We start from the raw sequence: 121,246 nt of genomic DNA on the forward strand, positions 1-121,246 counted from the left end.
ATGTCGAGAATGTTTGCAAACTTTGCACTGATTGAATGTCTTTCACTCCTCCCTAGCCTAAGATACAACTCTTGTTTTGTTGCTCCTAATGGCTGTGAGTGTGTGACTTGAAGCTGGGTTACGGGTTTATGTTTTTATTATTAAGTCACACGTAAGTGCAAGGAGGACAGCTGTAACACTAGGCAAGGGTTTGTTCTGCTTTGTGGTCACAATGCCAAAGCAGACACACACACACGCACACAGACTCATGCACACGCACACACACACACACACACACACACACACACACACACACACACACACACACACACACACACACACACACACACACACACACACACACACACACACACACACACACACACACACACACACACACACAGATCATCATGACACAGGTGTACTAAACTATAGTAACTATATGGTGCAGCATTTCATGCCAATTAGGACTCCCAAATTATTATGTAAATACATAATATTATTACCGGTATGTAAAAACAGATGTGTTTATGTTTTTATTATTAAGTCACACGTAAGTGCAAGGAGGACAGCTGTAACACTAAGCAAGGGTTTGTTCTGCTTTGTGGTCACAATGCCAAAGCAGACACACACACACACGCACACAGACTCATGCACACGCACGCACACACACACACACACACACACACACACACACACACACACACACACACACACACACACACACACACACACACACACACACACACACACACACACACACACACACACACACACACACACACACACACACACACACACACACACAGATCATCATGACACAGGTGTACTAAACTATAGTAACTATATGGTAACTATATGGTGCAGCATTTCATGCCAATTAGGACTCCCAAATTATTATGTAAATACATAATATTATTACCGGTATGTAAAAACAGATGTGTGGCCGCGGACACACATCTCATACAATGCGTCAAATCACAATTAATGCATGTGAGCTTGTCGATTGGCTCTTTTCAAATAGCTGATATAAAATAGGATTAAGCAGTCAAACTATTTTCATGCTGTAATAATTTTGCAGTCCCATATTTTGGGGTCCCAGAGATAGAATTGTCATTACATGGGGGTTCGTAGCCTTAGCCTAATGCATGACAAACTTGGGGTCCTTGAAATTAAAATGGTTGAAAATCACAGCAGTAAAAATATAAAAAAATGGGGGTCTGTTGCCGACTGTGACTAATATGTGTGTTGCCAGTGTTGGGGGTCCTTGACATGAAAAAGTTTGAGAACCACTCTGTACGCCTAGATGCACTGCACTATACAACCACAGGGAGGAGACATTGTACTGCATGTTATCCAATTCCATGATACGTGCCTACTGCTGATTTATTGCCATAATCAAAATGTTATATTTGGCGTATGGCCCATTAATGAGCGTATGCTGTTTGATTAATATATAGAAAATCATCCCCATGACAATGTATATATTTTTGGACATCATTATTTTAGGGGCAATGATGGTGTTCATTATTTTTTAACTCAATTAATGCAATGCAACAGTTTAAAATATAAACGCATTTGAAACATTCTCATGAAGCTGAAAAGGAGAAAGTTAAGCTTCTCGAACTATTCTAAAAATGAACATCCCATTCCCACTTCTAAAACAAATACGCGTGGACGCGTCGTTCATCTATTCTAATTATAAAGCGCTGTCGTTTTTGATACTTTCTCTATGTAGCTTTAAGACGTGAATGATAAGATCTGTTTTTAGAGCCCCTGGTCATCATTATAAATATAGACAGACTCAACCCCTGAACGTGAATGGAGCCCCACATTCGAGACTATGGCCTACGGTAATTTTTGTGCCATTTGATGGAGTTGTGGGAACATTTAAATCACGTTGTTGTACAGCCAACAGTGCACAAAAGTAGTGTACAACACAGTCTAATTGTCTTTTTTTACTCCTTTGTATGCAGTGTGTACTTTAGTAACTCTCAGAGTATAATTTGTTTTAAACATCACTGCCATCTCCTTGAAACTGCGTGTGTATGGGTAAAACAGACTAAACAGTATTTTCTTTATGGACTATTTTTTTACGATTAAAATAAATTGTGTAACACGGTGGATGTTTATGTGTAAACTATGTTGCAATAACACACTGTTACATTAAAAATCATTACGTTCGGTAACATTTAGAGGCAAAAGATTACCCTATGAGCTCAATAGTGGAGCTCCCAAACTTCTCTCTGCCAGTTGTTTAGTCCGTCCGTTGTGCGTTATCAGGTGGAGAGAGTTGCAACTTGCACGCAACTTCAACGCGATATTATGGGATATTTTGATTTAAATAGGCTATGAAATGTATTCCGCCGTTTAAGCGTGACAGGGAGGTAATGTAACGTCCTACTGTTAGATTTGTGGATTTGTCAGAGCGCACAAGGACGCACATGTTACATTCTACATTGCCACTTATTGCTGCGGGCGGCTTAGAATAAAATAAGTTGGGACAAAAGTCGGAGTTGCGCGTCTAGAAACCACACACAAGAGGAGTGTGAAGAAGACGGATGTAAGTTTATCTACAGTGACCATCACCCTCGTGTTGTAACTTGTAAAACACCTTTGTCATGTTGTCAACAACCCACGCGCTTCTCTAGAACCGTTTCTGGAGTGTTGGGTTTGTACTGCTCGGTCGGAGTGTGACAGTGACTTTAGTTTTAGAAATCATGGGAACTCAGGGCACAGGACGGAAGAGAGGCAGCACCAAGGAGAGATCTACGGCCGAGGATGATGCCTTGAGCCTCATCGCAAGAGAGGTAACATTAACTCATTATTTCTCTTGTCTAGTCTGTCTGACTAACTGACTCTGTCCGGAAGAGTCCATGATGACCACTTCATTGTCTAATGTCTACCCCCCCCCGCACACACACACACACACACACACACACACACACACACACACACACACACACACACACACACACACACACACACACACACACACACACACACACACACAATAACGCCCCCCTTATGAGGTACAGATGACGTGTAGGGGAATTAAATATACCCTACCAGCCAAGATGTGACCCCAAAACCTACATACACCCATCATCTTCTTAACCATGATCATTTAAGACATTCCTTTGCTTGATTATCAAAGCCTAGTTGCACAGAGACTGTGCCCAGTGCATACACCTTATGTGTGCACTGGCATAACCATTAACCACCAGGCCATGGCCCAGTTGGATACAGGCCAAAGCATCTACCATTCTACCCTATACCACCTTCCCAAAATAATCTGTCAAACCATGGTGTACTTGTACTACTTTGACAGAGTGTGGTGTATTAACTGCCATTATTCGTGCCTCCTGGCTAGTTGAAACATTTCAGCAGAATTCATAGTAATTCTCTTCTTGTGCAAACTTGCAAAGATGTTTTACTTGCCTAACAATGGGGGGGCTGTAGTTTGCAGGAGGGACATTAACTGACTCACAGGCAGTGGCGGAAGGTTCCTATAACGGCAGTGGGTGCAGCCACGCATATTTGCGCTGCGGCTGGCTGCTATTAGCTCTTAAAAGAGCCGTTGTGTTGTGTTATTATTTTGCCAGTGGGTTCTTCTGCTCCTGTGCACCCCCGGAGTTGACGCCACTGCCACAGGTGTTTGCTTCCAACAGGTGGTGAAGTTGTGTTTTGACTGGCTCACACTCCTTCAAGGGAGACCCTGCACCCACCCTAATCTCTTTCTTTATGTTGGTTGTGCCTCCTCACAGCGTCCAATTCCTGTAATTAACTGTTGTGATGAGACACTTGCAGCATAAATGGCTGTTTTGCATTCAGAACAATGTCTTGTGTGTGTAGAGAGCGGTTGAGTTTCTCAATCGTGGGTCAGGGGCTGAAATTGTGCCAAGAGATGTCCTAACTCCTAACCAGGTTGTGAAGAAGCTAGGAAGTCCGCACACCGTTCTTAAGCTCCCAGTAGTTTTATATTAGGAAATGGTCAGTGAAAATGACAGTGTTTTCAGTCACGCTCGTTTATTAGAGCCTGACTCATCCTCTTTGTGAGGTGTCAGATATTAATAATTTTCTTTCTAAATGTGATATTGATATTACTGGAAAATGTTTACATCTGTGCTCACAAAGTGATTCTGTGAAATAGTTAAGTTATTAATCTTGGGTTTTTAGAAATTCTGAATTTAATATTTTAGAAAACAGAATGGGGAAATAGTCTGGAAACTTAATTATTTTCCTATAATCTCTTTCCTTTTTCCATTATGTCCATCCAAACCAAGAAATCACTCACATGATTGATGTATATATCTAGTGGATTTAATCAGCTAATTGTCATGACATCTTGAATAATGACCATCAGATATGAATGATGGCCACTGATTTAACCCAACATGAAGTCCTGCTTATGTTTTATGGAGGCATCATTCACAATGTAAATGTGGACACAACTCGGCATGATGCAGTGAAGAAAAAGCTAGTCATGTTGTACCTGCATTATGCCTGGTAGAAAAAGTTAGTTGAGGGGAAGTTTGGTGTGTGTGTAACTGCAAAGACCCAAGCCGGGTGTTGCATCAAATTTGCATCACACACACGCACGCACGCACACACCCCTATCTTCCTGCTTTCTGATTCAAACCTGCAGACAGAGGTTGGCTATTTAAATCGTTATCTTGTTTGAAGTTGAACTGTGGCTGACTGCCGTTTGTTTGACATTGCACATTCCTATTGATGGTAAAATGTGTCTGGAATGTTCTCTGACTAAGGTTTACTGAGGTGGTCAGGTCAGCAGTAGCTGAACCAGCAGCCACTCAACTCTTCCCATCAGTTTTCCTCTGAATCATTCGGTAAATTGGCACCCGCCCTGGACAGCCAGAGAACTTTTTCACAGTCAGCTTGTCGTGTGAACCTCTGTGAGGCAAAGAGAAATCTGACCGAAATAGAGCGTCGCAGTCCCGCCCCCTCGAGAGACCCGGAAAATAAATCCCCGTTAATTTTCCTCATAGACTTTTCAGAAAGTATTTATTTAAAGACGTTTACGCTACGGACGAAGCCAACTCTTGTCGTGACAAATCATGACAACAAACACAAGGTTACAACACCTTTTTTGTTGTTTTTCTTCTTTGTAATTATTAGTTTGGTCCAAAATGTTGTGTTTGTTGTCATGATTTGTCACGAGAGTTGGCTTTGTACGACGCTTATAAGGTCTTTAAATAAATACTTTTTGAAATGTCTATGGGAAAAATGCATTGGGAACTATTTCCTGGGCCTGGCGTCGTCATGCAAGGGGGGCGGGACTGCGACGCTCTATAGAGCCAACTCGGATCGTGACAAATCATGACAATGAACACAATGTTTTGGGCCGATCAAATAATTAGAAAGAAGAAAAGAAAGACACTGTGTTCATTGTCATGATTTGTCACGATCCGAGTTGGCTTTGTCCGTGGCGTAACCGTCTTTAAATAAATACTTTAAGAAATGCCTATGGGCAAAATGCATTGAGATTAATTTCCTGGGCCACTCGTTGTTCTGAAAGGGGGAGGGACTGCGACGCTCTATAGAGGTCATTTTAAGTAATTAGTTACTGTATGCAGCATTTATAACCACTTTCAACCTCCTGTCCCTATTTTAGGCATTAGGTGATCAATTTTCCCCAAAAAATTAAGAAATAGTAGATCTACAAGCTCCCGATGCAATGCAACATGTGAGCTTATAGTAGTAGTAATACTAAAGTATTATTATTATTATTATCAATTATTTGCTTGTTTGCTTGACATTCATTCATTTATATAATTAAAGTGAAATGTTATTTTTATTTTCATATATTGAAGTTTACACAAATACATTTTCTAAATATAATACAAATATTAAATGAAGTAATTTAACGTTTGTATCTTAAAAATGTGTTTATGTTTTGTTTCGGCTACTCAATTAGAAACTATGTTTCCCAAAACTTGGGTAATCAGAATTAGCATCGCACTCAAAAATCTGGCATCAGTTGGCTCTGGTGCCCTGTGCCTTTAAGTGGCGGCTGGGTCAAATCTCTTACTGGCAAGTTCCTCTGACAGGATGGTATGTCAGGTCTGATGAGCTGGCCCTCTCTGCAACGAGAGCTTCAGAAATAGACCCTTCTGACAGATCAGCTGTTACTGTCTACACCCCCCCCCCCCCCGCCCCTCCTGTGTTCAGTGGGAGGGGGGGGGGGGGTACTGGGGTAGGTAGAGGGTAGGTGGGTTGTAAATGACAGATGATCTGCACTAACTGGCCAACCTACCAACTTGAAAATGTGGAAAAGGCCAATTGGTCAGTAGAGGGATTCTTTGTTTTTTCTGTCTTTAATGGGCTTTTTGGAAGCAACTGTACAGGAGCCACAGTGAGACACTGAACTGCTGAGGTGGTTCATTAGCATTAGTGTCACGTTACTGTACATGTGTTTTCTGGAGCTGGTTCAGAGGAGTTCAGGGAAGCATTCAATAGTGTATGACCCAAATGGAACTATGGAAGGAGACCACACACTGGACAGAATTGCAGCTCTGGAAACGAGAACGTTTGAGATTCTGTGCACAGGATTTCCAAACATCTGTCATATTGACTTTAAATCCTGTTGCTGTCCCCATACAGTTTATTGAGATTAAGCTGATTATTGAAAGGCATGATCTCATATTCTTTTGAGTGGTGCAACCACTTCCTTACTGAGCTGTGTTTGGCTGGCTGCCTGGCTGGGTGCCTCGGTATGAGCACGAAAATAGCATGGTTGTTTTTCACCACCTGTGCGCAACCTAACGCACACACAAACACACATGCACATATTAAGTACAGTACAGTAGAGGGACCCCCACACGGTAACGCTGTCATTTCTCAACCGTTTCTGGGGGTCACTCTGGATGTTCCGGGGACCCCCAGAAACCCCCACATGGTAACTAACTTTTCTACTATTTCGGCCGTGGGGTGGCTCGCCGGAACCGGGCCGGCACCCTGGCTGTGGTCCTGTGGGGGTCCCATCTGGTTTGATATTTCAGTTTTCTTTGATTGCCATTTGTTATCATAGATAAAGCACGGTCAGGACCTGTACGAATTTGTGACGTCTTGATTGGGCCAGATCAAGTCAAACCAAGCAATTTTTCAATAGCTAAAGCATAACATAATGCTAACACCAAAAGGGGTTCCCACCCAAAATGGGTTAAGTCATATCATAACTAGTCAGATATGGCCCAGAATAAGCTATATTATTTCAACTGGTGAAGAAGATCATCCCCATATGGGCTGGGATCTGGCCTAGTCCTGAACTAGGACGTCGTCATGACGTCATTTGGCTTGTTGCACTTGGGAGTATGTGGTTTGGTGCTTTGTGTGTCCTGTGTAGTTACACCTTGAACGCCCGTGGGTATTTAGGACCATTAAATAAGGGATTGCCCATACTGTATATGGAGACTGACCTGTCATTCCATATGTTGATCCTTCCCCATCCATCCTTCCTCTTCGATGTCTCCCTTTTGACTGATACCTGTCCATTCAAACTCTAGACGGGCCTGGCCCAAAGTTATTAGTGCAGCCGCGCCTGGCAGCCAGCGACCTCGCCCTCAGGTGTCTTACTGATATTTATCATCGTAATTGAACATGTACTCCCCTGCCATGTTTTACCTATTGAGCTACACAAGCAATAGAACCCACAACCCTGTCTGGCATTGTTGGTGCAATGCTCTATCCATTGAACTGTAAATAATGACATTTTCTGCGCCAAAATGGAATTAAGTCACCTTGTGTATGTGGCTGTTGTGGCCTTCCGGCTCTGTGAACAGAACACCAGTATGACCTCCAGGATGGTGTTAGATATCAACCTCCACCACAATGACATGCCTGGAATTTGTTCTGGTTAAAGAGTAACTGCAAGTCCCACTGTGTGTTAGTGAAAGATCATCCCGTGGATTTAAGTGTCATGTTGACGTTACCGTTCCAGCTGCATCGGTTTGAGAACACACATTTTGACCTGTGTGAATGCTGTTGCATTTAAGTGGAATAAGAGCATAGACCTTGTCACTCAGCAGCCATGTGCAGTCAACAGAGCAGCTTCACCAGGGACTGCCTGCTTGTTTTAACTGTTCATTCTGGGTGAGTTGTTAAATGGAGAACTATTTCCCTTTTTAACAACTTAAACGCTGTATGCTTAGTTGACTGTCTGGGGTCCCCCAGGGGCCTTTTTCACAAAACGTAGATTAGGGATTAAGCCGGGATTTATCAGATATCCTGGCTTAATATATCCAGGATCAGCGATTAATTGGTTTCATGAAAGCTGAGTTGTCTTGACTTGCCAGATTAATTTAGCCAGTTAACCCTTGATTAGTTTAGCCTGACTAAAGCGAGTGATCGACATTTGCGCTACTCTATGCCGAATTGAAGTGGATTCGATCTCAGACTTTCTTTTTCTCCCTGGAAATAAAAACGTCTGGGTTTCCGAGGCTAGGGTTGGAGAGAATGTGGCCAATGTGCAAGCCTACTCAGATCGGCGTAGCGCTAGAGGTGAGGCCTGCGTAGCGGCCTGAACATCTTTTTTTGAGGGCCCTCCTATGTCCAGCTTTTGGTGTATGTGCACAAACTTTGTCCTACACAAACATTAAATACCAGTGACAATGAATGGACAATTTTGAGTGTTCGTGTAAACACAAACATTGCATAACACTAATAGATCAACATAATTATTAGAATCGGCCTACTTTAGAATAAATAACTAAATTCTGTTTTCATACCTGCAGTGTCGGTGGTTAATCAGCCTGTTGGTGATTTATCTATAAACGATGACCACTCACTCAGACCTACATTATCCCGCTTATTACACGGCTACTTTAATACATAAATTAATACATTGACCCAAAGCGCAACAAAACGAGGTATTTCCTGTGTCGCGCTGGCCGGCGTCTGCCCAGCTGCAGCACATTCGGAAAACAAGAAAGTGAGTTGATCAAATAGAATCCATTTTCGGGTACTGCATCGTCTATTCCTCGCTCAAATGTTTTCAAAAACATTTCTGAGAGCAATGTTTATTTAGCTGCCTGTAAATGACATTGTGTCATTGCCATAGTGACAATGGCTGTCATGTTGGAAACGGCAGTAAATCAGTGGGGCACAGCAGGTGCTCCGAGGGTTTGATTAGGCATCGGTCTGTTATAGAGCGGAGCAGTCATTATCCAGAAATAACAGACCACTGAATTTGGCGATTAGAATGAAGCATTCAACCAAGCTGTGTAATACAAAACATTATATTTTACACCTGACTTTCCTAATTCCTAGTTTGCTCGGCACTTAAAGACCAATCCAGAGGCTTATAACCCTGAGTTCAATATCAGGTTGACATACTCCAGGAAACACTGATTATACTCTTAAACAAACATTAATAATCCCAATATATCCCCTATATTTCCATGTGTAAACACACAGGGAAATGCACAGCCCACTGGATTCAGTTAATATCCCTCCCTAGACCCCCAGTACAAGACAAGCCTCCATAAAAGGACATGAGGACTGTGGGTGGGGGTGTGTGTGTGATGACATCATCCCAAGCAGGACCAGTTGAGATTGTTATCACAAACGCCTTCCTGTTTATTCACCAGTGTGGTGCTCAATGCAGAGCAGACTGTAGGAACAGTGATGGGTGGAGTTGGAGGCGTGAGCTGATATTCAATGTTACCAAATGAGGTCCAGTCCAGTTGATATGCTGCTGTTTATGGGAATGTCGAGCAGACTCAGAGGGCAACAAAGTCAGTCCTTAGGTCATTTTGTGGTTAAAGAGACAGTGGTACACAATGTGTCCCAAATGTTGCTGTGTGTACTGTAACTTAACGTCTTGGAGATGAGGGCTGGAGACGGTAAAGTTAGGCTGGTGATTTAATAATATTATGTCTAATCAATTTAAGCTTAATTCATTCTGCAATATCGGGATAGCTTCAGATATGCAGGCAGGGTGTGAACTCTGGGTGTTTTTAGAATAGGGATTCAAGTAGTCCTGTTCAAGGGTGTGTGTGTGTGTGTTATGTACAGTGAATGTGAATCTCTCAAATAAAAACTAAAAAGAAAGCTATCACAGTGTTCAGGGGCACAGTGTTGCCATGGTAATAAGAGTCCTTTCACGGAATGCAAGAATGCCCATTTATCCTGTTAACAAACAATTCCCCAAGGCTCTGTTCCGGCCTATGTGTCCATCGTAGGACTGGGCTAGGCAGCCTACCTAGGATGATTACCCTGAATTGGGACTCAGAGATATTCTGTATATTAACTGTGTAATAATTTGGTGTTGATTACTGGATTATGTAAACAAGTCACAGAGTAGAACATAACTGAATGCTTTTCTGGTGTTGTATCTGCTCTACCACTGCACTGAAATGAGTAATTAGTTACCTAAACACACTTTCTGTTGAAGGCCTTTATTTGTTACCCGATGGAATGTGTCCTTGTTTCATTTTAGTGATTAAATTAGTTTGAGCATGTCTACCTTTAATAATAATAATATTAATACAAAAAAAAGTAGTGTTTGGAAGCGCTTTTTGCGCACACACGCTCCCCCTCCCCTTTACATGCTTAACACACACACACACACACACACACACACACACACACACACACACACACACACACACACACACACACACACACACACACACACACACACACACACACACACACACACAGAGTCATATTAAAGTGTCCAGTGACATCATACATGTGTGGTTTTATATACTGTACATCTGCCAGATGTAATGTATGCAGTACTGCAGCGGTGCCCAAAAGGTAGATTGTGATCTACCAGTAGATCACAATGGCTCCTGGTAGACCACATGAGGATTCACATGATCCCTTAAAGAATTTAATATAAATGTTTTGGCATCTGCCACTTGAATTAAGGTAACTTGATTGATTTAGTTTTCAAGAGTGTTGCTGTGCACAAAAATGCAATACAAGAAAACCATTTATCCCCCTCTATTTCCCATTCCGAGTGTGTTTGTCTTGTATGTAACGCCAGCTCTGCTATATTCCAAAGCCCCCCCCTCAGCAATAGTATCATATTAAAAAAAAAAAAAACAGCAATGGTATCATATTATTTGGGGCTGAGTATAGATCTTGTTGAGCTGGTCATTTTGAAAGTAGCTCTCAAATCAAAAAGTGTGGGCACCCCCGCAGTTCTGTATACAGCATGAATCACAGGTTGGCTGGCACACTGGCACAGTTAGGATACATAAATGTAGAAGGATGAAGTGACTAAAGTGAGAGAACCAAATGAGACATAAATCAACAAAAGGAACTAAACATGTCCACTGTGCCCCTCTGAGAAATTCCTTCCTGAAGCTAACCGCCTGTTATTCACGATACGCTCGCAACCACATTGTGTAACTTCCTGTGACTATATACTTACTGCCATTATAGAGCAACAACAGGAACACTACAGGCAGCTAGTAGTCATATTACTATACATATAGATACCTTTTATTGATCCTGTGAGGGAAATGTAGGCATCGGAGACAGAACAGACGTTTTAAGATACAGTTACAGCTTGCCATTATTAAGTACATTAAGTACAGTAAGGGAAATCTATAGGAGCAGTAGCAAAAAAAACAACAACAACAACAAAGTGTAGTAGTAGTAATAATGTAGTAGTGGTTGTAGTGACAGTAGGTAGTAGTACTAGAAGCAGCAGCAGTAGTGGTGGTGGTGGTGGGATACTGTGACAGATGCATCATGCTACATAAACTGTTCCAAGTGACCACAAGCTGCTCCATGTTTCTTTCTTCCTTAGAAAAAAACAAACCAAGGAAGTCCTTCCAGAAGCAATGGGAAACATCTGGGTAACCTCAACATGACTATTTTTATTCCCCAAGTGACACTTACGTGTACGTCACATCACAGTCTGTGAAGTTATCACACCACGCAGCTTTCAACGTGCCAGTGTGATGGTGCCTGGGTGGTGCATTCCTCTCAAATAAAATTATCTTGTTTGATTGGAAATGCATCATGTGCCATCATTGTAAACAATTGTTGGTACCAATGTGTCTTCCACCAAGGTTGAATGCTAATAACTTGTTCATTCCCACCAAATATAAAAGTGAAACATTGTCTTTTATTAATTTGTGTTTGTTTGATGTTAAAACAGTTGCCTTTGGCCAGTGAATCTTTTGAAAAATCTGACGCAGCATTAATTTCACTCCTGGCCTGTGCGTGCGTGCGTGCGTGCGTGCGTGCGTGCGTGCGTGCGTGCGTGCGTGCGTGCGTGCGTGCGTGCGTGCGTGCGTGCGTGTGTGTGTGTGTGTGTGTGTGGTGACAGACACCTCATCAGACAGGGAGGACAGGTCTCCCACCTTCTGTCATTGACGTGATAATATGCCAAAAAGTTGCCGTATAACTACTGATATAATTTGATATGAAATGAAGGGTTACGCTGTGACAGCCATGATGATGAGTTTCCTAGAACTGCTTTAGAGAAAGAGTTGCCCTAGGACTATCTTATCATGTCTTCAAACGTGATTTATTCACGTATTTATTACAAATATTGACTTTTATTATCTTTAAATAATAAACAGGTATGTCACGTTATTATGTTTTATTCAATCTATTCAAACTGTTTTTCATAAACTAACAACTGTGTTGCAGGCTCTGAATAACGTATTACTGTTATTGCTGAATATTGTTATTGTCTACTGTCAGATCTTTACTCTACCCCTACAGGCTACACTTAGACTGGATAATATTGTAAAATGAACAATATGTTTCTCTCAACATAGCCTGAAGTGTGATGGTTCCACCTCATCTGAAGAATGACCTAACGTCCGCTTGCTCTGAGTTCAGAGTTATTTCTGTACCCCCCTCTTTGTTCCGTCTTTCAGCACTTGTGGTCATTAAAATGTCCGACAAATGTGGTCATTTAAAGCAGGCGTTGTGGGGTATGGGAGTGGTGGTACAGAAAGGCCAGACTGGTAAGGTGTGGTAATTTAAAGCAGGCGTTGTGGGGTATGGGAGTGGTGGTGCAGAAAGGCCAGACTGGTAAGGTGTGGTGGTGCTGGGAGCTCTGATACAGATCTGGTGTCCTCAGAGAATTGTCAGCAGCAGACAAAGAAGGATCAGTTTTTAAGGAACCAGGCTAATACCGCTGAGCTGATATGTACAATAACAACTAGGGATGCATCGAAAGGGATTTTCTTTTTTTTTCTTTTTTTTTTTTCCGGCTTACGCCTTTTATTGATTTTGTAAGGGACAGATAGTAGGCTGACAGGAAACGGGAGAGAGATGGGGGGATGACATGCGGTAAAGGCCGTGTCAGGTCCGGGAGTCGAACCCGCGGCACACCGCGACTGGATCACCAGTCTGGTGCCCAGACCGTTACGCTACGGCCTGGGCCGAAAGGGAAATTCTTGGCCTAAAACGAATACAGAATATAGGAAACAGTTGGCCGAATACCGCATATCCGAATATGTCATGTCATGGCCGTACCTTAAAGCTACTTGATTTATGGCAAAATAAATGGTTATGGCAAAACGTAACTTAAATAATAATCACTATTATGGGTCCAGAACACATTTATTCCGCTCTTTTGAATGCATTAATTGCATACACTATTCGGTGATATATTATCTGCCTATTTGGGCCGAAACCGAATAGGCCGAAAATGCGTTTTTAGCCATTTTCTGCCGAATATTTTCTGCGGCCGAATATTCGGTGCATCACTAATAACAACATATACAAACTACGTTGTAAAGTGGTTTGAACTAAGGGAAGAAAATAGTAGAAAGGTGCCATATCTTTATATAAATGAATGCCTGGCCATTCATTCACATGCTGTAATAAGAGACACTACTGAGTTGAATTGTTAGAAAACATGCTGAGCAGTGTGAGCACATTCATACACTCCCCGGAGGATGGCCCAGACAGATTTTGTAGGGCTGCCCCCTGAAATTCAAAGATTGAAATAGTTAGTCCTCAGTTGGAGATTCTTTGATTTTCTTTTTTTATGTCGGTTAATTCAAAGTGTGTAATATACACTAGTAATATAAATATAATCTTTACACTATACCAGGGGTTCTCAATGTTTTTGGCTGGGGACCCCCGGAAATGCTTTGGCCATGTCTCCACAGTTGAAAGTAAACGAACTAGCTCATTTACTCTCGGGAGGACGGTGACACTGTTGCAATTGTACAGAATTAGAACGGTTCTGGTAGAAGTGCAGTCCATGTAGGTCATTATAAATAGGAAGTGAGGTGAGGTTCTGTCCTGTCTTCTGGCCCACTTAGAGTGCTGCTGCTGGTGGTTGTGTTCAAGAAAAGGTGCCATACATAAACACAGGTACACCATGTGGGAGAAAGCAGATGATCCAGGATTCCATAATTTATACTCGCTGGGACCGATATGGTGTGTGTGTGTGTGTGTGTGTGTGTGTGTGTGTGTGTGTGTGTCAGATCTGGTTGAAAATTGAAATAGTGTCCTAGGAATAAAATGTTTTTGAGTGGTGCAACCACTCCTACAACCAGCAATGTCCGTGCGTATGCGTGTGTATCTGAGCACGAGTATATGACTTATTAGTACCAGTAGGGGGCGCCAGAAACAGAGAGAGGGATAGTGCTGCTAATGAGAGAGAGAGAGGTGTGTGGGGGGGGGATTGCACCACTCAGTTCACACGGGTGTGATTTTTTTTCTTCCACACGGTTTGGTATTGGGCAAGTCATCAGTCATGCACACTAAGTTGACTTTCAGATTTCCTGAGATAACCTTCGGGCACTCAGTGATGCAAGCGCAGTATGTAATGGTTTCATCCATGTCTGTGTGGATGCTCAAATATTGATTAATTCTGAGCATTAACAATATAGAGGTGTTTGTAGACCGGGTGGAACCCAATTGATTGGTGGGGAAACCTCAAGCAAAGGGTGGGAACTTATAACGGTTTTTCCCACAGCTCTCTCACGCAAGAATTGGGTGGGTAGACGTGTCGACAGGGCTACGTGGCCTCTTGTGTATGACTCAGCTCTGTCACTTCCTCTTCAGTCAAGTGCGTTCAAATTGATTGTTTTCAGACTAGTGACAATATCCTGTCCTAGTGTAGGTCTCACTTTAATGAAGTTGTTGCTGGCATTCACCATTCAGAATGTGTGTGTGACTGTGTGCGCGCGGCCGGACGTGCGACCGACCGCGTGCGCGTGTGTGTGTGTGTGTGTGTGTGGAACTAGCAGAACAGAGTTGTGAACCGTAATCAATATAATTAGCAGTGCTGTCACCTTTCATCCACCATAACATGCGGTTTAGCACCTGCCTCAGTAAATGGAACCTACTACCTGCTCTGTTAACTGGGGTTATGAGGTTGAGGTGCTGATTATCATTGTGCGTGCGACGTGCGTGCGTTTTTCCGGTGCTAATCTGGCAAAACGCTGTCCCCTGGTCCAATAGAGCACTGAAGTCTGACGTCACTTTCAGTAGAGGGTGCCAATACACAGGTTCATGTATTTTTAAGTGGTGCAAACCACTTCTACGTCCAGCTTACAATGCCTTGCACGTGTTTGTTTGTTTGTGTGTGTGTCTGTCTGTGTGAGCATGGAACGAGAGAAGTATGTGACATGGCTGCCACCTGCTGGACGCACGGGAGTTGCACCACTTGGTTCACACTGGTGTGATTTTTTTATTTGCATTATAATCCCCATAGGGCGATTTTAGGTCGCTTCATATAAGAACTGTGTTTGAATAATAAACCGACCACCCCGGCCTTTCTGTCAGGGGAGTGGCTGTGCGTCGTTAATGATGTCCATTCATATTTGATACAGCCAGTTTCTGGAGAAAATTGAATTAATGTGGCCGCAAAAACCTTGAAACTACATATGAAGGCAATGTCGCCCGGGGGTTGTTTTACTCGTTTATAGTTATTTTGTTACTCTTTGGGTATATTTGTACCTTTCCACCTTCAGTCGATGCTTCATATCCATATGAGTGAAAAGGCCGGGGTGATCGGTTTATTTTTCAAACACAGTTCTTATATGATGATCTAAAATCCCCCTATGGAGATTACAATGCAAATAAAAAGTACATGAACCTGTGGACTGGCGCCCTCTACTGACAGTGACGTAAGGACTTCGGTGCTCTATCGGTATCAAAATGATAATAAATTCACAGTAGGAGTCAATCAGATTAGGCTGAAACCTTGACATCACAAGCTGGACACATGAAGTCTGAGATCCACAATGCACTAAAAATATTCACACGGTGGCCATTTTGCACTCAAGTCATATAAGTGCCACCGGGGTGTCATTTATTCCCAATCCGCAAGTATGACGTGACGAGAGCAAATTGGCCGCTGTGTGAATATAGTAAATTGGAACCATGCACTCATGTGCATTGCGACATCCACATGATTACATTTTTACTTTAATGCTCTTGATGCCCCTTGTATGGTTGGTTGTTAAGCATATTGCTGGCTCATTGTATAAAATACAATAGATAGTAGTACGATTAGCACAGAGGGATGGCAAACTAATTGCAGATATATTGGTCGTTGCTCAAATAATTGTCTGCGTCAGATGGGTAGTATTTAATTCACCAGGAGGATTCAGAATGTGTCTAATATTTGATCATACGCATATACAACTAACTGAATTTACTTTAAATGTATTTCCTGTCATTGTCTGCATATCCTGCTGTTCACAGCATGGGCCTGTATGGCAAACCCAGCCATCTGTCACCTCAGCAGAAGTACAGTATGTGACCTAGTTCTGCTCTCGAGTTAATGACACTGCTTGTCATTCTATGCAACCACTTTGACTTGACATTAAGATGTCTGGACTGTAGTTTCTTCTCTTCTTCCTGCCTTTGTCCTTACCTCTGTGTTATTATCCAGTAAAGGTAAAGGTAAACTTTATTCGGTGTATTAAAAATAAAAATAAAGGTCTAGTTGCAAACTTGTTGAAGTCCAGTGACAAGCTGACAAGCTCTGTGGCTCATAATTTAGCCACAGATAATGTCATTGAATGGATTGGTTGAACACCAGAGGCTGAGCTTGCCTTTCTGGCCCAGGGGCCACATGCGACCCCCACCTTAATTTAATGAATGGCCCTCAGGTTAATATCAGATTACACGTTCTGCTTCTGCAGGTAGAGCAGCCTCATGGTCAGAAGGTTCCCTGGGTTCAATCCCGGGTTCCTCCTAGCATTGTGTTAAAGTGTCCTTGAGCAAGACACTCCGAACTGCTCCAAATGAGCATTGTGCATGGTTTCCGCCATTCTCGTTTTGTGAATGTGTGTGAATGTAATGCACATTGTAAAATGTTTAGGATAAAAAGTGCTTTAGAAATGCACCATTTACCATTCCATTACAGCCTAGACACAACATGAAACAGACACACGGTTATTCATTGTTTTGATCTTTGAATAGGATGCTGGCTGAGCACATGGACATTAGGAATAAACATTAACAATACAAGGACAATGAGCTTAGACTCATGAGGAAATGCCATTTAATGAATCACTGAATGGGCTAAAGCAAGGACAGGAAGTCACAATCAGTGAGGGTTTGTACACTTCCTGTGTTCCTCCCCTACACATATTTAGCTGTTTGCTGCTGCATATTTCCAGTACTGTTTTTGAGGGGCGCTAGCCCCTCCTATACACAGGTTTAATGTTTGTGTTTAGTTCAATGTTTGTTTTGTAAACGCATTGACAATGAAGGGAAAATTTACGTCAATGTGTCATTTACGTGATATTGTTTATTTATTGTTAATGGCGTTTAATGTTGGCACCGTCTGTTTCATCACCATTACATCACCTAATCAACATGAGATAGACTTTAATATATTAGCGCCCCTCACTTCACACGGGTGTGATCCCCCCCCCCCCCAGATCTTGTTATTTATAAAATATAAAATAATGTCCGATTGCAGAGGAAATCACAGTCAAATCCGTCGGTGATCCTACCCTCTGAGTGTATTACTATAACAGCTCAGCTGAAGCAAATGCTTAGTTAAATGCCTGGCTCAAGAGTACTTAACTCAAGATACCTGCTTAGCGAGGGGAGTTCATTTTAGCCCCACCAGTGGCATGACACTAAGGATGGTGGTGTCGGTCCTCCAATTTGTCCCAAACATCATATCTTTAAAACGATTTAGTGGATGGTCATGACTCTTTCTGTGCTACATACTGTACATAACCCCAGAGGGTGACCTCTACTGATGGTGACCCCATGGCATTTCCAGTAGCACCGGACCAAACTTGCAAATATTATAGGCAGATTCTACAAGGAAATGAGCTGGAATTTGGCGGAAGCGGAAAAAGGACAACTTCCAGGGGAAGTTCAAACACTGGAAGCCCCGCTTCCGGCTAGACACTCTCTGCCTTAGGTTGTGACCAGGCTTTTCTCTTTGCAGATGAGTAAGGCTGCAGTATGAGGCTCGATTTTGGTGGCCCTGTGGCTTTTGCTTTAGCACCCCTCAGCCAATGATGATGATAGTAGGAGGGGTTAATGAGCAGTTACTCCGCCTACGGCACACTAACCCCACCCACAGTACAGCATTCACCAGCCCAGACACATTCTGACAGATGTAGAAGGCACGAAGGAAGTGCTCTCTCTTGCTCCCTCTCTTTCTCTCACACACACACACACACACACACACACACACACACACACACACACACACACACACACACACACACACACACACACACTAAGATAGGTCCTTTTAAGGAAAAGGGCCTGCTTTTGCCAAGTACAGTCTAGTCAATACTCGTAAATATATTATATGTATACACGCAGACGCTCGCTCACACAGATGCACACACATTAACCCATTAAAACCAACTCTATAATTTTAAATTTTTACCATGGCTATTCAAAAATAGCAGATGTACATAGGCCTACATGTCACTAGCTTGTACTGTACATCTGCTATTTTTTTGAAAAAACCTTGAAAGTGTGAAAACTGATTTAGATATAGAGAAGGCATTTGTAGAATCTGTCTCAAGTCTTAATGGGTTAATACAAGTCATGAAGTCAAACATGCTGACAAGACATGGATCACACACACACACACACACACACACACACACACACACACACACACACGGTAGACACAATTACACTGAGTTATGTGTTCCTAGTATCCATCAATAGCATCAATGTCTATTTGTCTATTAATAGCCACCATTTGGCATACATTGTTACTAGTATTATTATACTGTGTTTGATCATTTGGATAGGTGTCCCATGGGGTTGCATGTTGTCTCTGATCCATGATATGACATGAAATGACCACAATGAGACCCTGCAACATTTTCACTGTTGTCATGTTGGCAACGAAACAAAACTGTTGACTTCTTCTGTCTCTAGTCATGACTTGCAAGTTGCAACTTTCCAATCATTCATCGTATCTGTCTAGGAATAGGATTTCTGGTCGCATGTCTTCATCACTTATAGATGTTTGTTACTTGAATTGAACTGCATTAACTTTTCTCTCACTTCTCTCGTCTCTCTCTCTCTCTCTCTCTCTCTCACACTTTCTCTCACATTCCCACTCTCAGGCGGAGGCCAGGCTGGCAGCAAAGAGGGCAGCTAGGGCAGAAGCCAGAGAGATCCGCATGAAGGAACTGGAGAGACAACAGAAAGAGGTACAATTCAGTGCTTCTTAAACTTCTACAAAAGCTCTGTCTGTCTATCTACATCAACTAAAAAAGAATGTTACTTACTGCTAAACATTTTGATGAAGTACAGTATACAAATAGTCCCTATACTGCATCCAACACTCCTATTAAAGCAGTGATGTGCAGAGCAACTTCTTATAGTAACATACAGTTCATTGTTTAAACGTATGTTTACAATTCACAATTTAGGCATTTAGCTGACGGCGACGCTCTTCTCCAGAGCAACTTACAAGTGCGAGATCAAATTAAATATCTTGAACCCTAATCAACAAACGATAATGACCTATCACCTATGTCCACATACTGTCGGTAGTCCTGTGAGTGTTGGGTTTGTTTGTCTCTACACACGCACAAGCAAACCATTTTTTTTTCTGAACCTCGTGTCGTGATGTACAAGTTCAGCTGAACTTCAGAGCCCAGGAATATACCTCAGAATGTTTCTGGAATCTTCTGAAATCTTTGATATTCTGCTTTCCGGTTACATAATCCGTTTCAGAAAGTAATTATACAACACAAATGGCTGGATATTACTGGGTGTCACATTGTGTTGGCTAATAGGAACAAAGGCATGTCCTGTCAACATTACTTTATGTTCTTATAAGCTCAAAGGCTTTGAACTCCTTCAGAGTGAGTTATGGGTCACTGGTGGCATTTCAGGTGGAACTGCAGGTGTTCATTTTCAACCAAATAATGCATTATTTTTGAAAAACAGAAAACTATAGAACTGCCAGTCAGTATAAGGACTTTAGTATCTGCCGCTGTCGCTGACCCAATATCAGTAGTGACTTTACTGATTTCTGGCTTGAAATGTACTGTGACCAGTTGTTATTAATGGTCAGTGACTGTCATGGTATCAAGGTAAACGTAAACTGTAACACACAGCTGCAAGCACACCACTTGCATCAACACTGCAATCGTCGTATCTAGCCTACAGTATGTTGAAACAGGTGGTGAGGTGAAAGTCTGTGCGTACGTGTCAGCCTGTGTGTGTGTGCGTGTGCACATGCACATGCGTGGACTGCTGGTCAGCAGTGTTGCTTGTGTTTTCCTGTGCTCTCTGGTTTAACACGTCTGATCTTCTCTATACCAGGACGTCTGTTGTGTCCACACCTCTCTATTCTTGGCTCGACTTAATCCTGAACATGGAAACACATGTCTGATTCTCGCTCTACAAACTAACTAACCTCACAACGCATAAAAACTACTGCACTGTGTGATGTTAGCATCAAGTGGCTGTGGCTCCAAAACATTCACACTTTCATTTAGCTGATGTTGTCTCATCCAGATTAACTTGCAACGGGAGCAACTGTAGAATCAATTGAAAATCCTAACATCATAAGATGCTATCATTTAGTAATACAAGGTCACACCCGTAGCGCTCGGACAATGTTTCTGTGATCCTAGATGATCAGAATAGTATAAAGAGTAAATAGGCTAAGTCTACCAAACTACCACATGTATGGATGTATTTGTGGACAGCATGTGAAAATATTGTTCTAGTCTAAATCGATAGATAGCATCTTGAAGTGGGAGTCATTGTAGCCTAGTGTGAACCTGCAGCTTAACATGTGAGGTACCTGCAGCTTAACATGTGAGGTTTTCATCTACTTTGATCGCTGCTTTAGCAGACTACTCTCTCTTTAAGACTCATCAGGATTATCTCCTTCTCTGTGCCACAATAATTTTACAATCAAAACACGGGTACATGCACGCATGCACACACACACACACACACACACACACACACACACACACACACACACACACACACACACACACACACACACACACACACACACACACACAGAGTCATACTTAGTGGATTACTGTTAATCTCAGTCTGGTCAGGAGTTAGGTGTGTGCGTGTGTGCGTGCGTGCGCGAAAACCAAAGTAGCTTAGCAGGCTAAGCTAATGTATGGATGCATGCCGAAGACTGGACCCAAGACAGAATCATCTGGATATTAAGTATGGATGCATGCTGAAGAGGGATCTAATGCAGTATTATCAGCAGTGTCACTCACGCCCGTGCTCACGTCCGTAGCTCGGAGATTGAGAGTCACAGTTCACTCCAGACACGCTGCAATGTCTGTTTTAGTGTGTTGGGCTGTGGGTGAGACACCTCGTGACTGAGGGCAACAAAACAAAGGCTGGACGACAGTTGGCATGCAGGGACGTAGGTGGGTGAGAGCAGCCTTCAATAGGTGCCCACGAAATCCTCTGCTGAAAAAGGGAGTCTCGGTGAGTTAAGCAGTAGCCTACATGATGAACGTGTTTTGGGCAATTGTGAACATCTGTTGAGACTTGGAGATGAATATGGCTTATCGTTCACATACTAATTTGTTGACCAGACATATATTGGACAATATGCTAGCCGAGTACTTAATTCCGTTCTGACTTTGAATTACTTTTGAACTCCTGGTGTTTGATTGAGTTGGATGCAAATGTGAACAAGGAAACAATTAAATGCAATGTTTGTTGATGACACCTGCAAACTCTGTCTGCAGGTGTCATATTAGCTGAAAATTAGATCTATAATGTGGTACACATATAAATTCCAATACATAGAATTGACAGGTATTCAGTACAGCATATAAAAGTACTGCTTTCCCAACGATATGATGCATTGTGTTAAGTGTTACATTGTTATTTAAGCTGCCTACGAAAACCTTTTTTAATCACATCCTCCTTGAAAATAATATTTCTCACTTGCTTGCCTTGATGGTGAGGTTACCTTCATTAAAGATCTGCTGACTGATTCCAGAGCTGGCACTGCAGGGAGACTTATAGTGAAGATGAGAGCGGACTAGACATGCTGACTAATGTAGAACTATGTTCTGCTGCGATAAGTGATTCCTAATGTCAGAGCCTGACCTTTCACCGTGTGAATGAAGACGAGGGATTCTATGTGGACAAGAGCCCAAAGTCTAGAACAGGGGTCCCCAAACTTTTTCCTGTGAGGGCCACATAACTTTTCCCTTCTCTGATGGGGGCCGGGGTCAGTTTGTAACAGAAAAAGTGTGACGATCGCAGGGGTGCCTAAACGTAAACATAATTTTTTTTCCAGAAAGCCACACATAACCAAATATTAATAACCAGTGCACGTACTGTACATGCAGCACTACAGGGCTGCATAGTGCATGTACTGTACATGCAGCAGTGCCAGGGTTTCCTGCACAATGTTGTTGGCATGGCGCTGCGCCATGCTTGAAATAAATCGCGCCATGCCAAGCTGTTTTTTTGTTTGAGGCCAGGGGCCTAGTGAATCATGGTGTGTGTGATATGAAATGTCCAGTACCTCCCCAGTGCCTCCCCAAGTGCCACCCCAGTGTCTGCCCTGCAGTGTCTGCCCAGTGTCTGCAAAGTGCCTCCCCAGTGTCCCCCTGAGTGCCTCCCCAATGTCTCCCAGTGCCTCCCCAGTGTCCCCCCGAGTGCCTCCCCAGTGTCTCCCCAGTGCCTCCCCAGTGTCTCCCCAGTGCCTCCCAGTGTCCCCCTGAGTGCCTCCCCAGTGTCCCCCTGAGTGTCTCCCCAGTGCCTCCCAGTGCCTCCCTAGTGTCTCCCCAGTGCCTCCCCAGTGTCCCCCTGAGTGTCTCCCCAGTGCCTCCCAGTGTCCCCCTGAGTGCCTCCCCAGTGTCTCCCAAGTGCCTCCCCAGTGTCTTCCCAGTGTCCCCCTGAGTGCCTCCCCAGTGCCTCCCCAGTGTCTCCCCAGTGCCTCCCAGTGTCCCCCTGAGTGCCTCCCCAGTGCCTCCCCAGTGCCTCCCCAGTGTCTCCCCAGTGCCTCCCTGAGTGACTCCCCAGTGTCCCCTCAGTGCCTCCCCAGTGTCCCCTCAGTGCCTCCCCAGTGTCCCCCTGAGTGCCTCCCCAGTGTCTCCCCAGTGCCTGCCCAGCGTCCCCCAGTGTCCCCCCAGTGCCTCCCCAGTGTCTCCAATAGCAATACAAGAGCAATAATACAAATTAATCTTAATTTATTAATCTAATTATTTGCTCTCATCCAGTGCTAATGAAAAAATAAAATAAAATCCTATATTTTGGCTATTAAATATAAAAATATGCTTGAGGCAGGCGGGCAGGCGGGCCGTAGTTTGGGGACCCCTGGTCTAGAACAATAATAGCTGAGATAATCAAAGTTACTGTGTGTATAACCTGTATATATACACTGTGCATAGAGGTCAGGTCAGAGGACATGGACTTTTGCCAGATTTTCAAATAAACCCATCCATATATTGGGCCAGCACAAGAGGTACAGTAGACCATGGTGCTAAATTTGAATTACAGGTTTAATTGGCCCTTTGGATGTACGGATTTATGGAGGGTGTAAATGTGGGTGAAACAACATTGGCTGGTACAGAATACTACAGATAGGAGTTGCAATTCCATCCAGCTGAAATTCATGAATCTGAAGAAAAGAGCTGATCAACAACCAATGAACGATCCCAGTTTGTATGATAGTTTATTTAACCTCTGGTCCTGGAACAGAGACGAGGTTTAAAGGCTTTAAAATCCAGTTCTTATAGGCCATCAGTGGGAAAGTGTTTATAATGTAGTCATATAAAATATGACTATTTATTCATACAGAAACATGGTTGCTGGGAATGTAGATTGAATGTTCTTATAGACTGAATGTTCAAAGTATCTTGCTAATGAAATTGAGGTCATGGTCAAAATGAGTCATAGTTGCTGTTTTAAGGTTGTCTGGTATGATTCAGGATATGAAGATTTTTTTTTGCACATGATAGCAATGTCCAAGACATGAGCCTTTTAGTGTTGTTTAGTGTTTTTACTGTTGGAGAACCAGAGTTGAGCTATTGATTGGAAGTCCAGTGCTGGCAAGTGTTCTTTCTAGACCCCGGTTTTTGGCATTTGTGGAAAGGTGTGTGAGTTCATGAATAAGTTGATCTGCTAATCATTGACCAGTAGAACCACCAGACACCAAGCATTACCGAGGCCTTGGTTCTGATGACTAAATCAAAACGGGCTTTAAGATACTGTAAATTTAAGGCCTATTCATAGTCTGGATTTTCGGTGGTGAGGTGACCACCGGAGCTGAAATAACGTTGAGTGGAGGTGAGTAAAAACAGAGAAGGGCTGGAGCGGTGGCGGTAGTTTGCTCTTCACCGCGGCTCGTGACGTCATGTTGTAGTTCCCCACCACTGAAAATCCAGACTATGTATGAGCCTTGCCCTTTACTCATCTGTAACGGATAAACTCCCCACTGTCTTGGTCATTTGGACATTATTAATCTGCTTTGTCCTTTGTTCGTTTCATCTGTCAGTTTGTGACTGTATATGTTGATCATTGTGTGTGTGTATTGATATTTCATGCAAGACCACACAGCAGGTGACAACAAAGCATGTTCAGTAGTATTCTGAATGAATGAAAATGGAACTTTGTTTTTTATTAACCTGAAGATTCTTCATGGATTGGATATTATTATATTTGGTCAGTAAAGAATGCCTCTGTGTACCGCTACTTCCTATGTGCTTGCAGATTATCTTCCGCTACAGTAAATGTTTATAACCGAAAACCTGTTTATCCAACTAACACAAAGATTGCCCTGAAAGGCAAACTCAACCTTGCTTCATGTAAACGGCACAGTAAGTGGTTGCGATACAGACCCAATTATGTTTTTTGGTGGTGTTATATGATTATCCTGCTAGCCATTGCCAGAAAGTAATGTAGACAATACATAATGCAATGCATTAATGTTAATTGTCTAAATGGCATCTGTGGTTTTGCGTTATTTTTTCTTCTCCATACTAGCTTAAAATACTATGGATGACATAATAAAATCAGACATATTTCCAAGTGGTACAGAATTTTATGACACATGAAGTTGGCAACTTGGCATCAAATACAACAAAACTAAACAATATAATTTGTGTTAAAAGAAAGAAACAAAACAAACATTTGATATGTTAAACAGTTGTGATAATGTTCTGACACTTTCCAGCAGCCATTTGACCTTTTGTATTAATTATTCTTACAAGAGAGCAGCTTGATGTCAACTCTTTCACTCTGTTCCACTTCCTGCATTCCCTTTAAATGCTTGTGTTTATTTGATATTTGTCTTTTTTCCACTGTTTTCATTTAGCCAGTTTATTTATACATCTTTTCTGCTTGCTTCCATATCTTTTATTTCTCCCTCGTGTCCTGGCTCATCTTCTTTCTTCTTCGTTGCTGATGGTGTGTAGATCTTTCAGGTCCAGAAGGTAGGCCTTGTCAACCCCCTAGCCTTTCATTATCATTTGATTTTATTTCATTTGTTTAAAATGTCTGTCTGCAGGACTCTGTCTGTTTTCATGTACTCATGCCTCTTCTCTTCTCGGGTTCAATTAGAAATATTATGGCTTGGACACCAAAGTGGAGGACAAAGGGGACGGAAAGTGGGCCGATATAGAGCAATGGATGGTACAGTTTTTTTGTGCTGAGAAATGGACACTAACAATATGCCTCCTTTTAGCATGTTGTTGATGTAAGCTTTTACACACAGTGCGGTATGCTGTAGAATGTCGGATAATTCCTGTTAAGGCTTGTTATGACAAAGCCAATTGCAACATAATCAAGGCTGGCTCATACAAATAATTATCTGTGTGCCAGGGTCTGTTTGGGTTTTAATCTGAATAACCTTGTCTTTAGTATGTTTGTAAATGCATGGGTTTTATCACATTGACTATGCAGCTATTTTTATTTTATTTGTCCCACAGGATTGTGGGAGGTTGAACCATTTGAGATGCTCAGTGTGTTTTTTTAACTAACCATAGCCCTACATCTAACTATTTCCTACATCAAACAAGCCATCTACATTGGAAAGAAATACTATGCTGCATAAGTGCATATATACAATTCATATATCATAAAATAGCATGCCGTTTCCTTGAATATCAGCTGATAATTTGAGTATCTTACTTTTTCACGAGTTACGAGTGCATTCCTGGCAAATCCCAAGGGGGGAAATAAGAGCACAATACATGATTTCTACAGTACAAATATAGTACAACTACACTGGGGGACAAATGTTCCACCAACAGTAGAAAGTGGAACTTTTACAACGTTGGATCAGTTGTTAAAGGTTTTATGACATTAATTTTCATTTCTTTTTCTTTTTCTTTTTTCTTTTAGGTTTTATGACCTCAATTACACCCAAAAAACCTGAACTTTGAACATTCAGTGGATTTTCTGTGGTCTGAAGTTTTCTTTGGGGTTTGGAAGCCTTTTGAGCTACAATGAAAACACACAGTGAAAACAGTGACATCTGCTGGCAAATCCCATTGACATATATGGGATTTGCAGGGTCTTACATCACTTACTGCCGGCAAATCAGAGCACCTGTTTGAGCCAGAAAACCCCAGATCACAGAAAATCTACTGAATGTTAAAAGTTCATGTTTTTTGGGTGCAATTGAGATTAGAAAACCTAAAAAAAATAAGAACAATTCCAAAACCTTTTTTTTAATGTCACAATCACTTTAAGATATTGTTTTCATGTAGTGGTTTGGTGGGAGTAGCATTGTGTTTCTGTGGAAGCCGCAGTATCAGGACGAATGCTAATGGTGTTTGTGCAACATGTTTGTCTGTGTGTTGATTGGATTACTGACTATACTGCATCACTGTTGGTTACTGCATGTGGATAGTTGAAACAGTGTGTGTACTTACCATCAACGCTATTGGTTTGAAACCTGGTTCTTGAATTCCTGTTGTTTATAAAATAACAAAAACATTGGTGGTTGTTTTAAAAATTAACATTATGTACAAACCAGAAGGTGATATATTGGTGTATGCTGAGGGCCCTTCCAGATGTGAATTGGAGATAATTTAATCCCTTGGAGAAGTTCTGATCTAGGGCTGCACATTTAAACATGTTACAATGTTACACTTTAATTTCTACTATAAATTATCACATAATATTGGCATTTGAACAAAATGGGATAATTTAATTAAAGCAATGAAAAGCATACGATTCTAATAGGATCATGTTTAAATGTTTTCCCATAACCATTGAGATTATTGTAATACCACAATATCTAGACAAAATAATGTTATTTCCTCCTGAAATTGTGCAGCCCTGTTCAACTCCCATCATCCCACCATCTCTGGTTGAACATACTTTCCCACCTCTTTTCTTTGCATCTAATCTCTCCATCTCTCTTTTCTTTTCCTTCCATCTCTCCTTCCTTTCATTCCATCTCTTTATCTCTTCTTCCTTTCACTCCATCTCTCCTTCCTTTCTCCAGGAGGACAGTGAGAAATGCTCACGTTCTTCATCTGCACGGATACAGACGGTTTGTAAACCCTCCCTCTCTTCCCCCTCTGCTCATTGCATCTGTTTCATCCTTCCAACCCAATCCGACCAAATGGGAAATGTAGTTCTGTAGGGCCAGTGACATAAACACTTTGCATATTATTGGCATATCAGCAGTATGGGAATTCTAACACATTTAAGTCAAATGCTGTCTTTGAAAAGTATCCTGTTCATATGGGGTATTCGAACAAGAAGCTCTAAAAAGTTATATTGGTTTGCGGTTCTCTGTTTGAACTTCCCCATCTCTCCTTCCTTCCTTCCCAACTCTCCATCTCTCCTTCCTTTTTCCAGGATGACAGTGATAGGTACTCACGCTCTTCACGGATACAGCCGGTTTGTAAACTCCCCCTCTCTTTTTTTCCTCCAAAATTTAGAGTAGCCAATTATTTGTTTTTACCACTTGTCACCATTTAGTCATAACTGCCTAACGGCTCTGTGCACAACTGTAGTCCCAGTTTTCAGAAGGTGTCATACCTATTTCCTGTTCCAATTAATTTTCACATGGCTTTGTTTGTTTGGCTTGTCAGCAGGTTTGAACCCGAAACACACAACATACCTTCACATGTGTTTCCATAGTTCAGATCTGCTGCTGAGCCAATCAAACAAAACTATGGGAAAATGAACTGGAATAGGAAACTACAGTTAATAATACAGATGCTATTGATACTCCACACATTTCTGTATTGTCACTGATATTGTTACCCACTGGTACACCTGCCAAGTGAGGAGCCCCATACCGCGAGGCCATTTATTGTCCATTCTGCTCCCTCCGTTCTGCCATAGGGCAGGCAGTACGAGTTGCTAGTGCAGCAACAAAGGTCACCCTCCTGGTCCTCCACACCGACTTCCCCGTTCGTATAGAGTAGAAGATCGGTCAAGCTGGTCACGATGGATTCGAACCCTACTGAACCCTCCTTTTCTTTCCCCTCTACTCCCGCTGTTGCATCTTTCATCCTTTATCCAACCACATGGGAAATGTAGTTGTGTTTGGGCAATGGGCATTATTATACTATAATTAACGGAATCTGACACAAAATGTGTCCATGGCATAGCTTGGACAGCATCTGACGTTTGTTCAGAGTCTTGACTGGTTAACCCAACCTGTCGGCTTAACTGATTGGTGAAGCTTTGTATATGACATGTTTCGCATAGCAGTATAAATGGAATGACTTGCATCGTTCCTGACATAGGGCCCCATTGTATGGGTATGTGTCAACGCATGCTGTGTTTGTGGGCAGATGTTCACTAAACCATTGAGAATGTTTTGCTCTAATTGTGTGGCATCAATATGGAATCAATAAAGATTTATTCTGATTCTGAACTGAACTCCCATCATCCATCTCTCAGTTTGAACTTTCCCATTTCTATTTTCCTTTCACTCCATCTCTCCATCCTTTCTCCAGGAGGACAGTGAGAGATACTCACGTTCTTCAAGGATACAGCCGGTTTGTACCTTCCTCTCTTTACCCTCTGCCCATGTATCTTTCATCCTTCTTCCTATCTGTCCAACCACATGGGAAATGTAGTCCATATCTATTCTAAGTTTCCAACATGAAGACTAGGGATATTGGTATATCACTGAAATTGATTAAATACATTTTCACATCAAAGCATGCTGTGTATGAAAGGGATCATGTTCAAATGTTCCCAAAAACCATTTAGATCTTAATACCACTATCTGGACAAATTCAATAATGTAATTGTATCCTGCAAATCATGCAGCCCTGCTCAAATCCCATCATCCATCTCTGTTTAACTTTCCAATCGGTCTATTCCATTCATTCCATCTCTCCATCTCTTCATTTCCATCTCTCCTTCCTTCCCATCTCTCCATCTCTCTCCATCCTTTCTCCAGGAGGACAGTGAGAGATACTCACGTTCTTCACGGATACAGCCGGTTCGTAAACCCTTCCTCTCCTTCCATTCTACCCATACTGTTGCATCTTTTATCATTTCATTCAGTATGGAAATCGGTGACATAACTAACTAGGGATATTGGCATATCGGCAACATTGAATATTTACATTTTCATGTCAAAGCATGGCGTGTTTGAAAAGGATCATGTTCGAATGTTCCCCAAAACCATTTAGATCACAATACCTGGACAAATACAATATTCTTTAATATAAAAAATAATAATAATATAATTAGCCCTGGTCAACTCCCATCATCAATCTTGGTTTGAACTTTCCAATCTGTCTATTCCTTTCATTCCATCTCTACATATTCCTTCATTCCTTTGCATCTCTCCATCTCTCCTTCGTTTCTCCAGGAGGACAGTGAGCGATACTCACGTTCTTCACGGATACAGACGGTTTGTAAAGCCTGCCTCTCTTTCCACTCTGCTCATAGTCATACTGTTGCATCTTTCAATGTGAAAACAAGCATTTGTTTTGCCATCAATTGTACATTAAACTGCATTTCACTCCAGCAGGTTATACCTGTTATTCACAGTCTGATTATGTTACCACGGGTAACCAATCATCCATTTGTTACCATTGTCAAACCCTGACCTTCCACCTCCATCCTTCTCCCACAGATCTCGGACGATGATGAACGGATGTCCGTGAGCAGCAGTGTGAGGGTCAGTATGTACATTGTGTGTGTGTGTGTGTGTGTGTGTGTGTGTGTGTGTGTGTGTGTGTGTGTGTGTGCGTCCGTGTCCGTCCGTCCAGGCTTTCAAATTCTACACAACTCCTGCTGAGGCTTATGATGAAATCCAAGATGGTACTAAGACAGATAATACACTTGTTGTTGGAAGTTCAATGGTTGCTGCTCAAATAACTACGGTAATCTAATAAGAATCCAGTCAACATACAGTACACCAGAGAGGTAGTTCATGCTAAATCATCTTTATGGACTCAATTCCACAGTGGAATTGAATGTAGATTGTTCGTTGCAGAACGACATATCAAATTAAATTAGATTTATTTGTAGAATGAGCTGAAATTTTAATCTAACACATACTGTGGTAGATTATAATATCACAGTGTGTACTGTAGTTGCACAAACTGGCACTTATGTTCTGTTAAATATTTCTTCCTTCTTTGGGAGTTCTATCTCTATCCCATTCCTGTCTGGAATCAACAAAGGTTTGATGTGATTTCTTTATTGCACAGTCAGATCTTGATGGAATAGGGGCCTGTGGTGGAGGGGTAAGGGTTGTGCATCTTTTTTTCATTACAAAGTAAGTTTTGTCACTGACCTTAGTTGTTACATGTTATGGATGAACAACACATCATTAGATTGATGCAGATGATGATAACGATGATGATGAAGACAATGACAAAATAGTGGTTTAGATTCTCAGCTCCCTTGATGGCCTGTTAGAACGCTCTTTCCTCTCCCTTACACTGTCTCCTTCTCAGCTTTCCTACCGCCTGTGACCTGTCTCTCCTAAACCGTCACCTGCTAAAATGTCCTACCATCTGTAGCTACTACACTTGTCTCTTGGTTTGCCTACCATCTGTTTTCCATAGACTATAGTCTCCTTCTCAGCTTTCCTACTGTCTGTATCTCTTATTTAATAGTAAAGTCAGGTCATTCAAAAATAAAAAAATCTGAATTGAAAGGAGACAATTCTACAGTATTTAGTCAGTTACCTAGTTCTGTTAATTAACCCATTTAGGACTGAGGCTGAAAACTAAATCCAGACCTAAGTTTTCTGAAATCCTTCAATTATTTATTCAAAAATAACAAAGAAAATGTATGTTGATATACTGTATATAGCAGCAACTACCCCAAAGGGGTTCCCGTCCTGAAAGGTACAGTTACAAAAAGGGGTTCTGTTTTATTTCATTTGGCGTGACCACCAGACTTAATCGCTTCAAAGGCATTTGAACCATGTTTGTGCCCGCCTGTACACACACACACACACACACTCACACACACACACACACACACACACACACACACACACACACACACACACACACACACACACACACACACACACACACACACTTACACTCACACACACACACACACACACACACACACACACTCACACACACACACACTTACACTCACACACACACACACACACACACGCACACACAGCTCTATTTTAGGCTCAGATCTCAAATATGGGGTCATATTTATACTATGATAAGATCAATTTAGAACAGGATCATGGGCATCAGAGGTGTGTGTGTCTGGCTCAGTCCATAATGGGTCAAGTTGGTGTTGGCATGTGTATTGATGGAAATACACATGCCAAATCTGGAATAGTGAAGGATCTATTGAGGCGTGTCTGTGTGCGTGCGTGCGTGCATGCATGCGTGTGTGTGTGTGTGTGTGTGTGCATACTATACCCTACTACAGTGTGTCTCTATTCTTGAGCTTGATTAATCTGTTTTTACGTCTGGAGACTCCTGTCCAGGGCAGGCTTCCTTGCCTCCTGCAGGAGACTTGGCTCAGATCTGAACCTATTAGATTAGGTGTTAGTGACCTGCATGCCCTTTGCTGATGTCGACCTTGGCTTCCGCATGAAAGGAGTATGCTCTAAATAGGGCGACCCCTATCCTTGAGCTTCATCAATATGACATTATGAGTGCGTGTTGGGGTTAATGAGATGCATGGACTGATCAATAGCTGGTACAGTGAAACCCATTAATAATGAGTTGTTTAGCTTTCGTCTCGAGTAAGACGTTAACATACGTCCGCCAATGAACGGCTAAGCATGTTGGGTATAATGTGGTGATGTGAGTGACCACTGGACTGGGTCAAAAACCACCAAATACACTGTTACTTCCTTTCCCCTGTAGAGCTCCTCCTCTCACTCACATAAGAAGTCAAAGAAGAAGAAGAAATCCAAACATAAAGACAGAGAAGACGTATGTAAAACCTCACCCTAGAAGTGGCGTCATTGAACAACAAATGAGGACGTTTCATCACCCATAACCCATTAACCATTGCTCTCTGTTCACAGAGTAATGGCTATGATGATGAATCCCGTGTGGTGTCCAGTCGGGTTAGTGCAGTTAATAGTACAGTGTGTACACTCAGTACAGTTAAGTTAATAGAAGTTAGTGTAGTTGTTGTAGATGTTGGTTGAACTGGCCCTTGTGGTCTGTTCTAAACGGGAGCTATGGGTAAATTGACAGCATCAGACAATATGAAGAACATCACTCATATTTACCCAAACCTGAACCCACTAATTAGTCCTACTTTTGAAGAATGGAGAAGCTTGATGCCAACATTCTGAAGTTTTTGACATTGGCAATGTCTCAAGTTCTCAATAATGGAAGAGTACTGTAGGGAAACCAGCAGATTGATTGATTACTTGACAAGATTGATTGATAACAGTACAGGTAGTACAGTCAAAGATTATGCTAAAAGGATTACACAAAAAGCCCCAGGAGGCTTGTTTCCATTGTGGTCCATTGTACTCAATTCATCAGTAGTTGTATTGCATTACATACTCCCATACAAATCGGTTAAATTAAGTTTTAGTCATATAAAATAAGTTCCCGGTTGTAGCATTAATTAATTCAGGTAGCATCCCACTGAATTCACATGTAGTACAATGTAGTATTTTGCAGTGTTTGTACTTTGTGATTTCTTCAGGAATGTTGTGTGTTTTATCCAGTTTATCCAGTTCTTCATATTTATGTCCTGTTGTGTTGTTCTGTCAGAGTTCCAGATTAAGTGATGAGAGCAGAGCATCTCGCTCCTCCAAGTTAGACTTGACGGTGGGTTCCAATCCAACTTCATTTATGCTCCGTCCGTTGTATCAGTGTGGTTTGGCAATTTGTTCTTTTTGGCAAGTGACACCCTCAAACGATGTAGTATAAATTATGCTTCACAGGTCGGCATATCACAGTATTCATAACACAGTATTTTATATGGTGTGATACTGACATGTTTTCTTTACATTTTCTTAATTATCCAAGTCATCTGTTCTTTTTCTTTTACGTCGCTGACCTTTGATGTGTGTCTGGTGGTCTCTTCTTTAAACCTCCAGAGCTCCAGATTGATTGATGACACCAGGGTGTTGCGTTCTTCGAGACTAGACCTACAACCAGTGTGTACTTCTGCTCAGTAAACCGCTGGTGTTATGCTAAGTTGCTAACGCTTCTACTGTGCTAACTACTGACACAAGTGTGTGTTGCAGTTTGTGTGTAGTTTTAACTTGCGTGTTGTTTTTGAGCTCCACTATATTGTCTGTTAGGCTACTGTATAACTTAATGAAATGTGTTGGTGAGTTTTGAACTCACCTGCTCACTTTTGAGCAATAAAGAGTCCGATTGGAGAGACGTGGACGACAAAGGAGCCATACCATGTCATGGGTTCAAATCCACCTCATGTACTAGACAGGACAGCGCATGCTGTCCACCCCTTTGCTTTGTCTTCTGTCATTCTTCACTGTCCTCTCCAATGAGGTTCCAAATTCCAATGCATTCAAATATACCTTCTAAGAAGAACTGGAGTGAATCCAGAGTTTGGTGACGTTGGAATAAGGAAGAGGCATGCAGTGGTGCATGCAGTGGTGTATGCATTCCATCTTGCTGTGTATCTGTATCAGTGGGATTAATGACACTGTTGTATATAGGTCGGATAGTGCATTGGTCTTGCTTTAGTGCACGCCACTGAGTGTGTGAGTGCATGTTCTGTTTCGCTGGTTTAGCTGTACTTGATATTGACAATAATCATATAACAATAATATTACAATCATAGTTATTTGCAATTGTATTAATAGGAAACAAAATAATTGTGAGGTGCTGTTTGACCTTTGACATTATCAGCTTCCTGGTGCATGCGTTCACTCCTACCTTCTCATTTCCTGTTACACATTTATCTTCTTCTCGTCTCTTCTCTTCTCGTTCATTCCCTCAGGCATCTTATGCGTCCTCTGACCTGTACAGTCACAATGGACTGTCCTCCAGACAGGGCTTAACGTACAACGGCTATCAGGTCAGTACAGGCTGACGGACAGACTAACAGATATGCAGGCAGATAGACTCACACCACACAGAGAAGACACAGTGACACGCACATACTGTACATGTGTACTACACACACACACACACTTGCTATTTCCTGGCTCATTCATACGCTCTCTCCTCGTGGTGGTTTCAGTTATCCGGCCTCCTCAGTCGCATCACCTACCAGCACCAGCGTAGGGTCAGTTACCAGACCTTTGACCTTTAACTCAGCACAGCGCCCCCCTTTGCCACTGTCACTGTCTGACTTTCACCTGTCACTTGTGTATGTCACTCTCATCACTTTAGCCCTGTTTCTCCCCTGAATTATTCCACGCGTTTCCAGGGTGTCTAACTTCACGTTTGGTCAAATTTAGCCAGGCAGGTTATTTTACAGTACAGTATGAAGTAGCGGGTCATTCTGTAATTAAATGGTAAGTGCAAGTTAAAGCAGCAATCCATAACTAACGCAAACGTTATGATGATGAAATTAGACACTAAAGTACAGTAGCATACAATGTTATTACGATATGAGTATTGGCTAACAGTAACCGCCGTGTGTTTCCGCTTGTGCAACCAGGAAATGTGACCCTATGCCTCTTGGTGGGAGAACATATCTTCATACAATGCCAAACATTTATCAATAGAGTATGGAGAGAGTCTCTAGAAACCTCAAACGTGGCAGATTTCTTGTTACTAATCACAGAAATGGACTTATCCTCATGGCTATGAAGCCTTCATTAAGATGTAATGCGAGTAATAATGTCATGCAACCGCTGTATACTCATGTACAGGCAAATTAGACAATCAAGCTCACATTCCTGGCCCCTAGTTGACTTCTAAGTTCAGGAAACTTACATGATATATTGTTCCTATAAAGTCCAAATAAGGATGACATGAGAAATATATCAGCAAAGCATAACATCAACAAAATATCACATCACATTCAGAAATATATTATATATACAGTATATATACAAATTAAACTAATTGGTCACTATTTAGAGATTATAGACATTTTTCAACATTGAGTGGATTCATACGACAATGTACTAATTCAAATTTATCCCAGATTGGAGCTTTAATCGTGTATGTACTGTATGTACCAGGCAATCGACTGACTCCTCCACACATGGCAAATTAGCTGTACTGTAAAATAATCTAACCCTTTGATATTCAAAAGCACAGCACTTGTAGTTTGTGGAGGGAAACTTTTGCGAAGCACTAGATAAAGGCTCATGTTTAAACACGGACTAAAGAGCATGTTGTCAAATCTCTAGCAAAGGAATGGTGAAGTGATATCTGTTCCCATCAACTGTACTACTAGTCTGTTACAATGTGTGTGTATGTGTGTGCAATGCATCTGCAGAACTCCCTGTATGAGGACAGTCTTTACAGTGGTTCTAGACGAGTGACTGCCTCCAACACTCGCGTAAGATCGTTTACGGATTATGGGATGGTTTGGTTTGATGTGCATGAAGTTTTGGTTGTGTTCTGTCGTGGTTTGCCCCATTTCAAGTTGTTATTACTGACTGACTAATCTACAGTATATGAAGCTCAGAGTGATACAATTTGTTTTTTTGGGGAAAAATGGGAGCTCCGTTCCAATCGTGCTAGAGCAGCGATGGCCTAAACAAGGGTAGAGGAGCGTGTTTTGTAAAGGCTGACGTGCCCTTGAGCAAGGCACTGAGCCCCCAACTCCTCCACTTATAAATACATTACTACAATAAACTACAAAAAGAGTCGTTGAGCAAGGTATTAATTTTCAACCCAACGATCCTTCACTGGCTCCTCTACATAGAGGCTGGAAAACAACAATAATAACGTTTGTAATTAATACAGCATTAACATTAACAGTATGATGTTTAGTGTGTTTCATGCTGTGTCTGCAAGTTGTCTATTTACTCCTGTAAGGGAACTGTTTCACTGATGAGATTGTCATTTATGAGTTTGTTTGCGGTGTTGGAATTTAGATGACTTTGCTTCCAATTCGTTTTTAAAACGTGTCGGTACTGTAGGTTAGATAATTGTTCTAATCACGGACTGTGACTGTTATTTTCGTCGGCATGGGTGTTCTGCAAAGTGTGTGTGTGTGTATGTGTGTGTGTGTGTGTGTGCGTGTGTGTGTGTGTGTGTGTGAGCGTGTGTGTGCGAACACATGTGAGACAGCATTAATCTGCTTGCATGAGTGTTTGTCCATACGAATAACACACAAAGTGTATGTGCTTTTATTATGTAAATATGGACATAAACTTGTACGTGTGTATGCATAGTGTACGTGTGTGTGTGCGCGAGCATGTATGTATGTACACTGTACAGTATGTGCGTGTGCATACATCTACTGTGTACACACACCAAGACAGCAGTATTCTCTCTCTCTCCAGCCATCTGAGTACACTAGCTACCGTGGTCCCAGTTCCAGAACCTCCTCTAGGGCCAATTCAGCTCGTACCAGCCCAGTGGTGAGCCCCCCTCCTCCAGAACCTTTTAGGCTTTGTAAACACACAAAAAATCTCAAAGGGCAAATAACTTAAATATACAAAGTATTACTAAAACATACACAGACATGACTGACAATGACCTTATATTTTTGCAATGTTTTGCTCTAAATGCCCCAAATCGGGACTTCACTTTGGAATGGACGCTGCACTTACGGTCACCAAAGCTTTTGGATGTCGTACAGTGGCTGATTTGTGTCACACTTTGTCACAAATGAATTGTGGGATGATGTGCTACAGTGTATATGTAGTACATTTGAACAGAAAATCCCTGCTGTGGTTTACGTTTAGAAATGGTTTGTGTAACAGTTTAGTTCAGTACATGACACATGACATGGCTTCAGAATACATATTATATTAACTTACAGTAGATAGACTTAGAGTACGTACTTATGACAACTTGTTCCATATCAATCTGATGTACATGAGGTGATAAGCAGTGACATGTTATCCCTTTTAGTTCATGAGATTCAAATGCTGTGTCAATTCTGACGCATACATCCCTATTCGCTGTTACATTGCACCCTCTGGTGTTGGTTGTAGGATGACAGCGGCTCTTTGGCCAGTTATCGGAGAAGCACAGCCACTGGCAGTGTCATGACCAGAGACCTTGACGATGTCACCATTCCTGACTTCCCAGATGTGAGTTGGTCCTGCCAACTGCAATGCACGGCATGACCCATGCTGATCTAACTGTGTTGAGCCAGTTGAGGCTGATGATGTTGTCGGATGGACTTTCAATAACCAAGCATGCAGCTGAATGAATTACATCATGAATATATTAAATTACTCTAATTATGTCAATACAATAATACAATTACACATTCAGTGCAAGAGAAGGGTGGTTTGTGCACGACAGAAGAGAAACCCAGTGTCTGAGCACGAGACAAAATGACCAACATCATCTTTTGATAGTGTATTTTGTTGTATGACTATGTGAAGTGATGAACAATTGCTGTGCTGTTCGTTTTTTTTATTTTTTATTGCAATTGTTGAAATATGAATTGCACACTAATCATATGCATGATGTGGCCTAATGAAACGATGTTTTTTTGGTTGGAGGTGGCTTTTGTTTGGATCGTGACTACAACGTGAAAATGTTTTCTTGAGTGAGGATGGGCTGCCAACAGTGAGACTTTCCCTTCTCGTGTGTGTGGCACGGTTGTGTTCCCGACAGGTCTGCAGAGGAGATCCAACCTATACTGGTTGTCCACATGCAGTCCAGGCATCAGTGGGCTTTTAGATGTTGTGGAGCTCATGAACAAGCTGAGCTCAAGCATCGTCTCCTCTTGCGTCTTCCTAATCTTAGTGGATACATTGGGGTCTGTGGCCCTTATGTCTGGTCTCTGTATTGTTCTGACCTTGTTTTCTTTCTCTCAACAGTCTGATGGGGATTATATTGAAAAGGTGAGTGGAGCTAATTCAAAACATTTTGAACTCGTTAGATCTCATGAAAAGGGTGCTTGTAGAGGCCTTTGATGACCTGATTATCGTGTGGAGAAAGACCTTGAACAATGAAAGTGCTCTTTTTCATTTCTGTTCAAAAGCAAACATGGGATTCTGTGGTTTTTTCTTTTTAATGAACTAAATGTCCTCTATGTGCACTATTCAAGGATGTGGCCTGCACACAATGATTAAACAAGCATTTCTCTTTGAACCTATAAAATGTGATTACACGTACAGTTCTATCAGTATGCAGTTATACCACACACATTTTTATAGCAATCAAAATCAAATCAAAAATATTTTTCTCTGGATACCTTGGATCATGACCAGTGTTTCCCCTATATGCATTATTGTGTGGCGGGCCACCACACAATCATAATCAACTCAGCCACCACAGTATGATTTTTAGTAGGCAACCGTGAATAGGCCAGAAAAAGCAAATAGCCGCAAAAGACTGAAATAGATCACAAATATTCTAGCTCTTCCCACACTATCAGCTTCTGGCTAGGGGAAACACTGATGACGCACATCTATATATAATCCCCAGCCATGTGTGGCCCACCATTTCATGTTATCTTCAAAATACACTTTTTGCTGCTACTCATACAAATTTTGTCCAAAACTCAGGAGTCATGATCACAATGTATCAGTCAGTCATCTTTTCTAGTTCTGGTATATTTAATTGCATTATTGTAGTGATTATCATGCTGAATGATGCATTATTGTAGCGTTGCTGTAAAGTCATGTTTGTCTCCCTCAGGGATCCAGAGCAGCTTCCGTCTTGACGGCAGGGACCCTCACTTCCTTAGGCGGGACTTCCTCCAGGAGAGGAAGTGTTGACACAGCCATTGATGCAGATGCAGAGACGTCCATACGAGAGATCAAGGTAAAACTAAGTAGTTGGTGTCCCCCAAGTATTGGATAACGAGGTGGATGATGACAATATAACCCCCCCCCCACAATTGCATTGTTAAAGTGGCCACGATAAGATGGAGCTCGTGCACTGTGACCAGAATGTGGCACTACCGTGGAAACAAGATTTTTATTAATCTTATATTTTGGGGCAAGCTGTCAGTCTGGGTTGGCCTGGGCTCATCCAAGCCCACCCGATCTGCCCTTGCTTCCACGTCAGAGACGCTTCACTTCTCGCTACTGTTATTCTTCACCTGCTCTGTCCTGCATTACTTTGTCACCAAGCTGTTGCAGTGCTGCTGTCTTTCTGTCTCTGTTCACTGCTGTGTGTTCATCCAGTGCTGCGGTCTTTCTGTCTCTGTTCACTGCTGTGTGTTCATCCTGTCACTATAGCCTCTGCTCACTGCTGTCTGTTCATATAGGAGATTCATGAGCTGAAGGATCAGATTCAGGATGTGGAAACCAAGTACATGCAGAACCTCAAAGAAGTCAAGGTACCAGGCTGAGGTTCTTGGTCCACTAACCAGTTGGTTTTCCTGTCCCCAACTTGCAATTGGTGTTGGGAACATTGCTGTACTAATTACTGGTCTTTGATAGATCACATTTTGATTAGTTTTGATACAATTATGAACTGTAGTCACTGACAAAAATGACCCCCCTGCCTCTCCATAAATTAATCGACATATGGATTAGCCCTCTGGAATAATTCCCTCTTAAATGTTTCCATAGAACAGTGTCTGGCTTTTAATCCATTCCTTGCATGTTGACAAAATATCAGACTGATTGTGTTACCCAAGCTCTCATTTAATGATTATATTGCGCCTGATATACTTACTTTCATAGATGACATAGTTAAGTGCCTTGCTTATCATAGGAGTGGCTCAACCTCCAACTCTCCTCTTTCCTTTAACCCTCATTTTGCTGCACATCAACCTGCCACGTTTAGTTTGTGAATGTTTTGCATGCTAGCAACCGTTTGGAAAACAACATAGAGTACAAGACATACAGTACAATAAAACCATAGACTGTAGAAAATATGGACAAAGCGTTCCCCGGGTCTAACATGGACGTAAAATGAAGCCTGTTATTCCTGCACTGTAAGTCGCCATCTTTCTAGATCCGTTTGGGCCCAGCTGGCCATTGGCTGGCTCCGTTTGGGCCCAGCTGGCCATTGGCTGCCCAGACAACGAGGCGGGACTTCCCCCCTTCTTCTCCGTTGGTTTCTATTTTGACTCGAGTGGGTGGGGACTCCCGATCATAGACTGTAACGGTAGCCACGCCCCTCAGAACATACGCAACTTTATGGTCATTTATTTTATAAATGGGACCATAATTTTCCAAAAAGAATATTATGACATTAGAAATGAGACTTTAAACTAGTGACTGGAAGCAGAAAGTATTCATGACCATGTTTATTAAGGTAATACAGTCTAGGTGAAGTTGGGCCCAAATACATGGACTTCTATGGGGCTATGGGTTTTTTTGGGTCCAGTGACAGCGCCACAACAGGCCATTATATGAACTTTCAGGAGTTTCAGGCTTCACAAAATATCTGTCTGACTAACCCCCTGAATAAAACACAGCAGGAAAAAAAACCTATAACCATTAAAACGGAAGACAAAAACAGTGTTTGTCGTTGGTCTCAGGATGCACTAGTGCAGGTGGATGAGAAGTATCGAAAGGCCATGGTGTCGAATGCTCAGCTGGACAATGAGAAGAACAACCTGATGTACCAGGTGGACACGCTGAAGGACTCACTCATGGAGCTGGAAGAGCTGCTGTCCGAGTCCCGGCGCGAATACGATGAGAAACTCAAGGTAGATTCAGAAGACATGTGATGAATGGGGTGGGTGGGTTCTCAATAAAAGACAAAAATAGACACAAAGCCCTGCTTTTTTACCCTCTAATCCAGTGGTTCTCAACCTTTTCAGGCTGTGAATTATAGGAGTTTAGGCATTACTGTATATATAGTTCAACTCGGTTCCACAGACAAAATAGCCGATCTACCGCTCGCAGTGTGAGGCCTTGTGAGCTTGTAGATCGTCTATTTTCACAATTGTTGCCTCTTTCTTATATTAACAACTTGACCAATGTTTGACTAGTTTTTATAGCATAGTTTGTTGATTACTTTTGATGCAGTAATGGTCTTAAAAGTCCTTAAATTATCACTTCACTGTCATCTGGGGACCCCCACAAATCATGTGGGGACCCCCCTGGGGGCCCCGACCCACAAGTTGAGAACCACGGCTCGGGTCCTGGGGGCTCAAAATGTAAAGTTTGACCTGAGGGTGTTATGATAAGAGAACAGGTCATGGGGTCTCCAAAATCAAATGAGTTCTTCCTCTTTGGAGCATATATGTTTCATGGTAATCTGCCCTTTACATTATGAGATATCTGTGGAAATGTGGAAATGTGTTCACCTAATGGTGGTGCTAGAGGAACATGTTAACTGTGTTGCTTATAAAAGGATAGTGCTGTAGGTGATTATAAAAAAACACTTTATCTTAACTTAAAGAGGAATGCCACTAATTCTCAACATTTTACTATGTCATTAATATACCATAGAGGAGTTGTGTGGAAATAATAATAAAAAGTCCCCCCATTCTGTGTTGCCTAGAACTGGAGGTCTGAAAAAAAATCAGTAACATTATGAAGTACATCTCAGTGACATCACAAAGATGTACCGGTACTTCATAATGTTACAGATCTTTTTTTCAGACCTCCACTTCTATAGGCAACACAGAATGGGGGGACTTTTTAGTAAAATGTTGAAAATGAGTGGTATAGTATTCCCCTTTAAAGATGTGAAATTATAAAACACCAGGGACAGTTCTTCATGTTCATGTCTTGTGTTCACTTCACAGGAGCATGAGAGAGAGAAACAAGCCCACAGCACACTCCAGTTCCAGTTCAACAAACTGCAAGATACACTAAATCAAAGTGAAGAAATGTTAAATGTGAGTACATCGTTTTCTGTGGCATCCCTTTAAAAGGTCCCAGGTGTGAACCTGAGCACCTGTAATAGACCGGGGGCAGTACAGTACAGATGAAAGCCCATAACCAAAGGTCAGGATAAAACGTTTTTTAAGGTAAAGCACACCAATGCAACTCATTGAGTTGCAAGATTGATTGATTGATTGATTGAAATATTTATTAACAGTTTGTAGAATTTACAGTACATTTTAAGCACAAACTCAATACGGAGTTGCATTGGCGTGGTTGACTTTAAAAACAGTTGTTTGGTACAACGTTATTCACAGTGGAACAACGCTATCGAAAGAGTTGTGCGACAAAGTATAAATGGATTTATTTTCCGATGACTTAAACCCTATACTTCGTTGACCAGGATCCCCCCGGGGTCTTTACTTGGAACCCTCCTTTTTTTCCCTCTACACCAATTTTCTTTGCAGAAAATAGCCAATCTACAAGCTCAATGCGTCACAAACAAATGACAACAAAGCGCACTGGAAGGCACTGGAGCAACTTCGACAGTTGAAGCCTTTTAAATGTTTACGGTGCAAGTAAAAGATGACAACGTTTCGATGTCAATACATCTTCAGCAGGCCAGAATGTGTCACATCGCAGCGTTTTGTGAGCTTGTATATCTGCTATTTTTCCAGAATGTTTGCTTATTATGACATGGTCGGAATTGGGTCGCTACTCGCTAGGGTTACAAATGCCACATGCAGGAGCACTCCTCACCTTTCTACCTGTGTGCATGCACCACCATTTCTTCTTTTGCTCTCTCTCTTTCTCTTTCTTCTTTTTCTCAACCTGTCCTGCATTTTCTATGCTGTTCAGGAGATCCGTCAGCTGAAGCTGAAGCAAGGCGGATTTACTAGTGAAATCAGTGACCTGCAGGAGACAGTGGAATGGAAGGATAAAAAAATTGGGGTATGCCCTGTCAACCCCTGAACCATTCATTTAGTGATTTGACTCAGGTTTTCACTTTTATATCATATAGCTTCTGCTTTGCATGAAACTTTAAGCTGCCTTTCATTTTCTTCATCCTTCTTTCATCCATATCCTCCTCCTCTGTCGTACATGACTGGATGTACAGGCCTTAGAACGACAGAAAGAATACACAGATACCATCCGAATTGAACGGGATGAGCTGAGAGATGAGGTGGTCCAGCTGAAAGATATTCTCAAGGTATTCAACATGTGTGGAAGATCATCGTCTGTGCTGTGGTATTGCGTTCCAACTGTGCATTGATTATTTTACTGTAATTGATTATGTTGCTTTGTCTTCAGACAGAACTCTGAATCCTTCAAAAATGTTCACGGTATTGGTACTGAATAAATTTTTCTAATGGTCCTTCCTCACCAAAAAGACTTGTTCAGACTACTTCAAACTGATACAGATTGTAACTGATTCAAAGTTGTACGATTTGTCACACGTTTGATTTGACCTCCCCCTCAATCCAACCCATTGATGCTGAGTTTTCCTGTAAAATAGCTTAAATATTCATAGTTGCGTGTTGCTTTAGTTTGGTCTCGTTTCACCAGTAGTCAGACCTGCAACATGACGAGCAGACTAGAGATCCACTCTAAAGTCGATTATTTACCCCCTCATAACTACCATACGGATATCGACGGCTCCCGGAGTCGGATCTCTGTCAACGGCAGGTGAATGTGTTAAGAACTTTTTCTTTAGGAAAAGATAGATGAGGAAAATTATATAAACAGACAGACTGGACAGCAATCGGAACACTGAACATTCAGTGAAGTGTTTGTAGTTGTCTCCACCAGGCCGAAGGCATGTGGGGAGAGTATGTTTTGCACTCCGTCCGTCCGTTTGTGTGTCCGTCCGTCCGTCCGTCCGTGTGTCCGTGAACAGCTAATCTCGGCCACCGTTAACCCGGTCGATGCCATATTTTGCACACACACTCCCTGGATGCCAACCATGAACCTCTGCCCCAAACTTTCCAGAACGACCTGTTATAGCGCCACCAGGAGGCCGCTTTGTGCAAAAGAAGTTTTTGCACAGTACACCTACAGATTTTGTCCAAACATCACGCAAATTGGTACACACACTCCCTGGATGCCAACGATGAACCTCTGCCCCAAACTTTCCAGAACGGCCTGTTATAGCGCCACCAGGAGGCCGCTTTGTGCAAAACAAGTTTTTGCACAGTACACCTACAGATTTTGTCCAAACATCACGCAAATTGGTACACAGTCTCTCTAGAGCCATTCAACCAAACCGGTCTTTCAGATTTCTCAGACTCCATCCTGATTGGTTAAGATTGGCTTCCAAAGTTCACAGGAGTGCTCAGTTTCAAACAAAATGCTGCAAATCATGAACACATCGCGTGATTTCCGTCAAATTGTGCACCCACATTCCCACTAGGCCCAGGACAAAATGCCACATGAACAATTTCAACTCAGCCTCAAGGTGGCGCTATAACTGGCCGAAAAGTGTTTTTACCTCTAACTGCACGGATCTGTGGATAACCTGGTGGAGACCTGTGCCCAGAAGGGCACTTTTTCTAGTTGGTTTTGTTTTTTTGTCCAGTTGTTTTGAGTGTTCAGCACTTTGAGTGTGTAATGGTCCTGGACCATTATGGAAACATATTTTTGTGTCATCCATTTGGGGTGTTTTTCACTCATTGTACTGCCGGTACCTTTAAACAGTATTCAATCAATCAAGAAACAAGCAGCAGCCATCTGCAGATAATATTAAGCAACATGAAAACACACCTGTACTAACTGGTACAGAGATGAAACCTATGTGTCTGCTCTTTTTTCATCCAGAAACATGGAATAGTGTTGGGACCTGATCTGAACATCAATGGAGGCGTTGAGGAGATCGATGGACAGCCGCAGGACTCACCGACGTCCCCTACAGAAGGGAACAGCGTGCTCGGTACAGAAACAAAATTATTGAAACGTTTTGTAAATTATTATCTTCACAGCATGCTTCTCTATCTCACAACAACACTAATTGTGCTGTACTATAGTAGTGTAAAGCTGTGTTACTAGTTATCTCTGACACTCTCAGAGTTACAATTGGGTAAATTAACATTTTACCCTATAATTGTGCTGCACTGTGGTTGGGCTGTGCTACTAGCTAACATCTTCAGACCTCGATTCTCTTGCATTGCACGTCCTGCATTCCTGCCTATGCTTTACTCTTTGAATTCTTCAAAATTGTCTTCATTATTAATACTAACTTATAGACTTGTTTTTCTCTTATAATTTCTAGTAATTTTCTTGCTTGAAATCATATATTTCAATTGCCTTTCAAATCAAATCACATATTGTGCACATACAGTTAGGGCTGTCACGATTACAAATTTAGGTTGACGATTAATTGTCACACAAATAATTGTGATTAACGATTTAATTCTGTTTTTGGCATTGGAAATCGGAACACCATGAAGAGAAATTACATTTTTGCTTGGCTTTTAGGCTTCGTAATAAAAAAAGTGCACAGGGCAGATATGACAAATAACTGAAATATGGCAATAAATGACTGGCATTTTTATTAATTTTATATTTAAAAAAGGTAAAACTAGCGGAAATAGCTGATCTTAGCTTGTCGATCTGCTATTTCTGCTGTTTTCATTATGACGATTATGAAAAAATAATTGTATTATTTATTATGTAATAATTGTGACAACCTTACATACAGTACCATGAAGATAAATAATTGTCTATACAATTTTACAATTTACAATTTAGGTATTTAGCAGACGCTCTTAATCCAGAGCGATTTATAGTAACTTGAGAGAACAAAAAAATTAAACATGGTAATACATCAAATACATAAAAATAGTCATCATGAATCATACGTAAGCTAAGAACAGTGGAATATCTATATAATGAACTATGCATATACACTATTGAGTGCTAAGGCTACATAAAGTGCTACGTTTAGTTGAGTTACATAAGTTGAGCCTGTAGGTCGTCGAGGCTAGGGCAAGTGCTACTGCAAGTGCTATGGGCCAAGATGGAGTCTGAAGAGGTGGGTTTTCAGACTACACAGAATACACTAAAGTCGATGTCTCAGATTGAATGGAAGAAAAAGAAATTGTCTGTGAATAGAAATATGTTTTGTTAATCAGTCAGACAAGCTACAGAATAACAGCTAGATGTAATACAATGGTACATTTCCCTCTAAAACTGTATATTTATTTATTTATTTATATATTTACATGCTTACAAAGAAATACATAGGATGTTTCAAGTTGACAGAGTCAGTGATACAGTACACTACAGACTACAGTATGAGATTTACATTCTGGCAAAGGGCCTGTCCCACTCCCTCTTCCTCTTCTTGTCTGTCATGGTGATTTTTTTTCCCCGATCAAGAACTTCAATTGGGTATTGGTTATTACTTTGTCTACTCTTTCCTGCTGCTGGATCAGTCATGACTGTTCAATTCCTTTCAAGCTTTCTTTTTTTCCTTTTTTACAATGTTGCTTACTGGCCAACATTAAAATGAAGAATTTTGACAAAACATCTCTCAGTTCCTTACGTTTTGGCCTTTTACCACTGCTTTTCATGATCTCTCAGGCAGAGGACAGGAGCCTCAGCTGGGAAGTAGTGGAGCAGAGAAGTTGGATTCACAACATCAAGAGACGTTTGAGGAACCTAAAGAGAGCCTGTTAAGCTCTACTGCACCCTGTAGTGTTGCTATTGTTTCTGGAGACAAAGTATCCAATGAAGAACAACCGATAAATGTATATTCAGTGAGGGATAGTGTGGAAGGAGGAACCCTTCTCAAGAAAGATGAGGACATTCCAATTACAGATGCGCAAAACACAGCAGATACAGTGTCTGAGGTTGTTGAGGTCATAGCCAGTACGGAGGAGAAGGATACATCTGCTGAAGTTAATGGAGTAGAAAGTACAGAGAAGGGAGATTTGGTAGACACTAGTGATACCGAGACGGAAGCTAAAACTGTTACTGTTGATGACTTAGAACCTCTAGTCAATGAAAGGATTAACAGCATCAGAGAGATGACTCAAAACGGTCTCGTAGAGACGGTTGAATTGAACATGAGTATAGACTCTAGTGCACGGCCTGGGGAAATGACAGAGAATACAATGAACGAGAACATACCTGATGATTCAGCCCCAGTCGTATTAATAGCAGAACCTCACGTCGAATCAGAGAGCGCAGAGGATGAGGGAGGGAACGAGGAACCAAAGGAACTCCCCGCTAACCCTCAGCCTCAGGGCACTGCAGCTGCAGGAAAGAAGAAGAGGAGGAAGAAGAAGAAGAAGAGGAAGAAGTCCTCCTCCCAGGAGGAGGACAAGCACAGTAAAGATACAAAGGAAAAAAGTATGCCAGAAAAGATAGAAAGCGTGAAACATAAGGGGAATGCAACAGAGAGTTCTCCTTTTGAAAGCCTGAATGAACCAGAGATGGAGCAACTTATGAATGAGCAGGACAGACAGGATGTAGATGCAGGGATATCTGTACCGAGTCCAGATAAAGAGTCTAGTGTCAGCACCACTAATCTTACTGGCCAATTGAAAGGTTCAATCAGTGCTGGTAACCAAAATGAAACATGTGTTTACAGTATAGAAAACTCCAAAGATGGAGCAGAATCTCCAGGTGAGACTGATGCCCTTAATGCTGAACTAGAAATGAATGATGGGTCAAAGGATGAGTCTGTGTCTGTTAATGAGGCTAATTCTGAACCTCCGACTGATAACCAGGTCAACAGAACTGACACCACAGACAGTACTGCTAACATTGAGGAAGAATTACATGATCCATGCAATTCTGAAACCAGTGTCCAATCTGAGGCTGTAAGCAACTCTGAAAGCAAGAAAAACAACTTGCATCTTCCATCCAAAACTAACATTTTATTTGACTGTGTCGAGTGTGTTGACAGTTTGCCTGATTCCAAAGTCCCTTTAGAATCAGACCAAACAACAACCGTGATGTCAGACACCAAAGACCAAACTGACATCCAGAGTTCTCTTGAGGGCGTTCTGGACATAATGGAAATAGTCAACAAAGAGGACGAACAAACATTGCAAATGGAGACAAAATCTTTCCCTTGCAATGATGGGAATGATGGGGATCATTCAATGTTAAGTCAAGAGGAGACCGGAAAGGATCCAGAACTAAATGTGGGATTGATGGAGCCTGAAAATGGTCCTCATGAATCATCTGAGAAAGGCTGTAATGTTTCTCTAGATAAACAGTGTGGTGCTGATGTAACAATCATGACTGAACATGTTGATCATGCCTCTGGTCCTACACGTTTGAGTATGCCAGTGTTTGTTGGTGAAACTGAGGCCAAAGTGACAGACTTAGACTTAGAAACAGTACAGGGGGACACCACAGACATATCACAGACATCAGATTTAGCCAAAGAAGCAGCCAAGACAGGTTCCTGTAGCCAAGACCCTGTAGAAGAGTATGACGAAGAGAGCGATGAATGTCTTACTTTTGACTTTGATGACCTTGATGCAGCTGAAAATGTGCCTTCAAAAAATCAAGTGGCTGAACCTGAAACGGATTTGGAAGTCACGCCAGTGGAGGTAAACCATGCTAACACAGAGCTAGGCCGAGGTGATGCCATCCCGTCACAGGAGGAGGTACAGCTGCCGGTCGCTAGCCCAGAGGAACCAGTGGAGAGTGACCAGGAGAAGCGTACGATCCATGACACACTAGACGAGGATCAGGAGAGTGTGTCTCAGGAGCATCAGTTGTCTTCTGACATAGAAACAGTCCTTGCTGAAAAGGGGGAAAACGAGAGTGAGGAAGAACACACAATCGAGGAAACAAGCGGAATAGATGAACAAAAACATGGTTCAGACGGACCGGATCATGATTTTGATGAACCGGTACATGCATCAGAGGATCCAGCAAATGGTTCAGGTGAACCGGTGCACAGTTCAGAGGAACCTGAAAATGGTTTAGAGGAACCAGTACATGGTTCAGAGAGAGGAAGTGGGAATGCTACTGAGCTGGGTGTTGTAGAAACCAACAGTGTCGAGGAAGGAAAAAAGGAAGGTGTCTTAGTTGAAAAAAAGGATGGAGTCAAGGTCATTGAGCAGGACCTGGAGTTTGTTCAAAATGCAGCGGGCCAAGCGATCAGCAAAAAAGAGTCTCCACCATCCGGAAAAGATTCCAGAAAGAACGCCAAGAAAGGCAAAAGCAAAGGAAAAGAGGACTGTAAGATGGCCTAGTAGTTTATAGACGACAAGGTTGCATCTGTAATCATCTGCTGTTTCTGGGCTCACACCATTATCAAATCTAGTCATGTGCAAAGTACTAATTTATAATAACTTAAAGGAGAATTCCATACTAAAAGGCTTTCTTACCTTTCTTTGTAGTTGTTACGTCCCCACCAAAGAGGTCCAGTTGTTATTTTTTATAATAACTTAAAGGAGAATTCCATACTAAAAGGCTTTCTTACCTTTCTTTGTAGTTGTTACGTCCCCACCAAAGAGGTCCAGTTGTTATTTTGTGCAAAAGCTCCTTATTGGCTATTTCCCCTTCCATAAGCCCTCAATGAAATGCATTGAATTGAATGGGATGTATGGGGTGTTGTGCTAATTCGCTTATTTCCATCGCTCAAAATTATAATTGTTTTGTATATATCCTCTCTTCATAATGTAAATAATAACCCAAGCGGCACACTTTACTACTTCTTTCGATGGAAATAAGCGAATTAGCACAACACCCCATACATCCCATTCAATTCAATGCAATTCATTTAGGGCTTATGGAAGGGGAAATAGCCAATAAGGAGCTTTTGCACAAAATAACACCTGGACCTCTTTGGTGGGGACGTAACAACTACAAAGAAAGGTAAGAAAGCCTTCTAGCATGGTATTCTCCTTTAACTCATTGCAGTCTCCATACTGTACCTATTACTGGGATTAAATTACCTTGAAATATGTCCTGGTTTTACAACAATAACTAATTATTGGACAGAGTAAAACAACTTAAGAATGTCACTGTATGACTTGTTGATAATATAACAAGTAGATAAAACTGCACTGGGCATGTAGTATGAAAGAACATATTTATTTGTTATGGAGGCACACACTGTTTGTAAAAGGTTATAATTTGTAACGTTCTCACTCTGCAAATGCCTTTCAAAAATGGCTGTTTCTAAATGGTTAAGAAGATTGTCCCTTAATGTATTTTTGTATAATATATATCTGATTCATACTTAATTTCTAGGCTGAATGGTTAGTTGATAATCCTGTGCACTTGATTATAGATTTTCATAATGTGTGTTACACGCTCTACCTATTATATTCTGGTTTGCAGTTATTGATATGCCAATCAAATAAAGCAAGTTTCATCTCTCTCAGCTATGGACTGAGAACACAAAACGGTTGTCTGTTGGATGTCAATGACAGCCTGCTGTTTGTTGCACATGTGGCTGCAATTAAAACTCAAAAGCACAGCTGTATGTCTTATTAAGTGTTAATCCATATCCAAATTGTGGATACAATGGTTATATTTACAACATTTGTTTAAGAATTATTCTAGATCCCAGAGTTAAGATCATTGTGCCCGTGGGGCGCGGTGGCGCAGTCGGTACTCACAGCTAGAGGGAGTGTAGCGCCCAGTATTACACTAGACAATAAGCACTGGGTGAAAAAAATGGGTGAAAGAAATCGTGGGATAAAAAATAATAAAAGATCATTGTGCCTTCATGGTTTACTGTAGTTATATCTGACCACATATACACATAGATTCTGATTCAACTTTACTGCAGAGGGGTGGCCATACACTGACTGGTAGTGTAAAAAAAATATCGATATGAATCGGTAATCGATTTGAACATTAACAATGCGACTACAATACATCGATGCACGTATGTCTGGACCAGTCAAAATAGCATCTGAATCTAGCATCAAATTAAAAATGAAAATAAAAGGTTTAATGTGTCAGATCGCACCAAATTCCACAAAATAGAAATTGAATCGAATTGTTCTGTATATAAAATATATCGTCTCTGAATCGTAGTCCATGCATGCGTATCGATACGTATTGAATCGTCTTGTAAGGGAGAGATGCACACCCCTAGTAGAGAGGCAATCTGAGAATCAGAAGGTCCCCGGTTAACCCCAACATCCCAGTGTCCCCAAACAACAGCCCTATGAGCACTGTATTGACAAAAATGCCCCAAAAGAGTGGGGACCTCCTTGCAATTTATACTATATATATTTTTTGTACAAGCTCCCAACATTTGTCTATTTCAAGAAGGAGTTAGAATAGAAAAAGGAAGAAAGGAAACTGAACAAGTCAATTAACAGAAAGGCACGGAGGGGGAAAAAACCCTGTATATATAAATATATAATGTTAAATTTACATACTGTAGGTGCATGATTCACATGGGCCTAGATGTTTACATGTCAGTCTGTCATTCATTATGTAGCATGAGTGTAACATTGGAAGCAGTGAGCCGTAGAACTGACCTGTTCTCCACAGTCTGCATGCTAACCTTCATACACTGCATCACATTACACCACAATCACCACCACCGCCACCACCCATGGATGCCTGCTCTGTTGCATGCCACCTACCACCCTGACCCAGACCCCTCCCTCCATCTCCTTGGCTCCTCCCATCCCCGGTAGGTTAACACCTATTATACACGGTAAAATCCTCAGTGTTCATTTAACTCTTGAGAGGATGCAATTGTAACAAAATGGAACAGTAAGGGTTATTTTGGTTACATTTATACCCTCTCAGAGTTACAAACTCTTGAGTTACAAATGGCTAAAATAAGGTGTGTGTGTGTGTGTGCACACAAAGTGAAACGGCTTCTTGGTTTCATTTCATGTGAACTGTTTCTGATTTATCTTCCAGAAATCCGTCTAAGGAAGCTGGTGGATGAGCGTGAAAAGATGATCGAACAGGTTGGTCAAATATTCATTCATTAGTATTAACAATGTTATACTGTAATTTACTCAGTTTTTAAGTGTACACTTAACAGTCTAAAAATGGAGTAATAATTGATAGATATGCTTCATTAATGTTTGACTGTGTTTCTATGCATACTATTTTGTGTATAAATATTCATAGACATTTTTAACATAATAATTATACAATATGCCAGCAGAGGGTGCTGTAACATAAAGCAGACCAACCAGATACTCCCACTCAACAACCCAGATATAATAAATCCGGCCAACGTTTAAAATCCAGTTCCAATATTCCCAATCAGAGCAATGACATGTACTGTATACGAATTTATTGGCTCATTGTTCTCTCAGCATAACCTGAATATACATGAATATATTTCTCATCCAAGCCTCTTGATGGATGAGCTGGTATATTCTTAGATTTTTGGTTTATTTTTGTACAAAAAACTAAACAAAAAAAGATAATTGGGAGAAGTAATAGAGTTTTTGTTATGGCTACTGCTATTATACACCGAATATATACAAAATGTGCACCTCCGGGATTTGATCTAGAGATATACAGTACATGATGTCAAGCGTGTTTTGTAAACAGGTAAAGAAACTGAAGGCCCAACTGGAGCAGAAAACGCAAAACGGCACCACAGGAGGGCTGAGTCCAGACGGAGAGCTCCTGGAGAACGGGACAGATCCAAACATGCTAGAAATACAGAGTAGGTTTTTTGGGGGCGTACGTGTGTGTGTGTTTTGTGTTAGAGTATGTGTTTGTGTGTGTTAGAGTATGTGTTTGTGTGTTAGACAGAGTATGTGTTTGTGTGTGTTAGAGTATGTGTTTGTGTGTTAGACAGAGTATGTGTTTGTGTGTGTTAGAGTATGTGTTTGTGTGTTAGACAGAGTATGTGTTTGTGTGTGTTAGAGTATGTGTTTGTGTTTATGTATTTCATTTACATAGTGTTTATATTATAGGAGACTCCAGCAGACAATTAAGTGAGCTGAAGTTCAAACTGGCCAAAGCAGAGCAAGAGGTCACAGCCTTGGAGCAGAATGTGAGTGAACAATGTAATAGTCTATAGGCCTACTGTATGTATACTGAATGTATATAATTTAGTTTTATTTTTTATATCATTTTGATTGTACCTTTTATTATTGATGTTTTTGTTGTTGTACAGGTGACTAGACTTGAGGGTCATGTGACACGCTATAAGGGTGCATCAGAGTGTGCAGAGAAAGTGGAGGATGAATTAAAAGCAGAGAAACGCAAGCTACAGAGAGAGGTACAAATATATACTATGTAAATGTAAAAAAAAAAGCACTCCTTGTTCTCATTGGTTAGCTGTCATATTGTACCGACTGTGGTTATAGCAGTTCAATGCAAGCTTATCAGCTTCTCATTTTTATCAGATCGTATACTAATCTTTTCACTAGATACTTTATTACTCTTAGTCAAGTAATTATTTTATTTGGATCGCTACTTTTACTTGAGTCATATTATTTTAAATTAACACTACTTTTACTTTGATACAGTTTTTGGCTACACTACCCACTTTATGCAATTTATTCATTTAATTTACATCCGTTTTATTCTGTTTCTCTCCTCCATGACAGCTGCGCTCAGCACTGGACAAGATAGATGAAGTAGAATCCAACAACAATCACTTATCTAAAAGACTCGATAAGATGAAATCAACCCGTGGAACAGCACCGACGCCATAAGAATAAGAACCCCTGTGGTCACCTCTGCTCTTTTGCCCTGCGCTGACCGCTCATCTGGGAAACGGTGTCCGCACTGTTGTCTGCCTATTAGCAAACGCACTGTATGAAAAACTAAGAAAAAGAAAACATACTTCAAGAACACAAACACACGCAATGTGCCATCTTTTCCGTCTGTTTGTTTTTGTCCCAAGAGAATTCCTCCGTGTTTCTGTACATACTGTACACACCCAGAGAGCTCCCCAGAATTACACCTGGAGTGGGAACACGGTGCCGCATGCCTTTAGGAAAGCAGACAATGGTTCTGTTCTGCACCATGGATGAAGGAAAATGGCCACAGGATGGTTGGATTAGGTGACAGGAGGAGGACGGTAGATCCTGCACAAGAATAACCTCCATTCTGGCACAAGAGACAAATGGTTTATTGCTGTATTTCTAAAACTTTCTGCTGCCTGTTTTCAAGATTGAAGATATGGGGTTGCCATGGAGATTATAGGGATGCTGCATCGTCCAGCTCCATCATATCTCAATGCCATGACAAACTGTCGTTGAATGACTGTTATATTCATGCCTGAGAGGCCATGATGACTGCATGTCTCAACAGACCGTGTGTGCCAGCGCACACTAGCATGCATGTTGTAGATGAGTGCAAAGGTGTGAGTGATTTTCTTTATTATGCGCTCACAACTTTTTTTGTCTCATTTGCATCAAAAGCCAAAGTATAACGAATGAAAAAGAAAACAAACTATTTAGGTGTGTATGTCTGTCCACAATTATCTACTTTTTTGTTACTTTTTGTCTACACAAAAGCTTTCTTAACACAATGATGAATGCCATCACAAGCAAAAATGCACTTGCTATTCACCAGCTTTCAAAGATTTGTGATAAGATGGCCTGATTCAGGTTATCAATCCTTTGAGGTACAAGTTGAACATTGTTGCTTACATATCTGCTACTGTGCCTCCATAAACCTGCAACATAACTTGGTGCTTATTTCTGTCACATAATGTAGGTCTCTATAGCCTGTAGTAAGTCACTGGTTGGCTCTTGCACAAAAACGTAGTTTTAGATTTATGAAAGAAGCCAAGATAGTTTACTTAATCTTTTTTTAAATTATAAGTACACAATAACACCATGTAAGTACTTTTGAAAATGTCTAATATAAGTTGTCAACAGGTAAGATGCACACTTCATTGGGTACAGAGTATATAATATCCTAACAAGTACATTGTTTTATGGATTCCAAGTAACTTTTATGAAAGTTGAATTCACTGGTTTGGAGGTTAATTCACAAGAAAGAAAACTGTTGTAAAATAAATTTCTGCTGAATTTAATAAAAAATGAATGATAGAAATGGACTGTTGTTTATTAGACACCTGCTGCTTCACTGTTTACAAAGCTTTAAAATGTTTCTCAGGAAACCTGTAATCTTTGTGCAATAAACTTTCTAACATTGTTTTGGCATAAGTGTGTCTATGCTAGACCTATGAGATTGTGTGACTGAAGCCAGTCTTGTACTTAAAAGTAGGTTTCTAGTCCTAAAAAGTATTCTGAGGAGAAATTATCACATAGATAGTTGTCGGGTGAAAGAAGCGCTGGTTCCTCTATTTAGTAACGAACACTCAACCGTCCAGTCTCAATCATAACATTACATAACATTGGGTGTCCACCGTACGGTCTTCGCTTCATAACCTTATTTAATTAACCTTGTTACCTGTGTCCTGCTCATGTGACCTTAGTAACCAATACATGACAGCAGCGTGTGTGGCAGCCAATCAGGACTAGGAGCCAAAGTCGTCATTAAATTTGAGTAAGACAGGTCAGGTTTCACCGGACTAAAAATATAGCGCTCCTGTCAGTCCGGAGGAATTATTTCATGTATATTACTGTTCCACAAATCTTGCATAGTACAGACACACCACAGTTGGTCCACAAGACTCCACATTTGACCACTGTAGTGGATTCAACCAGGCTTGTCCAAGTTACTGCTTGGCAATGTATTTCTAGAGGCAGAGATCTGTGCAGTTCTGATACAATTTACAATTTACAATTTAGGCATTTAGCAGACGCTCTTAATCCAGAGCGATTTACATTTAAGCAAGAACAAAAGCATGGGAATACATCACATAAAAACATTTATCATGAAACATGCGTAAGCTAAGTAGGTAACAGTGGAATATCTATATGATGAAACTATACATACACTATACATAATAAACTATACATATTCACTACTATGCTATACATATGTACTATGGCGTGCTATGACTATATACAATACAATTATAGTGCTGTCTACATAACATGCTATAAGTCTGTGTCAAATGCTATCTAAGCCAACAGAAATGCTATCTAAGGGGTTAGGGTAAGTGCTATGGGCCATGATGGAGTCTGAAAAGGTGGGTTTTCAGGCTACGGCGGAAGATTGGGAGTGATGCTGCAGTTCTGACTGCAATGGGAAGTGCATTCCACAGTTTTGGAGCCAGAAGGGAGAAGAGTTTGGGACGTGTGGAGCGTTGTCCCGGCGTTTTTAGGCGTTTTGATAGGGTGGCAGGGAGTGGAGTATGCACGCTGTTGGATGCGTTGAACCATCCGACGTCCATAAAAGTCCCGATAGTCTGGTGGAAGGTCGTCAAGAGTGTTCAGGGCCCTCTCCATGGCCTGTAGGGCCCGAGTGGCAGATAACAGGTCTTTATTTCCATAGGGGTCCTTCTTATCATAACTCTCTGCAGCTAGATGGCGCCAGAACACATTAACACCCACACCAAACTCTAATGCCAGGGTGTTATGGAACCATAGGGCTAAAAGGGAAAGATAGATAGACCTTAATTAATACATATGTCTGAGGTAAAGATAATATGCATTAATAATATATAATGGAAATAACATTTCATTTTTTTAGCACAATAATTATGGGATATATGTTACTATAAACAAAAGATCAGGCCAAATCACAATGTGATTAAGATTAATACATTGGGAAAACAGGCTGTAACTATGGAGCACTAGAGATCATTAGTGCATTTGCATCAGTGTGTCCAGTCGCACAATACGGTCAATCATTTCCACAGTATGAAAGCATGCATAGAAATGTGCAGAGAATAAGGAGACAGTTGAGACATACCAGGGATGTAAAGCAGGTCTCCAGCCTCCAGCACACACTCATATCTCTGTGCCTTCACAAACTCAGGAAACTGTTCCAAGTCAGGGGAGTCGATCTCAAGGACCTCAGATTTATCACCTGTTGGTTAAATGAACCATGAAGAAAAAGCTGCATTACAATTACAACACAGCATACATTTTCATCACTTACAGTAAGCAAGAATGGAAATACATCAAATTCATAGAAATGGTCATCAAAGATCATACATACAAAGAACCTAACATCCATCTAACAGTAGAATAGCTGTACAATGAAACTATGAGTATACACTATAGAATGCTATGTCTACATAATATGCATATGGCTGCGGGCTATGGTGGACTGTGAAGAGGTGAGTTTTCAGCATCTGTCTATATGTGGTCCACTCACCTGACAGGTAGAGGTGCAAGGCATCCTGGGGGCTGTACAGAACCACACGTTTCCTCCCAGTCACCTGAGCCAGCAGATTATCCATCACCTGAGACCAAGGAGAGAGGTGGTTTGTAGAATCACTCTTCTAATACACATAGCATATTAGTATTCCACTTCAAATTTATATTCTTTTGGCAAAAAGCCGATACACACGTCAAAAGGCTGGTGGCAGGTGCGTAAGGCAATAGAGCATATACAGTGTTTCCTGCAGGAAAAGGCCTTGGCATGGTGCTGGGCGCGGGGGGACCTTTTGGTTAATTATTTAATTAATTTGATTAATAAATTAAGATTAATTTGTATTATTGCTCTTGTATTGCTATTGGAGACACTGGGGGGACACTGGGGAGGCACTGCAGGGGCACTGGGGAGACACTGGGAAAGGCACTGGGGGGACACTGGGGAGACATGGGGAGGCACTGGGGGGACACTGGGGAGACACTGGGGGGACAATGGGCAGGCACTGGGGAGACATGGGGAGGCACTGGGGGGACACTGGGGAGACACTGGGCAGGCACTGGGGAGACACTGGGGAGGCACTGGGGGGACACTGGGCAGGCACTGGGAAGACACTGGGAAGGCACTGGGGAGACACTGGGGAGGCACTGGGGGGGCACTGGGGAGGCACTGGGGAGACATGGGGAGGTACTGGGGGGGATACTGGGGGGACACTGGGCAGGCACTGGGGAGGCATTGGGAAGACACTGGGGAGGCACTGGGGAGACACTGGGGAGGCACTGGGGAGGCACTGGGAGGACACTGGGCAGGCACTGGGGAGGCACTGGGGAGGCATTGGGAAGACACTGGGGAGGCACTGGGGAGACACTGGGGAGCCACTGGGCAGACACTGGGGAGGCACTTGGCGGAAACTGGGCAGACACTGGGCAGACACTGGGGAGGCACTTGGCGGAAACTGGGCAGACACTGGGCAGACACTGGGGTGGCACTGGGGGAGACGCTGGGGAGGTACTGGACATTTCATATCACACACACTATGATTCACTATCCCCCTTTTTCTTTTTTTGAAGCTTGGCATGGCGCGATTTATTTCAAGCATGGCGCAGCGCCATGCCAACAACATTGTGCAGGAAACCCTGATATATTAAAAGGGTATCTTTGAAAAACAAAGAGAAGGTCCCGCACACTGTCAGACACTAAAGATTTGGCAAGTGTTCAAAGATACCTATTTTAATGTATCAAAACAAAATGAAGGTTCCCACATCCCACTGGTTCCAACACTCACATCGTAGTGTGTCCACAGCTGCAGACCACAGGAACTGATACGGAAAACACTGGAGAAAAACTGGTCGGGTGCAAAGAACTGTGGGATACGAAAGTCCTCGGCCAGGTCAGGAAACTGTTTAGTCAGATCAGCAGGTTCCTGTGGAAGGAACCAGATCACATGGATCAGAGTACTGCTGGTTCTGTTTTTTATAAACTACACCTGATATATTACTAAAGTATATTAAATAACTGATGGATTTAGCTGGATACCTTTCGAACGTCCTCTCCCAGTGATCGAAGATAGTAGCTCTCATCCTGACAACAAAAAGAGACTGTGCATGATTATGTAAAATATTGATACAAGCAGGAACGGTTTGAAAGGTGAAGCAGAGAAAACTTCAAAGTTTATCTCCAGTCCCACATACATACCGGTAGATAGTATTGCATTTAGAAGCAATAAAAGTATAAAAAGAATATCCATAAACTATAAGCCATAATTTGTGGCTTTTAAAATAGAACATGCTAAGTGCATAACAGCTGCTCTGAAGTGAATATTAAACTCTTACCTCACATAAGAAGAAAGCACAGTGTTTTTTCTCAGATGCTCTTTTTACAAATTCATTAAAAGGCAGAGTCCTGTGAATACAGCCAGATAGGATTGATAGATTAATATTTTGTATTTTCAGCCACTCCTTTATACCTAACTTTGTGTGTGTGTGTGTGTGTGTGTGTGTGTGTGTGTGTGTGTGTGTGTGTGTGTGTGTGTGTGTGTGTGTGTGTGTGTGTGTGTGTGTGTGTGTGTGTGTAACTGGCATCAGCTCACCTGTACACAAAGTTTTTGTGCAGGAAGTCCATCTGTGGGACAGCAGATACATGGATCTTCACTTCTCTGTCGCCTCCCTTCTGCCCCAGATACTCAACCGTCCATGTGTCCACACAGGGTCCCAGATGCACTCCTCTGAGCACAGCTGGACGCCGCTACAATGGATATGGAGGGTATGAATTTATAATCTTATTATATGAAAAAGAGAAATGTAAAGGTTTTACATTTCTCGTTTTCATATAAAGTTATATGATCATATCTTTTTATATTAAAGCATTTGTATGCTTTATTAATAATACCACCACGAGCTGCTGTAGGCTATACCTGTGGATATATTTCAGCAAGAAAAACATCCCGATCCACCTCAGTGAAGATCTGTACTGCAACCTTTTCCTGAGACTCCATTTAACATGATGCTGTGCTGTAGCAACACGGTGTTTTTGATGTAGCATGGGCTACTGTACTTCTGTAAAACCACAGAAACTAACCTCGCGTCACCATGATATTTATTGACGCAGGCATTCCAACTCGGAGGAACATTAAACATTAAACACAGAAACAGAACAGATCCAGATCCATCCTGAGAACAGGTGTCACATTGTTTACCTTCCCCATAGCGAATATAGCAGACCTTAGTATGTGTAGAAAGAAAAAAGTAATACTGACTAAACTTCAATTACTTGCACATTATTAAGGCCAATTTGTTGACTTTATATGCATTTTTACATAATGATAAATTAAGCATCTACTGTGTTTCCAGTCGGAAGATATATGTACACGGACAGGAGGTTGTGGGATAATCAAGATGGCGCTGCCCATGGTGGTGTTGAGAGGTTGTTGTCTGTGCAACAGGTCGGGTGTTTCTCGTCTGTTCAATAAAGCTCAACGTCTGGTTCTGACCAGGTCCACGCCGGTTCTGTCCTCAGTCCGATCTTACGGTTCGGATCCGGGACAAAAACCACCGAAGCTGCTTGTTGTTGGAATACCGAACCCGGTCACCTGGTTCCGAACTCGGTGCTATTACTTTCTGATAAGAACCTTCTTTGATAAAGATTTCAATATCGATGAATTCACCGAGGGAGCAAAACAGGCGAGTTTAAAACATTTCAATAAAGTTAAGATTAAGACATGCTTTATACGTACAAGTTTAGCTGCTTCCCTTTAGCGTGTCATTCATATGTTCTCCAGTGTAACAAGCTAAGAAACGGTGTAATTGCCATGACCAAATCTGCCAAATGTAACTTTATCAATGATAAAGCCGAGGAAATCAAAAACAATCCTCGGGAACTCTGGAAGTTACTAAACAACCAACTAGGCTGTGGTCAGAAACTAAAAACCAGGTTTACTAACATAAACATCAAATCGAATAACACCCTCATCACTGACAAGCTTGATGTAGCCAACCACCTGAACATCTTCTTTACAAACATTGCAACAAAGCTGGTTAGCAAACTGCCCTCCCACTCTGGGCGTTTTGGTGTAGAGCACATCAAAGCCTTCTACAAAAACCTTGGTGTTTGTAAAGATGATTTCAAAATGGCAATGGTAACAACCGAGGAGGTACTTAAAAAACTGAGTGCCCTCCAACCCCACAAGGCCACTGGCCATGACAATATCCCCTCCAAATTTCTCAGAGACTCAGCCTTTTCCATAGCTCCAGTCATCACCCACATAGTTAACCTCTCCATTAAACAGGGACAGGTCCCCCAAGATTTTAAACTGGCCAAAGTAACCCCCTTGTACAAAAAAGGGAGTAAATTAGAACCCGGCAACTACCGCCCTATTTCTATTCTAAGCTCCATCTCGAAAGTGATGGAAAAAATAGTCTATGAACAGGTTGAAAAGTATCTTGCCACTAATAAATTGCTGTACGAGTTCCAATCTGGTTTCAGAACATCCCACTCCACTGACACATGCCTACTCTATTTGAGCGACCACATCAAACACGAGGTGGACGCTGGAAAATACTGCGGCATGGTCATGCTGGACCTCCAAAAGGCTTTTGACACCGTGAACCACTCCATACTGGTTAACAAGCTTAAAGCTATTGGTTTTGATAGCACATCAGTGAGCTGGATGCAATCCTACCTGGAGGGGAGAGAACAGATGGTGGAGGTGAACGGAACACTGTCCCCTCCCCTCCCAGTGAGCTGTGGCGTCCCACAAGGAAGCATACTAGGGCCTTTACTGTTCCTAATATATGTTAACGACATGACTTCAGCTTGTGACTGCAGCTTGTTCCTGTTCGCAGATGACTCAGCACTGCTGGTCTCGGACAGGAACAAACTGCAGGTTGAAAAGACCCTCAGCTCTGAACTCGGTAGAATCTGCACCTGGCTCGCTGATAACAAACTATCCTTACACCTGGGAAAAACTGAATCCATCCTCTTCGGATCAAATAGTAATCTCAGCAAGGCAGATGGCTTCTTGGTTAGAGTGGGTGACAATATTATCACACGAAAAGATCAAATTACCTACCTAGGTTCCATCCTGGAGGCCAATCTTTCCGGTGATAAGATGGCCACCAACGTAATCAAAAAAGTCAATCAAAGAACAAGATTCCTTTACAGGATCTCCTCACTGGTCAGCAAAAACACCTTGAAGACCTTAACAGGAGCCCTCGTACAAGGTTTCTTTGACTATGCATCCACCTCTTGGTACCACAGCACCTCAAAGGCCCTTAAAACAAGGCTCCAGACCTCCCAAAACAAACTGGTCAGGCTCCTACTTGGCCTCACCCCCCGAACCCACCTCACCCCTGCCCACTTTGACAGGCTGGGATGGCTTAGGGTCGACGACAGAGTACAGCATCTTGCAATGGGTCTGGTCCACAAGATTCGATACACCACCAACTTACCCATGTACCTGTCTAAATACTTCCTTAATGTAAACAAAGTCCACACCCACAACACCAGAGGGAGTGCAACAAACCATGTACAACCCAGATTCGGCACAAACAAGGGACTAAATTCTTTTCGCTCCTATGCCACCAAAATGTGGAACGCCCTACCAACAGTCATTAAGACATGTGAATCCCTTGACTCCTTCAAAACCGCTCTCAAAGGGCACCTACGGATGGCTGCAATTCGAAACTGGCCTCTGTAAAAATCTGAATCCCCCCCCCCCCACCCCATTTCCCCTCACTGTATATGTATCTTTTCCCTTTTTGCTTCCTATATGGTGAATTCCTGTTCTGTTCTTTAGCTACATAGAAGTGTCTATTTGTATGTCTCTAAATGTTTTGATGAATTGAACAATGTGGACCCTGTTGTAAACAAGTGTAATGCTTAATTGGGTCGTCCACTCACAGTTAACAGTCTTTGTATTGAGTTTGTGCTTAAAATGTACTGTAAATTCTACAAACTGTTAATAAATATTTCAATCAATCAATCAATGTTCTATGTTCCCCACTCCTCCCGCCCCCCCAAAAAAGGTTCTATGTTCCCCGCTCAACCAAAAAGAGGTTATAGCCTATGTTCCCCACTAGCAGCGTAGATAATAGATGTAGAGGTTCCAAACGGAGCTAGTACAATTAAGTTATGATGATAAAGACAACAGATCATTGTCTGCTGTTGCTTCTGTGTGACACCTGGGCTACCTCCTGGGTGATGATCAATATGTTCATATTATATTATTATGCCACAACTCAAAGACAACTATGATTCGATCATGTTATATCCATCTCTTTCAATTCACTGAGACAAATTCCTAGCAGCCGAAGCCGATGTGGCAAAAAGGAATTCAATCTTTAATCATGTCCATGGAAGCTTTTAAACATTTTCATAACTGTTCCCATAACGTGTGCTGTTGCAGGCTTTCTCCCATGTCTCCAGACTCCTGTCACAGTGTCAGTTTGAAGCTTTGGAGGGTCTTGTGACTGAAGATGTGAGTACAGAAATGAATCAAGTGCTATAGCAATGACAATGTTCAATATTTGAATTGTTACAAATACACATACCATATATCTAAACTGTAGTACAAAAGTTCAAAGTACAGGTCAATAAAATACATAAGCAGACAACCATCTTTCCATATAATACTTATAAACAGCACAGTATCTGACTGTTTTGTATGGCAAAATTGAATGTCCACTTGATGTTCATCACATTGGCCGCATGGTAGCAAGAAATCAAACTGTCTGTACTGTAATTTTCAGCTTCTCACAATTAGGGCCATATTAACCTGCTCTGCCCTTTTTACCCTTTTTGCTTTCTTACAGCTGATTGAGAAACTGGAGGAAAAATGCAACCTTCTCCCATCAAGTCACCAGAAGGCGCTCTCTGCAGAGCCTGAAGACATCATGTACTCCACTCCTGGGGACGTGGGCATCTACTATGATGATAACGGTAACCATGATGACACGTTTTACCTAGAAAAAGCTCATGATAACATGGGCTTAAGTCGTTAATAAACCACTGTCAGTGACAACAAGTTGATGTGTTGAGGTTGGAATCTTTCTCTTAAAATACAATGTTAACATTTACTTTCCAGGGAGGAAGTTTGTCAGTATTCTGATGCGTTTCTGGTACCTGACGAATGTACGTCTCCCTGACCATGATTTGGAGGGAAGTCGCATCTTCCAGGTGTCCATTGGTGGAGAAGAGGGAAAGAGATTTAGAGAGACTAAGAGAGTGCTAACAGCCATTTATGAGTGAGTATTAGGAGTATTAACTAATTATCACAATATAAACTCATCACAAAATGTCCGGAAACTTAAAGGTAGGTTAAGTGATTTTCACCAACCTAGCCACATTTTGCTGTGGTATGGCAATATGGCATGATCCAAGTCACTCCATCTAGCACGTACACAGCATGCCCAAGCTGATTCCCCAAGTGTTCAGTTGGGTTGAGGTCTGGACTCACGGCAGGCCATTCCATCCTCTCCCAAATTCTGGAGGTACTCTGTGATGATGCTGGCTCTGTGGGGGCGAGCATTGTCATCCTGTAGGATGGCGTTAGGTCTCAGATTCAGAAGATATCGGATCGCCACTGGCTCCATAATCGCATCCCGACAAGTTTTGCCAAGATATAATATATAAATATGTTTGCCTGATGTAGACCTAGTCGGTCAAAACGTTGCAATTTGTTGTCTTAAAATCTCTGAGCTCTACAAACTGGTGTGCGGATGTTCTTCCTCTAGTGAGGAAAAGCCAGGCTCTGCATTCAGCCAGGCTTTATGATCCTGGCTCGATAAATCCGCCCATTCTAAGCCTCGCTTGGCTTTAGTGGAATGGAATAAACCAGGCTGTACAGACCAGGATTTTACAAGCCTGGTTTTGGCTTGGATTAGTTCATCCAAGTTTCGTGAAACAGGCCCCAAGTCCCTTACAAGCTGTATCTTATTGTGAAGGTGACTAATCAGCGATTTAAAAAAAGATAATAATATAAAATCCAATACCAATTGGTGTTTTTGGGGGGAAATAATTGACCAAAGTTAAGTTTACAAACTTGAAAAAAAGAAAAGAAAACGTGTTTTAAATCACAAAACAGCCGTCCTACAAGCTCACAAGTATCACATTGCAACACATTGTGTGATCTTGTAGATGTCCTATATTCACTACTTTTGACACTGTAATACGACAAAGTATGCATTTATTTATGAATAAATAAACAAAAATAAATGAGATATGGACTGGAGATAACAAGGCTTCTGCCCAAATGCAACAATATTCATAAAAAACAATAAATCCAAGTGGTGAACAGTGGAAAGCAGAAAATAATATACAGCATAATTATGTAATCTCTACAATAACAATTATTGTGCTTTCTTTTTGATCGTCTGGCAGATTCCAAAGGGAGTTAACTAAAGGAGTGCTTCCTGACTGGACCATTACAAGGATAGAGCACTCCAAACTGTTGGATTGACGGAGTTTAGACGGAGTTAAGGAAACTAATCATAGTGATGTGCACTATAACATAACATATTGTACTTTAAGGAAACGGCACAGTATCTACTTTGCTTTGGCAGGCAGGATTATCTCCCTAGCAGCCTCCAGATGCCCCTATTGAACGACGGACAGTTACACCACCTCAAAAAGAACCAGATAGATAGATGCTGAAACAATTGCCAATTTCAAAGTAGTTAAACCAAACACAGGTGGTCTTAGATACTGTCATATATGCTGTGTGACAGTGCATATTTTCCCTCTCCTTTCTGAAGTCCAAATGGCACTGGAACGAAGTCAAAAACTAAAGTTATGATTTTAATTGTGGGGAGAGCTCCTGTTTCAATAGACACATACATGCGTTAGGGGTTTCCGCTTGCCCTGACCAATAGAGGGTATGCGTGTGACATCATCATCAAACCCGGAAGTTATGCAGGAACGCCTACTCAGTGGCAAAAAACTACTTTGTGGCCTTGACAGCCTCATACATCCAAACCGAAAAGTCCTATTTGATTGCATTAAACAACGTTAAACAATGTCAAACTCACTTTGCATGTTGCTTTGCCACTCGATTTGCCATTCACTTTAAGCATGCGCATACCCTCTATATGGGGGCTGCATTGATGCATCACTCATTGAACAGCAGCGGTGGCCAATGGGTTTGGCAGACAGAGTGCAAGCAGGTGACTGCTGCCATCATATTTTACCGACACACAACTGACACAAGCGTAGAGAAGTTTAGTGGATGACAGGAATGTATATGAAAAATAATTCAGTGCCGTTGTTTTGTGAATGACAAACCTAAGACCACCTGAGTTGCCCTGAAGCAGTTAACCTTGCTTATCTGCAAGTGAAAACTCTTGGAGTGTGTGTGAGGGAGCTTCTTCTCAGCATTTGTTCTCAAGTGTCTTGATGTGAGAAAGAAATGTGGGAAAGAAATATGTCAGACATGTATAAAATGTGTTAATGTGTGTAAAATCATTCCCTGAGATAAAGTGCATAATTGTGTGATTGTCATTGTATTTATTTTTGAGAGTATGGAATATCCATCAACTTCCTGTATGCTCTGATTGCCCCAAATATTCCTCAACGGCCTGTTATAGTGCCACCATGAGGCAGATTTAGGCAAAACACATTTCTGTACATTACTCGTACACATTTTATCCATACATCACACAATTCGGTATACACTATCTCCATAGTCATGTGATCAACACGGAGCGGCACCATTTCCCATCTTCCATCCTGATTGGCTAAGATTGGCTTCCAAAGCTCACATGATTGGTCCCTTTTGAAAAAATGCCACAAATCACAAACATAGTGTGCAATTTCCGTGAAATTATACACGCACATTTCCACTAGGCAGAGGACGACATGCCACAATTCCCCCCCCCCCCAAAAAATCAGCCTCACGGTGGCGCTATAACAGGCCAATTCCTGTTTTTAGCTATAACTGCATGATCTGTATACAACTTATGTATGCACTCCCTAGAGGCCATGGAAAAACATTGTCCCTGCATCCCTCCACATCTGCCGGTTATAGTGCCACCATGAGGCTGATTTCTGCAAAACACATTTTTGGAACAAAATGTCTACAAACATTAGCAGATCTACAAGCTTGTACTACTACAAACATTAGCAGATCTACAAGCTTGTACTACAAACATTAGCAGATATACAAGCTTGTACTGCTACAAACATTAGCAGATCTACAAGCTTTTACTATTACAAACATTAGCAGATCTACACGCTTGTACAACTTGTAGGTTGACTATTTCTGACAACGAGAGTTTAGTGTTTAGAGAAAAAAGGAGTGTATCTAGTAAGGAGCCGTGGGGGACCCCGGTCAACTATGTATATTATATTATTAATTTGACAGTACAAATTACTAGTCATGCTGTGACCACACACACATCACACGCACGTACACACACCCCATGTGAAGATCAAACAAAGTATTTTATGTTTCTTTTGAGGACAGATATATACAGACATGTCATTTTAAAAGGATGCATCTTTTACATTGCCTGACATTCATTCTGTGTTCTCAGATCAGTGGACAGAATACTCATCTCGACACAATCATCTTTAGACAGAGACATTGTGCTTTATGTCTGGTGGATCAAACACCTTTAGACAGAGACATTGTGCTTCATGTCTGGTGGAGAAATAATCTATTTTTAATTGATCATTTCAGTTATATAATATCTCAATGCACATTTTAACCTCATGGAGCACATCACACCATACTCTATTATTTTAAAACAACGACAGCTGATAACATTACACATATTCACAGCCACTCTTTTCAGAACCAGGATATGCAACGTTGCCAGATCTTATCAAAGCACATGTTGTAGTTCTCAGGTGGTCCTTGACACCATTTAGTGTCCCGTACACTAACTTTCCACTGGGCACGGTGACGTGTCTAGTGTTGGTGGACGAGCAGGGAGAGGATATAAGAAGCAGCTGCACGATATCATAGTGACTCGGCTTCAGGATGAAGGGCTGTGTGGCTTTGCTTGTTTTACTGTTCTGTCTGTCTGGGGCTGCTGGGGCTCCGGGAGAGAACGGACCGGTCAGTGAGAGAGATAGTGATGAGCTTTGGGGGATGCTGATGGAGCTTAGAGACATGGTGGTGGTGCAACAAGAGAAGATGAGGAACATGGAGACCAGGGTGGCAGCCAGCGAGGAAGAAGCCAAGAAGCAGAAGATGTTCATGACAGGTTAGCACGGTCACAATGGAGCTGGAAAGGTATACAGCCTGAAATGTGTATAAAATGTTTCATAGTTTAACATAATGTTGCTCTTACCTATGATATTTTTCAGTAATGGCTGCTAAATTGAGTGCTAGCGAGAGCAATGTGAAAGTCCTCCAAGTCCATGTTGCAGACCTCCAAACCAGACTCAGTACCAGTGAGGTCCATGTTGCAGACATCCAAACCAGACTCAGTACCAGTGAGGTCCATGTTGCAGACCTCCAAAACAGACTCAGTACCAGTGAGGTCCATGTTGCAGACCTCCAAACCAGACTCAGTACCAGTGAGGTCCATGTTGCAGACCTCCAAAACAGACTCAGTACCAGTGAGAGACATGTTGCAGACCTCCAAACCAGACTCAGTACCAGTGAGAGACATGTTGCAGACCTCCAAACCAGACTCAGTACCAGCGAGGTCCAGGTCGGAGACTTGAAGAAAGAAAGTGAAGGTAATTTGAACAAGATGATGTTCAGTGAATAAGGGCAGTGTTGAAAAGGGACTTACTTTGATGTTAATTACTTTAATTGATCTCAGAGAATATATTTTTATCATAAAGGTTACTGTACAGGTGATCCATATAATCTATAATGGAAAGCTTACTCACTCAACAGTGAAAGTGCATGAGTATTTACTGTATGACTGACTTAATGCTAATGTACTGATTTCAGCTCATTTTGCTCAGCTGACCACCATAGAAACCAGGCTGACTGCTGCTGAAAGCCAAGTGCACCAACTGTGGAGTAAGTATGCTTTATAAATTATATACTAACATTAAGTATACATGTATATCAAAGGTAGGAATTGAAAAAATCCCAAAAGGTTTAATTAAATGGAGTATAAGTACTATAATAGAATATTATATATATACTAATATACTGTACTATATACTGTACATGCATAGTAAACATTATGTTCAGTCTTCAAAGACTGAATACTGAGCATTATTCCCCAAATATGCATAGAAAATTAAATGTTCTGTGAATTTATAATCGGTTTAAAATAACCGTAGCATAACTATTCTTTGGCACACACTTGGCCAAAGAAAGTGGAAAAAAAGAAGAAGCTCACAACGAAGTGTGACATGTTGCGAGCTTGTAGATATGCTATATTCGTTAATGAGTAAGTGTGAATATTGATGGTACTTTCACACTCACAACATGTTACAATTAACCAAAGTATAATGACTTTACCGTCTTCCACTGTTAAAATCTGGATCTGACCATTAAGGTGAATGAAATATTTAGGTTTACAGTTTTCTGGATCCCAAAGGTCTCTGTTTTTATTCTACACTATATCTTTGCTGAAAACAGCAGGTCTACAGGTGCACAACATGCCCAGTTCAACACATTGCAAGAGATCTGTTATTTTTGCTCCAGAACAGAGGTGATAAATCCTGTCTCTGTAATAATATTCCATGGAGTATTTAACTCATTAATCAACTAAATGGAAAAAGCGGCACTCCCAAATAAAAGATGCAAATTTTCATGTTTATTTGCGAACGCTGACGCCTTTAGGCAGAGCCTTCTTCAGAGCAGACTTTTTATGTCAGTCGTTCTCAAACATTATCATGTTAAGAACCCCCAAAAATATATGTAATTGGCCGCCGACCCCCATCTGAAAATATGTTGTTCGATGAAGTAAAGCAAAAAACGCACTGAAAGAATATATATTCAAAGATTTGCACCACATTTTCACGATTTTTCAAAAATAGCAGATCTACAAGCTCGGCACTCGTAGATCTGCACACCAACACCATCTGCTTAATGTAAGATAGGACTTTTCTTTGTGGATGTATGGGCTGTCGAGGCCGGAAAGTAGTGTTTTGCCGTAAGTGATTGGCTTAATATAAAATTATGCTTTTATAATATTTAAACTGTTTGATAATGCTCCTCCTGTGTTGACAGACAAACCGAAGGTGGCCTTCTCTGTTGGTTTGGGTAATGTTGGACAAGTGGGACCGTATAGTTCTACCACCACTCTGGTCTACAAGAAGGTCTTCAGTAACATCGGCAACGCCTACAATCCATCTACAGGTAGGTAGTGAATAAACTACAATCCATCTACAGGTAGGTGGAGATTAAACTATATCTACAGGTAGTGCAAAAAGTGTTTACTTACGGAAAAGTATCAATACTGCAATATAAACTACTCTGTTACAAGTAAAAGTTCAGAATTAAAAATGTGCTTAAAGTGAGTAGTACTCATTATGCAGAATATACGTGCCTTTTAAATGTATAAAAATCTACAAAATAAAAATAACTAAAGTTTTCAAATAAATCTAGAGGAGTAAAAGTACAATATTTGGATCCGAGAAGAAGTAAAAGTATTGTAAATTGTAAATACTCAAGTAAACTACAAATACCAAAACATTGTACTTAAGTACACAGTACTTAAGTAAATGTACTTAGTTACTTTCCACCACTGTGCAACAGTCCAGAGGGGATGAGGAAAGTACTCACACAACTTGTAGATCTGACTTTTTAATTAAGGTTTTTATTTTTATAATTGTATTTTTAATTTCTATTAATGTAATGTGTTTTCTCATCCTGTGTTCTCAGGGGTATTCTCTGCGCCCGTCAAAGGACTCTATCACTTCACATATGCTGCACTTAACTTGTGGTCATCAGAGTATTTCTGTGTCTACATGTATAAGAATGGGCAGAAGCTCTTATCTAACTGTGGATACAATAGTGGAGGTCATGAATACGTATCTAGTGGAATGATGGTAGAGCTGGAGGAGGGAGACACTGTTGACATGCGTTTAAATGCAGGGAACAGGCTCTATGATGACTCAAGCAACTACAATGTGTTCAATGGTGTTTTGGTCTATTCTATGTAACACTGTGCTACTGGTACCATTACTTTATAGAGTGTTCTGGTCTATTCTATGTAACACTGCTACTGGTACCATTACTTTATAGAGTGTTCTGGTCTATTCTATGTAACTCAGGTCCAAATGGACCTGCTATATGCTCCATTTGGTTCCATTTGTAAATTAACAACATATTTTACATATTTTACAATATAAATTGGTGGTCCCAGAGATAGAAATTCCATTCAATGGGGGTCCGCAGACTAATGCATGTCAAACTGGGGGTCTTTGAAATTAAAATGGTTGAGAGTCACTGCTAGAGCCGTAAGAATCTTCTCTTATGGGGGTCCCTGGCAAGTCTTTTCAAATGGGGGTCGGCGGGCTAATAAGTGTCAATTTGAGGGTCCTTGATGTGAAAAAGTTTCACAGCTACTGAGTCATAGATCACATTTAAAACAACAGCCTTGAACCAAAGTGCTGTACATTCAGTAAGAATACTACAATTAACCTAAAATTCACAATAGTGTGAAGTGAGGGGCGCCCGGCTCAGATTTCCAGGGGTATGTTGATATGTTCTCATGAAATACATTTATTACAGGTTGTATTTATATCAGTCACATGACGTCTTACGTCACGGTACATTTACTGCCCTAAACAAACATTAAATGGTAAATGGTGCATTTACATAGTGCCTTTATCCAAGGCGCTTTACATAGATTGTGCATTACATTCACCCAGTCACACACCGATGGCGGTGGAAACCATGCAAGACACCAACCAGAACATCAGGAGCAATTAGGGGTTCAGAGTCTTGCTCAAGGACACTTCGACACTAACTCTGGGGGAGCCCACAGGGATCGAAATGGCAACCTTGCGGTTACCATCCAGCCACTCTACCCCTGAGCCACAGCCACCCCAACATTAAAGTCCATAGACTTGGCTGGCGACACACATACTACAAAGACAGTGTGCTATTTCACCAACAGTCTGTGTTGGATTTTACAGTTACTTATATTGTAAATTAAAGAGCCTGTATTGTCAAATCACAGAGCAGAGGCTAGACGGTCAATGACACAAATTTTAACAGCACATTTCTGCACGGCGGCAGAAGCAGCAGCAGCAGCAGCAGCAGCAGTGCCAGTGATAAACAATAATGTATGTCTTACATATATTTGGGAGAAAGTGTTTATAGTTTATTAAATGAGTTTGCAACATGCTCTGCAGCTCATGTGAACAGAGGTGCAACCATTAACAGGTTCCTGTGTCACACAGTACCTAGCAATGTGCTATAGTTTAGTGCCTAAATGGCTTAAAGTTCTCAGTCCTGGGGACGGATTTCAGTCCTGAGGATAAGTCATTTAATGAGATCAGTGTAGAAAAATCATTTTCAGTCTTGGGATTTGTTTTTGCTTCAAGCCTTGTATATTTGCACAGTAATTCATTCAGCTACAGTGCATTTTCTTCACGTTTGACACTGCCATTCCACTATACTTAATATGAAGGACCTCTAATAGATGACCTAGCACTTGCTGTTGTAAGACATTAGTGGCAAATGACCTCAAGTTTGAGTGCATTCCATAATTTCCATTCCAGACAAATGATGTGTTACTTTGTTTAGAGTCTGTTTTTCCCTCTCTTGAACTCTACATGCCTGTGAGAAAGAGTTCAAGTTCAATCGATGGAACTTTAATCGATGAAACATATTTGTGTTTGTAATTAAGATTTTAATAAATGTCTTTAAATCAATTAAGTCTGGATATTGTATGTTATGTTGTGTCATACACTGTAAAGTCCACTGTGTTCATTTAATTCTGCGAGTGTAGAAATAGGACCAAAAGGAACCAGTTGTCAGAATTGTTTTTTGCAGTAAGGAAATCGTTACTACAGCAATGCTATTTCAGAGCTAGTTAACCTTTCAGAATCTTAAGCCCACATGCACATGCCTAGTATTTTATTTGGGATATTTGAATACATAAGAGTTAATCAAAATTAGACAAAAAAGTCAAGAAATGTAACACTCATGGCTGATTTCACAAGACCCAAGAGTCAGTCACGTCTCCTTTTAAGATAACACAGGTCATGATTTAAACCTTTCATAAATAAAATGACATGCTGTCTACATGTCTACCATAATACGTGATCATTGATCACTATATACTGTGTAGTGACCCAAAAGAGATATTAGACGTTTGCCCAGGATCCAAACTAGTGAAAATAGCAGATCTAGAACCGCACAAAACGCGTTGTGAGCTTGTATTTTCACTACTTCTTAGACGTGTTTTAAAACTTTCCATTTATTTATTTATTAATGAAACGAAAAATTAATTCATGTTTTAATTTTTGTAATTTTTGTGCTTTTTGGGAGATTTATTTTTATAATATTAAAAACAAAATGTAGGAAACCAGTGCTGTAAAAGAGTACACTCAAAGGTGATCATGTCAGGGGGACAGCTGGGAGGACGAGGGACGGCTGGCAGTATCAGGGGTACAGGTCCTGGCAGGGGGACAGCTGGGAGGACGAGGGACGGCTGGCAGTATCAGGGGTACAGGTCCTGGCAGGGGGACAGCTGGGAGGACGAGGGACGGCTGGCAGTATCAGGGGTACAGGTCCTGGCAGGGGGACAGCTGGGAGGACGAGGGACGGCCGGCAGTATCAGGGGTACAGGTCCTGGCAGGGAGGGAGGACTGGCAATATCAGGGGTACAGGTCCTGGCAGGGGGACAGCTGGGAGGACGAGGGACGGCCGGCAGTATCAGGGGTACAGGTCCTGGCAGGGGGACAGCTGGGAGGACGAGGGACGGCCGGCAGTATCAGGGGTACAGGTCCTGGCAGGGGGACAGCTGGGAGGACGAGGGACGGCCGGCAGTATCAGGGGTACAGGTCCTGGCAGGGAGGGAGGACTGCCTGGCAATATCAGGGGTACAGGTCCTGGCAGGGCACAGCTGCTGAGAGGAGGGAGGGCTGGGCTGGCAGTGTCAGGGGTGCGATTGTCCGAAATAGTGCAGAGTGGCGTTGGCACTCTGCACTATTTCGGACAATCACACCGGTGGTTTGTAAATAATGGGTTCTTAAATTGTAATGCATGTTGTAAAAGTAATTTAGTAGTAGCTAGCCTACACCTGATCTTACCCTACTTAGAGTAGCTGAGATATAAAATTGTTCAATTGCCCCACTACACTAGAATTACAAGTTGTAGACTATTCTATATATAACTGGGATATGATAGTATACGTTATTTATAGCACATAAAACATCATCCACCTAATTAGGCAATTTTCACGTACTCTCAGTTGCAATTGGTCAACCAATCTGTCAATCAGTGACATAATGCTGCTTCATACTATAGTAGGATCAGAGCCGTAGAAGAAGAGAGTCGCGACAAGCTTTGAAACGGGGTTGTTATATTATAGTTCCAAACATTGGAACTATAATGCCATTGAGATAGAATGAGCACTTCCGCATTTCATTGTTACAATGGGAGTCAACGCTAATATCGTCACTATCAGTAGGATCAGCGTGATCTGGAGGCGAGGTTAGGACCGAGGGGGGCGAGGCTAAGTAGGATCAAAGCCCTATAGATCCCATGCTTGGTGGGGACGATGCTCTTGCTCTGTGATTGGTTAATTGGTTGATAGGTGACCTGTGTCGTTATGTCGATCAAACTCGTTTTGGATGGCATGTCCGCACACAATAAAACTAAAACCACACTGTAAAACACTACTAACAACGGACTTAAACGTTTAAGCTAATGCCTGCCTCCCCAAAGGTCTTAAATTCAGAACTAAAACTGACCTACATATTCTGCCAATGTTGTGTTACAGTGTTGGAAATATTTAGTGTAAATGATGGTTGTCAGTCAGCTAGTTGTCAGGCGGGGCTTCTCAAAGTGGGGTCCGGCTTTGGTTGCCCTGTCAACCAACTCTCCAATCACAGCGCGACTGTCCCCTCGGTCTATAGGACGTAAACAGCACCTTCCCTTTCCTTCCTGCTGGGGAGGGGAGAGCAGACAAGTGGTCTGTTTGAAGGAAGGAAGCGGATGAAAACATGGATGTTTGTAAATAAATAAAGCCGCACAGACTGAAGCGTGATGAGGGTCTTCACGGGGGTCTTGTTCGGTCTGTTTGCGGGTCTTCTGGCAGTGGGTCTGTGGGAGATGATGAAGGGATATGAAGAGAATGGATGCAGCATGACCTACATGTTTGAATACCCAGAGTACCGGGTGAGTGCTTTGCTTATCATTATAATAAGTAGGCTAACTACTGTGGTTTATATTAATACTATACTTAATTATATATGCTTCATTTCAGTCCGAGCCTCGTGTGGTTCTACCCTAACTAATCAACCAATTAAAATTGTATTAAAACGCACGTGTAGTGATGCGTTATCATTCTAATCAAGCTGTTTCCTGAAAGCTGTATATCAATGTACATACCTACCTATTCTGAAATGAATACCCAGGTTATTTTTAAGTGGTGTGTATTTTAATATGAGAAGCTATTGGAAGTAGAACATATGACATAATCACCCCTAATCTTTTTTAATCTCTGAGGCTGAGTTAGGTGGTGAGTTTTGACAACACAGAGAATGAGACAGTTTTTGAACAGGATCCACACTTTATGTGAGCCATGCTCTCCCATCATTCCTTGCAACACCAACAGGTGCACTACATGTCTTGTCCTGTGCCATCTGTTGAGCATATTGCTTTGTATAAAATGTATATACATATTTGCATAAACTTTAACTGTGTGTGTGTGTGTGTTTGGGAAGGTAATGACCCCTCATGTCATGTGCAGCCTTCTTGGCTGCTTACAGTTGTTTTCATCGCACAAACCTACAGAATGTTGTGAAATGATTGCGTATGTGTGTCTGTGTTGTCGTTGCCAGCGGGTGGCCCTGCCTCGTCGCGTGTCCAGGTTGTATCCAGCGTATGGTCTGTACCTGTACGGGGAGGGGCAGTACGCCCAGGAGACCCGAGCTCTCAAACTGACTGGGGCTCCTGTGCTCTTCCTGCCGGGAAACGCTGGCAGTTACAAACAAGGTACGGGCTGATGCTTATGACGTGCATACAATTGATACCAGTGGACAGTATCCAGGAATGACATTTCAGGGAGGCAGAAATACGGGGGTTAAGTTAAATCTCTCTCAAACGCTAGGAGACAGACTATTTAGGCGAGAGGTTTGTCAGTCTACTATCTGGTTTAACATGATGCGTCAAGGTAATAGCTTGCACAACTCCAACTCGTCTCAAACACCCATTTTGACCTGGTGCGCAGTCTTTACAGAAACAATCTCTAAAAGAGAAAACACCAGCACTCACGGAACTCTCGTTTTAATGCACCTTTCATTCTTTAAAGAGTTGGCATGGTATGCTGCAGAGCAGCACAGCGTACGCGTTTCGGCCCACAAGCCTTCATCAGCGTTGATTTCGTTGAATGCTACAAACACCAGCTACAAACGTCTCCCTAGGTGAGACAATTTTTTTTAACATGATGCGCAATTGACTCTTGTTCACTTTCCCAGGGAAATAATGACGCTGCTTAAATTGAGAACAAAGCATTGTCGGGCTGTACTAACTTCATTTGCACTTTTCAAAATGCATTTTGTGGTTGCACAATCAGAAACACTAAACAGGTTTTCAAAGTGATTGTTCCAGCCAGGCGAGTACAGGTATTGGTCCACTTAGACCCCCACACCTGGCAACCAATGAGACAGCGGGGTACATTTACATTCCTATGTGTGAGTGTCCTGCGACGGAATGGGCAAGGAGCCAATCCGCTGCCCACTAATAGTTCTCGGGTTTGGTGTTTTTCCTCTCTTTTATTTCTCAGTCAGGGAGTTGGGTATAGGCAGCTGCCTGCCTTGCCTCTATTGTAAATACGCCTCTGATTGATACTAAATACTACAATTTCTACTACTAGTAGTAATACAAATCATTATAGTGGTAACTACTGTAGTAGTAGTAATAATAATTACCGGTAACCTACTTTAATGCATCTCACAAGTGCTTTACAAACGGCACTAGGACAGATAAAACTATGAAGAATCTTGAAGAGATAACAAAGAGAGAATATGAATGAATTAATTGATTGATAATCCAAAATTTTCAGCTGGGATGTCGTGGGCAACTTTTACTTCATAGATACTTTCTTTGTGTGTCGATCATTTTGGAATCATTCATAGATGACTGTATAGTTTCCAAAACAAGCACGCCTCTGTTGTCTGCTAACAATGAGTCTGTGTTCAGTCTGGTGTCATAGATAAACAGTCTTTGACTGGAAGAGGCAGCCTTAGTAAACAGAGTAAACAATGTGATGCTGTTTTGGAGTTACATTTTGGCCTAAACTCTAAATGGGCAACAAAACCAATGATGCTAATCGATCATCCACATCTCCACTCTACATATAAAAGAGAGGGAGAGAAACTGGAGCGAGAGGAGGAACTGAACCAAACGACAAATAATTATCTGGAGAGAAAAGATGAGCCGTGAAATTACGTTATGAAGTCAAGTGAATCTTTTTTGTTGGTTACCCAACTTTAGCATGCTCTCCTCACTGATACATAATATAACTAGGGCCGGGACATTAACGCATTAATTAAGATTAATTAACTACAGAAATTATCGCGCAAAAATAATTAATGCATTTTTATCGCACTATTTCTTTCACTGCGGAACGTTGTCACTGGACAGTTTTCAGATGGACCGGCGCACCACCCAGTGCACTGAGTGAACAGTGAAGTGTCCGTGTCCTCTTCAGACAATAACACCACCAGACAGTTCACTAGCTCTGGTCCAAAGCCTTCTACTGCTTCTACGATTCTCCCCTGCAGGGCAGAATCGTAGAAGCAGTAGAAGGCTATGGACCAGAGCTAACAGTTCACCAGACCGGGGGAAGCCGCTGAGATCACTTTGCTTGTCCCCGTGAATTGGAAATAGGATTTAAAAGGCTTTCCGATGATATCGTGGATTACAGCACAGTTGTGTGCAATTATTCAATAAAGAATTCGCTTATCACCGCACTTCGTCAAGCCTCCAGTATCGTCTCGATGCGAAACATGTTGCACCGAGCCTAGCCTGGAAGCTAACGTCAACAACAGTAGCTCTGGTCCATAGCGTAGTTAGGACTCAGGAGGAGTTCTATGGTACTTAATTAGATCCTTTCCCCTCACACCCGCGGAAGTGCAGGCTGTGCAACCCCTCGTTTTTAGCACAAAAAAGATGTGAAAGCCTACTTTAGTCCTTCTAACACTATGGATCAGAGCTAACGTTATTCCAACTCCCAGTAGCAGTTCAAGGACCATAAACGGTTATGGCCAAATAAAATGTAAAATCTGTTATGGCTGTTACTGTATGTCCACAGAAGAAACAGGTGTTTCCTTATGGTCATGTCACATATTTGCTGCACCAAGCCCACCCCCCCCCCCCCCAACCCTGTGGAATGCATTCCCCAAACTCTCAGAGACATGCCCCAGGCCCCCCAACATCCAAACCTTCAATATTGCTTTCCCCAGCTATTTAATTTATTTAATTCCTTAGTGTTTTTCCCCTAATAAAGTTGTTTTTGATTTATCATGTCCCCCTTGTAAAGCATTTTTGGGTACTCTATATTAAATTATTAAATTACTACAAAAACAATGTTTTATTGCTTAAACTTATGTATTCATTTATTCAGTTCACTAGTATACCAAAATCCATTTAAAAAAAAGGCTTTCTCACTGTTCTCGCGTCAAATAATGATATGCGATTAAAATGCGATTAATCGAGATTAATTCATTACAAAGCCTCTGATTAATTAGATTAACATTGTTAAGCTCTATTATAACCAAAAACAGTGGCTTATGTCGAGCGAAGTGTTGCGTCACAGAGTCTGAGCTGCTCCTTACACCGAATCAGACCAAACTAGAAAAAGTGCCCTTCTGGGCACAGGTCTCCACCAGGTTATCCACAGATCCGTGCAGTTAGAGGTAAAAACACTTTTCGGCCAGTTATAGCGCCACCTTGAGGCTGAGTTGAAATTGTTCATGTGGCATTTCGTCCTCGGCCTAGTGGGAATGTTCGTGCACAATTTCACGGAAATCACGCGATGTGTTCATGATTTGCAGCATTTTGTTTGAAACTGAGCACTCCTGTGAACTTTGGAAGCCAATCTTAACCAATCAGGATGGAGTCTGAGAAATCTGAAAGACCCATTTCGTTGAATGGCTCTAGAGAGACTGTGTACTAATTTGCGTGATGTTTGGACAAAATCTGTAGGTGTACTGTGAAAAAACTTGTTTTGCACAAAGCTATAACAGGCCGTTCTGGAAAGTTTGGGGCAGAGGTTCATCGTTGGCATCCAGGGAGTGTGTGTGCAAAATTTGGCATCGACCGGGTTAACGGTGGCCGAGATTAGCTGTTCACGGACACACGGACGGACACACGGACGGACGGACACACGGACGGACGAAGTGCAAAACATACTCTCCCCACATGCCTTCGGCCTGGTGGAGACAACTATTGAACTGACCATCATTGCCATCCACATGGCCATGCTACTCTCACTAGTGGGGCAAAGAAATAGGCTAATTCTGGTACAAGGATGGCACTAGAGGTTCAGTGACATGATTAAGCTTCCTCCACCACATGCAGCGAGGGTGCTCATAAACCTCCATGGCATTCCACCCTTTTTCTTTTGATTTTGAGAGCAGTAACATTACTATAGTTAGACTTTCAAAGTACTGGAGGAATCAGATAAGATACAGAGTACAACAGACGGTACAGACCAGGGGGGCAGTCAGCCAGATATTTCGTGAAGCCTCATTTGAAATCGGTAGTTCATATAATGGCCTGTTGTGGCGCTGGACTGGACCCAAAAAGCCCCATAGCTCCATAGAGGCCCATGTATTTTGGCCCAACTTCACCTAGACTGTATTACCTTAATAAACATGGTCATGAATACTTTCTTCTTCCAGTCACTAGTTTAAAGTCTCATTTCTAATGTGATAATATTCTTTTTGGAAAATTATGGTCCCATTAATTAAAATAATGACCATAAAGTCGCGTATGTTCTGAGGGGCGTGGCTACCGTTACCGTCTATGATCGGGATTCCCCTCCCACTCAAGAGTCTTCTCCTCCCACTCGAGTCAAAATAAAAACCAACAGAGAAGAAGGGGGGAAGTCCCGCCTCGTTGTCTGGGCAGCCAATGGCCAGCTGGACCCAAACGGAGCCAGCCAATGGCCAGCTGGTCCAAAACGGATCTAGAAAGATGGCGATTTACAGTGCATTAGAATGCAAGGGATTTCAGGCTTCATTTTACGTTCATGTTAGACCCGGGGAACGCTTTGTCCATATTTTTTACAGTCTATGGTACAGACACACATCCAGGTGCCAGGAGGTGATAGTGTATCAAGTGTAATGGACTGGAAATGTGCCAACTGATAAACTCCCCAGAGTCGTCGTTCAGTTTGACCACATTCTTTGAAACAAAACCCTAGTAGTCACCTCTTCGTCCTCTTTGACTTACCAATTTACTGCCATTATAAAAATTCTGTCAAATATTTCAAGAAATATAAAACATACATGAAAAAAAGCATATCAGTATCACTGGCAGTGTGCCCAAGAAACTGATTGGTCCAGTGGTTTGTGATAAAATCTCTCTCGAGCACACACTCCCTCTTAGATAGCTAACAACCTGTTGAGCAGAGTAAAAATGAAATTCCTCCGGTCAATGACTTGATAATAACGATTTGACTCGTCAAAGTGAAATTTCAGCTTGTCATATTTAGGCTGTTAAACAGTTCAAACGGTAATATACGCTGTAATAGTGGCACTATTATGTAACATTTGGGGAGTACCTTCTGTGTCCCCCATAAAAAATATAGAATTGCATTTGCCACCTGTTTATTTCACATTATTTTATTATTTTCAATTTATTTCTTCATTTTCGATGGCCCAGTCTCAGTCTACATATTTGACATAATCATCATAGTTTATTCGTTGCTGCTGGGTGGAGACCTTGTATGATTGAAACTGTTACATTCCTGAAAAAAACCCCAGAACAATCCAATGTAGTTATTTAGTCACAAGTTATTGTTACTTTTAATTGGTTAAATATTTATACAATCCATGTATTAAAAAAGCAGATCTACAAGCTCTATACAAGCAGTATCACATATTCTCACTGTTTTTCACTGCGATACAAGGTTTCTGCACAAACGAAGCAAACAGCCCAGTTAAAACACAATCGGATGTAATTGATTTTTGTTGTCCTTCCAGCACGTTCCCTGGGCTCGGTGGCTCTCAGGAAGGCAGAGAACGTAGAGGGAGGAGTCCACCTAAACGTTTTCACAGTGGATTTTAACGAGGAGCTGGTGGCTCTGTACGGCGGGAGTCTGCGTCGGCAAACACACTTCCTGCACGAATGCATAAAGGCCATCCTCCGCCTGTATAAGGTCAGAACTCTACTGGTCAGCTTGAGGGTCGGACCAGAATGGAATGATACGAAAGTATGGTATAAGAAATTCATGCAAGGGGCCAGAAATACGAAATCCAAGTGTGCCACTTTAAATGGTATTAGGTCCAATAGAATAAAGCAACAGTTCTATTCTGGTACATGGTATGTTGCCTTATTTCTGGGATGTGCTTCCAGTGCCAAGTACTTAGTTAGATGATGATCCTGTGGGGGAAATTCAGTTGCACAATGGTACAGCAGTAAGAAAGAAACACAGTACAAATACATACAAATCAGACCTGTCTGCTCTGTACTGTACTGTACTGTACATAAATTGCATGTGTAACTGGGATATATATATATATATATATATTATATATATATATATCCATGTTACACATGCAATTTATTACATAGCGTTAAATATATGCCCTGTAATGATCACATGTAATGATGAGACGTGTAACAATCTTTTCCAACGTTTGCTTTCATCACTAGCTTCACATCTTCTCTCTCCTTTTCTCCTCCCCATCAGGATGTGGAGTCACCGCCTCGTAATGTGGTCCTGGTGGGTCACTCCATGGGAGGGGTGGTGGCCCGTGCTCTGTTCACCCTGCCCCGCTTCAGTCCTCGTCTGGTCAGCCTCATCATCACCCAGGCCTCTCCTCACCTGGCCCCTGTGCTGGCCCTCGACACCTACCTGCTGGGTAGGAACAATGCAATATGACTATACATAAACATTGTGCAGAAGGCCAACAGGAGTACAGTAGTCTAGGGGCACGCGTCACGCCCGTCATATATTGTGAATAATTCTCTAGATTGTGCAGAAACCCAAAGAGCCTGGTCAAGGCACTGAACAACACAGGTGAGGGGAATGCATGAAAGTAGGTTTGAATCCTCTGTGGTGGATAGTTAATCTGTTAACGCCACAGACGGTTAGTCAAGGTTGAATTCCAGGTTACCAAAGACGTTAAGACAAGATATGATACATTTAGCTTAATCTCGATTAAACAAAACAATATTTTTTCCTTGATTTCGCTTCGGTCATTAGCCGCCCCTAGCATCCATGTCAGAAACAGCCAAAATCCCTGCGTGCACAGCGTTTTTATTGACATTATGGCTCATAATGAGAATTCAAGCTCCCGCTAATCAACACACTGATCGCATCGCTCGTAGACCTCGGTGGGCTTGAGTAGTTTCACTTTCAGCCAAAACAACAAGACCTCTTCTTCTCTGCTCATGTTGCAGATTTAGCTGGCACTTGCCACCTACCACCTGTACCGCCCCCTGGCGTCTATAGAGTTTTAATGAGCATCAATTGTTTTGTTTTGTTTCATTTTCATTTTATTTTCTATGACAGACTTCTACTCAGCAGTGAGACAGAGGTGGGTGGATCACGCAGACGGCCTCCGCAGTGTCACTGTCCTGTCTGTGGGAGGCGGTTACCGTGACTACCAAGTGCGCTCTGGCCTCACGTCCCTGCCCTGCCCCCCGGGAGACCCCAGCAAGATGGCACTGGTGGTAAGGATCACTCATCACTTAGTAGTATGAGAGTTGAAGTTCTCTAAATCTCAGCAATTGAAGCCTTATTTCACACATATAGTAGAATGTTATTACTGTGTTTCTTTCATTTTTCAAGGCAACTGCAGTTCCCAGGTCATGGGTCTCCACTGACCATCTCTCCATTGTTTGGTAAAAAATAAATAATACAACATCCTTTACACAAGTTACACTTAACCGTGTGTGTGTGTGTGTGTGTGTGTGTGTGTGTGTGCGTGCAATTTACACTTAAACAACTGTTTTACTGTGTGTGTGTGTGTGTGCAGGTGTAAAGAGCTTGTTCTTGCCACTGTCAGAGCTTTCTTCGATCTCATTGACCCCGATACAAGACAGGTGACAATGACACTGACTCATCTCATGCCTCCTACATCTAATGAACAGGGATGTGGTATTGATCACTGTGTGTCATGTTCAGTTCTCAGTGGACCCAGAGAAGAGGAGGTCTGTTCTGAACCATCACTTCATCAGACACCCTGTCAGGATGCCGGAGGAACCTCCAGAGACCTCCATCTCTTTCTCAGGTTGGTTCCTGGTTGGTTATTTTATCTGTATAGACCAGATGTTCTGTCATGGGTGGGCTGTATTTTTAGAGCATCAACCGATTGGGTCCCGGCTTCGATCATTGGAACTAATTTAGTATACTTTTAAGTTCTTATTTATTGGCATCTCAATGAAAACACATTTTCAAGGTTTTAAAGAAAAAATATATATATTGTGAAATTTGTTTTTTAACGTTTAAGGTTTTTTTTATTTATTTATGTTTTATTCATGTTATATTATCATTATGGCCCACCGGTTGGAAATTGCTCCAATATGTAACATGTCATGGTAATAGCCATGTTTACTCATATAATGTTTAATTAGTGGTCTAGGACTCTCCAAAGTTGGCATAGTAGTTACAGTATACTGTAGATCCCACCACTCAACTTTCCCCCCCAACATGTTCCATCCAGATTCTCTTGAGGCTTGGAGTGAAGTGAACACACTGCGTCTGGCTTATAGCACACCAAAGGTACTTCACCCCTTACTTTATCAAGAACATGAATGATTCTGTGTTTATAAGAGTTGTGGGAGTCTTAAAGTATGAGTAGGAGTCTTATAAACGAGCACTGGCCATGAATCCAAACATCTCCAATTTGGCTGTTCACAGGACGGACAGGTGAAATACTTCCTGTTTGCACTGTCTAGTCGGAGGAAAGCTTACAGCCACTTCTATTGTCGGAGCAACAACCTGGTGAGACTGCATTCATAATGCATTTTAATACAGAATGATTATGTTGAATTTTGGAATTGCATAATGACTAAACGGGGGGTAAATAAATGGAAAAATGCTAAAGTGAATAGATTGTGAATTTGTCACAGTTAAATATTGACAGAGATCAAATGTATCATACTTGAATACAATTATTATCAATCCCCCAACAGGAGATGACCAGCTGGATTTATGGCTGCACACATAGGATTGGCTCTGTTTGGTAAGAAGAATTATGAATATTATTAATGTTTGGCAATAAAACAATTTATGAATGAATGTTTTAGTAGAACCATTATTTATAGTGATGCACCAAATATTTGTCCAACAGAACTATTTGGCCGTACTGATTATGCCTTGATTGTTATGTTGTTTGATATTTTTTTTACTTTGTTGTCTTGTAAAGCACTTTGCGCTGCACTCGTGTCATGAAAGGTGCTCTATAAATAAAGTTTATTATTATTATTATTATTAGTGGCAAAAAATGCATATTTGGTTTGGTTGATTTTAGAGCCGAAACCGAATAGTCGAAGAACGGGTTTACCTTAACCGACCGTTTTGTTGTGATGATGTCATCAAAATGCGGCTTCAAGTACACTGAGTACAGCGTACACACATGCATAGCATCAAAGGTATGGCTATGACAGCCACAAAAACTGCTAAAAAATGTATGATATATAATTGTAATCATATTCGGCTATTCGGTTTTCCCATTCGGTGCATCCCTAATTGTCTCCACCAGGCCGAAGGCATGGGGGGAGAGTATGTTTTGCACTCCGTCCGTCCGTCCGTGTGTCCGTCCGTCCGTGTGTGTGTGTGTGTGTGTGTGTCCGTGAGCAGCTAATCTCGGCCACCGTTAACCCGGTCGATGCCAAATTTTGCACACACACTCCCTGGATGCCAACGATGAACTTCTGCCCCAAACTTTCCAGAACGGCCTGTTATAGCGCCACCAGGAGGCAACTTTGTGCAAAACAAGTTTTTGCACAGTACACCTACAGATTTTGTCCAAACATCACGCAAATTGGTACACAGTCTCTCTAGAGCCATTCAACGAAACCGGTCTTTCAGATTTCTCAGACTCCATCCTGATTTACTTTTGTTGCCCTTTTATCCAACCACCAGATGAAGGCAAGCTGCAATGTCCTACATTCCTATCCTGGTGGAGACCTGTGCCCAGAAGGGCACTTTTTCTAGTTATTTATGTTATGACTGTTCACTTCGCAGGGCCACTTTGTTCATTAAATCAAAGTTATCATCTTATTATGCTAGTTATTAAAAAGCTCAAATTGCTGTTGGAAAAGAGGTACAGTAATGAAAATTATGACCTGGTTTATTTGCATAGTTGTGGCCACATGGCCAGTGATAAGGTATCATTTGTACAGTTAAATTTCATGGTTAAAAACTGGGTAATGCAACGTTACATGAATAATCTCTAACCGTGTCATGAGACAAGGAGTTTGTGGCAATCACACATTACAAGGAGTTTGTGGCAATCGCACATTTCAATATACGGTATACATCTCTATACAAGAAGTTATTAATTATCTTAAAATGTGCTTTATCCGTACATTCAGAGTACATTCACAATACGTTCACTTACTTTCCAACACCGAAGCCAATTCTATACCCATGTTAACTTTCCCTTTGTTGTGCCTTGAGCACAAAAGGTGCAAACCAACATTGTCTCTAAAATGTTAACACCATCATATTCTCTTTTGCTTTCAAATGGTCCAGTGTGCAGGCAGTGGATCTGTCTTTGGGAACAGAGCTCCTCCCAACATACAAGGTTTGTCTCCCCCCCCCCCCCTTAAGATTAAAAATAATATGGTAATATTTAAACGGTATCACAAAATCAGATTACAACTGAATCACAAATGTCCTGATATTCTGTGAGACACACATACTGTACAGGTATTTTGGGGCGTGGCCAAATCCACCATTATTGTTTAACCCATTTTGGGCAGGAACCCCTTTTGGTGTTTTAAACATTAGCAGATCTACAAGCTCATAGAACTATGAACTTGTAGGTCTGCTATTTGTTTTTAATCGTTAAAATGTGCCTCAACACTTGCATACGGGTATTTTGGGGCGGCAACTTTTGTTAATTCCGAGCTAGCGTGCTTAGCGTGAGCTCTTCAAAGTCAGCTGACATTAAAAATTGACTTTTTACGACTTCTGCACTGGTTCCCATTGGTTTCAGCTGACTGTTTAGCCCTATTTCAAAATGGCGCAGACCACGTCCTGAATGAAACTTCACACGTGACACATGTGTAGGCAGAAGAATACAGTATGACTTCACTCCCTCTCATTTACAAATACTGTCTGTGCTCTTACCTCAGGTTATCACTCTGAGTCTCAGTGACCTGTCCTCTGTATCTCATCTGGTGGTCAGTGCATCCAACACCAATGGCAAACAGGTATACTTTTAACTTTGTTATAATTTCACTTGTTAAGTAATTAGTGTGCGCATAAAACTGAAAATGACATTGTAATTAACCATTACTAAATGTAAGTGGTTATACGCTATTGTAATGCTTAAGTAGTAGCTAATTGGTGATTCCCTTTTTGAAATTATATTTCAAGATATGAAATAAGTAAGTTTCTTCTTCAGAAGAAGAAGACACCCGCACACTGCCTTCGCCTGCTCAAAAAAAGAAATGACTTGTATTAATGTATTAATCTTACAATAAACGGGCACAGGTCTAGTTGTAGATGTTGTGGGAAATACGTCCACAGAATGTTGTCACTTCCTGCTTGAGCAGAACAGCGTTTCACCGTTTTGAAACCCTATATATACATATATATTTATTATTATTTATTTTTTAGCAGTTTTTGAACAGTGGTTCACAACTTCACATACACATTATCAACATAATTCAGTAAAAAACGGCTACTGCGGAATTCCCCTTTAAACATGCCTGTTGCGACTGCTCCACTAGCCCTTGGTCAGCACACCCTTGGTCAGCTGTCGAAGTGGGTACCTCACCCACTTCGACAGCTGACCAAGGGTGTGTTGTCTTAATATAGGGAGGGGCGGAACGGCGTGTTGAAAAGTTGACACTTGACACACCACTTGACAGCCCAGGAATACTGTATGGAGGCACATTTTTATATCAAAGTTTTTAACCAGCCTTAATGAATTTAGACCACATAGCATAACATTTATAAATAGGTGCTCCCTATTTATACTAATACTAATTGACGAAATACTGCAGGTTTCAAGTTATTAAACAGCATTAACATGATCTCGATCTCGATTATTATTATAAGTCTGTGCAGTTAGAGTTGGGTAAGGATGCAGGCTGTTAGAGTTGGGTAAGGATTTGGAATCTCACAAGGCCTTAACGCAGAAATGAAATGTTAATTTGCTCTCATGTTCCTATAGTTCACAGTGGAGTGTGAGTGGCAGAGACAGGAGTCTCAGATGATTTCTGTTCCTGTGCCACATGTTATGTCCTTTGGTGAGTTGTCTATTCTGTCTGTGCTTCTAAAGCTGTCTGTGCTTCTAAAGCTTACAGAGTTCTGTTTGTCTGTGCTTCTAAAGCAGTGGTTCTCAAAGTGGGGTCCAGGCAGTCGGGCACCCCCAGAGTTCCTTTAGGAGGTTGCAGGGGGTCCCCAGGAAAATGAGGAAAAGTTTAAGCACTTTAACCTTGTTTTATACTTTGTATACTGTGACGTGTTGTGAGCTTTTAGACCTGCCTTTTTTAAAAGTTCTATACTGCATAATTCTTCTAAAGCGTTCAGCTGAAAAGAGAGGTTCTCCTATTGATTGTCTGTTGATTTTGCAGGTTTGACTGTTAGTGATGTTGTTGTAAACTCCTCCGGCCTAGTACACACTGTCCAACTACAGCATTTTCATCAGGTATGACTTTGTACCATTCATTTTTGTGTTTCAGTCATACAAGAACATATATTGTATTATGTATAGTGTTGGATGTATTTCCTGTTAAGCATTTAATAATAATACTAATTATTATTATTCATCACAATTGATTATTATATGGGTGATGTCTTTCCTATTTACATTTCTAGTAGGCATTCTATTTAAAACGTCAGGGCACACTTCTCCACCAGGATAGGAGTGTTTTTGGAAAAATGTCAAGTGGCATTTCTTCCTCAGCCTAGTGCGTGCACAGTTGCACTGCAATCGGACGCTATGTTAATGATTTGCAGCATTCTGTGCAAAGATGTATGGATAAATTGTAATGTAAAGAAATGTGTTTTGCAAAAGTTGGTGGCGCCGTTGTGGAAAAAATGGGGCAGAGGTTTGTCATTGGCATCCAGGGAGTGTGTGTGTGCAGAGTCTGGCATTGGCCAGGCCAACGGTGCCGGAGATTAACTGTACACAGACGGACGGACACACGCATGAGTACAAAACATACTCTCCCTCTGCCTTCGGCCTGGTGGAGAAAATAAATGTTTCGATATTATCAACATACCAATATTACATGATCAACTGTGGAAATTAAATTGAAACCTACCTTTATAGTCAAATTGTATCTCTCTGCAGGTTTATCAGGCTTTCAGAATCACTATTGCTAGCCACTGCAGAGTACAGAAAGGTATGTACATACAGTATGGACGACTGATATGAAAATGTGCATTTGCATTTTCCTCAGTACTTGAACGTTTTTAACCAGCAGTTGATGGTGTTATAATTAATTATACATAATTATACGTACGTCTTGGTCTGGCTGATAATGTAATGTAATGATCATGTAATGTTTCCCAGTTTTTAACCACTTTCAAACTGGTGTCTGTATTCTGGGCATGACATTATTAATTTATTATAGGTGAAAAGGTTTATCAAAGTATTCAAAAATAAGAGCTCTACTATATTTGCTTTGAAGTGGTTAAATAAAATAGTTTACCGTAGGTCTTTTAATATTTATAAGTTCAGTGTTTTGAAATGGAAGCTTTAGTCAAAAAATAGTTTTTCAAATTGGTTAGAAAATGTTTTGACTACAGTATATGAGTCACAACACCTGCTTTGATTGAATACTTTATTACTCAAACTTTTAGTTTGAGTAAGCAAGCATACATGTCATCAAGTCACAAGTTAATGCAAGTTCAATTCCATATCCCAATATATACACTATTACTGTATATCATGAAGCGTAAAGATTTTATAATCGTTAATACAGTATGCATGACTTTAATTTTTAATACTGAGATGTAAAACAGGTGCTTGTATCTCTGTCTGCAGACAGACTGTCTAACGTATACAGAATGAGGGTACCATGGTTCAGGGAAGACTCTTTAACCACTGTCAGGTAAACTGGTTTGTGTTTCTTAAAGACTCTTTTTCCCAGACTCAGTCAGAAAACTGGTTTGTGCTTCTGTCTCTATTGGAGTGTTTCATCTCTACAGTATGTCATTACAATGCTAACTTCTGTATTCCTTCTGCTGGTAAAATCGTATATAAGAGGCTTAGTATTATCAGTATGATGTGCACTCATAAATAGCTTTATTATTATGACAGTAATGTATATGGAGAGGCGTGGCTTGAATTATTTCTTAATAAATGGTGAGGAAACTTGTTCCACCTAATGTTCTTGTGTGTGCATGCCAGTGTTCCATCAGTAACGGAGATCTCAGGAATGCTCCACACCAGCAGACCAGGCAACACCACCTCTGCTCTCCTACAGATGCACACTGCCCCCAACTGTCAGTATAAGGTACTGCAATTCATGTTGGGTATCCATGTGCCAGTTGGATTCTCAGTAATAGACAGGTTTTCTTTCCAGCCAAACACTAGACCAGGGGAATTAACCAAGTAAAAACTCTGGTTTAACCACTTACGGCCCATTATATAGACCAAGGGTTCAGATTCTGCTACCTGGCTGAGGTAGGTCCTACCGTCCTGGCCTGGGTATGTTTATCATGGCGACTGGCGTGAATTCCGTTTGTGTCCGAGCATACTGTAGGTATAGTGACGCTCCGCCTGCCTGTGATTGGCCTACCGACACTGCCTGTTTTGACTGTCCTGCTGGATAGTCTGATGCGAGGTTACTCCGTAGTGGAAAATGATACAAGTATTATGGAATGATGCTTATCCAGGCAAAATCACCAGCTCAACCCCCTCATGGCTCACCATAGAACAGGATATCCATAAAACGTCCCTGCCTGCCCTTTTGTTTTCAACAAAAAAATCCCTGGCTTCCATCTCTAATATTTTCTTGGTTAAACATTCTCTGAGAATCTGGTACCAAATAAGGAAAGCATATAAACTACCTGAAATATCTGCTTATACGCCTATACATTATAATCATGCTTTCACCCCTTCACTGGATAAGAACAGCTTCACACTCTGAGAGAATAATGGCATAAACGCTTTATCTGACCTTTATATTGATAATGTCTTTGCCTCTTTTACACAACTTCGGGAGTTTTACACACTCCCGACTTCACAGTTCTTCCGATACCTCCAGGTCAGAGACTATACGCGCAGAAATATACCACATTTTGAATCTACTCTACCTCCCTCACATGATTTCTATGCAATCATGAACCAACTCCCCGATTCTAAGGGTCTGGTTTCACAAATGGTAGACTTTTTCACATCATATGAATCTCCCTCTACACAACACCTGAAAGAGGCCTGGGAGGAAGATCTAGTTATAACAATTGATGATGATGCCTGGGAATCATATCTTAACACCAATACACAGTTGCTCCATAAACTCCAGACATCAATTGATCCAATTTAAGGTAATCCACAGGTTGCATTATTCCTGCACTAAGCTACACTCATTTTATCCCTCTGTTTCTCCACTATGCTCAAAGTGTGGAGTGACATCTTTAAGTTTTTTCCTTTTTCTTTCCTTTGAATGGGGGGGTGGGAAGGGTTTATGTGTGTGTGTATATGTGTGTGTGATGTGATTGTTTGTAAAGTATGTCTTGTCTTTAAACCTGAAAATGTATAAATAAAATTGTAAAAAAAAAAAATCTTAGTACGTGATATTCAATCAAAGCAAACGGCATAAACAATAGTTGTTTGCCTCTTCTACAAAAATAAAACGTACAAGTTAGTTACAAGGCTGCATTCTGTTGCGCGTGCCAAGGTCAGAATTCTTACATCCGGCCGGCAATGTTTATATTTAACGGTATTAACGACTAATACAATGTAAACCAGTGGCGTTCTGACTCTGTATTCCTTCATAGAGCCATCAGGTTATCAAAACTTGTATTCGTTAAATATGATATTAAGATTCTGTCCATTTCTACTGTAGGTGTCAGTAAGGACTTCATTTCCCAGAGTTCTTGGACAGGTGAGACACCACTTTAAGAACATGTCATCGCACTTCTGCAACACACCTGAGGAACTTAAATCACCAACAAAATCTCAACTAAACTTTGATTCTGATGTCCTGGTGTCCTGTGCAGGTGTTGAGGTTCTGTGGGCCCATGGTGCCTGTGTACATGGCTGTAACACTGATTATGATGTCCTGGTGTCCTGGTGTCCTGTGCAGGTGTTGAGGTTCTGTGGGCCCATGGTGCCTGTGTACATGGCTGTAACACTGATTATGATGTCCTGGTGTCCTGTGCAGGTGTTGAGGTTCTGTGGGCCCATGGTGCCTGTGTACATGGCTGTAACACTCCTCCTAGCCTGCGGGGAACAGCTGTCTTCCATCCTGAGGACGGGCCTGGTGCTGGACATGAGCCAGGCACTGTTGGGCGCTCTGCAGCCTCACAAAGTGGATCTTCCCGTTTACATTCTACACCTGCTACTGGGGTAGGAACTTATTAAACGCTTGACCCGTCGTGTCCCTATTTTGGGACTAGGATTTGGCGAAAATGGCCGATCTACAATCTCACGACTCGTCGTGTGCTTGTAGAATTGAATGTAGAGGAAAAACAGGAGTGGGCCTAGTTTAAACTAAAGCCCTGGAGGTCTATCAAGTATGGGTTTAAGTGGTTAAAAATGTCCCAAGTATTTTTTTGGATAAGAACATCTTTGTAATGGAGAGCACAGGTTATAAAAGAAAGACAATTGGTAAATAGTACATCTAGCAGCTATTTACTCTACTTTTGCATGTCCCTGTGATAATGCTTTAATATATATTTAATAATATAATTGTTGCTGTTTTTAAACATTTCTTTTAATATAATATTCTGTGAAGCACATTGAAGTGCACTTCATGTATGAAATGTGCTATATAAATACGTTTGATAATTATGTAATAGGGCATTACCGTAATTTCCGGACTATAAGCCGCGACTTTTTACCCATGATTTGAACCCTGCGGCTTATACAACGGTGCGGCTAATCTATGGACTTTTACAGCTAACGCAGAGCCATCTACGGCTCTGAGCTAACGAAACGGCCACTAGGGGGCCACCTGCGGCTTATATTCCGGTGCGGCTTGTGTACATATTGGGATTTTCCCTAAATTTAGCTGATGCGGCTTATATTCAGGTGCGCCTTATAGTCCGGAAATTACGGTACTTTATAAATAAAACATAAAAAGTATGATGAAATATGGAGATATATGGTTACCGCGTTCAGGTGCAGCTGGTTTCATGAGGCCTGGTCCGTTCTTCGTCTGCCCTCCATGGACAACCTCCCCCCGACGACATCTGATGGTTCCTTCCGAGAGGGCGTGGCTCCAGTGGAGGAGTGGCCCCGCCTCCTGTCTCCTCTGCTCTATGTGTTTGGGGCAGCCGTGGCATTTTGGTTCAGCACCCTGCTCCGCCTCCTTATATGTCTGATGTCACTGATTCTGGCTCCACTACACAGGTACAGTAGACTAGAGACGCTCCAGTATGATGCTGGTCATTATTCTGGTATTGTGTCGTCAGACTAAACCAAAACAGCATATTGGCGTCTCACAGTAATTATTCCAATAATTCTATACTAAGAGGCGCCACCATGTCTTTGTTTTTGTGCAGAAAAGGCTGAACCTCTTATCTGTTAGAATTAATGCAATCAATTCAAATGTAAAATGTAGGGTTAACTATTATGTTAACTGTATTTGTTGACTTGTGATTGCTTTGTACTTTATTCTGTTGACAGACCCTCTGTGTCTCGACACTGCTGCACCGTGCGTCTCCGCACACAACTCCTCCTCATCCTGTCTCTTACTGTACTGGGCGGGGCTTCCTGTGGAGCCCTGTCACTCTTCCTTAGCTTCCTGCTGCACCTGTACAGGGTGAGTCTGGAGACTGAAAACCAGTTCATTCATACATTCATACATACGTGCAATGGAAAAATATATTTAAAAGAGTGAAAACTTGATCAAATGTTTGCCTAAATTGGGACCAGGGTTATATTAAAGGGATTGTGACATTAAAAAAAAGGTTTTGGAATTGTTCTTATTTTTTTTTCAAAAAACATGAACTTTTCACATTCAGTAGATTTTCTGTGATCTGGGGTTTTCTGGCGCAAACAGGTGCTCTGATTTTCCTGCTGTTTGTGATGTAAGATCCTGCAAATCCCATATATATGTCAATGGGATTTGCCAGCAGATGTCACTGTTTTCACTGTTTTGCCTGTTTTCATTGTAGCTCAAAAGGCTTCCAAACCCCAAAGAAAACTTCAGACCACAGAAAATCCACTGAATGTTCAAAGTTCAGGTTTTTTGGGTGTAATTGAGATGATAAAACCTAAAAGAAAAAATTAAAATAAATGAATGTCATAAAACCTTTAATTGGGATATCAGGGTTATATTAATTGGGATACCAGGGTTATATTAATGTGGTTAATATTTATAATAATCTTGACTTCCTGAAGTGACGACTTTACCACTTGTGTTTTAATGTTGTCCAGGTCCTGAGACTGCAGATGACAGAAAGGTATCTGAGTCACATGCTGAATCTGGTAAGATTTTACTGACACTGCAACATTCAAGAGACACAAAGGAACAGTGGTTTCCAAGGTGGTCCATGGGGGAAAAAAGTAAAATGTATGAGACTAAATTGCACACGGCCACTAGGGCAGTGTTTCAGAAGTGTATTATTAATTAAAATTGACTTAAGGGAGGACCGGCCCGCGGGCGGACCTCTGACGTCATGCTCAGCCATAGGGAGTTCCCAAAGCAGCTATGCCCAAGTTTGGGCCACGTAGCTGAACCTCTAATACCGCAAATGGCCATAACTCGGTGACCATTGCTCTGATCAGGGCAATATAGGGATAGTTGCGTAAAATTGCACAAGATTTCAAATATTAGCGGTCAGGATGGGCTCTACAAAACGGCACCAGCGCTCTGTGAACACGACCTAATGATCACAATCTAAAGGAACACTATATATTTATCAGTCACTTGTAATCCATGCAGGCGCCCCAGAAGCATAGAGACGCAGGGAACAGCTCGGTCGATGGCCAAGCCCTCAGCAGGCCTGAGTGTAATGGCGCCCCCTTGCTGTCAGAGTGTGCACTGCAGGAGACGAGGCACGACCTGCAGCTCCACCTTTGTTTGTTGACGCTCTTCACACTTCCTCTCATGCTCAGTGGACCCTCGCTCATCCACTGGACACGCAACCTGAGGTACTGCGTGTGTGTGTGTGTGTGTGTGTGTGTGTGTGTGTGTGTGTGAGACGGAGAGGTTGAGATTGTGTATGTCTAAGTCTAATTGTCTATAGTTGTGCTTATGCAATATGCATAAACGAGAACTTTCGTTTGTGAATATATGTTATTTTAACCACTATCTGGTAGTATATTATAGTATGTTAATTAAGCAATATTACACGAGAGGGTGTGGGGTTTTTTTTTTATATTTTTTTTTATCCCACGATTTTGTAACTCATTTTTCACCCCTGTGTCAATCATCTAATGTGATCCTGGGCTCTACACACCCTCCGCCAACCTAGTCCCCATATATGGAGGACAAGGGGAGAGCAACGGAATTAACTCATGCTTCCTTCATGCTTGAGTGTCCAAGTTTCCCTGGTTGGACGTAGCGCGTGGAAGGAACACGTTATTCTAACCAGTTCCTTTCCCCTCCATCAGGCGCCCCGGCTGGCCAGGGGGAGGCAGTGAGAGAGGGTGTGGTTTAACGTGATTATTACCACCACAGTGATGCGGTCAGGAACGAGACGTAGTCGAGTTCCGCAAGCATCACTGAAGTGGCAATAATCACCGTAAACCACACCCTCAAGTGTATTATTGCAATTATACACCAGTTACCCTTAAAACTAAGAAAATCACTGAAAAAACTTTTTTTTTAATGACGGATGTAGTCACTACAACCACAAATGTCCCAAGAAACTAGCTAGCCTAGCCACTGACTTTGTTGCGCTCTGGGAAAACAGAGCAACTGAATTCTTTGTTTTGATTAGGTGTGGAGTGGTGCTCGTTTCAACCAATCAGATTGCTTCCTCGAAACGACCTGTGGTATAATGCAATGCAACTAACACAACTGCTGTGGTTATAGTTGGCCTGCCTGCTCTTCTATCAGTATTGAGACATTTAGATTCTGTGGTTGGTTAGGACTAGCCTGGTTAACCACTCCCTCTTGAAAACATTTTCATTTCAAATGAAACCGTTTTCAAGAGGAAGTGGTTAACCAGGCTAGGCTATCAATAAGAGGTATTGTATGAAACAAACACACTCTTAGCTCAGCAGTAGAACTTTTGGTGCTCACACTTTACTTTGTTTTTATGATGATTTCCTGTTTTTTGTGTATATTTGTACGTCTCTACATGTTCTGATTAATTGAAAACGGTGGACCCTGTTGTAAACAATTGTAATGCTTTATCATGGTGTCGTCCACAGTAACAACACACACACGTAAAGTTCTATATAAATTACAGATTATTATTATTATGACTTTGTATAACATTTAATGAAGAATCCAAAAGAATCCATGAAATACTTGATGACCTATTTGATGAAGTAAATAGGCAGCCAAGATTTGGAACCGCAATATAATAGTCATTCCAGGTGGTTTGTATCCACTTGTCATATGTTGGCACTTTAAAAACATTGCTCCATGAAGAAGAAAATGTACTTAAAAAAGAAAAAAACTACATATGGAATAATGGAACGTGCTTCCGCGTGCCTTTGGGCTTAGTTCACATGCACACGCATGCCAAAGCGTATCTCATTTGAGACGATTACGGTACTTAAGTACTTACAATGAAGCTACTCATTCCCAAAGTTGTTTAATTGTAAGTACACTTCTTCATTCACCGTATGTTGTAAAAAATCTCCTCGTATTCAAGCCATCACAGGGAGTAAATTAACAAAAAGTACTTATTTAAACATTACTGACTGTTTTGCAGGTATTCCACCCGGTTGGATCCTGACCCCTGTTGGCCACACACAGTGCCTCTACTTACTGCCTATGTGCTGCTCATTAACTCCAACACTCTGAAACTCAGTACCAGGTAAACACACACACAACAACATGTCCAACATTATGACACAATATAATGATAGAACATTATATGTAATCCAATGATATTACTTATGATTTGTTTTGTGTCAATTTCAGTAAACTCCTGCCTCTGACCTCCCGGCTCCCTCTGCCCCTGGCTGTTGCCATGGTGACCTTCTCGCCGCTCCACCTCTACAGAGTCACCTACTTCCTGTCTGCGGCGCTGGTCCCCCTGGCCATTTCCTGTCTGCTCTGACGGTATCTGGCTGCTATCATCCCCCCATAAGAGTCCTAACGGAACAACCTCAAATCTGTCTAGCTGCCATGGAGCAGAGCCATAGACATACTTAGTTTGGGAAACTGCCTGCTAAGCGTCCGCACCAAAGGCTCTAAGGGCCATTCCGCTGATGTGACGTCTCGGGCCCAATCACACAGAGTGCAAATGACAAACAAACCCTCAGGTGCTTATCCAGGGTATCTGCGGGTCCTTAAAGTCTTAAATAGTTTTTAAATATGTCAATATTTGTCAATATTCAATCATGGCAATAAAGTATTTTGCCAAGTGATAAACGGAAAGAAAACCAAATATGATAAAGACAGTTTCCGCAGCGCCATGTTATCAGTCGGACGGCTCATTGTTCTGACGGTGAATTGGTCTGACTTGCCCATTACTAACCCTATCCCTAAACCCACGTAGTCAGAGTAATGGTATGTTGGAGTTATGGGCAGGCCCCGTTTCCGCAAAAAATTGCGGTGCACTAACATTGAAGGCATCTGTCTTAGTGCACTAGTGCAAACCGGAGTAAGTTCCTGCAAAGTGTCCATTATTCATTAATAGAAGCTGCTGCTCAGTTTAAAGACACAAGAACCACTCCTGATATCTTCATACTTGACAATATTGCAAGTGTAGTCTTAAATGTAATGCTAGGTGGCATTAAAATGTCTTGAATTTAACTTCCTGATACCCGCAGACACCCGGCAACCCCATGGTGATCCACGGTGATAGAGAATGCAATTTAAGTATTTTCAGCTTGTCTGCTTGGAGTGTGTGCATGAAAGGTGCATTGAATATGCACATGTAAAACAAAGAAAAAAAAGGTCTGTATGACCAAGCCCTCGGGACGAAAGGACACAATGGCCTTGTAACATTTGGTGCCAGTATGGCTCCACACGATTTTATCCTGAAACCAAGTTTGCCTTACTCTGTATATCTATAGCTCTGACTTTAAGGAGCCACGACAAATGAAGCTAATTATACTAGATTTCGAAAGGGTGACACTGTTAATCATGACATGTATGGCTGGTGTTTTGGGTTTCCCCTCGTCTCATATTTATTTATTCAAGACACAATCTGTCTTTCAGGATAACTGATTTAGTAGCAATATTATTGTGGGAACTTTAAGTATTTTGTTTCATAGGCATTAGCACTTAGCAGATGTGTGTCTGTCTCCACTGTGGAGTGAAATTTGGAAAATGTGAAGCTATAATTTGAACCATAAGATGAATCCGTGTCAATGGAATCCATGTCAAGAGGAAATTAGATGAAATGGCCACATTGTCATCCATAGTGGGAAGACTGTTTTGATTCATAGGGAAATTATACAATCTGTTTTATAAGTACAATGTTTTTTTATTTTCTCAACAACAAAACACAAATTCAGTCAGGCTGCTCATTGTTTGCGTTGAGATTTATACTTTTATTTATTAGTAACATTATACATTAAATATGTTACATATTTGGGAGCTTGTTTCAGATCACGTTGAATTAACTTAGTTGAAGTACACTTAACTTGTCCATTAGGATGCATCCCTTGACCAGGACACGATGAGGCTGCAATGAGGGTTACATGCTGAAATCAAAGTGTTTACCAGTGGCCAGTACATTGTATATACTGTATCCTGTATTATACTGTGGCTGTAGTGATGGAGCATTTTGAGATTCTGTGGTTGGGTAGGACTAGCCTGGTTAAGTTATAGATACTAATGTTAACCACACATCATACAGTAGAACTTGGCTATGAGCCATCTGGCCTAAAGTGTTGTTTTTTTAACTTGAAGAATAAACGTCTCTGACCGGAACTACTTAATATTCACCAATACCGGACCAGAACTCCCACCACGGAACTCAGGCAAACAATACCTTTGCAACCACTATATTATTAATGGCAAGTATTTTATCTGAACTAACCCCTTAATGCAGGACCACACAGCTGTGGCACCCTGGTTGCTCAGTTGTTCCACATTACTCAAGGAGGAACCAGGGAGTCACATCAACCCCAGAATACATCACATGGTCTATCACCTGGAAGTATCAGAAGAAAAGGGAATTTGATAAATATTTCAAAATGGAAATAAAAACAGTGGGTGCTTTGAAAAAGTTACAGTAATGTTAAGTATCTCATAGCTCATAGTCGGTGGTGTGCTGTAGGTAGGTGATTGGATCGTAAGGCTGGTCATTTTATAGCACAGCATTAAACTGAGAAACGGTACTAGGTGGCATATCGCTGTAGGAGCAGTGGTTGAAGACGACCATTTGAATGTCTTTTTACTCAAGAAACCACGCACAAAAACATCTTCTAGGGATATGATTGTATATTCATTAACAAAGTAATGTTAGAGAGACTGTCAAAGCATATTTTAGCTCATCTCTGGTCTCATACAGACGTTGAGACATGTGATTGAAGCGTGCAGATTTTAAAAGAAGTATCAGATTGTTGCTGTCAAGACTGTTTTGTGTGTGTGTGTGTGTGGGGGGGAAGTATGTCTGGGTAGGTGGGTTGTAATTTGCATTAGATTTTTATTTACTTTTATTCAGAAAAGTACACATCTTTTAGTTGGTATTTAAGACTGAGCCAGTTAACCAGTTTGAGTGCACACAAGAACGTTCTGTACACTCACTGTTGACACTCTTACCTGCCAAAACGGAGGTCTCCGTCCTATCAAATAGTTACGCCCCACACCCCGGACGGAGATTAATCAAAAGACGGAACATTAATCATTTCATAACCGAGCGCAACAGTCTACAGGCTGGGACCGTCGATTGGGGAACAGTCAATGTCATTTCCGGTTGGGACGTCATCCAAAGTGGTCCCCCTCCATTTTAATGGATGGGATGAAAAATCTTAAAACGTGAATAACTCTTAATCTTTGGTTAGAATTGGAAGCATTGATTTAGATTATGTTTTTGACGGCCCATCGCTGTCCCGTCGCTTGTCACGTTAAAAGTAATCATACCTTCCGGCTACATCTAACTACTTCTGGGTCCTTCCAAGGTGGTGCGGAGCAACCTTGAAATAGCTGCAAATCTGAAGCTGCAAATCGCTGGGCGTTAAGGGTGTTAACAGCGGGCTGTGTTACAAAGCTGAATTAACAATTGACCAATTTAATGGATTTATATATTCAATAATAATCAATACATTTGCTTCTGAATCAGATGCTGGTACATGTGTCATCTGTCATTAAAAGGTAGGGACAAGAAAGTGGCCGCACACACTGATGGTGCCAATTTATTTTAGGACGTTGAGAATAAGTGAACCATTCTTTTTCTCTGAGTCCTAAAATACATTATTTGGGGCTTTGTCTGTGTGTAGGGGCCACTTTCTTGTCCCTTGAAGATTGACGGAAAAACGCAGGTAAAAATCAGAACGCGTCCAGTGTGCAGGGACCTTAACCCTAACCACACGCAGACGCCACAGGTGATTTGTAACCGGCAACGCATGTCGGGAGCCATGGGTTATTTGTAACCGGCCACAGGTGATTTTTAACCCGCAGCGTATGTCAGACTTTTGGTATGTCGGCTAAACGTCTTCCCCCCAACATAACGGTCAGATGCTGCTCTATTTTATATCCCTGAAATTATTCTATGTTGGTATTAAATGCAAGCATCAAAGAAGACATGCACAATAAATTACACACATTTAGAAAAAGCTTCAACAGTTTTTTCCCCATTTGTTGAAGAAATCTGTAATGATTGATGAGCAAATCACATCATAAGAAATGTAATCAAGCACTGGAACAAAGCCAGGTAGTCTGCTATGACGTATAGCATACATGACTCACATACATGGTTGAGGTTTGATCTGTAAGGTTCTCACCAAGTGTTCATGTGTTTGCTTTGAAATACCACAAATAAGGTTTTATTTGTGGCACTGCAGTTGCAGAACAACACATTCTGAACTATTTCCAAAGACACCACTGTTTTACTACACAACACCCATACACCCCCATACATGCAAACAATCACTCTGTTACACTGTTACACTTTGAATGTACAGTAACAGTGCCCATACATGTGTGCGTATGTTTGAGGGGCACTAGCCCCTCCAACGCCTGGCTTTCTGAAATTACTGTACGTCGCATTGTGGCCAAGTCTATGGACTTTTAATGACGTAAAAATGATGTCATGTGGCAGCCAAGTTGATGGACTTTGAATGTTTGTTTAAAGAAGTGAGGCTTGACACAAGTGTGATTTTTGTAAGACTAATGGTTTACTACTTACTGTATGTGGGCACTTTCATGTGCACTCAATATTTGTTTCCAGTGCTTCACGTTTCCTGTTGCTACTCAGTTTAGTTCCACATGTGACTTGGTGATCAAAGTTATTTACTGTATACTATAGCATAATGTGTTTGGTACAAAGTAGTAGAAATGGACATTCTGTTTCTATGAGTATATGATTGTGGTTGTTTTTGGTGTTCACTGTGAAATGTCTTCGATCAAAATGTCAGGTCTGCCATTTATGGGGGGGATCTGAGATAATCAAATGATTGCTGACATTGTTGCCATCCTCAAAGTCTCTCCTTGTGCATTTATCCTGCATTTTACTTGAACATTATAGATTAGGACCAAATTAGAGATTTTACACAAAACTCAATAACTTGAAGCCCATACCTTTTTCATGCATTATAAACATTTATAATTAATTATGATCTGCTTTTAACACTGTACAATTACAGTTCCATGTATAAATTCACATTCTTTCAAAAATGGTACAGCAGAAAAAACGGATATGTCATCACAGGCTGTAAGGCTCATTAACATACAGAATTGAATGAACTGGTGGCAGAGAAACCCCAAACCAGTAATGTATGTAAAAGCCTGAAAACCTATACCACTTGAAATGTTTGAAAGCTAGAAAAGGAAATTACCTCACAGGCCCATTCTAATGGGTTTGAGCAGGTAAATAAGGACACAAATGCAGTGCTTGGATTTGGTGACACACAGACACAGTCCTCAATGTCAATTTTCGCTCGGAGTGGAATTGACATCAAGGCCATTACTGTGTGGATCTATACGTGGCTGCTGTGTCTGTACTGCTGTATTATATACACATTTGGAGCCCCGTCATTGTGGTCGAGTTTAGTGCCAGAAATTAAGACACTGAAAGATCGGTGGGATATTTACGTAAAGTCTGAAATACTGAGAGAGTCTGCAACAAACTTAACAAACAGTTCATCACAACCTGAATGTTAACATTAATGACGGCAATGAATATGTTTAGAATCAAGAGACACTGTTCAGAATTGCATTGGCTTACTTTGTCTGTTTGCAAGTGAAGCGTTCTCATTTATTAAGTGTTACCACTGTATTTTGTAGTCGGGTCACTTGATGTCTATTTTTCTGCTTCTAGAGTGAATTCAATGGTGTTAGCTGGTACTTGTGCAGAACTTTGCTGAGAACTGCCATCTCTGAGGGACCTGTTTATACATTAGATTTTTGAGTGGTGCAACCATAGGGTGCAGCCACTCCAATGCCCAGCTTTGTCCGTCCCTGGCTGTGTCTGTCTATATGTACTTATAGGGTACCAACAGAGGGCGCTGTTAGCCTGTTGCACCACTCACTTCAGACAGGTCTCGTTTTGTTTTCTTGGAGAGGTTCTACTGTAGACAGGAGTTATAAATGGACAGATTTGTTCCTCAGGTTTAAGCATTGTTATGACTTCTTTAAAAAAGGGATTGGTTTGGTGTGTTTTCTATATTTTTCACCTTTTTATCAGATGATAAGGGAATAATGTGCAATTTTGAAGCACCATTGCTGTTAAAATAAATTGATAAAGAGCCAGCTGTGTATTCCTTGGTTACTACCTTATTTTAATATGCCCATGATTATCATTATTAAAGTATATAATCATGATTATTATGCTACATGTGATGATTGACACAGGACGGGTGTAATACAGAGATGTCTGAAAACAACATCTAGGCGTACTAAACTGCACTCATCCACAGAATATACAAATACAAGTATATCAACTTATGCTGGCTAAATCTAAGTCAGTGTAAAAAGGGTTGAATCATGCATTTTGCAATAAAAGGATGAAATTCTGTATGAAAACAATCTGCATCATCAGAATCCATTTACGCATTGTAAGCCATTTGACAGTGCCTGCCACTGGCCACTGGGGGCACTGTATAGCCCCCTCAATACCATATGGATTTGTTTCTGAAACTACTCATTTCCTGAAGAACCAGGTTTCATTCTAGCCATGGAATCATGGCTTTAATTTAGATCTGGGCACCAGGTGGATACAGTTAACTACTATATTACTGAGCTCTTGTCCCCTCCTCTGTACCCTGATGTGCTCCGTGTGGCTTTCCTTTCCTTTCCTAAAGGTCCCTAGAAGGGCCTAGCTGTAGGCCTGCGCATACCTACTGTAGTTACTAAGAGATGGGGCTTTTACTGCCCAAGCTCCTAACTATGGAATGTCCTACAAGAGGCTCTTCAACATGCTGTCTCTCTTATCTTTTAAATAACGTATAACAACATACGTATGTATGTTGAAAAATCATTAATATAAATAAATAGAATTCTATGATTGTTCATATCATAGTTCTATCGCAATTTGAATGTGTATATTGTCCAGTTTATTGTGCAGCACTTTAACTCATTTTTTAAAAGTGCTATACGAGGTGTGTCGAGACTGTGTTAGCCACGCTCATGAAAGTAAGTTTTATGTCGCTGTCGTGCAATATCTCACCACTATTCTGCTATAATATTGTTCACTTCTCTCACTTTGTGCTTCTGTTTCATGCTGTCGTGTAGCAGCACCTCTGTTACCCTCTGTCACGCACCTGGAGGTAGCACAAACATGAAGAAAATACGGTAATCAAGTTGTGGGTTACCAGTGTCGTACCCGATAAACATTACACTTCCAAGTATGACCCGGAAACCAAGAGATGGAGCAGGCAGTGCTCTCAACTTCACCCACGCCAATGCAAGAAGGCATGCATGTTCAAATCAAAGATCAAGGTCATGCTGATCTCATGCGTCGACCATAAGTGTGTGGTTCATCATGAGTTTGTTCTTCAGGGTCAGACAGTCAACCAGCACTTCTACCAGCAGGTAGTAGGTAATCGCCTGCATGACTGGGTTTGGCGCAGCGGGCAGGCTCTGTGGAGAGACAAGTTGTGGCTGCTCCACCATGACAATGCCACCGGAACCGCATACGGCACACATCGCGCTTACTGCAGGCTCTGTCTCGGTTTCCGGGTCATACTGGTCTGGAAGGGTTAGGTTTAAGGTCGGGGTTAACCCCAACCCTAGCCATAACCTTAACCTGTCCCAACTTAACCAGGAATTTCAAATTGAATCTTTGCTCCATGTTTGTGCCACCTTTAGTTGCGGGACAGGGTAACAGAGGGTGTGCTACATGACAGCCTCCCTGGTACATGAAGCACAGAATGAGAAAAGAGAACGGTAGAGGCTCTAGTCTCAGTAGTCTGCGCGTGTCATCATACCCGGAAGTTATGCGGGAACGGCTACTGAGTGGCAAAAAACTTTCTGGCCTTGACAGTCTAAACAGGAAAGTCCTATCGGATTACATTGAACGTTAAATTAATTTTGCCACAGTGCCACTCACTTTATGCATGTGCATACCCCAGTCTATATTATAGCATAGTGGTGAGATATTGTGCAACACAGTCGGCGACATAAGCGGTTATTCGATTCCCATTGAGTCAGGAGTGTGGCTGCCACAGTTCTCTTGGCTGAATGTTGACCATGCAGTTAACATTCAGGGGGCCTATAAGTAGCCTTGCCGAGCCATGAGGCCCATAGGGCAGGAGCCTATCTCCTGTTTCTATAGCGTGAGGCAGCTTGATGTACAAGTACACCCCCTGGACATGACGCTAGCAGGGGGGCTATAATGCACTGCTAAATATCCGATCTTACAATGTGGTACACAGCTATTTTCCAGTTCTACCTGGAACAGAATATTTTAAAATGGGGGTGGGCCATATCAATTTGGGGTTCCTTGACATGAAAATGTTCCACTGCTAATGTATTTTAAATTATATAATTTTTAAGCCACCACCACTCGCTCGCTGATGCAGATTCAATGTTGCCAGGATACTTCAAAGCTGTTATTGTATTGTTTAATTATACCAATGATGTCATTATGGTCCACTAAGACGCGTGACTCCTGCGGCACCTCTGTTATGTGACCACCAGGGGCTCCATGAGATACAGGATCTGAGGGTCCAAAAAATTGGTTGTTTGGACTCCAAACTAAATCACATTTTGCTGCTGTTGTCACTGAAAAAAATCACAATTCTTTGGTCTATTATAAACTCAATTGTATTAGAACTGTATTACAATACATGATTTCCACGAAAAACAATTGGATGGTGCTTTAAATATAGGCTAACTTTGCTACGTGATATAGACAATATTCTGAATCTGATGGTATTCTTTGCTATAGAGTGTTTTCAGGTGGGTTGCACATTAACAAATCAGGAGAGAGTAGTCTACCCAATTATCATCTATTTTATATTGTTCCAGTATGGCTACAAATTTTGACTGTTCATTTATTTGTGTTATCACTTCCAATTTAAATTGTCCTTCCTATCCGATATAGGCTATAGTCTCTATCCTGGTTGGAAACAAATTGGTACCTAGCTATCCCGACCTGGAAACGCATTTTCTCCTTAATACTGTCCTGGAGAGACAGGGAGACCCTTTTTACTGAACATAATCGTACGTCATACAACAACGGTTAGGCTACTATCTGAATAATATAAGCTATTTTAAGGAATATCGCAGGCCTACCTTTTAATTCCACAAGTTGACTATAGCTTACCTTACGTGTGTGTGTGTGTGTGTGTGTGTGTGTGTGTGTGTGTGTGTGTGTGTGTGTGTGTGTGTGTGTGTGTGTGTGTGTGTGTGTGTTAGTGTGCTCCATTGCATTATCATCAGTTCAACGCACGCGCACGGCGTTCTCTGCGGGATGGGTCTATCCCCTTTAAGTCACCGCCCACTGCCGTTTCTACCACAGTAACAAGAACCACATGAACAGACTCTCTTGAGGTATCGCAGTATATTCCGCAGAATCTGCATCGGTTTCCAACATACATGATCAGACCCTATCTGTCGTGCGACCAACAGCGACACCGTTACATCCTCAAGTAAATGTACGCCATCATCAGACATCATCAGCTCCGTGCCGTGCTAGATTCCGACCCAGAATTATTCGGGGCAACAGCGGCGCTGCTCGGATTTGTGCGTCTACTCTCTGCCCCGTCGGTTCTGTTGTTGGACCGGAGAGTCGCTGCAAGACGTGGGGTGAGAGATGCTCGCTAGAGTGGACGACAAGTCGACAACCGCCGGAGTTCTGCGCACACGCACGCCTCTGGACTTTAGCTGCGTTTGAAGAGAGAGAGAGAGCCCGACCTGCCCTCCCTCCGTCCGCAGGACGCGTCGTGAAGAGATTCCAGCCGAACCGAACCGGAGGAGAGCTACGGTAGGGCTGTACTGCCGTCTCCTCTCCTCCTCGGGCCCCCCCGTGGCGCGGCACCCACCCCGCCCGTGCTGCACGTTCACTTGGACTGCGGGAATAACCGACCCCATCCCAACACCGACCTGCAGGTGTGGAAAGCAGCGCTGTCACGCACTGTCGTCTGTAACACCCCGCACCTCTGCGCAAAAAGGTAAATCATATGCGACCCAATGCACCGCCATGGCGGCGCTGTGATGATGATGATGGCATGGTACGGGAATGGAATCTTGTCATGGCTTGTATGCGTATCACGTACTGTATCGTGTGTTACCGCTTGCATTGATTGATTGATTGTGTGTGTGTGTGTGTGTGTGTGTGTGTGTGTGTGTGTGTGTGAGACTGTGTGTGTGTGTGTGTGTGTGTGTGTGTGTGTGTGTGTGTGTGTGTGTGTGTGTGTGTGTGTGTGTGTGTGTGTGTGTGTGTGTGTGTGTGTGTGGGGGGGTTAATCGATTAGGTTAAGCTGCAGGCGTCTTTTCAAGGATATGTGGCATAAAGGAAAATGACGTAGGGAATTCCCACAGTAATCCAATAGCGTGCAATGACAGCACACTGAAGCAGGTCCCCTTTGGACCGCACAGCGCACATGCGTCATGTGCGCAATAAAGAAGCCCCACACTGTAGGATGCAGACTGAGAACCTGCAGCCTACTGACTGTACTGTGGGACTACTGTTCACACTACTGACTACTGTTCACAGTAGGCTGCAGTCTACTGACTACTGTTCACAGTAGCCTGCAGCCTACTGACTACTGTTCACAGTAGGCTGCAGCCTACTGACTACTGTTCACAGTAGGCTACTGTTCACAGTAGGCTGCAGTCTACTGACTACTGTTCACAGTAGGCTGCAGCCTACTGACTACTGTTCACAGTAGGCTGCAGCCTACTGACTACTGTTCACAGTAGGCTACTGTTCGCCTACTGACTACTGTTCAGAGTAGACTGTAGGCTACTGTGCACAGTAGACTGCAGCCTACTACTGACTACTGTGCACAGTCACAGTACTGACTGTACTGTGCACAATAGGCTGCAGCCTACTGACTACTGTTCACAGTAGGCTGCAGTCTACTGACTGTATTGTTCACAGTAGACTGCAGGTTCTCAACGTCGGGTCTGGGGATCACCAGCGGTCCAAATGGAACCGTACAGGTCTTTAACACAGAACGTACAGCCTAAAATGGGTTATATCTCTGAGAGAGAACACAATCTACACTAACATCTGCAGTGCTAAAAAAAACTCCTAAGAGTGTAGCATACACATTTGGTTCCATTTGTACACTGCAGAGTTACAGACCTGTAAGGGTCCATTTGGACCATTGGTGGTCCCCGGACCCAACCTTGTGAACCAGTGCAGTACTGTATAGTGTAGCCTAGCAGGTCAGGATTTAACTTTACCCTTTTGTGTAGCCTCTGGTATACATGTCAGTAAGTAACCTACCCTACAGTTCTGTATGATACAGTATATGGTAATGCACCTGTATCATCAATGAGAATAGTGTAGGCTAGTGGATTGTGTGCATAGACTGAGATCATTGTCCAAAAATAGGATGTTTTCCTTCTCATGAAGCATTAACACCTTACAGGAATACACTCTGACAGCTCAGATTTGTAGAAGGAAGGAGATTATTATTGTTATTATTAGTCCTATGTTTTTATTTGCCAGCATTGATGATGATGATTGTTTACTCTACCACGCCATAAGAACTTGCTTATAGTGGATTGGTGCATTTGTTTTGTGATAGACCAGAAGATCTATAGGTTATGACTTCACGTATCGTCCCTGTGGGTCAAAAAACCTTTTGTGTTTTTCCTAAATTAAAGGTATATTCAGTGATTTCACTTAATTCAAATATCACTTATTTTTTTGTTTTGTTGTGATAATCCTCCCTACTATAGAGTGTGCTGGCCATATAAGGAGTTCCTCCCTGTCCCCAGTTAACCCCTGGGGGTCAAAAAACTGTAGGTTTCGTTTTTAACTCTCTATCCTGATTGGACGAAAGGCTGGGTCCCACAGCCAAAAACGAAACCTAAGGTTTTTAGAGTGAAATCACTGAATATACCTTTAATGTCCTATAACTCACTCCGTGCCACAGGACGCCTTTGGACGCCTCCCCCTTATTGTTCTATTTATATTGTCATTTTACAGTGTTGCACAAAAGTAGCGATGAAAAGGCTAAACACACAGTGTGTCACGAGTGGTCTATATTCGTGACACACTGGCTTATTGCTTATTTGGGATTCAAAACCTATGGCTATAAATGCCCTATAATATATATATATATATATATATAATTGGAAGGAGCATCAGCCTTATTTTGGTTTGAAAGGAAATAGCATCGTAACAACATAATTATTTGTGTCATTGTAAAAATGCCCGTCAGTCATTATTTGACTGAAATTGCCTCTACACCAAATATCTAGTGGAAAACAGCCAGCTACAACAGTATTGCTCAAAACACAACACATTTTGTTTATCAGTTGTAATGAAGTGTTCATTTAAGTTGTAGAGAAAAGTAAACTTATCTAAATATAAATTATAGGCTAATATGCATCGTCATCATAATCAAGTTTTGGTTAAAGTGAATGTGCCTATATTTTTTTTAAGGGACCAAGCACGAAGGGACTGACTTCTTGGTCCCTTATTGTTTTTGTCTTCTTCTGCCAAAAGCAGCAGTTTCTGGCTTAACTGTGCAGTTGGTTTTGGCATTATGGTAGAGGCCTATTCCAAACGGTTAGGACGCGAAGCCCACGACCATTGGCCAAAGGGTGGCACTATTGCACTCAATTGAAAATAAACTTTGAACAGCCGTAGGTCATGAACCGTTTGACCGGCGGCAATAAAACTTTCATATTATGTCTCCTCATGCCGAACAACTTTAGTGTTCTGACTTTTGACCTCTGACCTTTAAGATCACCGGCAATTTTGAATTATAAATAATTTCTTCGGTCAGGTTGTTGTGCCGTGATTCTCATCATCGTAGAATATTTATATAATATGCATTTATATTTATATAGGCAAACCTGTTCAAGTAGAGAAATGTACATAAATGTTCTCATCATGAATGATTATAGGCATAGCTTCAAATGAATATTGCAACCAAAATGTGAAGAATCATTTTACAAACAAACAAATATATGGCAGGCAGCTGCTATCCAAAAGCTTCACCGATGTCCACAGTACTGTCCCGTTGCAGATGGAAAACTTCTGGATCTGGGCAGTAGAAGACGAAAGATGTCCCTAATTGACAAATGACTTGATTAGAATGTTAAGCTATTGGCTATTATTGAGCAAAACAAAATTAGTTTGTCATGATTTGTCACGATCCGAGTTTACTTTCAAATGAACAGTACCGCTGGTTATGGAGTCTGGAAGAATCGTGTCCGTGGTCCCCGCTGGCATCTCGCTCTTCCAGCAGCTCGAGTCAACCTCGCTTACAACTTGTACACAGACCAAATAGCATCCAGCTGCCTCTCACACAGACGGCTGGAATGCCTGGTGACGCGGCTACTCCATAAGCCACAGCAGACAGACAGCTGTCGCCTGGCTCTTCTCTGTCTTCACCTTAGACTCAGTATATAATAGAGACATCACCGATAGGAAACACTGAAGCGCAAAATACATGGTGGACAAAAGTGGTATTGCACTATGGGCCCATATGGGCCAGGCACTATGCATTGCGTGTGTTCATGTGCTGTGCTCCATACGTGAACACTATGTTTCATACTGTACGTGAACGTGCGCAATGATATTCAACGGCCCAGCGCGTTCACATATGGCCCAAGCACTGTTTCCAACCCGGAAGAACGCCTCATGCGCTGGGTGAGCAACTCAATGCAAGTGGATGAGAGGAGAAATCCGGTGACGTCAATATTATATATAAGTCTGGTCTTCACTAGCAGCTTTCTTCTCTTGACTAATCTTTATTATTTCTTTCTTGTTATTTGAGCTGCATTTGGATTTTCCCCTGCTGCTCCGTCATGTTGTAAACAAGATATACACATGCTCTACAGTGGGGGGATGCGTCTCCTCACGAGGAACAAATGTGGTATGGGGACCTATGACCTCTGACCTTTAGATCACCCACCATTTTGAATGATATGAAAAACAGCTAAAAATCGATCTCCCGGGATCTTTGATCAAAATGCACAAATATTTAAACATGGACCTATAGTCCTATACAGACAAAATAATCTTGATCTGTGAATCAATGAATACTGCAGTTTTATGATAATTCTTTTTCTGCCCCTAATACATGCATGCAGAGTCACATGTTTATGAAAATTGGCTAAAGGGCGCTATAGAAATAATTTCAAAATGAAAACTTTGAACAGGCATAACTCACGCCTCGTTTGGCAAAAAGCCATGGTTCTTGTTTACACATGTGCCTTGACTCATGCGGAACACATCTGTCACTTTGACCAGAAAGCTCCGCCCTCAGATGTTCCACCATTTTGAGCAGTTTGCGTGAAATGTTCTACACACAATCTATGGACCATTATCTGAAGTCCCAGTTGAAGAGAAAAGTTTGTACGTGAAAATTTGTAGAAAAAATATAGCTGCCAGCAGCGATAACGGGCACTTTGAACAGGCATAACTCATACCTCGTCTGTCTGTCGGTCTTTCTGTAGGCTATGTTCGGGGTAGCCTGACCTAAGCAGAGACATTTCTGGTCTAGAGGGGCGGGTCGCGCCTCAGAAATGCGCGCACCCTGATTGGATCTCATCGATCTGTCCGTCACCCCCGGCCCCTCCTCTCGCCCCTAGTGCAGCGCTACGTCACATCATTTAGAGCGACGCCCACCCGGAAGGGTTGACTCCCACTTTTAGACTGGTTCAGCCCACGGCTTTTTCCAGGCTTTCATCTTTCGCGCAGACGAAATGAAAGCCTGGGTATCGAGGCTATGTTCGGGGTACGAACAGCTGCAATACCACTGGGTGACCCAAAGTGGCACTGTTGAGCAGCCTAAAAGGGCTTATTGCTTGGTCCCGTCGTATCGCTGCTTGCAGCTATATATATTTATTTTATCCTGTTCTCCCAAATTGGTGGTGGTGGTGGGGGGGGGGGGGGGGGGGTACTGAGTATAGCTTTACCTTCTTGGGTTATGATGCGTTAAAGTAATGTGATATGGTGACAAATCAGAATAGGGCTGTTGTCACAAACATCCTCTATCCTTACTGATTGTCTTTCAAAGGCTAAAAACAGGTGACAAATGTGATTAGTACTGAAGTCGTGGATTAAAACGTTGATCTTCCACCATGCCATGGATCCATATGCCACATTTCACTTTCATATCAACTGCAGTTTGATCCCACGGCTCGCATCTGTCACCTGAAGGACAGAATACAGATTAGATTAGAGATTAGATTACCATGCAGGTCTACAGTATGAAAATAATGTTTCTGTGGATTTTCAGAACAGCTAATGCTAAAAAAGTGTTTACTTCCCAAAGTCACAAAAACCAATCCAGAGTTAGCTAAGGCACAGTCACCAGTGATGCATCTGTGGCAAATATTTAAAGATTTGAAGAAACATCAGCCTTATTTTGGTTTGAAACCAAAGAACTTCTTGACCATTTCTACATAATAATTATGTGTGTCATTGTAAAAACGCCAGAGCTCTATATAGCCTACTATGCCCATCATTGTTTGTGTCAATGCCATACCTGTATATCTAGCGGGAACAATCTGACCTACAAACTTGTAGCTACAGTATTGTGCCGAATATAAGATGACTCTAAGATGACGAATATAAGATGACTCGATTATAAAATGACCCCCATTTTTGAAGACTCATTTGTGAAAAAAGAACATTGAATGTCAAATAGTCTAGTCCCCGAGTCTTATATACAGGACAATAGGGTATTTTTTGCTGAATGTTCGCCGAATAGGTATTTTCTACAGCATGTTCAGTGGCTTAACTTGATTTAAGGCACATTTGGTACCATGTACCGGTACTTACTTTTCCATTGCAGATATTACCCTTCAATATGAACAAAACCATTTACCCTGTCATTGGTTGCAGGGTGAGCCATTTACTGTAGTCACCCTGGATAAGAGCACCTGCTAAATTGTATTGTAAAATTTGTAGCTGGTTATCATTAGTGACATCCAACAAACCCTCTGTATATGAGAGCGTTAAAGAATAATGGCAACTTCTCTGAAAAGGATTTGTATTTCCTACATTTGTATTTTTATTGACCTACAAGCTCATAGCGCGTAGGTCTGCTATTTAAAAAAAATCGAAGAACGACTGATGTAGAAGACATTTTTAGAATCTGATCTCAGGTCAGAATGGAAAACTGTCAGGATGTAGAAGACATTTTTAGAATCTGATCTCAGGTCAGAATGGTTTAAGTGAGAAATGGCTAGCCATGCAGTTGCTCAATATTTGATATACATGCTTAAAGTGTGTTAGCAGTATTTGCGAGCTTCCATGCATGCAGTAGAGGAGTTCATGATGACACAATCAGTAGTCTTGTATTTGATAGCATTCTGGTTGGTTGGTTGATTCAATTGATCGATTGAAAAAATGCATACTGTATGCATAATAATAACCATATTTTTGTCATTTGACAGACCTCCAAATGATTCTGGGTCACAAACAGGGCTGTTTTACACATTTTGTTTCTCACATCATCTTATTCATGATGACAATGTTTGCACATGAGCACTAGAGTTGTAACGGTGGGGTGAACAGGGGACAAAGGAGCGCCACGTGAATCATTCACGATGTGCCACCCCCACAGGACCTGAGCACCAGGACAGCAGAGAAAATCTTGATTTATACTTAGTTGTGTGCTGGTATCTTTCACTGAAAGCAGCAGATCTACAAGCTCACAATGTGCCGCGTTTCAACTTTCAACTGTGTGTGTGCGTGCGTGTGTGTGTGCGTGTTGGGGGGGGTGGGGGGTGGGGTGCAGGTCTTGGAGGCAGAGTGTGCCAGCTCCCCAAGGTGCCCGTTGTGTTAGGCAGCAAACTGCTGCAGTCACCTCCACAGGGGCACACTGGGGTGCCACTGCTGACACCCCAAACACACACACGCACGCGCGCATGCATGCACAGACCTACGCAAATGCACATACATACACAAAGGCATCCGTCTACTAAAATCAGTACACACACACACACACACACGCGCGCACACACATTCAGAGGAGGAATTCCTTCTCTGACATCACTGCAATGGCACCTCATAAAACATGTCCACACACAGGCGTGCGTGCGTGCGCGTGTGTGTTGCAGTAGACTGCTGTACGTGGCGTCTTTGATTGTGAACATTCAGCACTTCTTCTTGGCATGAGATATCTTTACCGCCACACCCCCACCCTCCTTCGCCCCCACCCCACCCTGGCCGCCAGACTTCACCCTCCACCAGGCATCTTCCTATCGACCACATGTCTAATTGATTGGCGCCTGTCAATCACATATCACCGGCACCAGCCAGTCGTCAGCGGGTTACATGACACATCGAGAGGTTTTCACTCTCTAGAAGTGTCTGACCTTCTGCCACAAAACCACACTTGATGTTGCACTGCTGTTGCTGTTGTTATCTCCACCACTCCACTGAAGGCCAGGGACGGACATGATGTTTTGTGTGTGTGTGTGTGTGTGTGTGTGTGTGTGTGTGTGTGTGTGTGTGTGTGTGTGTGTGTGTGTGTGCGTGTGCGTGTGTGCGTGTGCGTGTGCGTGCGCGTGCGCGCGCTGATCGACGCAAATTAGTTGATTGCAGGTGTACGTGCAATAAACTAATTTGGTTAAAAACTATAATCTGCTTAACAAACTGACTACCGTGCCAAGCACAGAATATTTCATCATATGACCTTTTCACTGGTTTATACAATATGTTGTCTAAAAACAACACAATGTATAGTTATACTATGCTGCTAGGAAACGGATATAACCGGAAATTAACCAGAAGTGTAAATTGTGCCTGCTGTTTGCATGTTTACTTTGTTTTCACCCTGGAGATGTCGCGGGTTCCGTGGGTCGACAAAATATGGTAAAAACACTGTCTCTATGGCCGACAAATTAATTAATTAATACCTAGTAATCAATGTGTTAACGTTTCATACACAGGTCCAGTAAAACTCAAATTTGAATCACACATAGAGAGGACTCTAAAACACCCATAGGGGCACAACAAACGCTACGAATGCCACTGAATGATTGTTGCAGAAGAATTACCCCCCCCCCACCCCCCAATTAGGTACAAATGATTATGTGTGACTGCAATATGACAATGAACATCAAACAGGGTTTTGATATGCCATACGGTAATTTGCCCACAAAATGAAATTGGCATCACATGTTGAGGTCCACCTCCAAAAGCACTTTCACGTCGTCACATACTGTAGGAGGCATCATGAATGCAAAAATATATTTTTGTTGTAGATGCTATTTCACAGTTTCCTTGCGTCCCTGGCAGCTGCATCCCACAACTTACCCAGCCTGCCCTGGTGGAGATATGTGCCCCTTTTTACATTTACTTATGTTGTACAGCCTATTCTGAGCTGTAGTAACACAGTGCCAGGTACAAAGAACAGTGTCACCCTGATTGTAAATGCATAGAATAGGACATGAAAGTGGCCGCAGACTGCATTGTTATCTTCAGTCAGTGTTTTCTGTTGCAGAGGTGGAGTTCTATTATTCTGTGCACACTTTGTACAAACTATTGTGTACAGTAGTAATTAGTTAGAAGTAATAGTCGATAACAAGCTCTTCCTATTAATACGATTTCATTCCCATTTTGAACACAAGGGACATGATCTCTCAAGTCTCTATCTTGAGGAATCAATCAGTAATCTTTCATCATCTCTGAGCCCTGCAGTCCAGCTGGGATTATCCCAAATAAGGGGTGGAAGACGGGGGTTAGTGTTGGAATGGCTCCAGGAGCTGTATTCACTGACCTTTTCAGAGGTCATATTTTGGTCCCTTGTTATTTTAGAGCCCGCAGAAACATTCCTCTCTCCCCCTGATTAGCTGTGAGTGGGACGGACACAACCCAGAGCTCCTCCTGACCCGCTCCGCGTCCAGTGCACAGATAAACAAACACAACATGCATTTTAGACCAGCGGGGACCATTCATGATGTGCCATGGATGACCAACCAACCACTGACTTGAGGGAGACCACTTAAACCCTATATACATATTCAAGTCTCTTCACTCAAAACGGCCGATCTACAAGCTAACGAGTCGCGTGCAACGTTTGTGGGCTTGTAGATCGACTATTTAGGATGACTGCAGGTCGCCCCTGGAATAATAGGGATGTGAGTGTTCAAGTGGTGATGAACTGAGATGGTAGTTTCTGGTTGAAATAAAACACCTGCTTACTTTTAGCTAACCATGACACATGTCCAGTCCATCTCATCCCACAGGAACGCTTCCAGAACCTCTCAGGCATACAGCAGGCTGCTGTCTGCTCTCTGGTGTGTATGACATTTTTGACGTGCAAAATACTGCACATGCGTACTTACAGTTGTCAACTACTATGAGTTAAAACAGTGGTTCTCAAAGTGAGGTCCGGGGACCCCCAGGTGTGCATGAGGAGGTTATAGGCAGGGGGTCACCAATAAATTAGTTTATATAACATCAAAATTTGTTTAACCATGTTAAACCTATATCAATCAATCAAGCTCAAACTGCTGAAAAAAAAACGTGGAAAATGTGGAATAGGCCTTGTCACGGGGCAGCCCGTGCCCTATAGACAATAGTAGAGACATTGCACACAACTTACAGCTGCTTCCATTTGATGATCATCATGCCGGCCGGCTTGGAAGTGTTTGTTTTGGGTGTAGCTGTTTGCAATATTATTATTATTATAAAGTGTTTTTGGTATCTAAAGTCTAAAATATAATGGTTTTGCTGTTTTATAGGATATCAGATATATGGAGATTAGTTATTTGGCGGTCATTCAATTGCTAATCAGTGTTCTGGGTTTAAACAGTTTCTTACGTTCTTAGTTTGTTGTGTTTATTCAGTTTAGCTTTTCAAGTGTTCATTTCAGAGTTTGAAGTTATTTTTGGCCAGCCTTATTCGCGTCATTGTCATTGTCTGCCTAGGCCCACTGTGTATATGCTGCACTGCTATTTAGTAGGTGTTTGTGGAGGGAAATAAACATAAAAAGCCCTGCATTTCTGGACTTTTAACTGTTCTTGGAGCCATCGGCCAACTTTACAGGCCTACTTTTGAAACATTGTAACAACACAAATCGTGTATTGAGTGTCTATGGCACAACATAATTATTTTCAGATTGGACTATGTCACACCCAAATGCATATTTATTTTATTTGGGGGTACTTTTGACATGGAAAAAGTACCACTGAGAACCAGTGAGTTATATAGCTATGGTTCCATGCTAACGTACAGTAGTTTAGTTGAAGTTAATGTAAATGGTTTATAGCGATTCGATTACCACGGCACCATGTGGTGAAGCAGATTCCATGTGTCAACCTCATCTATATGGCAGTAAAGCATCCCAGATTGTGTGAATCCTCCTCAGAGCAGTAAAATCTTCTGAGGGTTTATGGGATTCCCCCCCCCCCACCCTCCCCTTCAGCACACGTGAGGTGGATTTATGTTTGCCAGCATCTGCGATGAAGATTTTATTCTGTCATAAATCCCTCTAGGCGTGTGTGTGTGTGTGGGTGTGTGTACATGTGCAATGTGCATGTAAGAGTGCAAGTACAAGTTGTGTGTGTGTGTGTGTGTGTGTGTGTGTGTGTGTGTGTGTGTGTGTGTGATTTAGTATGTGGTGGTCATGCAATAGGGAGCCGTGTGTGTGTATGGGGGGGTTAATCTCATCGACCCAGGCTTATCTAGTCTCATATTGTGGCTTGTTTCAATAAGAATGGTTAATATCCAGTAACACAGATCAGTCCACATCCCATCAACACTTTCATCGTCTTGACCATTGTCGTCTTGACCATGTATTTCAACTTGGGGAAACTGCGTGCAGAAGTGTGTGCGTGCGTGTGCTATTTAGACCTACTCTGGTCAAGCTGTAAGTTACTTTGAAGCACAAAATTATTTTCTTTGACCTCTATGTGACTATTTGCCTATTTTCCATGGTGTTTGTTGACTAGGATTCATGCCATTATTGTGTGTGTGTGTGTGAAGCAGGGTCTTGAATCCACAAACGGCATAAGCCATGGATCTGTTGTGCTGCTCATTATTAACTTCACATTAAATTGTTTCGATCTCTGCTGTTCCAGAGGGGCCACTTAAACACCAACTGTACACAGAATGGTGACCTCTATTTACATTAAACATTCGAATTGATGTGAAAATTGCAGTTTGTGCATTACGGAAATGCTGCATGATAAACAGCATCTATTAGCCATGTTAAACCTCTAGAACAGGTTTGCACAAATAAAATGTTATGTAAGCGTTGGCTGGGTGCCTGGGTACACTGTGAGGCACTCAAAACTCAGTATTCACCATTACCCTGACTTATTTTAGTGAACATCTTCATGTTAACTTTGTGTCTCATTACTTTAGAAGAGTTGACAGAGATTAAACGAAAACGTAGAATGTTTGTATTGATGAGAGACAGTATACTCTACTGACTGATGTTAAGTGATGTCTCACCTGCACATGAGACTATACACACAATTGGTCTATATTTTCTACTGTGAAGTATTTCTAACCTTGCATTTGGTTCTCCTATTAGGATATTTGACATTATAACCTGTTTTCATTGCTTCTTTCTTTCTTGAAAATAGAAATGGTGGAGCTAATTTACCTAGAGAATGTTACCTACTTTTATACCTGTAAACCTGTGATGTGACAATAAAGTAGAATCTTGGTTCAGGATATCTTGATATTGATATCTCTCTCTCTCTATCTCTCTATCTCTCTCTAGGTCCATATTGTACTGTGTGTTTGGAGTTGCTCACATTCTGACTGAATGCTGCGAGCTCTCTCCTCTTTGACGCTGTATTCAGTGACATAGAGAGGTTCAGTCATGGCCAGGACTATTCCCAGAAGAGTGTCATCCCCTCCGGAGGAGTGAGCAACGCACAGAGATCTGACTCCCACACTTCAAAAAGTGAGGGTACCAGTTAGAGTCAACGAAGGTTCCTCAAATGAGATGATGACGTTTTGAAGCCCTGCCAATAAGACTCTTTATATCATCTGCCCCTGTTGTCTGGGGTCTCCTTTTTACCTCCACTTGTCCTCAGTAGCCTGTCAACATGCGTCCGTCTCTGGCCACCGCGGTCCTTCCGGCCAGGACGCGCTCCCACAACACCCCTAACCTGTCGGTGGGGAGCCGCGATCACCTGTCGGCCCCTCGCCGACGCAGCCCCCACCTGCGACACACCCTCAGCCCCGACAACCTGCGCAGCCTGGCGGAGAGGGGCGGGGCGCACTCGGACACCACCTCCGTCATGAGCGCCCCCATCGGCCTGTCGAGGGCCAACAGCGACACAGACCTCGTGACGTCACAGGGTCGCTCGTCTCTGACGGCCAACACACTGGAGTTTACGATGGGCCGCGGCCAGAACCTGGTCATCTCGTGGGACATCAAGGAGGAGGTGGACGCCACAGACTGGATTGGCCTGTACCACATCGGTGAGCCTAAAATGTAAAGATAGACTGATGAAAATCGCTGGGAAGTTGTCGCTGTTTCTCAGTCATGTTATGAACGTGGAATGTATTTTAGCTTGTTTATATGGATGACAGGCTGGCGTATGCACACAGACTCTCTGTCCCAAAGATCGCCAGCACGCTGCAGTGGTTGAAATTGCATTATAAAACATTGAGCGGTAGCCACGCCTACTAATCATGGTTACATTGATTAGTATTGCATTTGTCCCCCAAAGTCGACAATTATTCAAGCATTGTTGACTACATGAATCCCAGCAGCCCTATTCTGGGAACATCTTAAATGCAAAACATTCTGCAAAAATAGAAGAAGAATATTGGCAAAATAGAAGAACCCGAACCTTAGGCGAAAATAAAAGAACAATTTGCAAAAATGGCCACTCAGAGGAAAATAGTGGATTTACAAGCTTATTACGAACTTGAAGATTTTGAAGATCGCTAATTGACATTTAACAAATCATAATGCTTTAAGTGGGTAACTGGGGACTTGAAAGAAAATCTAACAATTACAATGTGCCTCAAGCTCAGACATCATACTCGTACATTAAAACATCGAGAAAAATCACACCAGTCTGAAGCGAGTGGTGCAACAGCACCCCCTAAAACAACCATGCTGTTTTCGTGCTCAGACCCACCCACCCAGCCACCACACCCACCCACCCACACACATAGCTCCGTAAGGGAGTGGTTGCTCCACTCAAAAACTTAAAACATGGACCTTTAGCTTTGAAATCATTCAGGACCTAAGATGACCTGACACTAGTCCTCTTTTAAACGGTTTAGAGACAACCAGCTGATCCTGGTGTTTTAATGTGAGAGCAGAGGATAGTCAGGATCCTCCAATGCAGTAGTCAATACTGAAACACAAGCTCTGCACTGAGGCTGAAGGCTGAGTCAACGGCGTGTACGATAACACACACACCATCACAAAACTACACACGCCTCCCCGTGCTAGCCGGGTCTCCAATAATGCCTGCTGATCCTGCTTAGGGACAGTTATTTGACAGGAAGGAAATAAATTGACCCACGTGCTGATGAGTGCTGTCGCACTCCAACAAAATATGTGTCCATCCCGGTGAAAAACAATATGCCAATTGTGTACAGCCAGCATTATTTGTTGACACAGATTTAGTTTTTAAGTCGAGTTGGGTCAAATCAAACTTTAACCCTATATACATCATTCACCAGTGTCCCCCAGGGGTCACTCACAATGCATCCTACTGTGAGTGATCTCTTCTATTTTTGACGGGAGCTAGCCCCCCAGCGTTGTGTGATTTGATTGGCTGAGCACCCCTTAACGATGATTTGATTGGCTGAGCAAAGTACGAATTGACGATAAAAAGTGAGGACAGAAAAACACAAAATTGTGATTGTCCGGAATGAGATGATGCATGATGATAAGAGCGCCCCTCACTTCATACGGGTGTGATTTTCTTTTACCGAATGTTTGCCTATTATGACATGACCAGAATTGTGATGCTGGGTTTCATGTGGTTAACTGACTTGTGCAGATCATCACATACACATACAGTATGCATGTACAGTATGCATGCAGAGATGCAAAGTAAATCCACAAACATAATTAAGATTTCCATGCAAATGAGAAGCTTTCTGGATGAGTGTTGTTTCTTAAGACAGAACTACATTAAGCCGTCCTTGATCTCCCCTCATCAGGTAATCAATGCATCAATTAAACCCACATTGACCTCTAGGTTTTTTACGGTTTGGATCTGATGGCTCGTTAACCTCTACAGTGTGTGTGTGTGTGTGTGTGTGGGGGGGGGGGGGGGGGGGGTTGGTGGTATTGGTGGGGGGAGAGGGGGTCGTGACATGGCGCCGGATCTCAGAATATTGATCAGGATGCCAGTAGCACTTCATTACCTTGCCCAGGGTCCTATCCACTGGGGGCTTTACTGCACACATGCAATGATAAGCGCACAAACATGCATGCACACACACACACACACACACTCTC

The 121,246-nt window shown here is 41.9% G+C and overlaps 5 protein-coding genes and 1 long non-coding RNA gene across 11 annotated transcripts in view; 5 read left to right on the forward strand and 1 right to left on the reverse strand.

Annotated features, from left to right (window-relative positions):
• The first annotated feature begins 2,249 nt into the window (after positions 1–2,249).
• lrrfip1a (leucine rich repeat (in FLII) interacting protein 1a) lies at positions 2,250–56,281 on the forward strand. 6 transcript variants are annotated; one of them, XM_083777097.1, is made up of 31 exons: positions 2,250–2,789; positions 19,506–19,592; positions 25,815–25,832; positions 25,960–26,031; positions 27,854–27,901; positions 28,213–28,254; positions 29,325–29,366; positions 29,777–29,818; positions 30,194–30,235; positions 30,461–30,505; positions 32,688–32,756; positions 32,852–32,893; positions 33,558–33,614; positions 33,887–33,946; positions 34,759–34,836; positions 36,214–36,276; positions 37,229–37,306; positions 37,886–37,984; positions 38,726–38,749; positions 39,549–39,674; positions 40,123–40,194; positions 41,347–41,517; positions 42,565–42,657; positions 43,502–43,594; positions 43,761–43,853; positions 45,458–45,569; positions 52,502–52,551; positions 53,150–53,267; positions 53,521–53,600; positions 53,724–53,828; positions 54,160–56,281. In XM_083777097.1, exons 1-31 carry the CDS (start codon positions 2,700–2,702, stop codon positions 54,265–54,267), a joined length of 2,319 nt encoding a protein of 772 aa, XP_083633223.1. In that variant the 5' UTR covers positions 2,250–2,699; the 3' UTR covers positions 54,268–56,281. The 6 variants fall into 6 exon arrangements, with proteins under 6 accessions (XP_083633223.1, XP_083633224.1, XP_083633219.1 ...); XM_083777098.1 differs by lacking the exons at positions 43,502–43,594; positions 43,761–43,853; XM_083777093.1 differs by lacking the exons at positions 25,815–25,832; positions 25,960–26,031; positions 27,854–27,901; ... (7 more) ...; positions 53,724–53,828; positions 54,160–56,281 and adding an exon at positions 47,222–52,450.
• Positions 54,286–60,393, reverse strand: tyw5 (tRNA-yW synthesizing protein 5; the record flags this gene model as incomplete). The annotated part of the gene is made up of 9 exons (XM_083776696.1): positions 60,207–60,393; positions 59,883–60,037; positions 59,626–59,695; positions 59,330–59,374; positions 59,079–59,216; positions 57,797–57,884; positions 57,389–57,505; positions 56,737–57,065; positions 54,286–54,351 (listed from the first exon to the last, which is right to left on the reverse strand). The coding sequence occupies exons 1-9, from the start codon at positions 60,285–60,287 to the stop codon at positions 54,286–54,288; spliced, it is 1,089 nt and encodes a 362-aa protein (XP_083632822.1). The 5' UTR covers positions 60,288–60,393.
• Positions 60,394–60,673: 280 nt separating this feature from the next.
• Positions 60,674–66,762, forward strand: maip1 (matrix AAA peptidase interacting protein 1). The gene is made up of 5 exons (XM_083777286.1): positions 60,674–60,972; positions 63,696–63,767; positions 64,102–64,228; positions 64,374–64,533; positions 65,669–66,762. Exons 1-5 carry the CDS (start codon positions 60,688–60,690, stop codon positions 65,745–65,747), a joined length of 723 nt encoding a protein of 240 aa, XP_083633412.1. The 5' UTR covers positions 60,674–60,687; the 3' UTR covers positions 65,748–66,762.
• Positions 66,763–75,138: 8,376 nt separating this feature from the next.
• On the forward strand, positions 75,139–99,595 carry pgap1 (post-GPI attachment to proteins inositol deacylase 1). The gene is made up of 26 exons (XM_083776523.1): positions 75,139–75,557; positions 76,223–76,376; positions 81,593–81,768; positions 82,303–82,474; positions 83,128–83,288; positions 83,407–83,459; positions 83,594–83,660; positions 83,743–83,848; positions 84,281–84,339; positions 84,478–84,561; positions 84,753–84,802; positions 86,317–86,368; positions 86,922–86,999; positions 87,968–88,043; positions 88,371–88,444; positions 89,093–89,144; positions 89,789–89,855; positions 90,155–90,260; positions 91,815–91,853; positions 92,133–92,317; positions 93,092–93,322; positions 93,599–93,734; positions 94,352–94,402; positions 94,860–95,068; positions 96,805–96,909; positions 97,017–99,595. The coding sequence occupies exons 1-26, from the start codon at positions 75,426–75,428 to the stop codon at positions 97,153–97,155; spliced, it is 2,814 nt and encodes a 937-aa protein (XP_083632649.1). The 5' UTR covers positions 75,139–75,425; the 3' UTR covers positions 97,156–99,595.
• An 80-nt stretch (positions 99,596–99,675) lies between these two features.
• On the forward strand, positions 99,676–102,959 carry LOC310867185. Its single transcript, XR_014569981.1, has 2 exons — positions 99,676–100,998; positions 101,060–102,959. It is a non-coding gene; the product is annotated as an uncharacterized lncRNA (long non-coding RNA).
• Positions 102,960–118,859: 15,900 nt separating this feature from the next.
• The window catches only part of hecw2a (HECT, C2 and WW domain containing E3 ubiquitin protein ligase 2a), a gene marked incomplete at its 5' end in the record, with an annotated part of 32,904 nt that continues 30,517 nt past the window's right edge, over positions 118,860–121,246 (forward strand). Inside the window, one exon of the mRNA XM_083776959.1 lies at positions 118,860–119,238. Within this exon, the coding sequence (XP_083633085.1) occupies positions 118,860–119,238 (379 nt within the window). The remainder of the gene's footprint in view (positions 119,239–121,246) is intronic.

This window comes from Protomyctophum parallelum (genome assembly GCF_964188405.1).
Source record: "Protomyctophum parallelum genome assembly, chromosome: 11".
Lineage (NCBI taxonomy): Eukaryota > Metazoa > Chordata > Actinopteri > Myctophiformes > Myctophidae > Protomyctophum > Protomyctophum parallelum.

Excerpts from the sequence above, each read along its gene's own strand:
- maip1 (XM_083777286.1), top strand. The coding sequence starts at position 60,688 with ATGGCGCTGCCCATGGTGGTGTTGAGAGGTTGTTGTCTGTGCAACAGG. Across the intron at positions 63,768-64,101 it reads AGGGTCTTGTGACTGAAGAT|CTGATTGAGAAACTGGAGGA; the intron begins GTGAGTACAGAA and ends GCTTTCTTACAG. Across the intron at positions 64,229-64,373 it reads CATCTACTATGATGATAACG|GGAGGAAGTTTGTCAGTATT; the intron begins GTAACCATGATG and ends TTTACTTTCCAG.
- pgap1 (XM_083776523.1), top strand. The coding sequence starts at position 75,426 with ATGAGGGTCTTCACGGGGGTCTTGTTCGGTCTGTTTGCGGGTCTTCTG. Across the intron at positions 83,289-83,406 it reads CCAGCAAGATGGCACTGGTG|GCAACTGCAGTTCCCAGGTC; the intron begins GTAAGGATCACT and ends TCATTTTTCAAG. Across the intron at positions 88,044-88,370 it reads GCCACATGTTATGTCCTTTG|GTTTGACTGTTAGTGATGTT; the intron begins GTGAGTTGTCTA and ends TTGATTTTGCAG.
- lrrfip1a (XM_083777093.1), top strand. The coding sequence starts at position 2,700 with ATGGGAACTCAGGGCACAGGACGGAAGAGAGGCAGCACCAAGGAGAGA. Across the intron at positions 32,894-33,557 it reads CCCGTGTGGTGTCCAGTCGG|AGTTCCAGATTAAGTGATGA; the intron begins GTTAGTGCAGTT and ends TTGTTCTGTCAG. Across the intron at positions 36,277-37,228 it reads TGACTGCCTCCAACACTCGC|CCATCTGAGTACACTAGCTA; the intron begins GTAAGATCGTTT and ends CTCTCTCTCCAG.